The following is a 143,720-nucleotide window of genomic DNA, read 5'->3' on the forward strand; positions in this document are numbered from 1 at the left end:
GCCACAGGTCTTGCTCTTAAGGGCTGACTGGTGCACACCTTCAGCTGAGGGTGGAGTTGAGCTGAGTTTGAATAGTTAAACACAGAAATCTGACAGGGCAGGAAACAGAAAGGCAGCAAAGTGCCCCCAGCAGGAATTTTGACTCGATCTGGCAGCTTTTCTAGTTGCCTCTGTGGTTTTGCACTTGGAGGGCACATAAGTCTTGAATTCATTCATTGACTCTCCCCTTGGTATCCCTGTGTGTGTGTGTCTGAGTATCCTGTAACAGGATAAGCATCAGGGAGTAATCATTATCAAACACCCCTACACGGCATTAAGATAGACAGTGAAAACCTTGAGCTGTGGAAAGTGGTCGGTGCAGTTAAATGTGTCAGACGTGACTCAAAAGTCTCCTTCCTTTCTGAAGATATTACTTCATTCATGTTTAACCACATTTGTAAGTGGCCTGGACCGAAGAGATAGCGTTTGGGGAATTCCAGACTCTTTTATATGCAGTTGGGAGTTTCAGGAATAGCTGCTCTGCATTCCACGCTGATATATAATCCTCATTACGGCTTTGAATAAGAACATGGTAATTCGCCAGAAAAATAAATAAAACAAGTTATTGGTCAGAGTCACTGTAGGGGGAGGACTAATAAACCCAAATATTTCTGGCTGTAGTTTAAAGTTCCTACTGTAAATGAGCTAGTTTAGGGCTGTATCCTCCCCTGAGATCACGGGCTGGAACGTGAGATAAGCAGTAGCTGCACAGATACTTTTGAGTGGTAGCACAGAAATGTGTCCTCTCCACCAGCTCTGCATTCAAAGGGGAGGAGAGGAGGGATTAGTGTAGGACAACTGACCCCTCCAAAAAACAAAAGAAAGTGGGGGAAAATCCATCTTCCATCTCGATGGACTCCGAGAGGGACAGGCACAGACACAGACGGCACTGACATCAAGTTTTCAGATTGTTGGGGTCCTGGATTATTGCTATGAGTGCAGAGCCAACTGTGACCCTCAAACCTCTGTGCTTCACACACAGGTGGTGACACGTGGTTTGTGCTTCAGTCGCTGCCTTGCTTGTGGTATCATTCAAGTTGTGGTTTCATGGTCAGCTCGAACCACGCCAACCTCACGTTTGTTCCAGCGGGGGCAGGTCTTGCCCACTGCTCCAAGCTGCTCCCTCCTGCCATGTGTTCTCCTGAGGTCTCCAGGGGCACCAGGACTCTCTGCACTGGGGGGCTGGTGCTGCTGGAAGGGAGTCCCATCAGAAAGGGGATTTGCTTTGCCGCCAGTTGGACCAGTGCTCTGATCCGACTGACAGAAACAGTGCTAACCTCGTGTGAGGGGGAGGGATTATCAGTATGGTCACAAAACCAAATCCTCGGGAGGCTCTTCAGGAGGAAGGCTGGGTTTTACTTTATTTCCTGAAAAAAAAAAAAAGTAAAAAAAATAAAGAAAAAGGAGATTTAGCACCTCTCCTGTGAAGGCAGGCTGGGAGAGTTGGGGTTGTTCAGCTTGGAGAAGAAAAGGCTCTAGGGAGACCTTAGTGGCCTTAAGCTGAAGGAGGGCAGGTTTATATTAGATATTAGGAAGAAATTCTTCATTGTGAGGGTGGGCAGGCCCTGGCTCAGGTTGCCCAGAGAAGCTGTGGCTGCCCCTGGATCCCTGGAAGTGTCCAAGGCCAGGTTGGATGGGGTTTGGAGCAACCTGGGCTGGTGGGAGGTGTCCCTGCCTGTGGTGAGGGGATAGAACCAGATAACCTTTAAGGTCCCTTCCAAACCAAACCATTCTATGATTAACTTCTTTATGTGTTTCTTAAAAGTGAAAAATCTGGCAATTTTTTTTCTTCCAAAATCGAAACCCATCAATCCACCGGCTCCACTCAGCTTTTGGGTTTTTTTTCCCCATTTTTAAAAAAAGAATAATGCTGTGTTATAAAAAAACCCCACCCAAACTATCAAGGGAAGCCATTAGAAAATTATTTGCTGAGTTTTGCTCTTTGAGATGTTTTTCCCCCCAGAAATCCGTGTCTGCAGGGCAGAGCCAGGCATGATCCCGGCAAACCCCAGTGTCAGCAGGAGCTCCAGAACCTTCTCCTAAACCTGGAATTACTAGAGAAGGGGAGGCATAACTATGCTGTCCAAGAAGCTTATCTGCTTGTTTAGCAGTTCCCAAACTGCCCACTTTGTAAGATTCTTCTGAGCTTTGCCCACATCAGTTAAGGCGGGGTGGGTGGATTTCTGGATTGTTTGAAGCAGAGGCAAAAGTCCAGTTTATGAGGATTTCACCTCTTCTCTTCTTAGTCCCGTTCAAGGACTTAATATAAAGAAATTAATAACTAAATAGAATAATTTAATTTCAGTAAAGCCTTACGAATAAAGCAGCAGCATTAGGGGAATGAGTGCTTGCTGGTTTTTTATTAGTGGTCTTTGCAATTAGGGATCTGTGAGCCCTTTGTAACGTGCAGCAAGCCTAATTTTGGCTTAAATTTGCTATACAGGGGCTCCCACCACAACTGGAATTATTTTAGGTGTCCAGAAACCGCAGAAAGGCTGAAAACCACACGTAGGGCACCAAAGAAGTGCAGCTTTAACCTCCAGCAGCAGGAGCTTGTGCTGTTTCTGCACAGCAGGTTGACAATCCTTCTGCCTGTTGAATACCCCAGCCTTCCTCTCTGTTACAAACTGCCTCCCCAGTGCTGGTAGGACCCAGACACACTAAAAGAATTTTCCTGAAAAAAATAAAAATAAAAAAAAACAAAACAGAAATGGACATCTCAAAAGTTTTCCAACAGCTGAAAACCGTCAGTGCTTATGAATGAGGTGAGCAGTCCGGTTGCATGGCAGAGTGAGGGGGTCAGAAAGTCCTGCTGGCACTCACGTGGGATGTTCTGCATAACTGCTCAGGGATTCACCTCCTGTGAGTCATGGCAAACATCCTAAGTTGTGCTGGTGAAATCTGGGCCAGTGCCACTGTGTATTATTCATTGGGCAGCCTGTGCTGGGATCACCCTTTAACGTTGTCCTTGAGTGCACCAGGAATCTGGCCCAGTGATTCGGGCATCTCGTTTGCTGTTGGTTAAGCAGCCCTTCATTATCTGGGGTTGGGTGCACACCGTGGCTGTATTTTGAATATTATTCCCTGTGCAGAGAAGGACTTTTAGCCTGGGAGAAATGAAGGCTCAGGGGAGACTTTCTCACTCTCTACAAGTCCCTGAAAGGAGGTTGTAGCTGGGGGGGTCGGGCTCTGCTCCCAGGTAAAAGCAACAGGATGAGAGGAAACATCCTCAGGGTGTGCCAGGGGAGGGTCAGGTTGGACATCAGAAAGGATTTCTTCACTGAAAGAGTGGTTGAGCTTGGAATGGGCTTCCCAAGGAGGTGTTGGAGTCCCCATCCCTGGAGGTGTCCAACTCTGGATGTGGCACTCAGTGCTCTGGGCTGGGGGATAAGGTGGGGATGGGGCACAGGTTGGACTCCATGGTCTTGGAGGTCTTTTCCAACCTGAATGATTCTGGGATTTGGGCCATGTTCACCCCTGACAGAAGAGCAGCACAGGCTGTATTTCTTTATCTGCTGCAGCCAAGCTCTGCTCCACGTGGGCATCACTTTTCCAGGATTTTGGCCTGGAGCCTTTTTGTATCAGCGTTGCTGACTGCCTGGTCATGCTTTCCTGCATTGCAGCAGTGCAGTGGTGTAGGACACAGCAGGAGGAACCTGCTGGCTTTTTTAGGTGAGCACATCATGCCAAATTATTGAGAATGTACCTGAATTCCTGTCTGCAAGGTAACATGAGTTCAAAAATGTACCACAGAGCTGTGTAGTGCCCCCCTCAGTAATTTGGCAAGACAGGTGTACATTAAAAGGTTTGATCCTTTTGATATGACTGTAGAAAGGAAGAACAAGGCACTCACATCTGGTGAACTCTAGGGCTGTGCATAATTCCACGACCCTTTGATGCATTTACGTAACTCCAGAAACTCCGGTTGCACGTACAGAAAGACAACAGGCTCCTCCTGGCTAGCACTGACATTCCCAGCTCTGGCTGGTTTCGTGCAATAACTTGGTTTAGTCTTGATATTTTAATCTGTCCTGAACATCATTTACGTCTCCCATCTCCGTGGCAATATTGTTACTTCTCACCAGTCCCATTGTTCTTGTGTGACACTTCGGGTGCGTCAGGGGATGGAAACCAGCCCCAAAAGCCAGATCCTGGAGGGAGTGTTTAGTGCTGCCCACAGCCTGATGCCAGCTCTCCTCTTTTCTCAGGGATGTGCCCAGAACATGTGATTCTGCTCTATTGTCCCAGCAGCCTCCTGCCTGTTCTCTCCCAGCTCCCTTGGGGAACGCTCAGGACACGTTCTGTCCCCAGTATTTAACTAAAATACAGTTTATTTGCATTTTGGGGGTGCTTGTTGATTGGGGGTTCTCGGAGTGCACTGAGAAGCATCTGGCCACTGCCAGCAGAAGCTTTAGGGTCCATCTTTGGGATGCTCCAGAAGGACTGCTGTGTCTCCACTCTTCAGTTGCTCTGCCCTGGAGATCTGTCCTGCTAAAGCTGGATTAATAAATGCTAATCTTGACTCAGGACACCAGGAAGTGGAAGAAAACCTGCTCTATGGCTACAGATACATCCTTCCATAGAATCCCAGAATGGTTTGGGTTCAAGGAACATTAGAGATCATCTCATTCCAACCCCCAGCCTTGGGCAGGGACACCTTCCACTAGACCAGGTTGCTCAGAGCCCAGTCCAAGACATTCTTCCAGGATAACCCTAAATCAGGAAGGCACTTAATCAAGTGTTTAACTTTCACTTTCCTGAACAGAGGTGTCTCTCTAAACCAGGCTTTAGTGCCAGTTTTGGCTCTTACCTCTTACCTCAACCAGGGTATGCAGGGCAAAACCTACAGCCACGTGCAGACTCTGTCACGGACTGTCAGGCACCAACATGACCAGCACAAAATTTGGGGTGGGAGTGGAGGAGGTTCCGGCAATAGACACCATCTGGTTCAGCGAGTTAGCACCAGATGTCTGGAAGATTCCAATCCCAGCCAGTAAAGGTGGAGCTGAAATAATTAGCTAGAATTGAATATCCAGGTGAGGAAGAAGCATACACTGCCAAAGGTTGAGTTTAAAGCAGAATTCCCCCTTTTTAGGTTCACAGAAGTACAGGGAAAAATCAAATGCCCAGAAGAGTTTCACGTGCATCTTTCCAACTCGTGTTGGACAACATTTGCTTGTGTTTTATTCCCAGACCACGTGGTACAGAGTTGGCAACTGGTTTGCCTATCACCTTGTTCTCCATCATCTTGTGCTCCATAAAGAATCCGTCTCCTTAGGGAAAAGATGGGATATGAATGGGCCTGGCTTGGTTTAAACAGCTTGTCTTTAACCCAAAAGCAAGTCTGAGCTCTGAAAGAAAGGCCTGTTTGCCACCCCAGAGCGACACAGGGCATTTGCTGGGATGCAGTTCCCACCTCTGAGCTGAACACGTGCTCCCCAAGCTAAATCCTTCTGTCAGGGGAACCACACGGGCGATGGGAGCTCTGGAGAGACAGGAATCCCTGCCAGCATTCCCAGCCCAGGGGCTCTGGGAGCAGATGAGCAGTCTGGAGGTCCTGAAAAATGGGAATTTGGCTTGTTTTGGGGGAGTTTCTTTAATAGGGCATTAAATTAACTGCTTTGTTTTTGCGGGTTTGAAGGGGGGCAAAACTGGTTGTTTTAAGTAGTAAAGGGGAAGTGTACTAAGATCTAAATGATGATACCTTTAATTGCACTTTTTAGAGGAATTTATTTAAATTAAACTTGAGCAACTTGAATGATTTATTTATATAGCTGCTTCTGGGGGAGGCTGCAGCTCAGTCAGTCAATATTTCTCCTAAATCAATAGGTAATCAATAGGTATTTCTCAAAATCAGTAGGCAAGATCTACCTGCAGTTTGATTTGCAAGTTAGTGTAGATGTGAGAGGAGATAATGACATAAAAATAGTTAGTGCTGAGGAAAAAAATCTCTTTTCTCTGATAGTCTCTTGCTGCTTTAAAAGATAAGCTCAAGGTCATGGGCAGAAGGAAACCTCTTGTGTGAGAAATGGGGATTTCCAGGCTTTTAGGGAGAATGGAGAAGAAGACAGATTATTTTAAATAATATTCCCATTCCTGCATTTCCCACATGTTTTCTAATGTCCTGAGTTACCAGTCCCAATTTATTAGCAGTTGTTTGTTTGATACTTGAGTTACTGAGCAGGACTTGACATAATTTACATTATATCTTGTTGTTTTAACTGGTTTTCATGGTTTTCCACCCCTACATGTGCAGACTAATGCTCCCCACCTGCCCCAGGCCCTCTGTGCTGTATTACTGGACATGGATAAGGGATTCCAGAACATCCAAGTGCTGTTAATTGAGTGGCTGGACCAGATTTGCAGCTCTTGTGATACGGTGCTTATTTATATCAACTCCAGATCTGTCCCAGTCCTGCTGAGTGTTTCTAAATTGGGAATTGTGGAAATCCCTGATATCTTGGGTGAATAATGGGGCTGTGCAGGGCAGAGCATGTCCCACATTCTTATTTTTAATTGTCCATTACAAATAAAGAATTAGAATTTCAGGCCTGACTGTTTTCTCCTGTATAAAATATATCCCAAACAGATACTGTATATGCAGGTTTTCTTGGAGCTTCAGCTGTGCTGACTCTCAGGGAGGTCTGGGGAAGGAAAAGGTGCTTCTCTTACGAAAAGATAAGAGATTTCTATTGAAAAGAACACTTCTAAAATGTAATCCTATGACTTCTGTTTCTTTGGCTGTGCAGCTGCCTTGGGATCTGAGCTCCTGGTACCCACGCTGGCCTGTTAAAGGACATGATTCAGACTGTCCCAGATCCAGCAGCTCACATCAAGGTTAGTTTCCTGTTTGCTGTGGTGTCCTCAGACGTTTGGAGAGCCATAAAATGAAAGAATATGTATTCACACCCCGGGTTTCCTTCTGTGTTTATAAATTGTGCTGCTGCCCAGCACCGGCTCTTTTATTCCTCAATATTTACCTGCTGTTTTCTGGGTCAATCCCTCAGTCTTTGTTGCTGACACCTGTGTGATCTCCTGTGAAGGGTGTGGATATTTTAAGTGTAATTTTTTCTAAAATTAAACCTCCTCCATCAACCTTTAGTATTTGGTGGGCTTGACAAAATATACCTAGTTGAAAAAGGTTGAGTTTCTATATCCCTGGTTCCGAAAGCCGGTGGCAAACATTCGGTTCAACTGAAGAAGGAAAACGAGCACAGAGCAAAAATTCAAAGCCAAACAAGCATCCCTTTGGAAAGGTTCAGTGCAGGGTTTAAAATGCTTTAAAACCAGCATTGGTTTGCCACGTTTTAGAAGGAGCTATACTGTTTTTACTGCATTGTTACTATTATTATTATTATTATTATTGCTATTATTAGTGTTGATGTGTTCTCTTATCCTTCTTCACTGAAGACTTGGAACCTGCTGGACTTGGCAGGTGTAGCTGGTGATGTGTTGCTGGAAAAGAGTAATTTTGGGGTACTGCACAGAAATTTCTTCAGGAACTGTAGTGTTGAAACCAGTAGTAATGGGTTCACACTGAGAGACAGGGGGTTTAGATTGGATTTTGGGAAGAAATTCTTCCCTGTGAGGGTGGGCAGGCCCTGGCACAGGTTGCCCAGAGAAGCTGTGGCTGCCCCTGGATCCCTGGAAGTGTCCAAGGCCAGGTTGGACGGGGCTTGAAGCAACCTGGGCTGGTGGAAGATGTCCCTGCCCATGGCAGGAGGCAGATCTGGATGATCTTTAAGGTCTCTCCCAACCCAAACCATTCCATGATTCTATTCTAAATAGCATCTGAGCCTCACAAAGTAACTGATTTGGGGGGACACTATTCCTGCCTCATTATTGCATCATCTAGAGGTTTTATCTGGAAAAGCTTTGCTGGCTGCTTCTAGATAATAACAGTAACTTTTGCAAAGTAGAAAGACACTCTTATAGCAATGACTTAGATGGGAAAAGCCATCAGATCCTTGTGCACAAACAATATGATGAAACCATGTTTTTCTCATTCACACTGGTTTTGCCATCTGAAAATGCTGCTGGTGTAATAAGATGGCTGTAATCAAATAAACAGATCAGCCATACTGGGCTGGAAGTGAAAATTTTTCTGTCTTTCATTCTGAATGCCTTTTTGTCTGTCCTTCCTTGAAGTTACATTTTCTACAAGTTCTTCCATGGAGATTCTTCTCAGTTGGCTTCCATCTCCCAGTCAGCAGCTCTCTGTAGAAAAGGTTCTCTTTACAACTTACTTTTAACTGAAGTATAGAATAAAAATGAAATATTATTTTAAAGCACTCACTTTTAATGTAAAACGTAGTGAATGAAAGAACCTCTCTCTCTATTTCTCTATGTTGTTTTTGGGTTGTGTTTAGATACTAGGATGAGTGGCAGTAGCAGGAGAGCTTGTGTCTTCCCTCTCTCCAAGTTTTTCCAAACCCAGTACTTTCAGAGTCTTCTGGTCCCCAGTTGCTTTTATGGGAAGAGTAGAACAACATCCCCCTGACTCCCGAAAAAGTCTCACCTAAGTGTGTCTCATCACCTGCATTTCAACCAGTCAGTCTTCAAAACCCTGGAGGGGATTTAGTCCCTCTCTCCATGCTGCCTGAATGTCCCCAGCACCAGAAATAACCTCAAGAAGAGCTCGGTTTCATCTTTTCTGCTGAAAATGGTGCCCTAAAAGTAGGTTTTTATAACCACAGGAGCCATGGCACCTTATTACAGCAAGTAAAAGAGAGCAGCATAAAAATCTCTGTAATGGTTTGTTCAGGGGGACTTGGAGGAGCCTGTTTTCAGCAGAACATCCCCCTGAAGTTGTTGTTAAATTGAAAAGGGCTGTGAGAAAGGCAGTTGCTCTGTGTTTTGGGGTGGGAAAGCTGGCCAAGCAGACATCGAACCCTTCCCATTTCTGTTTATGTCATCAGGGTCTGCTGTGGTCTAAACACATTCTTTTTGGAAGCTGCCGTGGGTGCTCTGTTCATTTGGGCTTTTAAAGTGGACACAACTACATTCTTAAAAATCAGCCATGGTAAAGGATGGTTCATGGGACAGACACTTTGGTGTGATGGGCTGGAACAGGTTGCCCAGAGAAGCTGTGGATGACCCATCCCTGGAAGTGTCCAAGGCTGGGTTGGAGCAACCTGGGGCAGTGGAAGGTGTCCCTGCCCATGGCAGGGGGTGGAACTGGATGATCTTTAAGGTCTCTTCCAACCCAACCCATCCTGTGATTTTAGGATTCTATGATCTCTCATCGCTGTCTTTACAGTCATCCTTGATACTCTTTTGTTTAATTGTCACATGGTGTTGTTTCTTTATGACCTTGAATAAGCAGACACAGCCTCATTCAAGCACATTTAGAGCTGTGACTTCGAAAATTCACTTTCTAGGAAGTTGCCTGGATTGTTAAGATTTGACAGATTCCCACATTTAGGTTTTATGAACACCCAGACTCGTGTTTTGCCCAGGAAAGAAACATTTGATGTGGATGAGAAAAAGGCTGTGTCTTTTCAGACTTTCAGTTCCAGTTCAGCAAAGTATGGGGAGTTTTGACCCTGATCTTTGAGCAGTTCCACACGTGTTTAAGTGCCTGTGAGAGGACTGAAATAAGCAAGACAACTCCCACTGATAGAATTGTCACTTTGTATGGGCAAGGCTGTCATTTACATGTATTTTCATGTCGTATTTTTGTTGTTTTATTATCATTAGACTCCAGTTCTTACAGCCATAGTCACAGAAACACTCTGAATCGCTGCCTGAGATTTGCATCTTTTAGTCTTAGTGATTTATGCTATATGAATACTGATCATTCAATAAACCTTTTATTTTTTTAAGGGTTAAATTCTGGTTTTAGCAAAGATGAAAAGCTTGTTTGACTTTGGTTAGCTTGTTCCATCACTGTGAGGGGATTTTGTGGAAACAATTCTCAGAAAAAAAATGAGTTACTGCTTTTCCTGTGGCCCTCACTGGGCAGAAAGAGTCCAGGGTATGTAAAAAAAATTACTGTATTTATCAGGAATGGTGTCTGTCCTGGGATAAATGGGTGTGATTTTCGTTGAATCAAGGCTGGTGGAAGATTTGGTCTGTTCATATTTAGATGGTCTGAGTTTTCTGTTCCCTGTTGATGATTTTGGGATGACTGAAGAGGCAGGTGAATGGTAACCCTCCTTTTGCACTGCAGAAGTTGAAAGATGGGAAGAGTTCATCTTCCAGACACCTCGAGCAAAGAGGATATTTTTTATTAAAAAAATTCTCAAAGGGCATCAAACATTTGGGGCCGAGTTCAGCTGCTCTGTGTCCCTACAACCTCATTTGTTCTGCTGATGTCACCGAGGTTGTTGCCTCTGAATCTATCAAAGTGGGGCTACCAAATCTGGAAGCTCTTCCTAACACTACAGTGGCTGAAAACTTGGTTTCTCAGGTGAAATAGAAGAATTGTTCCATTTCTGCAGCCCTTTCTGACAATTACTCCTGAATTTAGCCTGGATTAGGGTGGCACATGCACATTTCCAGGCACAGCATCCCATACTGTCAATGGAAGATTTACAAAACCTGACATCACAACTCCTTTGTTGGCCAAAGGATTTGTTGGGTTTCAGATTGTGGCAGCTGAGAGATGCTGCTGGATGTACCTAATCTGTTGTGTTATGGTTAAATCTGATTTTTTTTTTTCCTTTTAACTGGTATTATTTGTTAAGGAGCATATTCTGGGTCTGATATAATCTGTTATTTTTCCTGGAATTGTAGAGTCTCTAAATGAGGATCCAAGACTTTGTTGTGCTGGGAGTTTTGTATGCACAGTCCAGTCTCTGCCTGAATAGGCAGGGGGACAAGAAGGGAAGGAGGTAGAATTATTATAATTATTATAATTATTATTATTACTACTATTATTATTATTACTACTATCCTCCAGGATAAGGAGGATAAATCCAGGCTTTTACTCCCACCTCTTTTTAGGGTCTTGACTAAGCTGGAAGCCCGGTCTTTGCAGATTCTTTGCCTTGCTGAAGCACTTCTTTCATTGCTTATAAAGTGATGTTTGGGCAGCACAGCTGGGAGTGAGAGCAGGGAAACCCGAGCCAAGGACACAAAGAGCTTTGCCCAGGGTCCCCCGTGAAGTGAGCTCATGGCAGGCACGTTGCAGCGTGGATGCATCCATATGGGACATGGAACACTGCTGGATCACAGGGTGTCAGAGTGATAACACACTGCCATCCCTTCCAGAGAATATGGAATAACTGCTCCTGGGAGCTGCTGGCTAATGAGCCAAACCTCCTACAGGTCTGAATCGGTGGTGACCCCGTGGAGGAACGGCCTGCAGTGACCTCTCCCTGGGAGAAGGTGCCTTTAGCCCCAGAGCACAGGGGTGGATGAGCTGCTGGGGACTTCTCTGGGCTGCAAACTGGCTGCCTGACAGCTGCTGTGGGATGGCTGCTGCCTGCAGGGTTACAAATGTCCCCTGGGGCAGATGTGGAAAAGCACCAGTCTCAGCAGCCCCCCGGAGCTGTAAGTCCCACCCCCTCCACTTACTCCTCACTGTGTCCCCCGTTCCGAATTCTGGCAAAGCTTCCAAAGCTCTCCCCTTGCTTTTGTGCTGACAGGGTGACACCGCTGTCCCAGTGCCGCTGTGGTTCTTCCCAGTTGTGCTGGCTGGCTCTCAGTTGTTTGAACAGCAGCCTTGTTTGAGCAGCAGCCACGGCTCACTCTGTGCTCTCGGGAAATAAAGGAGCTGAGTTTGTCACGAGCGCGGGGGACACTCCTCCAACCTGTGCTCCTTCACCGAGCCCCCAAACCTCCAGGCTTCAAACTGGGTGTGTCATTTCCACCCTCCCTCAGCATTACCGGCAATAATTCCAGAATCACTGCTGGTTTTGAATGCTAGAACGTCCTCGTGAGCAGAAATTGTGATTTACTTCTCAGAAGCTTAGAATTCTGGCTTGTAACCAAATGATTGCCATAGAGTTTCAGTGGGGAAATTCTTTCTTCTTTTTATTTTTTAATTTTTTTTTTTACTTTTCTCTGGAGCTCTGCCTCTTCTCTCTGCCTGAGCAAATACCTCCTTGCTAAAGGAAAAGGGAGATAATGGCTTCTGTGTGCTATAATTGATGAACTTTCAGCAATTCGGAGCAAATCCAAGACTGCTGCCAACAGCCAGATGGAAAACAGTGTTAATGACATGTTCAAAGAAGGGTATGTTATTTTGATAGGGGATGGTCTAGAGACTTTAATCTCTATTGTTATAGGGACTAATGGCACGGATAATTCCTTAAGTGGGGCCGTTTTTAAACAAAAATTATCTTTTTCATAAGCAGGAAAGAGCAAACTGAAGAGCACCAAATGCATTTTCAGTGCTCTGGCTGATAGATGTGCTTTACACCAACCTCCTGTTACATGGAGTCAGACGTGTTTAAATCTCGTTTCTGCAGTCTGCCAGACAGTCAAGAGTCTGGACATTTCTGCTGCTGATGGGTGGAAATCATAAAATGGATGGTCCGTGGAAAACTAGAGCCAGGGTGGGAAGCTGAGGGGTGGGGAGAAGTTAGGAGAAGCTGGGAAGGACGGGACAAGGCAAAGTGGGAGAGGAAAACTTTGGGGGAACTGAGGAAGAAGATTCCTCCTGTTCCTGTTCCTCAGCGGGACCGAGGGCTCTGAGATCTCCTCAGTGTGATTTTTGGGCAGCCTTGGGATTCCGAGAGGCTGTAAGGACAGTCTGCTGCTTCCTTGACAAATTACAGAAACCACCTGCCCAGGACAGCCCTGGCACGAATCTGCGCTGCAGATGCTAAAGATGTGTGGGGATTATCTCCCAGCAAGTCAGAGATTACAGTTTAATATACACTGGATTTGTATTTCGCCTTGATGTGGCCACAAATATCCCGAGCAATGGGTCATCCTTCAGCCTTTTTCAGGGATGATTTCCCCCTGACGTTGTCGGGAAGCGTCTCCTCGTATTCAGCCACCCCCATCCCCTCTTTGTGTATCAGCTCTGTACGGATTCAGACGCCCTAATTTCACACTGCTCTTGCTCCTCCTCACCTTCTGGAAGGGGGAGATTTATAGGGAGAGCTGAGGGGAGGTTGCCAAGCATCCCACAGCCCGTCCACATTAGTTCTGCTCGGAGTCCATCTCAGGTGGTGGGGTCAGGCAGCCTTTCCCCGCTCCCTGCTGCATCCAGCCCTGCTTCCAGCTGTACTTGCTGCTTGGTCACAAATGTGGTCACAAATGACCACTTTGTTATCCTTCTGGTGATCCCTTCTAGGCCTGAAAAGCATTTTCCAGAGGCTGCTGCTCCAGCAGCCCAGACAGAGATAGATTATTCTCTTGGACTTGATGTGCTTTGTCTGCTCAAAAATGAATCTCTCCCCTCTCTCAGTCTCCCTCCTCTTCCTCCTCTCTCTCTCTCTCCCTCATTTAAAAAAATCTCAAACTTGTTCTAAAACCCATCCTCTTTAAATCTGAAATCTTGTTTCATTATTTCCTGTTCCAACCTCCTCAAGATTCTTTAGGATTATTTCACCAATCCTGTTGCTGTCCCAAAGTTGACTTTAGGCTGAAATATCTTTTACTGATGTGGTTTTTTATCCCCCTTCTTTAGATTATTAATACAGACATTACCTCATAAACAGTTATGGGCATTTGATTAGATACCTTTCACCAATTTGCTATTTTATCATTTGCCATGAGGTTTTCACTCTTGTTCTCTAGGACATTTTCAGACTCTCAGTGTTATTTCCCAAGACAATTCAAATTCTCATTGTGAAAGATATTTCTTTGCCTCATCAGTAGCCAGTATTTGGGTATTTACAAACATGTTTCATTAGAAACAGAAACTGATTCTCTGCAATAAGTGTATTCTTGGTGCAATTTTGTTCATTTATCAAATAAAGGATGACTGCTGGTCCCCCTAAAATCCCATATCTGCCTTGCCAGCCAGCTCGGTTCCCAAGAGGTTCCTCCGTGCTCCTTCACTACCAGACCCTTCTCAGAATTACAGCTTTTTGCTGTCTGTAAAACCCAAACGTTGCCCTCCATATTTACAACATGGTTAAACTCAACTAATATGGGTGAGTTTTACTGTATTATCATAGAATTATAGAATGGTTTGTGTTGGAAGGGACCTTAAAGATCATCCAGTGCCACCCCCTGCCACTGGGCAGGGACACCTTCCACCAGCCCAGGTTGCTCCAAGTCCCATCCAACCTGGCCTTGGACACTTCCAGGGATCCAGGGGCAGCCACAGCTTCTCTGGGCAACCTGTGCCAGGGCCTGCTCACCCTCACAGGGAGGAATTTCTTCCTAATATCAAATCCAATCCTAACCTTCAGTCTGAAGCCATTGCCCCTTGTCCTGTCACCCCAGGCCCTTGGAAATATCTCTCTCCATCTCCTACATCCCTAAGCCTGTACTTCTGTTCCAGGCTTTGGTTTGGGGCTTTTATTTGACACAAAAGGGATCAATTTCTTCTGCTGCTGGGGCTTAAAAGGGTGTTTGACATGTGCACTGTGTATTTCATGCTGCCTGTGATTACCTTGGATCAAAGATGAACTTGCTGGCAATCATTATCACCTCCCTGCAGAGCAGTGAAAGTTTGGTAGGACACTGTAACCCGCTCTTGCAAGTTCTGCAGAGCAGCACTGGGAAGGAGGAAGGTGAATCTGTGGAGCACTGTGAGCCTTCCAGGATGAGCTGACAGAACTCTTTGTCTGGGTTGGTCATATAGAGACATTTTTGAAGATCCCAGAAACCTGGCATGTCTAGGCTGTGAATAATGTGGGAGAAATCTTGGCACAGGTTGCCCAGAGAAGCTGTGGCTGCCCCTGGATCCCTGGAAGTGTCCAAGGCCAGGTTGGACAGGGCTTGGAGCAGCCTGGGACAGTAGAAGGTGTCCCTGCCCATGGCAGGGGTTGGAATGAGATGAGCATTAAGGTCCCTTCCAACACAAACCATTCATTCAGTTTAAGCAGCTTCTGGGTTCCCTTTCTAAAGAAAAGGTGGGGACCTGTATTAGGAAGGGGTGAATTGTCCTTGGGAATCACCTGTGTTTTCCACTGTTTCCATGAGGACTCAGTGCAGGTTCATTGAGCTGAAGGGGGGACTTGGAGGTTGCCCTTTATTAGATGGACTCCATCCCATCACGCATGGCACGACTTCAATATGTAACATGGAACTAGGGGTACACCCAGGCCCTTTTGAAACAAGCCAGCTCCAATCCCAGAGCAGTCCAGCCTCATCAAGATGACACTTTACACATGTGCAGCAATCCTTGGGAAAGCAGGGATTAGGTGGCAGGCTGTGTGGGAGCAGCTGTGTCCCAGCCTGAGCCACTATCTCTGGATGGGAGAGTGGGATGGAGATTTGCAGGGCAGCACCACAGGTCATGTCTGAAGGCACTTGGGACACGGCCCTTGCTGCCTTCCTCCCTGGCCCTGAGCGTCCTTGCAAAGGAACCCACATGGGTGAGCAGGTAGGAACCTGCAGGGCCCTCCTGGAGAAGATCTGGGAGCAAGGGCTACAGAGCATCGTGGGATGCGTGGCATGGACAGGAGTGCCTTGGGAAGAGCATTGCGAGCAGGTCAGGGAGGGGATCCTGCCCCTCTGCCCAGCCCTGGGAGGTTCATCTGCAGGGCTGGGTCCAGCTCTGGCTCCTCAGCACAGCAGGGACAGGGAGCTGCTGGAAGATGATTCTCCTGAGGAGATTCCAAAGGGATGGAGCATCTCTGGGAGCAGGAAAGGCTGAGGGAGCTGGGGCTGTTCAGCCTCCAGAGCACACACTGAGAGGGGACCTCCCCCAGGTCTGTGGGGTCTGCAGGGAGGGGGCAGAGGATGGACCAGGCTCTGCTCGGGGGGGCCCAGCAATGGCACAAGAGGAAGGGGCAGGAACTGATGCCCAGCAAGTTCCACCTGCACAGGAGGAAGAACTTCTTTGCTGGGCAGTGACCCAGCACTGAACAGATCACCCAGAGAGGGTGTGGAGTCTCCTCACTGGGGATATTCCAGACCCATCTGGACACAATCCATGTGCTCTGGGATGGCCCTGCTGGAGCAGGGAGGTGGGACCAGATGACCCCACTGTGGTCCCATCCAACCTGCCCCATCCTGGGATTCTGTGTGACACAGCTGGCACACATGTCCAGGTCTGGGACAGCACAGCTTTCCTGCCCAGCAGTTAGGCTAAGAGGCCCTCAAAATGAACTCAGAATGAACAAAAAAAGTTATTTAAAACATAGTTGGAGGCCAACCGAGAATTCAGTTAAAGGAACCCACTGACTCCTCACTTACAGCTTCAGAAAATCTTTCCAATTCTCCCAGAATTGTCCCAGAACTGCAGCCAGCAAGCAAAGAGTGTGTCAGCCATCACAGAGACATTATTAACTCAGACAGAGGAAAATATACTTTCAGTTATTACATGCTAATAAAGCACAAACTAAACAAATTTAGGCAACAGGAGCAATTATACCATTAAACTTTTAACGGCAAGATTGATTTTTAAATTACTAATAATCTAAACCAAAGTATGCACACAGAGAGGAAGGGGGAGGAAGGTAATTTTACCAGTTGAATCTAATCAGTGCCTCAGTTCAAATGCAGAGCTATAAATGCCAAAATATGTGAGATCTGATGCAAGAACAGGAGTGGAACCAGAATGGGTGAACATTCCTTGCTTGACCAGATTCTTCTAATTGGAAGGAAGTTGAACACGTGGAGTGGGGGGAACTGGGTGAGCTGGGCTATCTCCAGAGCTGGTCTGTGCTCCTGAGCTGCCTTTTGGAAGCAGCAAACTGAGGCACAAACTGTGGGCTCAGCCTTGTGCTTGCAGGAGCCCTTCCACGTTCTGGTGCCGTCGCCTGCAGAGGATAAGCTGGGTCCTCACTCAGCCAGGAGAGGACTGATGGGAGGGAACGGAGAAATTCCCCTCTTCACCTGGAAAAAAGCTGTTCACAGGGAGGTTGGGGCTGTGCTGGGCTGCAGCACAAGGTGGGTTTGGTGGTCAGTGCCCTCGTGGCTGCGGCGTTGGGTTTGTTTCCACGATCCGCGGCAGGGCTGCTCCCTTCGAGGAAAAGTGTAAATCATCATCAAATAAAACTGATGTGCTGCCATATTTACCCAATCTCACTGGTTGTCCTACATCATGTTTTAGCATATAAGTTACATGACAGAGTTATCCAGGGGTTGCCAGCTGACACAGAAACAAACCCTCATGTTAAATTGCCTGCAGATGTCCTCTTCCAACTCCTGTAAGGAACTTCTACCAGTTCTCTCTCTCTCCCCCCACCAACCTTTTTTTTTTTTTTTTTTTGTGTGTGTGTGTGTGTTAAATAAAAGCAGCAGAAGAGGGGGAAAACAATCTCAGTTGAATCTCTGTGCTAGTGCCTCTGTTTTCAGGACAGGAAGCCTTCAGAAGACAATGCAATTTATAGGCAAGCGCAACAAAAAGCCCTGTAAGGATTTCCATGAGCCTTAGTGGACCAAGCGAGTCGGGGTTGTTTCTAAGCCTGGAGCTGACTGAATAATGCCAAGCCTAATGCTGCCAAGGTGGGCTTTTCAGAAGATTCAGACCTGAGGAGGTGAGAAGATCTTTGTGTTCTGTTGCCTGTTGTAATGTATTTGATACCAAAATTTGTGGCTTGAGAGTTTTGACTGGGCATCCCTTTTGTTTTGATATCGATCTAAAGAGAATTGGGATTTTATCTGATGGACTCGAGCTCTTGTTCTGTTTGGCAGAAATCTCCAAGTAAGGCTGTGACATTCTTGAAAGCGTTCACTGTTTTCATTTACATAATTAGGAATTTTTGTTTTGTTTTCGTTGTATGAATTTACTGGAGTTTGTGAACTTTTTGCCTGGCTGCCTCCCTTGGTTGGGGAAATCACAGAATGTTGTTTCTTTTGCCTGGCTGGAGGAGTAGGGGCTATTTATGCCTGGTTTTAAAATAGACTTTTCTGCGAGTGCTTACACTGCTCTCTGCAATGGGATATTTCTGGCTGATCAGCCCCAGCCAAAAGCAATTGCAAAAGGTTAGTGGAGAGCAGAGCTGCCACTTAAACACCTCCACGAAGTATCAGCCCCTTCAAAAGCTGTGAGTGCCAAGCAGCTCCCACTTGGAACAATGGGAGCTGGTGAGCACCGACAGCTTCCGAAAATCTGGCCTCGTGTGGCTTCAAGAAGAGATTGATTAGCGAGTCCAGCAAACTGGGTTTTTTTCTGTACTTGCTTAGCTCTGCATGGAGAAAATTATCTGTGCTTGTGGAGTGCTCAGCAGTGGCAGGTGATGCAGGTTCCTCCTGGGAAGGTGGGATTCCAGGTGGCTTGGCAGGCAGGTGAGGAGGCAGTTTTTTTCCAGGTTTGCTTCGGGAGAGCTTCGGCCAGGAATGCTGAACCTCACTGAGCAGGTAGAAGGGAAGCCCTGGAGAGCTCCCTCTGTAACTCCCCCCACATGGATCTGTTTTCTGCAAGAAAAGTAGTTTTCCCGTTTGTCTTAAACGGCTTCGGAAGTGACATAAATGAAAACAGAAAAGGCCACTCTGACATTACTGAAATAGGGATGTCCAGATGGGAAATTACAGTAATATCACTTGTGCATTCAAACTTCACGTCCTGTGTAACTTCCATGTGGGGGCAAAGCAGATAAATTTGCTCTCTGGAGCTACATGTGCACTTCTTTCTTCTGATTAAGCCTGAACCACATTTCTGTTCCCTTCTGTGGTGATGGAGCGAGGTCTGCAGGAAAAACAGGATTAGAAATTAATGTTTTGGGAGCTTCATTTCCAAACAGAGTTATCCTTGTGGCTTTCTGCAGTGCTGTGATTTTTTTGTTTTGTTTTGTTTTAAATTCTCTCTGTCACAAATCACCAGCTGTTTTTTCAGCAGAGCAGACCAAGAGCAATAAGGCTTGTGCTAAAATGAAGGGAAGGTTAATTCTGAAAATCAGATAACGGGGCTTTTCTCATTGTTGCTTTTTGAACATGGCAAACAGGTTGGGGACCAATATGTTTGCAAACGACCTAAGTCTTCCTTTGCAGTGGTAATCCGTATTCTTTTGAAAAGCTAATAAAAGTGGTGTATGAAAGAAATTCCTGGGGCACTGCAGAACTCACCCTCCTAGGGAGAGAGCCAGATGTGCTGGTTAATAACCTAGAAAGCATTCAAAGCCAGGGCAGTAACCGCTTGGTATCACCTAAGCCAGACATTGTGCATCGACACAAGGCAATATCACACACTGGTCACATTCTCAGCAGAGCTGGGAGACATGTGTAGTCTTATTAAAGGAAAGGGGAAAAAAAAGAAAAAAAAAAGAAGGAAAAGAAAAGGAGGGGACAGGGAGAAGGAGAGGGAGACAATGTGTCTGTCCTGAGAAGCAGCAAAGGAGCAGACACACTCCTCCACATGTGCATTAGTCTGTCAGCCTGGATTCTGTTCTCCAGATGTCGGGGTGGATCCTGTGGCAGGGGCTCTTAAAAGAAATCACATTTCAGCGGGGAAATTAACGTTACCAGATTTGTCAGAATGCGATCACCCGGCGTAATTTTTCAGGATGCTCTAGGAAAATAACGAATTCTGGGTTTAATGCTTTTTACAGGCTCCCTTGGCAGCACCTCTCCCAGACGCCAGCGTCTGTGTGTGCAGCTTGTCAGGCGCTTTCAGGACCAACGTGCCTTAGAGTAAACAGCACGTTAAAGTTGTTCTCAGGCCAGTCCTACTGAACAGAAAATGGTTTGTGGCGGTGGTCCCGAAATCTGATGGGCCTTCTTCGAGGCCCAACCCCTCAGCACCAAACCCTTTGAGAGCTTTTGGCCCTCACATCAAAACGCTGCTCCCGCCTAACAAAAACACACACATTTGCAGTGGCAATCAGAATACATCAGCATCAAATGAGATTTTTTTTTTTTCTTTAAAAAGTGCCAAATTTGCTCTCCCAGGCACGGCAGAAAACATAAATGACTTATGGCATTTATGGTATATTTGTAATTTGAAACCCACGGCTTCGCGTTACCGGGCGCGACGTGTGCGGCGGATAAACAAACACTGCACGGAAAGACAAGCCCCAGCTCTGTCTCTCTGACACTTCTCCTCGGTGACCGGGATCCCACAGGGAATTCCACACGTGTGTTTGTGCTGAGCTGGTGTTTAGGCTGAGCTCAGCTCAGCCCAGTGCTGTCTCATGGCAGGATCGGGCTGTTCCGCACTCCGGAGCTGGAGTGCAGCGCTTGGAGATGATGTTCCTTCCCGACCAGCCGTGGCCACCATCAGAACATCTGTGAATAAACATTTATTTGAACGTGTTAAACAACGGGGTTGCTGTTCTTGCCTGTGCATTTTTTTCACGAGGCCCAGGAACGCGACATTTACGTAAAAAGATGGTGATGCATGTTCATGACTGGTAAGGACTCACTGCTTTCAGCTCTTGCAGAGTGTGGGTATGTGAAGACTTGAACCGTGGATTTGTGATTACATTCCAAACACAAACAAGGCGATTTTATATCAATATTAAGATAGAGCACTTTGGAAGCAGTCTGGATGTTTTCATACATAATTACGGCTCCAGTAAAATTGTACATCTCTAGAGACAGCTGGTGTATCTTTCCCCGCGTTGGAACAGCATCAGCTGAGTAGGTCTGGTGAGAAATCTCAGTCTGTAGATTTGGTAAAAGCCAGAATCACAGACAGAGATTTCTCTGTGGCATTTTGCTGTTGGATGTGATCTTGACTCTGCTGTGAATCTCAACAAATCAGTGCATCTCTGCAGTCCATTCTTGCTAATCCATCACACAAAGTCCGTGGGGAGGTGCAGCACCACCTAAGCGGGGTGGAAATAATATTTTCCTTCCTGATACAGCCCAGGTGTATCTCTGAGTGCCCAGCAGAGATAACCAAGCCATGGGAGCACAGGCCAGCTCTGGGGCTGCCCACAGCAGAGGCACATTGGTGTGACATCAGTCTGCAGGTCCCTGAGGAGCCAAATGTTATCTCAGAGACCCATTAACCTCAGTCTGCTCCAGAACTGAGCACACACCTCAGGAGGGGCTGAGAAATGCTGGGGCTTGTTGGTGAGAGCTTTCCAGGCAAAGCAGCCCGTCATCACACACTGCAGTTTGTCAGAGGGAGAGCCTTGGAGCCAGCAGGGTGTGATTCATCCGTCCCAGCGAGGTCTCTGAGGCAATGTGACATTATTCGGACTGATATCATTAATTAATGAGGGCTGAATGTTATTCTTAGACACTGGATTGAGTATTGGGGAGAGGAGCCTATGAAAGGGCTCTTTGATTTTTTTTTTTGGAAAATTCCTATAGCACTGTTGTCAAATTTGCTAACAAAATTAAACCACCTGCCAACTTTCCAAGTTAAGGAGCACATCCCCTCTGGAGTCTTGACTGAGTCTCCTCAGTGCCTTCTTGGGATCAAGGGGTTTTTTGATCTATATTTAAGCCAACCGAAAATGACAGATAGCTTCCAAAAACCCCAGCCATATTAAACGCATCAGGAGAGCTTTGGAGAAAGCAGTTTTGTCTGCTTGCTTCAGCATAGGTTTGATTTGCCTCCCCACCTTTGCTTGCCTGCCTTTGGTTTAACGTGCCCAAGGTAGAAGGGGGCCAAACCCCGTGGAGGTTTTGTGCCCCTTGGGAATCGGTCACTGGGTCGTGCAGCCCCCCCATCCTCCACGGGAAAGGGGACCTCGAACAAACCCCAAACTTAACGAGGTTTGGGGCTGGTCTGAAAAAAAATATCAGTGTGTGTGCTCCAGAAAAAAACGGAGGGAGCAGTTCTCCTTGCTCCCAGCGCTCCCATCCTCGGGACTGCTCTTCCCTCTTCCCGGGGATTTTCCTCCCGCTCGCCCCGGTGCCGGCTGGCTGCTCCCTTCTCGGGCTTTGCAGGTGTCCAGAATTAGCAAAGCCTTGGTGGGGCCCCTGGCGGCAGAAATATAAATAAAATGCTGTCATTTAAAACCCCGGCCCCGGCAGGGCTGGGAGCGCAGGAAGCACGGAGCACATGTGGGCTGGGATCACACATGGATCCCATTGCAGCCCTAATAATGCCGGGCTCGGGGGAGAAGGGTGAGGGGTTTGCTGGCAGGTCGGCTCCTCTCCCTGGTTTGTCTGTCTCCCCAGGCTGCTTTTGGTCTTCGTGTCAACAGAGAGGTGTCCAAGTGTGCCTGGTTCCACAGTCTGCTCTTGCCACCCCTGTTTTGGGGCAAGGAGGTGGCTGGCACACGTGGCCAGCTGCACTTTGTGGTTGAATTAAGGTGCATGTTACCTGAGGTAGGAGCCTTTGGGATGATACCACGTAGTGATGGTGGTTGTGACACCAAGGGTTCTTCTGGAACAGGGTTTGGACCTGGGGGTGCTGTGACAGTGGCTGGACATGAGTCCAGCTGTGCCCAGGGGGGCAGGAGGCCAATGGAACCTGGAATTGTGTGGACACAGCCCAGGGCAGGGATTGTCCCCTGTGCTGGCACTGCTGAGGGACCCCCAGGGCTGTGTCCAGTTCTGGAACCTCCTGGAAGAGACACTGAGGGGCTGGAGCGTGTGCAGGGAAGGGAAGGGAACTGGGAAGGGGCTGGAGCAGCAGGAGGGGCTGAGGGAGCTGGGGGGGCTCAGCCTGGAGAAAAGGAGGCTCAGGGGGGACCTTCTGGCTCTGCAACTCCCTGACAGGAGGGGGGAGCCTGAGGGGGTCGGGCTCTGCTCCCAGGGAACAAGGGACAGGAGGAAAATGACTTCAAGCTGTGCCAGGGGAGGCTCAGGTTGGACATCAGGAAGAATTTCTTCATGGAAAGGATTGGAAGCATTGGAAGGGGTTGCTCAGGGAGATGGTGGAATCCCCATCCCTGGAGGTGTCCAGGACATGGCACTCAGTGCTCTGGGCTGGGGGACAAGGTGGGGATGTGGCACAGGGTGGACCTGCTGTTCTTGGAGGTCTTTTTCAACCTGAGTGATTCTGGGATTCTGAATTTTGGGTCAGGTTCATCTTTGAGCCATAGCACATTGTCCTCAGGGCAGCCACTGCAGTCCATGTGCCTGCACACACACACAGCTGGGAGCAGACAGACCAGCAGCCACCTTTTAATTGAATAAAGCTCATGAATATTTACCATTTGGGAGAAGAAATACATCTGCTTTGGATTGGGCTCATTATAAAGAGGTTTAACGTGGTACCGTACGTTCAGCAGCAGAAAGACCTGAGTTACTTGGATCCCCTCTGTTTGGTTTGGTGTGGCTCATGTCCATGAAGCAGGCTGTGATCTCCAGTTCTGGCTGCTGGAGTGAGAATTTCTTTTAGGGATATGTGTGTGTGTGACTTGCTTTAGATATCTGCTCCAGAGGCGCCCTTAAAGCATTTCGCTTCCGTTGCCAGGATCAACAGACGAGGTGCTGGAAACAAACTGATAAATTAAATAGCAACAAGTTACCCAGACCTAATGGTATTAATCCAGCAGTTGGGAAAGGCTTGGAGAATGAACTGGGCTGAGCTGCTCACAGCAGAAATGTACAGACTCGAACTAAGTGGAGAACTTAAAGAGTGACAGTCTTTGTACTTAGTTTTAAAAACAAACACGAGAGCGGGGCTGGGAAGCACCTCCAGGCCTTTCTGCAGGGCAAAAATAACACCGAAGCAGTCTCAATAATAAACAATGGCAAAGCTATAAATACACCTCCTGCATCAATGATATGAAGTGGGATGCATTTTCCAAAGGGAATCTGGAAGTCTTTTTTGTGCCACGTATTTTAGAAGGCACACACAACACAAAAAGAAAGCAGATCTGAAAGAACAAGGGTTTGTTTTTGAAAAAAAAAAGAAGCTCAAAAAGTTTTCTTGTCAAAGGAAGAAGTGACATCCAGTCAGCCATCAGAAATGGATAGGAAGGAGAAAAAAAGAAAATAGTAGTTAACATTAATTTTTCAGCCTGGCACTCAAGATCAGTAGCAGGGGTGTCTCCAATCACACCCTAAATCTGGCATTTAATACATTTAGTAATGAGCTGGAAAACGGGAAGCGAGGCCCCAGCCAGATTGGAGATAATATCCATGTTCATGAATTTTTTAGGCTATTCAAGATAAGCTGAAGGAAATACAGAATGTGTCACCAAGCCAAGTAGAAAGCACTGCGCTATGACAAATCAATCTGCAAAAGTAATGTGGAAAAATATGTGCCATTGAGTAACGACCACTGTGATTGAATATACTGAAAAGTGGCTTTGAGATACACCTTATTAATCTCCTTCCATGCTGAAAACTGCTCTCTGAGTCTTTGCTTATCAGTTTCTGACTTATGGTGAAATATGAACCTGCATCCTGAGACAACCCTTTGTCTTGGATAACTTTTCCTAAAGTTATTCTACGGAAAGTCCTGAGCTTCTGTTTCATTTCTCTTCTGTCTGGACCAACCAGTGATCCATGTGGTGCAGTGGCTGACAAATGGCAGTGGTGGTAATTAATACCATAATCAGCTTTTGAGGTCTCTAATCAGCTGTGTTGGGTCTCTGTGCTTGGGACTGAGCTTGGTGACTGGAGCAGATACAGGATTAATGTGTGTCCTGGTACTGCTCCTGCATGGAGCACAGAATCACAGGATGGGACAGGTTAGAAGGGACCACAGTGGGGTCATCTGGTCCCACCTCCCTGCTCCAGCAGGGTCATCCCCGAGCACATGGCACAGCACTGTGTCCAGATGGGTCTGGGATATCTCCAGTGAGGAGACTCCATACCCTCTCTGGGTGATCTGTTCAGTGCTGGGTCACTGCCCAGCAAAGAAGTTCTTCCCCCTGTCCAGGTGGAACTTGCTGGGCATCAGTTCCTGCCCCTTCCTCTTGTGCCATTGCTGGGCCCCCCTGAGCAGAGCCTGGTCCATCCTCTGCCCCCTCCCTTCAGACCCCACAGACCTGGGGAGGTCCCCTCTCAGTGTGTGCTCTGGAGACTGAACAGCCCCAGCTGAGCAATTTCAGAAACAGAGAAATGGAACATGAAAAAGAAACATAGAAGATCTGGTGCTCAGTGACTGATTAGAAACCTACCTCTTAACTCTCTCCTGGCCAAGGAAACCTCTTGTTCTGTGACTTTAACACTAAAGGTCTCTGTCCCTCGAGGAAGCCAGAGGAGACCGCCAAACTTAACAACCATGCATGGGTGTAACCTGAGGTGTGGCCAACATCTTGTTTTCTGAGACCTGGGTTAAAACCACCACTAAAAAAAAAACCAAACCACCTGTCTGCTGGTGACAACTTCTGGTTGTTTCCCAGCTAAGCTGGATCTAAAATGGGAATGTGGATGACCCAATTCCCTATTTACAGTTTCCTCAGCTCTCCAGATATATTTTTGCTTGGGGAGCTACATAAAGCAGTTGCCACAGGCTTCATTCAGAGTTTCCATGAGTATCAGTTCGTGCAGAGGGTGCCAAGCCCTGTTCTCACTCGTGTCAGTGAGATCCCAGTGCTCTGTGAGTTCCCTCGGCTCAGGGAGCTGGTGTGGCTGGTGGTGGCTGCCCGGTACCATGTGCTTTGTAGGATGTGTTTTCTGCCTTGCCTATCCTTTTACTTGTGTCTTCCCAATGTCCTGCAGGTAAGGGCTGTGAATCCCTCCTCTGGCTCACATGACATGTCTTCATTACTTTCACAGAGCCACAGGATAGTTGGGTTGGAAGGGACCTCTGGAGCTCATCCAGTCCAAGCCCTCTGCCAAGGCACCTGGTGACACAGGGCTGTGTCCAGGTGGGTTTGGAATGTCTCCAGAGGGAGACTCCATGCCCTCCCTGGGCAGCTGTTCCAGTGCTCTTCACCCTCAGTGTAAAGGCTTTATTCCTCGTGTTGAGGTGGAACTCCTTGTGTTTTAGTTTATGGCCACTGCTCCTTGTCCTGTCACACCAAAAACAGACTTTATGTCACTGGAATCGACATTCATCTACCTGAATTCACTTGAAAGCTAAACCTGCCTTCAGAGCAAATGGAAGATGTGTCATATCCAGAGGGTATTTAATCCCATTTAAAAGTAGATTTCAAAAGAGGCAAAAATTTTAGTCTAGATGTCAAACTTTTAGGCAGCTCAATTAAGGCAGTGACAATGTCTCTGAAGGATTTGCATACATTGCAGCTTCTTGACTCTGTAGTGGAAGGGAGCATTCACAGGCTTGAAGAGTTTCCTTAAACTTCTAAAATAAAATTTAAACTTTATAACCGTGGATCAGATGGGAAGGAGTTTTACCAAATATGTTTCAAACTGTGATCTTGGTAGTTTTAGCACCCAGTCGAAGGTATCAGAAATACAAGGATTAGCAATCTGGATTTACAAATTACTAATTGTTGGTTTTATGTTTTCTGTAGTATTTAGGAGGGCAAAAGATGGGACTGCAGATTTTTAAAGTTTCATAACTCACTTTTGTATGTTAATTTTCCTTTCACCAATACTTGTAGAGTTACACATAATTTAAAAATTATATTTAATCCTGTTTGTTTAGGAGTTCAGTGAAATACTTTGTTTTAATACCTTGTATCTGCTTGGCTCTGCCTAAAAATTCAGTAATTTTATCTTTGTTCCTTCTCTGCCCCAGAAAGATGTCCTTTAAAATCGATTCAAATGCACCACCCTATTACTCAAGTTGATGTTATCATTCCTAGATGGGATCCCTGTGCCTCTTGAAGATTTTAGCTTTTCCTGATGAGGAGGCACATTATTCCTGGCCATTTGCACCACATGGTGTAGCTTTTATCCCAAAGCAGTCTCTGAGAGCTTTTCAGATGATTTTTATAGGAGACACTTCATTCGTGGCTGAACTGGAGCCAGTGCTGGGGTGAAACGTGGCAACCACTCAGAGGTAACAGGAGTCTGCAGCACTCCTGAAAAACTGGGAACATTTGGCACATTGTCAGTATTTTGATGACACCGGTCATGGGAGGCCAGGTCCTCAGTGTGAATAAACAACATGTGAATAAACTGCAGCTGGTGCAGGCTCTGCACCTTTCTCACTTCAGGGTGAGAGGAAGAAAAGCCAGCTTTATTTTTGGCTTATCCTTACAGCCAACACCAGGTGGAGGTAACAACCCAGGTGGCCTCAGTTTTGTGGAATATCCTGAGTTGGAAGAACCCACCAGGATCATCCAGTCCCAGTCCCAGCCCTGGCCCTGCCCAGGACACCCCAACACTCCCCCCTGTCCCTCAGAGCGTTGCCCAAACGCTCCTGGAGCTCTGGCAGCCTTGGGGCCGTGCCCACTGCCCTGGGGAGCCTGGGCAGTGCCAACCACCCTCTGGGGGAAGAACCTTGTGCTGAGCTCCAAGCTGAGCCTGCCCTGGCACAGCTCCAGCCCTTCCCTGGGGGCTGTCCCTGCTCCCAGCAATCAGGGATTGGAACTGCCCCTCCCCTGCCCCTCGGGAGAAAGCTGCAGACCCCAATGAGGTCAAGTGACCTCATTTGTTGATCTTCAGAGAGATTCAGCACCTCTTCCAATTTCCTGCTCCATCCCAAGCATGGCCTGAGATCTCCCTGTGCTTCAGTCACCTGCTCTGCAGTGGGGAGATGGTACCTCACCAGCTACAAAGGAGGCAGCACTATTTTCCCACTTCAAACATGCTTTTGGGAGGGTAAATTTACCAAGTAACACAGGCAGAGAGCTGCCAGATGGATGCCAAAGTTCCAAACAGAGAATTAAGAGGTAAAATTCCTGAGGTAAACAGTACAAAACCCCCTTGGATGCCTAAAGCTAGAAATCAAAGCTTTCTACTGTCACTTCAGACAAAGAAAATTAGTGATTTTTTTCCCCCTGTGAAAGGTTTGGAAAGGAAACTCTCTTCTCATGGGATGTGATGTGTGTGGGATGTCCGAGTCTGAGCCACAGGGCCTGGCATACGTTGCCCTCTACATCAGAGGGAAACCTCACACTGAGGAAAGGAAACAGCAGCTCCAAAATGACGGGGTTTGTCTTTTAAGAGGTGGAAATTCTCATGATCTTATAAGTGCATGCCTTAAGTCAGGGCTCTCCAGGGCAGGTTTAATGTGAACACTGGGATCTGGGGCTGCAGGACTTCCCACGGTGTCAGCCGGGCTTTGCTGAGGAACGCGATAAAAACGAGGACTGGGACAGAACGGGTGGAGTTGTGTTGGGGGAGAGAGAGAGAGCGTGTCTGACAGCATTTTTCCAGGAAACTGGACAGTGGGCTTGTGATTTCAGACACTTTACTAGGTGCTGCTGGTGCTCCTGATGAGCAAACCAGGCTGCCTTCGTGCTGGGTGAGGTTCAGCTCACGCCTCGCCCCACCCTTTCATGTGGTTTAGATATAAGACATTTAAATTTATTTGAACGAGAGGCTTTAATGAGAAGGCAGTTTTGGAGGTGCTGGCTGTAGCAGCACTGCAAATATTCCTGGTTTTGGCGTGGTGGAAATGGGAAAGCTCTTTTCAGAGCCAGACATCTGAGAGGTTTCACAGGGGGTGGCATCTCTTCTATCTGTCTTGCTCCGCACGTGGTTCTGACTTGAAACCATTATTCCCTCCGGGCCAGCAAACAGTTTTGGCTAAAAATTGACTTGGATGTGGGAGACAGGCGTGGAGGCATCACCTACTGCACATCATATTCCTCCCTCTTCCCGAGATAAGCTGTGAGGGAGTTTCCTGAAATATTTCCCTGACAGGAGCAGAGGAAACATTTTTTGAAGGGAGAGGTGCCTTCAAAGAAAGGAAGGAATCTGTAATTACATCCCTTTCATCGCTGTCAACATGCATTTTAATGCAATTTTAATTTCATTTTCAGGTAGCAAATCAGCAGTTCATTCTCCAGAAGTCTGTTGGCCGCATTGCTCCAAAGCATAACCACAATTTCCTTCTCCAATCTGTATATTTACATTTGAAAACAAAACTGTATAAGAAGTATCTTTACACTAGGGATATTTTTGGGTGGTTTGTTTTTTTGTTTGTGTGGGGTTTTTTTAACAAAAAAAAGATAAATTAGAAGGGACTGAGGTTATGAAATTGCTGTTTTAAAGCCATATATCACTGAACACACTGTCAGGAAAGCAATACAACATGTTATACTTCCCTGCTTTGAAGAGTTGTGCTCTCTGAAAGGAATAAAATTGAAGTAATGCAGAAGAATTACCTTCCAAACCTATCAAGGAAATGGAAAAAATGAAAAATAATGACACAATTCTTAAATTAAGCGTGGTGACATTTCCCAACAAAGGACAGTCATGTTCAACCTACAGAATTTGCCTAAGTTTAAACAGCTCCTCCTCTCTCATACTATTTTAGGGGGAAAAAATACTCTCCTCAGGCCTGGATTGCTCATCCTTCTTTATGAGAGGAGTGTTAAAACACATATTTTGCCCTCCCCAGGACATCATTCAAAGAGCAGGGTCACAGGAGAGCTGAGGACATGGTGGACAACAAGGCAGGGATAACACTTTCCATCCTGGGGAGGGACTTTATGGAGCCAGGAGGTTGGATTTAACCATTCCTAGTGCCCCTTGTGACAGTGTCCTGTGAGGAGCAGCTGAGGGAGCTGGGGGGGTTTATCTGGAGCAGAGGAGGCTCAGGGGGGACCTCATTGCTCTCTGCAACTCCCTGACAGGAGGGGGCAGGGAGGGGGGTGGGCTCTGCTGCCACATCCCGAGTGAAAGGAGGAGAGGAAACGTCTTTAAATTGCCCCAGGGCAGGTCTAGATTAGAGATTAGAAAAAAAAAATCCACTGCAGGAGTGGTCAGGCCTTGGAATAAGTGTCCCAGGGAGGTGGTGGAGTCACCATCTCTGGGAGTGTCCAAGAGTTGTCTGGATGTGGCTGTTGGGGAGAAGGGTTAGGGGTGATTGTGGTGGTGCTGGGTGAGGGTGGGACTAGGTGATTTTGAAGGTCTCTTCCACCCCTGATGATTCTGTGATGATCAGCTTCAGTGGGCACCAAGTCTCAAAGATCAAATTTTGCAGTGATTTCTATCTAGACGGTGACACAGACTTTGTGTGACTTCAGGTTCAAGGCTTTGCAGTAAAGGTTCTATCAACAGGGTATGAAGAAAAAGCATTTTTCACAGTGTAAACATTTTTAGACTCATGTGAGGCCTTATTTTTTTTTTCTACCTGAAACTAGATATTAATCCAACATACAGGCACATAACTTGATTTTCTGAGTGAGGGTTGGTTTGTGAATTGGTGACCAGCTTGGAGCTTTCAGATAACCAACATAAGCTGAAACATTTTCCCTGCTCAAATCAGCTTTAGCCTGGTAGGCCAAAAAACTTCAAAACTGACAGAAGTAGTTTAGTTTCAGCACTGAGGCTGTTTTCAAATCTTCCCCCCTCCCCCCCTTTCCCCCCTGTGCAATTTGGCTGCTATTTATCACTTTAAATTGGTCCCTATCAAATATAAGAAGTGTTATGAGTAGCTGGGATGAAGTGCAGGCTCTAAGGAAGACAGTGATAAAACTCCCCTGGCTTCGGCAGAGACAGGATTTAACCCTCACTCTCTCTTTTTTTTTTAGCTCTGTGTGTATACTTTTATTGGTTATGAACTGTATCACTTCTTGCTATTTTATTTTGGCAGACTGCAGTGCTAGATAATAGCGTGCATTTTTTGAAGTCTGGTTGCTGGCTTTGTAAAGGGAAATTAAATGCTGGCTTTTAAGTATAATTAGTCTGCTAGAAAAATAAAATAGGAGATAGTAGAGCCATCCAGAGGGAGATGACAAGATAAACTGGTGATTAGAGCTCTTAAGGCAAAGTGCTCAAATGTGTTTTAACAAACTATTGAAATTCTGAATATCGTCTGTTTTCCTTCCATAGCTGTCCATGAACATGGAATTATTTTCTGCATATTTGTACGTCCTCTGAAGTAACTCACAAATGACATCAATCCATTCATAGCTTGAGGAAGCTGCAGCCTGAATTCACTAAGCTGATTTAAAAACCTGTACTCCAAGTGTATGACTGGTCTGGTCCCTGCACTTCCTGTAGTACATTTTGTGAATGGATAATTGAAACCATCTAAGCTACAGGCCAGAAAGAAATCCAGCAGTGCTCATCTCTCACTGAAATCATCCTCCAGCACAGAACAGCCTTGTCATAATTTCCTGCCAGTCACCTCAAAATGTGCCACATAAAAACTAAAAATAGGTACAATTTTACCACTGTAGAATATATAGATTAGCAATAGTTATTTTAGAAGGTTGATGTCGTAGCACAGGCTGGTAATTTTCTTTTCTGTACTGAGTTATAAATGCAGTAACTAATTGTGCTACATTTTAAGGGAGTTTGCAAGAAATTCTCCTGAGTGTTTACTAGCAGTGGTTATCAAACCTCAAAGATAAGTGGGGAAAAATGAGCTCGTGCAGTGTCAGAAACGCCAGACATTTTTTAGAGTGTGCAAATGATTGCATCAGTGCCTGCATTAATCTAAGTATTTTGACACAATGAAAAAAACATTAAGGCGAGAAACACATCGACATAAAACCACAGTAATCACTGAGATCCCGAATGTTTTTATGACCTTCCCAAATCAAGTCGATATAAACTTTGTCAAGCTGGTAGTAGGGATGTAGTTTGTTGTGTAAACAGCCTGAGAGATTTGGATGGAAAACATTAACCTTGGCATTTGAGGGTTTGGTGTTGTTGTTGTTGTTTTTGTTTTGTTTTTGTTTTTTTAAAGAAAAGCCATCAAAAATGTACACACAAAGTCGGATCTTGGCTTTTTTATTGGTAGGTTTCATCTCACCTACCTTCAGACGTCTGTAATGTCTGAATTCAAGCTGTTGATCTGGAGCTCCCTTCACCGAATCACAGAATCAAAGTTGGGAGAGATCTTCAAGCTCACCCAGTCCCATCCTCACCCAGCACCACAATCACCTCTAATCCATGTCCTCAAGGGCCACATCCACGCAACTCTTGGACACTTCCAGAGATGGTGACTCCACCACCTCCCTGGGACACTTCTTGCAAGGCCTGACCACTCCTGCAGGGAGAAATTGTTTCTGATCTCTGCTCTGACCCTGCCCTGGGGCACTTTGAGGCCATTCCCTCTCCTCCTTTCCCTTGGGATGTGGCAGCAGAGCCCGACCCCCCCTCCCTGCCCCCTCCTGTCAAGGAGTTGCAGAGAGCAATGAGGTCCCCCCTGAGCCTCCTCTGCTCCAGATAAACCCCCCCAGCTCCCTCAGCTGCTCCTCACAGGACACGTTCTCCCACCCTTCACCTGCTCTGTTGCCCTCAGCGTCTTTTTTTTGAAGTGATGGAGTTTCCTCCTCCGGTGTGAGGGAACCACACGTTATTAAGGGCAAAAACATCGTCCAAGTGGCTGAAAATGAACCAGAAGGAACTATTCCTGCAGAACACCGTCCTGGTTCCCTCCATGGGGTCCCTGGATGTGGTGTCTCCCTGGGAGAGGGGACACCTGCAGAGGTGGGGAGGCCTTTGGGAGGTGGCCCCGGAGGAGAAGAGGAGCTGTCCAGCACCACCAGCTTGGAGCGCCCAGCTCTCCTTGGGGGCACTGCAGCTGCTCTGCCCGGCCCCAGAGGACACACACACGTGGGGAGAGAGCCCTACCTTCCCCTCCCACCAGCAGGCACTTGTGCCTGCTCCCCAGCTGCAGCCAGAGTGGCTTTTGAAGCCTCCTCGTTCGCAGGGGCCGAGCACCGAGCGTGTCTGACATCATCCCCAAATGTTAAACACAAGTGGAGCTGGGTTCGACGGAAGTTCCCCTTTGAAAGATGCTTTTTGAAGCACTGCAGCCTTCAAAGCTGGGTTACATCCCCTGCCCTGTGATACACGGCCTTTGTTTTGCATAAGTGTTTGTTTTAATGAGGCGGCTCATCAAAATCAAAAACATATGATGCACCCTAGGCAAGAGAAAGGCAATAACTGTACAGATTTTTGAAGGGGGCTAGTCATACCACAGGCTACCATTATAACAGAAAAAACAACAAGAATTTTAATATAGCTGTCTGGCCAAATATATTAATTTAAATGGAATGGCTTTTTCTGATATTATAGCTGTGAGGCACAATGTTCTACTGGCAAGCATCTTCAAAACCTTTTTTAGAAGATTTGCTTCAAATTATTTCTGTGCACCAGATCTTGATGGTATGTGCATTTGGGAGTCTAACCAAAGGGAAAAGAAAGAAAAAAAAAAAGCTTTTCATTAAATCAATGACCTTTCCTGGAGGTTGAATGAAATGGAGATTGTAATGCAAAAAGCTACGTCCTCCAAACAGTGTTTTCTTCAGAATATTTACTCTAACTCCATTAACTCTGCCCTAACTTTTTCACCATGTCTGTATCGTTGTGCCAGCACAGAAATCTATTTTCCCATTAGCAAATCCTTTCAAATAAATTTTAGTCATTTCCACGGTTGTTTCCCAAAATGGTTTGCTAACCACCAGTTTCAGTCCTTTGCCAGAGAATCCTGTTTATTCTTAAAAACTTGGTCCTAATTGTGCTCATACTTTGCTGTACTCCTTCAAAACCTGGTAATACTTGTTTCCCTCTGCTTAATTGCATCTCTTCCCACTTGGCAAACTAGAGACATTTTCCTGCTTACTTGGAGAAGAAAAGTGTGATCATTTCTTAAAAAATTATTTTCTGAGTTGATTTTACTCGCTAAAAAATAGCATCAACTTATCTTGTCAAATATCTTTGCATTTTGTTCTTGAAACAAAAAAACTTGCTCCGTGAAACAAAGCTCTGGGAAGCCAGTGAAGCCCAGAACAACATGCAACATCCTTCCCAGGGGTTGATGTTAATGGAAGTTGAGTCCCACAAGGAGATCAGCAGCTTGTATGATATTAGGCTGCCTATTTTTAGGTTAGACTTGTTATAAAGCTGTCACAAATTTCCCCAAAAGGCAGAGGGTCAACAACAGCTCCTGGGGCAGCCACAGCTTCTCTGGGCAACCTGTGCCAGGGCCTGCCCACCCTCATAGGGAAGGATTTCTTCCCAATATCTAATCTAACCCTACCCTCCTTCAGCATAAGGCCATTCCCTAATGAGTAATTCCCTAGTGACTAGTAATTAATGACTGTTTTCATATCCAGGCATGTTTTTTTGTGAAGTCATCCACTCACCTGAACTCTTCCCCGAGTTTCCAACTCTACCATTGGTCACCGGATCTGGAATGGCTGGAGTCTGGCAAACCTGTTTTTCTTCTGACTTATATGCACTTGAGTACTTCATGTGAAGCTCTGAGAGTGTTGGAGGGCTCAGTGCTCTGCTCTGGGTCACGAGGTGGTGATGAGTCACAGGCTGGACTAATTGGACTAATCTTGGGGATCTTTTCCAACTGAAATGATTCTGTGACTCTGTACAAATCTGTGCCAGATTTGAGCATTTTCCAGAAAAATGCTCTGATTTATAGACCTGAATTTTATGAAACAGAGATCTGTTTTTCAATCAGCCATGCCCCCAGCTGTAATTCCCAAGGCTAGACCTGGAGAGGTGCTAGTGTCCCAGGACACCCCCTGATTTCAGCACAGCTTGGGACTCAGCCTGCAGTGTGACAGCCCTTTTATCTCTGTTCAGAGGTGAAAGGGGCAATAAGGAACAGTTGATTGATGGGTGTGATCAGATCTGTCCCACAAATCACCCGCTGGCAGCACAGGGTGATTCTGCTCTGCTGCTCTTAACACCACATGCAGGGATGATATTTGTGATCCTGGATAGGAGACCTCTTTTCTTCTAGTTCTGCTCACTTGGGTTTCCTCTCTGTTTTTCTGGAAGCTTTCTCAATAATAACTGACAAATTCCATTAGCTCCCCACCTAAGGTTTTTGGGGTTTCCACTCCTTTCTGCAGTCACCAGTAGCAACATGCATTTCTACCTGTATCTGCCTGCTGATCTTGGATTAAGGAAGTAGCCAAAGTATGTGCTTAACTTTGAGGCTAAGCTTAAAATTCCCCAGTTTTCATGGGGTTTAAGCATCTGCTTAAAGTGAAACCTAAAATTTCACGTCCTTCCTGAGTGAGGATGTTCTCCTGAGTCAGACCCTGCTGTCCCTCGGCTATGTCAGACACGCCGGATGCTCTCAGAAGTGGTTCATCTGATGAAAGAATTCATCTCAGAGTCAAAAAGAAACCACAAGTTTCCTTCACTTTCAGTCTGCTGCTTTGATATCGTTGGTCAGCAGTTCTCCCCAAAAACCATCCCCCAGTGGAGTCCTGCTCCACAACAATCTGCTTTATGCAGCCTAATTTCCCCACTGCATCAAGATGTTTGTCACCCCACTGCATCCTTTGCCTTTTTGTCACCCCACTGCATCCTTTGCCTTTCCTTCCTTGTATACTCTGAATATTTGGGGAAGGATATTCTTTCCATGCCGTGCCCAGGGAATCACCATGTAATGAATGAGACTGAAGCCCAAAAGGGCATGAACTTACATATATAGTTTCCTTAAGACACTTTAATGCATGAGGTCTGTTTTAATCTACAGGTGTTCCAGCTTAAAAAATGGTTGAATAACTTAAAATAACTAAACTAGAAAAAACACACACACAAAAAACCCCAAACCCCAAACAAGCAAACAAACCAAACAACTCTAGGAAAAAAAGACACCCCACACAATAAAAAAATTAACCTGAGGGAGAAAACCCTACCAGTGAAACTTCACCCACAGCAGCTGAATGTTTTGTTAGGAGCCAGACACACTAAAATCATCACGGTAATTGAAGAGTCAACTACTTTTGTGCAGTGTTTAAAATTAATAACATAAATGACCGTGTATGAATCTGGATATTCACAGTGCAAAAAGTGCTGTTGTTCGGTATAGGCAGCTTGAAAAAGCCACGTGTGTTTTCCAACCTTACTTGAACTAACACGTAGAATTTCATTTGTTATCCACCGCAGTTTTGCTTTAAAGGAAAATTTCTGGAATGACAGCTCAGTAACGTCAGAATTGCTGTAACTTTTGCATTTTTTTAAATTGTTTTTCTATTAGAACCTCAAGGCAGAAAAACATCCCCCTTCTTGGCAGTTGATTAGAGCCGTTTACTCTAATTTTTGACTCTGCAATTATATGGTTCTGTGTCAAATAACGCATCCCAAATTCTTTCCTCATGGAGGGAGCTGTGGGGCTGGCAGTGTCTCGGTGGACTTGCTTGGATCATCCTCGTGATATTGGCAGATGCACAGCTCTGGTTCTGCATCTGCTTGGCTCAAGCAGAGCCTACACAAACACAACTTGGAGAGAAGTGCATTCCTTCAGAACTTTTATTCCTGCGTGTTGTTCGCGTTCCAAGGGCAAACAAAGCTCCCCCCGACCGCCAGATCCGGGGCTGCCGCTCTGCAGGACCCGGGAGAAGTTTAGGGTCGAAGCTCCTGATCCGGGAAAGCATCTGACTGAGTGTTGTATTGCAGTTCAGGTGCTTGTAATTCCTTCTGTCCTGCTTCTCACGGGACAGTTAAGGAGCCAGTGGGAGGCTGAGCTGGGGACTGAACGCTGCTGTCTTGGCAAGGTGGCAAGTCCCGCTGGCAAAGGATGAGGTGATCCGAGCGCTGGGCTACTGTGGGGAAAGGAGGGGGGTTCCCCTCCTTGAAAACCCAGAGAATCCTGCTTTTTTTCCCTTCCTTTGCTTTCACGACAAGCACCCCAAAAGCACTTGAAAAACACCAGTTCAAGGGAACGTCTGACGTTCTTCAAAGCCCGCCATTATTTTTGTGCGGGCCAAAACTACGCAGCGAGTTCGTCCTGAGCTAACAAATGTCTTCAGCTGTCCCCAAACCCCATTCTTTGGCAAATAACTGCACTGCCCATAAATAAATAGGGTTTCACTGAACTGTGATGGACACGGTGCATCTGGGAAGAGGCTTTTGAAAGGCTGGAACTGTAGCTTGGCCTTGGAGGGGAACAAGCCCTGTGTTTGAGCGCTGGGGTGTTAAACCACCTGGGCATCTTAAAATACCTGTGGCTGCTTGGTGAAGTAGCCTGAGTAACTCCCTGGGAAGTATTGGCACTGTTAGCAGTGTCAGCAGCTGAGAGTTGGAAAGCTGATCCATCTGTACAGGACTGGTTTTTAAATGGCAATTTTCTGTACTCTTGGTAAGACCCTTTCACGCCTGAAAGTTCCACTGAAGACTATTTTCTACATCAGACAGGAAAGTCCAGGTTTTCTCAAATTACCTGCAATTTTTTTTTCCATCTGCTGTTCAGGTCTCCCAAAACTCTGAATGTCTGATGACACTGGTAAATCTCCCAGCTGACTGACCTACACTGGACATACAAACCGGTGGCCTCAAACGTTTGCACCTATGGTATATGAGAAAACATTTACAGGCTTAGTTACAGCTGCAGTGAAACATCTCATAAAAAGGAAAAATTAGAAAAATAAAGTCCCAAAGCCTGAAAAACCACATCCATAAATTTGTTCCTTCTATTTTATGTAGCCCTCGTTGAACTCAGTGAGAACGTAGGGTTTAGTTGTGTAAAGATAAACCCTTATAAAACCCTTTGCAGGACTGAAGTTCACATCTGTGGTGTTATTTTCAAAACCAAAATGAGATCATTAGAAACAAATCCAGTAGTTACAGTCACTAAGTGACAACAACTTAGGTAGCAATAGTGTCCTTTGCTGAACCAAAGAACTGAAAAATTAAGAAATATTAACACTTAAAGAAAACATAAATCGTGGTTACTTCAAAGTCTAAGGAGAATTTTTCAGGTTTTCCTTTCCTGTTCCTTTTCCTTTTCCTTTTCCTTTTCCTTTTCCTTTTCCTTTTCTTTTTAATGCCAGATCATTAAAAAAAAAAATTACAGTATCATGAGTAACATTTTTGCTGCCATCTCATCGTAGCTGATTTGCCATTTACAAGCCAAAATGGCTTGGGTTGGAATGGACCTTGAAGATGATCTCGTTCCAACTCTCTGCCACGGGCAGGGACACCTTCCACTAGCCCAGGTTGCTCCAAGCCCCGTCCAACCTGGCCTTGGACACTTCCAGGGATCCAGGGGCAGCCACAGCTTCTCTGGGCAACCTGGGCCAGGGCCTGCCCACCCTCCCAGGGAAGAATTTCATCCCAATATCCCATCTAACCCTGCTCTCTGGCAGCTGGAAGACATTACCCCTTATCCTGTCCCTCCATCCCTTGGAAATAGTCACTCTCCATCTTTCTTGGAGCTCCTTCAGGTGCTGGAAGGCCACAATCAGGTCACCTCAAAGCTTCTCTTCTCCAGCTGAGCAATCCCAACTCTCCCAGCCTTTCCTCATTGCCCTGGTTTTTAAATTAAAATTGTGATGTTGGTTACAATTTATGGGTGAAAAAGAGGCTCACCCCTCCATCAAGGCAGCCCTTCAGTGTGGGGACAGGTCTGACTGGAGGGACAGTCTAGGACTGGCTGAACTCAAGGAGATTTTACCCATATTTCATAGGAAAACAGAGCTTGTCACCCATTCAGCGGAGGAGTTCTTGCACAGAGTTTGTGGGTGGCAGGAGTGAGACCAGGAGTCCTTGGCAGTGGGAAGGAAGGATCAGGAGGCAGTGATGTGAGGGACACCAAATTTCTCCTAATGCCGCTGCTCCTTTTGGGGAAATGCAGATGCACTTTGGGTAAAAATGTTTCAAACAGGAGCCTCTTGACCATTCTACATTATGGGACATTCTGGGCTAATTCTGGAAGGATTAAGAGTAAATCATTCAAAGTCAGACCCAAGCCCAACAGAAGAAGGGATAATTTAAACATCTTTCAGCTGCTGCAGTTGAAAGCAGAGAGGAAACAGCAGACACAACATGCACTGGAGTGCCACGAGCTGGAAGAGTTTGGCCATCCTCTAGGGCCTGGCCCAAAAAACACTGCCCCTCTTAGAACAAGTGCCCCATTCTGTGGGAATAATGCTGCACACAGCTTTTCATCCCTGTCCTACTGGATCCCAGCTAATTGTGAGTGGTTGTTGGGAAAGTCACAGGCCACCAAGGTAATTCCACACACATGTTTGAGCAAGTTTTTCACACATGTCTGGCAAGCCTGTCACAGTAGGAGAAGGCTTTAGGGATTCCTTCCCCGGGCCTTAAATCATGCATTAAATCCTATCAATTATTGGTTCCCTCCCTGTTTCCACTGCTGCTGATTTTTTGTTGTTGGACAGTACTTTTTTGTGCCTTGAAACATGATCTGCTTAAGAGCCCTTTGAAACTCGGCATTCCCAGTTTGCAGAGAACACTACAAAGTGTTTTAGATATGGGTAAAAAGATTGTGATGATCACGACAAATCCCAGCTCTGTAAAAGCTCTGAGTTAGAATTAACTTGGCAATTAATTATATTCAGTGCTTTTTTTTCCCCCCTCCTGAATGATAAGCATTTTATGCCTACAGTTTTTTATCCATTAAAGTAAATGAAAAGTCCCTTTGCTCTTTCTTGCCAGTGTATTTATTCCCCAAGAGAAAATATTTTGGTTTATCGTTGCCAAGTCCTTTGATTTCACTGTAGTACTTTTAAGATAATAATCTCATTTTCTTGTATGCTGTTGGAAATGTCTTTCTCTCAGATGTACTGAGCTTTAGAAATGTGATCCTACGGAAACCAGATCAGGTGAGACTTAAACAACGTGGCATTTCTCCTCTCTTGGAAATACCTGGTATCTGACATCAAGCCTTAGAGATCCAGGGTGATGAATATTTTTAATTTAAATGTATAACTTAGGTATTATAAAACCATATAACTAATTGACAGTGATTATTTTTTTTTTTCCCCTCTCACAATGCATGTGGTGTTACAGGGTCTTAGAGAGAGCCAGAAATATCAGACAGTTACAGATATGTGGGAATCTTATCCCTTTTGGACCACACAGCTTAGCCTTGGGAGTATTCCTAGAAGACGTTACATCACACTTCCCAAGTGCTTAATTTCTAACGGTTTTTGGAATCTTATTGCAAAATAATTTTTTAATTATTGCCGGTCTGATGGTTTCAGTATTTACAAGGTTGAGATAAATGTGTTCTTCTGTCCTAGATGGAAAAAGGAAAGGGAAATGAAAGAAAAGCAATTTACCAGGGCAGTGGAAGTAGTTGATTTTTGCCATTTCCACACGCAGCAAACATTTAGTTTTTGGAAGCACTGATGGGAGTGGCGTCTCCTGCAACCTGAATTTTGCCTTCATCATTTTGCCCTGAGAAGATTGTTCATGGAGGAGTTTAGAGTTAGTGCATTGCTCCATCAGCTCCCACCCTCTTGCTTTGCTAACTGTGCCCTGTCACCTCCGTGCCCAGGGTGGCACCAGGGCAATGATTTCACTTAGAAAAATAATATCATGTGAGATACCTGGTGCTGATTGAGACAAACTAAGCAGAACAAAGTGGTTTCTGTTGTTTCCTCTCTGAAGAACTCACCTTTGGGGGAGCTGCCTAAATGGAGAGAGGCTGATTGATAAATAGTGGGGGAAGGAGATTGATAGGGAATCCGAATTTTTGTTGCTGTTGTTCAAATATTGAACTACATCTGAGTTCATAATTACCATAAAGGTGTTTCCCAGTGCTGAGGGTTTCTGTTTGTGTCTGTCTGTCTGTCTGTCTGTCTGCTGGGGTGGGGGGTAGGCTTATTCCTCAGTGTGTGCCTGCGCCTCGAGGTGGTCAAAGGGTGGCAGATTTCAGTTATTAAGAATGATCTGGATTAGCCCTGGTCTTTCTGGGTCACTAAGTTTCAAACATAGACATTTCACATCTGTTTCTTGTTCACAGCCACTAACAAAGAAGTACAATATGGAGAGAGTCCCGATTTGAGATGCGTGTCTGGTCCTTTAAGGAGTTCAGCTGGTGGCTCTGAGAGAGGAAAACAAAAAGCACAGCTCTACCTCCTATTCAAATTTACAGATTAGGCAAAAGCCCAGAGGTGAAAGGTCAAATAAAACAGTTTAAAGCATTTTCTCTAGACTTCCTGATCATGGAGGGGGGAAAAAGAGTGTTCAGTGCTCCAAAGCAAGCTATAAAAGCCAGGAGTGTGAGAGACACTTTAATAGGTTCCATTCTTGATGAAAATCCTGAAACAGCCTCACTAATACGGTGTAGAAATCCAATATGCCAGATATATTTGCTGTGTGCAGTGGTCATCAGTCTAGGGATGGAAGGACTATGAAGGACAGTGTCCAATAACCACTTCAGACTATCGTGCAGTCCAGTTTAAATTATCAAAAACACTTGGAAGAAAGTGAGGAGAAAATGTTGGCCTCTGCCCTCACAGTTGCTTCTTTTTTTCCTTGCAGGGAAGTTTCTTTTTTTTTTGAGGTATTTTCGGGTTGGTTTGTGTGTGTGTGTGTCCTGTGTTATCACTGTCGCTTAACCAGTTTTAAATGAGTATTAAACGTAAACCAAAACCAAAGTTTTCATATTTGTACTTTGAGCTGAATTGATAACTTTAATTATCAATCCGTATTATCAAGCGCCCCTTTGGCATTTGGTGGTACAACTGGTGGCATTTCAGAGATGGGAAAATTAAAGAAGAATGAAAGGCAAGTTTGGGTGAGTTATCCAAAAGCTGCGTGTCTTGGGGTATAGTACAAGGCTCACTTTGTAGGTAATGGAGAGAAAGAACTACTATAAAGGTGCAGCACTGCTTTCAGATAGGGTTGTAAGTGAGACTGAATGAAGTAATGAAGATATTTTTATTGGGAACTAGAGTAGTTCTGACACCTACATTTAAAACCCTTGAACTTTGAGGTAACGAATCCCACTTCAGCAGAGAGTGATTCAATTCCTTATCTGCAAATAAGTGTCAGCACTCCCCTGTTCAAAGCACTACTGCAAATAATTCCGGTGTCAGTGTGATCCTGTGACAATTTAATTCATATAAACAAACTCCCATTTCATTTCCCATTTCTATGGTATTTGTTTTATGTAGAGTCTACAGGTGGTATCCAAAGATGAGCAGAACAGAAAAAGTGGGAAAACAGGTGTAGCCACCAAAAATATTATGGCTGATAGAAGCTTAAATAGCTGGAGTCATAGGTAAGAGTTGGTAAATGAAGCACTTTGATTTTCAGTTTGAAAACTTCCAACAGGTCTTTTCTGTAAAGCTTTGTCTGAAGGAAAACAACCTGTTCTTGACTGGAGTTGTCCCATGGAGTAATGTTAAAATATTTAAAAAAAAGAAAAAAGGTGTCCCTAAACCAGGCTCTCTCACAACTTTTTGCTTGGCTCATTGCTGTGAGAGGAAGGAGGGTGGGGAAAACACGGGAAGGCACTAATTGGGCAAATGGGTTGGAGCAGTGAGAGGGGTGATGAAGGGAAGCAAAGACAGGAGAGCAGGAAAGCATTAAGTCATAACCAGCCCTGAGTGCAAAAATAATGGGGGGGTGGTGTGCCACTGAAGGAGGAAGAAATCTCTTTTATTTGCTTCTGCTCAAGTATTCTTTTTGTTAAAAGGGTTAATTGCTGACTTGGGAAGGAGCCTGGCGTCGGAGGGAGCAGCGAGCTCCGTCCGAGGGGCAGGGAGCACCCTCTAGTGACCGCTGGGCTGGGCTGGGCTGGGCTGGGCTGGGCTGGGCTGGGCTGGGCTGGGCTGGGCTGGGCTGGGCTGGGCTGCCCACCGGGCACTGCCGGCCCTCGGCACCCTCCGGGGATGTGGAAGGGCTCGGGGCATCCCCCTCCTCCCTCCGCCCGTGGTGCAAGGCCTGGCAGTACGGGAAAAGACAGGCACAAAAAGCTTGGAAGCAGTGCCGGAGGGAAGGATGCTGAGAGAGCTGTGCCGCCCCCGTGACCAGGCAGCAGCGATAATTAGTGTTAATTACGTGGCCAGGCAGTGATAATTAGTATTAATTACGTGGCTTTACATGGGCTGCTGGCTTCCACTTGGGCTCTGTGCGAAGCAAATGCCCCACTCCACTCGTAGTGCTTCCTCCCAGAGTTAACCTCCACATTTCCAGCCGTGGATCGGTGGGAATGAGCCCACCCTGGCACTGAAGCCCATTGCTCCCTGGAGGGATTTGGTCCTGTGCCCTCAGACCTGGTGCTGCATCAGAGCTATGGAAGGAAGAGGTCCCTTCAGCAGCCCCAAAGGCACGACATTCCAGGGGTCAGGGGACCAGAATCCATCATCCCTGAGCTGCTGATTCCACAGCCCCTTGTCCATCATCCCTGAGCTGCTGATTCCACAACCCCTTGTCCATCATCCCTGAGCTGCTGATCCCACAGCCCCTCGGAGCAGTCTGTGAAACTCAGTTCCTGAGCACCTCTTGTTTGTTCCCGTGGTGAAATCCTAATTGTGAGAGCTTTCTCTGTGGGGAGGGCAGAGTTTCCCTGGTATTTTCATCAGAGCCAGGGGGAAACTGGGAATTAGAGGGAGACTGTCGTGCTGAAGGGCTGGGTAAGAGCGTAGTTGACCCTCACACACCAATCTGGGCACGGCCCCACTGGTGCTTGGAGCTACATTTAAACAAAATCCTACATTTTTTTTAGGGGATCGAGATCTTTGCAGATGTGAAATAACACATGCTGTGAAATAACATTGATTTGCCTGGATTTCTTAAAATCTGCTTCCAAAAACAAAAGCAAAGCAAATTCTTTTTTTCTGCTCAAGTTGTTGGATTTTTAACCTGGTTCTACCTAGAGGACAACCTCCTTTTTACCTGGAATGTTGGTAAGAGGAACAAGTACTCACTTTTTTCCTCTGTTCTTTTCTTTTATACCCACATCTGCAGACACTCTGTGCATGAATAGTAAGCATGACACACAAAGTGAATCTGTCTCCAGTTTTCCCAATTATTTTCCCGGAGGAATTTGTACAGTTGAAGGGATCAAGGTCACATTATTAACATAGCAGAGTGTGCCTCTATTCTCTTGATCAGCCCAGGCTGAGAGCAGAGTTCTTGCTTTGCCTCCCAGACAGCAAGATGGATTATAAATCTGTTTACATAGGGAATATTGCAATGTATTTCCTCCATCCCAATGCTCCAGTGGATAGGAGATGAAAAAATCCGAGGACAGGATTTCTTTCTGGAGTCAGTGGTGGTGTTTCAAACAGCATGAGGAATGGTCTTTCTGGAAGTATTTTATAGAATCACAGAATGGTTTGGGTTGGAAGGGACCTTGAAGATCATCCAGTTCCCACCCCCTACCATGGGTAGGGACACCTTCCACCAGCCCAGGTTGCTCCAAGCCCCATCCAACCTGGCATTGGACACTTCCAGGGATCCAGAGGCAGCCACAGCTTCTCTGGGCAACCTGTGCCAGGGCCTGCCCACCCTCACAGGGAGGAATTTCTTCCTCATCTAACCCTGCCCTCCTTCGGCATAAAGAGAGAGAAATTAAGAGGGGAGCATTAAGTGACTTGTGTGGATTTTTAGTACTTTTGGGGTGTTTTTATTCTGCTTGTTGACCGAGTTCTTCACACTCACACAGCCTTATTTCAGACAATAACACGTAGTTGCCTAACATAACAAAACCATTTTTTCTTTCTACTTAAAACAAAAAAATCAGAAAAGAGAAAAATAGTAGAAGTGCTTGGACTGTTTTTCTTTTGCAACTGGATGATGGTGATTTGATAACCCAATATTTTCCTTCCCTTACAATACCAAGGCTCTGCTTGCAATTGGATCAACACAAGCATAAGCACTCAGAAATCTGCCTGTGGGTATTAGTTTGAAAGTCAAATAAACTTCACTGAATTCTTTGGCACAGAACCTGTGCCAGTTCAAAATGGCAAAATCCTCACCGGGCTGAGGGCTCTGTAAAACTTATATAATAATAACAGAGCTCAGCAGTGCCTTATGCTTCCAAAATCCCTGTATAAACCAAGAGGAGCTTTGTCTATATGGAGGTGGGGTGGAGAAGAATCATTACTAAAACCTGCTTGTGAATGAATTTGTTAGATCCTCTCCACTGGAGAGCTGGAACTGATGCTTGCAGCCTCTCAATATATTTGAGTAAAACAAAACAAAACAAAAAACAAAACACCAAAATATCATGGGCTTAACTGGGGTGGAAGTCACCCAACTGAAACATTATGCAAGGCTTTGAAAATGTCAAGAAAAAGGTTCTAATCTTTTGGCTGTCTTGCTCATTGTTTGGAGATGAAAAGGGAGGAAATCAACATCCCCACGAAATACAATTACTGTAAATTGCTTTCTTTTCATACTGGTTGGTAATGAAAATAGGAAAGTTACCAGGAGTTACCTGCTCTGCAGGAGCACCGTAATCCATGGATGTGGGCTCCAAGAAGACATTCAGCAGTGCAACACTGGATTCCCATATGAACCCACTGATGGAGAATATAAAATACTGGATGGCAGTGCTGGCTCTAGGTTGTTCTGAAGCGACCAAAAGTCGTCTTTACAGTGCAAGAATCCAGAGCTCCTTAAATATAAAAACCAAGCTGATTCTGTGGCACCTCGGGATCAAGAGCAGGGAGGGAAAAAAGCAGGGAGGGGTGCCTGCTCTCCAATTCCCACTCTCTCTGTTGGGATCTGGAGGCTTGCTCGGCCCCTTGGGTGGGCAAGGTGGGGCCCCAAGGATTGTGAGGCAGCTGGAGATGAGTTGGGGCAGAGGCTCAGCTGGGTGTCATTGCTAACCTTGGAACAGGGTGTGCCCTGGGGCAGCTCTGCCAGATCCCAGCTGTAGCGATCCTGTGTCCCAAAGGTTGGACTCAAGGGATTTCTGCACCTGAAAACAAGGATTTCCTGGGATCTGATGGGTGGCAGAGACATTCCGTGAGCAGGGGAGGGTGGATGAGCCTTTCTTTCCTCTGCCCTGCCCTGGGGGGAGAGGGAGCAGCACCTGCAGGACGAATTCCCGGGGGGGCCAAACAGGCAGCTCTTCACATCCTCTCTGTGTGTCTGGAAAAGCACATTTCACCTTCTTCGGGTCAGGAGAGGAGGGGAAAAGTGAACTGGGATTTACTGCTGTCTTTGTGTGGAAAAAATGCGTGTTGGATGCCAGCAGACATCACCAGCTACACAACAACGCTCCGGTTTCCTCTTTGTTTTTCCTAAGGAGCAGGAGGAGAATGCAGCGTTGGGAGAGGGTGAGGTCATCTGCTCCCACTAAATAGTGCTGCAACAAGCCATCCCTATTCCTTGTTCTTTTTATCATACCAGTATCCCTGGTCAGAGGGCAGGACCTTTTCAGCTGGAATGATGTACCCAGCGCTGCAGTGCTTCCAGCTGTCCACGGTTGGATGTCGTTACAGGGAGCAGTGAGAAACTGTAAACCTGTTAGAGCAGGATCAGCTTTTTAAAATTGTAAGTTGGGGGGTTTTTTTAAATAATATATTCTGACGTAGTTTCATTTTTCACTCCAATTTTAAGGGGTTTATTTTCAAGCTTTTCTCTTCTAGCTGGAAGATCAGAATCTCCTGACACCAGGAATTATGTCTTTTATGAAAGCATGAAATGCTGTGAGACTCCTAAAGGAGTGAAAGGGTTGTGTCTGCACTGGATCCTGAGTGGTTCTCTACACGTGGGATTTTACACTGGCTGGTATGATGGAAGCACTTTGCCTTTCTTACTTATTTTTTTTTCTTTTAAGCCCAGCAGGCCTAAGCAAAGGCCTGGGACAGGGACGGTGTTCTGTTTGCACAGCTGGGAGATTTGAGGTGCCCCGTGACTGCCAAGTGCTGCAAAAGGACAAATAAAAATATAACACTGAATAAAAAATGACTATCACACTCTAACCAGGAAGGGAATCGCCAGTGAAACCATCCCCTTCTGGTGCATGGGCAGGGCTGTGAAGTAAGGGAAGAACGTGGAAGATTTAAGACTGTTTCTGGCATTTGCTTGTTGTCTTTTTGTGACTTCCTTTCCTCAGTAACAAAGAGACATCAAAAAGAATCATTTGTCTCCAATCTACTCGCTTCTTCTCTAAGGAAAAAAAGAAAAAAAAAGTGCTCAATCAGATAGGCCAGAGAGTGTCAATAGCTCAGGAATCCAGGAATGAGGTTGATGGACAAATATAGATGTGGTGTAAGCAGGGCTAGACTTCATTAACATATTTGGAGTTACACCCCTTATACCCAGCCTGGCGTTGGCCCTGAACCAACAATTCCCCAGGGAACACAGCCTGCATCAAACTACTGCTGAATTTGGTCCATTTCATCTGACATCTGCATCCTGCCTCAAAGTGGCCTGTCACACTTACTGCACATCACATCACACCTGCCCAGGCAGCCACAGGCAATTGACTTTTTTGTTTTAAAAAAAAAAAAAAAAAAAAAAAAAAAAATTTTTTAAAAAAAATTTTTAGTCACATATCATCAAGAAAAACAACATTGTTTTAGGACTCTTATCTCTTCACTCCCAAATATCCTGTTTCTTCGAGCTGTGGTGGCCAGGACCAATAGAAACCTCTTCCTGCCATTGGCTGACTTCATTTCCCAGAGTTAGCACAATCTCATCCGCTCTAAACAACCTCATCAAAACTTCTTTCTGGTCAGAGCGAAGCAATAATTATTATTAGCAATTATTAGCGATCAATAACCTTGATCACATTATGGCAAGCACTATTAAGGTAAGAAAGGGGCACCTTTTTTCGTCGGCGCTTTTTGGTCACTGGCGTGTTCTTCGGTTTCCTTTTATCAACCTAGATAAGTTAGAATTGGGCAACACCCCCACTGCCACAATAGAGGACAACAAGATTTCCTTTGTACTGCCTAGTAAATTTCCTTTTTCCTACTCCAACCATCCGCAAGGCTTAAAAACTTCAAACTCGGGGAAAAAAAAAAAAAAAAATTGGGTTTTTTAAATTCGCTCTTCAGTGCCGTGGATTGCGAATGCGAAGCCCCTTCCTTTTTTTTTTTTTTGTCTTTAGGGGAGCTTCTGAAATCCCTCGGAGGTATCACTGGGAAGACTTGGATGTGTTTGTGGACTGCCAGGAGGGGAGAGGGTGTGCACTGGAAGGGAAAAGCGGGTTCCTAAGGGCGCTTTTGGATACTTGGAGATGTTTCTCTTGTGGATGGGGAGACAAATTTGAGCGAGCGGGAAGGAGAGAGGCACCAGCTCTTGTTTCTGTCTTGTGCAGGTGTTAATTATGTGCTTTTCTAGAAACCCTGATCCTTTTACCGGGGACTTTTCTGCATGTCATTTTAATGGTGGTGGTGGTGGGAAGATCTCCTGGGTGTGTTCTTTTTTTTTTGCTTTTAATTTTTTGGACAATAAAATTCTCTTCTTGGCGTTTGGCTTGACTTCGGTGCATGGTTCGTTAATCTTTTTAAATTTATTCTTAAGGCTGGCTTGGCTGAGTTTTTCAGGTTGTGACAGAAAGCTGAACAAATCTATATATGTGTCTGTCTAGTTCTCGCTTCTCTCCATGTTGCAGTGACTGCCACAGCAATAGCTGGGGTTAATTGCAGAATAGAACTGTAATTTTGTGACAGCAAAACTAATTTTACGCAAAGAGCGTGTTCAGGGAAGGCTCTGCGGTGTTGTATTATCAGATTCGGGGTCAAGGTAGTATCAGGTTTGGGGTCAAGGTATTTGCTTTCTTGGTGGTACTGTCTGTTTCTGCACTTTTCTGATTATGCCAGAGATTTAACGGGAGATACGGAATAGCCTGGCTGGCGGCTCGGGGGAGCTGCTCTTGGATTTACTCAGTGGCTTCTGCTTAGCTGTTTATATTTGAGAGGTCATTTGGTGCTTTTTGTTATGGGTTTTGAGATCTGAGGGTCTTGCCTGAAGTCAAAGTGATTAAAAAAGTCTAATGAACCTCCTCTCTTTGCGATCACTGATGTTTTCACGGGGCTGTCGATACAGAGACAGAGGTCTGGATCTCCTCTGCACTGCTGTGTATCTATTAAATGCTAAGTAGCTCCTGAAACTAAATTCCTGTTGGTTCTTGAGGTTCAGGGAGTTGAGTTTTGGCTAAAAGAACGGCTCTGTGCTGAGGTGGTAGCATTTCATTTTGTGCCTGTTCATCAGAATAAACCATTGATGTTGGTAGGAAATATATTTTCAAATAAAACAGCACCATGAGTTTCAATGGTGTTTGCATTCTGAGGAGCTCTTGTTATTTATTTCTCTTTGTGTTTTCTATTAGATGAATTGTAATAGGGTAAAAGATTTTAAATAATACCTCGTGGTTATTATTTTACCTTCTGACGCTTAGGGAGATGAGAAGAGCCGTGTTTTATCCAGCCTGGGAGTGCAGTGCAGTCAGAAAAGCCTCCTGAGTGGAAAAACATGCACTTCTCTCTCCTCATCTGGAGGGTAGAACTTGCAGGGGGCAACACACCCCAAAAGGTTGAGGATTTTGGTGCTCTGTGTGCTGGGAAGGCCTTACATGCTGAGGCAAGGATTTTATTTATGCAAGTGCAAAATGTAAAATGACTGGGAAGAAATGGCAGGTGCTTTGTGCTCTAGATGCAGGAAATCTACTCTGACATAACCCTGAGCCAGTCCAAAGAGATTCAATTCCTCTTCTATAAGGAGTTCATAAAGAAGTCATTTAACTTGAGAGGTTTCTGAAAGAAGGAAATTCCAGTGGAAGGCCAAACAGGTGTTTGTTAATTTTTGCTGAAGCTTTATGTGTGTATATATATATATTCAATAATATAAATATATACAAATAATGTAATATAATGGCTTGTGTTCTCTGCTGGCAAAGGGTATCCCAGCTATCCCAACGCTGGGATCACGGAAGGTGGAGAGCCTTATCTGGGAATCCACTCCCTTCTTTACTGAAGCTGTGGAGTCCTTAAATGTCAAAATTTGGCTGTGAATGGTTGTGTTTTTGTTCCCAACCGGCTAGAAATTTCTGGGAATGCACACACACACATGTAAAAGTGCCCTTCCAGTAAGACTCTCTGATTCATCCCTTCCCTCTCCCAAACTTGCAGACAGACCCGTGGGACACTCAGTAACTCCTGAGGGATCAGTCTGGCTCCGCCGGGGTTAATTGTTATCTGCGAAGACAAGCGTTTGTGTGAGGTTTTTGGTGCTGGGTTTGACATCATAAATGTGGTTTTCCCAGGAGATACATCTCCCCTTGTCCCCCGCCCTCCTGCTGCTGCCCCCTGTCCCTTCTCTGCCGGGAGGGGGAAAGTGCCGCGGTGAAAGGTTTGTCCTAAAAAGAAGGAGAAGGAGGCAGAAATGTTTTGTATTTTTTTTTTTTTCCCCAGGCTCTGACATGGATGGTGATAATGTTAATCCTGATTTTCTCACTGTGAGGGCAGCTGTCCTTGCTCAGGTCAGGGATCTCTCCCTTTGATTGGGAGCGGGGTCGGTTCTGGAGTAGGAAACAACGGAGAGGGGAATGGTGCAAAAAGGTGCCTCCACACCAAGGATTTTGGGTTTGGTACAGTCAGAGGCTGATATTTCTGAGCCCAATACCTGGTGCCCACGCAGCTGATCTCACTTGTAGGTTTTTTTGGCATTTGAAGGGTAAAATGTGGTTTTTCAAGTGCAGAAAGTCTCTTAAGATCGAGGATTTCAGTGCTAAGGTGACATGTTTCCTTCTGGCACAAGTGGGATCTGGACAGCTGTGTGTCCAGAGAAACTAAAGACTCTCAAATCAATACAATTTTAGGAGTCCCTATTACTGTAAATACAATTTTAGAACATATCAAATGCTTCTCAATTAGCCATCAGTCTGGGTTTTTTTTGATGGTTTGGGTTTTTGTTTAATAGAATGGAGCAAAACTCAAGTGTTACCTTGGGATGAAGTAAAAATAGTTATCCTGAAGGTCACTTTGGATTTTTTTCCCCATTATCCTATAGTGGAGGAAAGAACATTAAATAGAAAAGTACAACTGGAATTCTATTTCCTTGCCCTGTTCAACCCTGGTTATGTTTTTCTCCTTGCCTTGCCTACTTATTAAAACTCTTCAGTGCAATTGTTGTTATTGCAACTCTTCAGTAAGTGATCTTGAATTTGCAATGACTTATTGATTATGCTTGTGGATATTTCTTTTATTTTAATTTAATATGGTCATGTCCACTTCTGATTATTGGTTTCTAACATGCTGTTCCCGTGGAATCTGCGATTTCTGGGAGCAAAAAAATCTGTGTATTTGATAAAGGACAGGAGAATCTTTGTGGTTCCTGAGGCTTGAAAGAGTATGGACACGCTGATTAAAGCAGAATATAGGGGCAAGATTTATTTTCGAGGAGTGTTATGCTGTGCTTCTCTCTTTGGTATTACTTTTCTCTCACTTTCCTTTAGAAAATCTTAAGCACTCCCTCAAATATTTCTCAAGCCAAGGAAAGCTGGAGACAGTTAAGAAATAAATCTGCCCTTGGCGTATGGAAATGTTTAAGTCTTTGTTTAAAGCTTTGCATCTGCACTGAATCCAGCAGAGCTGATACAGTAATTTGTACATTTGTTCCTTGCATTAAAACAATTATAAAGGTTATTACCTTTTTTCTTTTTTCCCCTCTTCATCTCAATTAATGGTACATTTAGTTTCAAGCCTGTAAATACTTCCACTGGTGTGGTACAAGCCCCTTAAAGCAGAGAACACACCTGAGTGCTCAGGTGAGTCAGAAGCAGGAACAGCAAGAGGGCCTTAAATCCCTTACCCTGATCCTGCCCTCCTTAATTCTGAGTTTCCACCAATTCCATGAAGATTTTCTTTTTTTTTCCAATAAAGGCAACAGAATCAGACCTGCAATTATTGCCAGGTAAAACCATGTTCCTGACTCAAATACAAATGTACAATTTCAAGGCAGAAATAGCCAAACAAAAACAGAAGAACATATTCTGGGGGATTTTTGTGTTGTTTTCTTTTGCTTTTAATCAGCAGCCATTTAACTCGATTTGGTTTGTGTCTTCATATGCCAAAATGAAGGGAAATATAAGGATTTTGCTTTCTAGAATTAAGTCCCCAGGCAAGGAACAACAGCTGGAAAATGCATATATTTGACTGCCTGAGTTTGTTGCTTTGTTTGTTTTTCCTTAACAAGCACTATATTATCCCTTAACAAAACATTTTTCAGCAAGTTCCCCGAGTCACAAAAAGGCCTTTCAGAAATAATGTTAAAAGAAACAAGTGCTCTTGGAGAATGAGCTGCTGAAAGACAAATACAGGAGTAGTTTTGTAAAATGCCAAAAGAAGTTATTTATTTTCAGAGGGACAGCTTGTGATTCAGTAAAAATGGATAATACTGTTTACTTAAAGAAAGAAATAGCTTTTATAATGCAGGTTTCTAAATCAAACCAACAGAATTATTTGAAAATCAGCAAAAAAAAAAAAAAAAGGAAAAGGAAATTTGGGGTTCTTTAAAGTTTATAATACTTGTATTATCAATTTTAACAAAATATCACATGCAGTGATATAAAACCTTGTCAAGTTAACAAGTTCACTGACTGCAATGTGATTTCTATCAGATTCATCTTTAACTATTGAAAAATTTATTTTATTTTGACAGATAATCAGTCATCCTGCTGTCCTGGATAGATATTTATGTATTATGGAAGAAATTTTGCGTAGAAAATATCAACAAACATAAAAAAACCTTCGAAGAACTTACATGAAAATGATCTCAGACCTTTCTTTGAAGTGTCTTTGTTGTTGAAGGGATTATTTCAGTGGGTTATAAACAAGTAATATTCAGAAGGGGTTTTAATAACTACGCTGTGTGAACCAGTGGTTGCCACTTCTGGTGATTATCGTGTCACAAATCGAATTTGTTTCAAAGAAAAAGGAGTAAATTTGACAAATACAAACAACTGTGATGATTACTGTCATCAAAATGTCACTGAACTTTCAGAGGTAAAAAAAAAAAAGAATGATGAATAATAGGGATATTTTTTAAGGCTGAAGGACACACTGAGTGGTCACTCACTTGGTCCACACACAGAGCACAAGGTGAATGGCCTTTTGGAGCGGTGGATTTCGTGAATTAATCGAGTGGAAGGAATGCCGAGGATGTGATGCCTTCCCCTTGCAGGGCCTGTTTATTTGGAGTGTAAATCTCCAGTGATGGGTGGGAAGTGGTGTCACCAGGCTGGGTAACCTCCTCGCACCAGGAAAGGCTCTGACTTGCTTAGTCAAAGGTTGTGTGTTGCCAGCAGATTACAAGGACTGGGTATATGCAAATACCTGCAGGAAGGGGTGGGTCACCGTTTTTGGGAAGTGGCAGGGCTCTTTAAAACTACCTGCCTGGCTTAGGAGTGATGAGAGAGTGAGCTACAGAGAAACAGTGCCATAACTGGGGAAAAGAAACCAAACCAGGAGACTGGGAATGTTTTGTTTGCAGATCCCTAATTGCAGCTGTGATGAGAGAAACAAGTGGCAGCACATTAATTCTAGGTGGAAGGTTTTGCATAACTGCAGTGCCTGTTAAGATTTTTTTTATTTTATTTTTTTTTAAACTTCGTTCTTCAGGCTTGAAAAACATCTTTTTTTAGACTATATGTTTATTACCTTGATAAACAGTAAAACGCTGCCACAGCAATTACCTTGATGATAAAGGGTCTGTAGACAGATACTTCCTGCATTCATTTCCTACCCAGATAAGTTGCCAAAATCAGGGACTACCAATACAGGAAATGCTTTCAATAGGAACTTCCTATCTGCTAATATCTAACTCACTGGAAAGATCTAAGCCCTTCTTGTTTGATATAAAGGTAATTCTCTACCTGTTACTATTTAAACACTTAAACCACAGTACAGTGCATCTGTATGTAATAACTTTAGGACCAATCCTGTTACTCTGGGCCATGAAATAACAGCATTTTTCTCTGCAGTGGTAGGAAAAGTGCTGCTGTATTTTACAATATTGGAAATTGTTTCAAAATCCATTAGCATTGTCAGATGAAAAACAAAACATCCTCCCTCCAACTCTGTGTTGCCTGAATCCTTATTTGTGTCCATCACCAAATAAAATATAAATTTCTCTAGGACTTGAGGTGGGACTCTCCAACAAATAGTCTGGAGCATGTTCTGGATAGCTTAAAGATTCCTGGCCCTCTCTTGCAATCCACATACCCATATTCAACCAAAAGGACTGAAACAGAGATTTTGCCTTGCTGTAAAGAGAAATAAAACCATGAGTAACCTGCTTGTTTGACCTTCTGCTAAGGAAAAGAGAAACCTGGAGCAGAAGGAAAGGAAATAAAGACAGAAGCCTCTATTGCTAATTGTAACTTCAGGGTAATTGGTTTCAGGCACATCAGTAGAATGAATAAGGATTTTTGGAACCTGAAGTGAAATTGGGCAAATTGAAGGCAAAAGTGTGGCTTGACTGGGGCCAGGCTTGCACCCAAGTTATTCAGGAGCTCAGCCCAAATTTTCTGTGTTGTTTTGGCAGTGATTCCCCTGGAACCATTCCAGGTTTCTACCACTTTGACTGAGATTGGGATGGTGGCCTTTCCCTGGAGAACTGAGTAGACCTTCGCTGTTGTGGCTTCACAGACATCCCGCCTTTTCATCCGGGAACGGTAGACCCAGGTCCAGTTATCTCTGCTACATTCATGTGCTGGTCTAACAGGCTGGGAATCTGAGGCTGGATTCACAGACCCTTCCAGAGACCGTGGAAGAGGTCAGAGACATCACTTGAAGCACCAGCTGTCAAGACAGGAGGGCTGGTCCTGTGGGCACCTGACCCAAGAGGCCAGTTCTGCAAGCTGGGGAGTTAGTTTTGACGAGCACCTTCCACAAGGCCCTGGCTGAGGAAGCCCTTGGGAGCTGCCCCCTTGGCTTTGGCTTCACAGGGGTGTTGGGGGAAATGCACACTCAGTCCTGAGAACGGCGTTCCTCAGGTGTGGTTGCTCAGCTCTTGTCTGCTCACCTACATTTTTATTACTGTTGGTCTTTGGTGTATTCCCACCAGCTTTCCTCATGCCTGAGGCATTCCCTTGGAAGTGCTCAAACTTGTTGCTTTTCACTAATCAGATCAACCCCCCTAAAGTGGTGGCCAGGGACATTTTTTGCATTATTTCCACACAGACATTACCTTTAAAAAAAACCCAAAAAACAAAAAACAACTTCCCCTAGATGTGTCGTCGAGGCACCGTTGCATCCACTGTTTTCATGGAATCCAGAATCTGATTGTTTAGTCTGCCTAAACGGGGAGGTGGAGGGGGAAAAACGAGGGGGGATCCTGTGCCTTTAATGTTGTTTATAACGGTTGGACAGAGCTTGTCAGGTGAAGGTTAATTGCTCTCCAGTTAAAGCAGTTCTCTGCACAGATGGGTTATCAGGGCTGAACACTCGTTACAAGATTAATCTCATTTCCGACAAGACTTCCCTTTCCTTCAACTGATTTTCGCTCAGCCATTGGACCTGTCAGCAGCCGTTAAGAGAAGGGTGGGTTACCTCTGGGATATTAATGCCTGTGTGCAGTGGAAGAACAATGCAAAGTGTGTGTCATATCGGCGGGGAACATCTTTAGGAGACAGCACATTTCAGCGCTGCTCTGAAGGTCGAGATTCATAAACAACAGAAACAATCAGGAGCATTCGTGTTAACCCTCCTGGTGGACACAAAGCTCCGGCTGAACCATCCAGAGGGCTCGCTTGGTGTTCCTGTCCTCTTCCAAATGGGGTATCTTTTGGTTGCAAAAGGTGTGTGTGTTTTTTGGTGGAAGTTTAGTCAACAAAATTTAGTCACTGGTGAGGTGTAGAACTCAGGGCGCTTCTGTCCAGTTGATTGATGGATGAGGCCTTCAGTTAATGTTCTTTTAAGCAAAAGGAAATATATCACGATGACCACTCAAACAGTGGGAGTTTAGTCTTGAGCTCTAAGGAAACCTGTTAAAATTTTCCTCTTTCTCGAAGCTGGAATAAATCAGACCTGGATCCATGATAATCCGACAGGCTGCAGAGGTACGAGGTGGATGTAAAGCGAGAGGAGAACCAGGCACATCGTGTTCTTAGCAGAATAACAGTGCCTTGCAAGCCAAGGCTGCAGCAGATCTGCCAGTCCAGGCTCATCCTGAGCCGTTGGACGAACCGAGTTCAAGGAGGCCACGGCACGAACACAAAAGTCTCACTGGAGTTTGGGGTTTATTTCAAGAGTTCTGAGACAACCAAAATAACACAGCTTGGCAAAAGTCTCTGCCTGCCAGGTTTCTTCCACGCAGCTCCAGTCAGTAAATTCCAAAACACGAAACAAATATTCGAGGCAGCAAACAGGGCAGCTCTTATGTTTCCTCCGAGCTTCCTGTCCTGGCTTGGGATCAGCTCCATCCTGTCGGTGGTGCTGAGTCTCTCCATTGGCTTCTGAGTGAACTTCTGAGCCAGGCTGGGCTGCCCCAGCCAAAAAAATCGAGCTCTGTGGAGGGTCTCGGGCTCCATGTTAGTCATTGGATGCTTGTTGGAGATGTGATCCATCCAACCATACGGATCTGTGCTGGGCTGGAAGCATCTGAGCTCTTCCCCTGATGGTTTGGATTAGGGGTGTGCAAAGGGGCCTCCTCATGGTGGGCTCTGCAGTGGAGAGGTGACATCCCTCACTTGCTTTGTATTAAACTAATGAGGCCAAATCCAGCCTTGTATAATAATATAATTCTAATTTTGTACACCTGTAAGGGCAGAGGTGCCTGCATGTGTACGGCGTTAGGCAGGTTGAGTTGTGAGGAGACTTCTGTCCAGGCAAACATCAGAAAACCATGTTATTTCTTCTCCTTTAGGGCAAAAAAAATAGGAAAAAGGACACAGAGAGAAAGATCATTGCCTTGTCTGATGGGTGCACAGCAAAAAAAGTCATCCTTGTTCCCATGCCTGGGGCCATGGTGAGAAGAATAAATTTGTGTGCATCGTTAGGAGTATTAGTTATTTTCCTGTAGGCCTTTATTGAAGCAGTTTATTTTTAATTTATGTTTTATAAACATTTAGCAGAGCTAATAAATTATATAAAAAACAGGGTTCGTTAGAAAATTATATCAAAATAGGTTTTGTTAGAAAACATCTATCTACAAGCTCCTGACAATTTCTTAATTTTCTTTTTTGTCTCCTTTTAATCATCAAGCTCTCTAATATAACCTTACTGCTCGCTGCAGTTACAAAGCTGAAATGAAAGGTAGACAGGAATGTAACCTCTGGATGTCATCCTCTTCAGCAGTTCTCACTCAGAGCCAAAAGAAATTCAAGCAGGTGGATTCCATGACTGCTTCTAATAAGATAGGAAAAGTGCATAGTAAATCTTTACAATGCAAACTAAATCACTGGTGCTCTGTGCCAGAGGAGGCAAGTTTAGCAGAAGGTCTTTAAATGGACCAGGTTGAATTTTTATTTGTTTTTATTTAAAGAGAAGAGTCCCTAAGGTTTGGTTGCTAAGTCTTTTCTTAGAGCTTTGAATAAGGAGCTGGATTTTTCAAGATGCTGATCAAATGGAGAGTTCCTGCTGCCTGTGCTCAGTGAGAAGACATGCACTGAGAAGTGCTCCGTCCTGTTCTGATGGATTTTTGGAGATGGATGTTTGCTCGCAGTTGGAAGGTGTTGTTACACCACTCCCCTGATGTGAGAAAACCCCTCCTTGGCAACGCTGCCTTTCTAGGAAAAGCAAGGGAAATTGAAAGTGGTCAAATCTTGCTCTTTCTTAATCAAAGTCTTTGTTTAGCATAATCTTTACTATGAGGGTGGGGAGACCCTGGCACAGGTTGCTCAGAGAAGCTGTGGCTGTCCCTGGATCCCTGGAAGTGTCCAAGGCCAGGTTGCTTGGAGCAACCTGGGCTGGTGGAAGGTGTCCCTGCCCATGGCAGGGGGTTGGAATGAGATGATCTCTAAGGTCCTTTCCAACCCAGGCCATTCTATGATTCTGCAATGATTTTGGTTTTGTTTTCTCACTTAGAGCGGGAAGCTTTAGCTGCAGACATTCAAAATGGGATAGCAATGAACTATGAATTGCTAAAGTGTTTGTAGGTTATAGATTTACAATTGCAACACCATTTTTACAAAAAAAAAAAAAAGGCATTTAAATGTAGAGCCTGACACCCCACTCCCAGCTCCCCCATCCTGTCAGGGAGTTGTAGAGAGCAAGAAGGTCTCCATTATTCGCTGTCTTCAGATTTAGGTTTTTCCTCCCCACACCTCCATCACACACCTCATGTGACCTTTTAGAACCCAGACCAGACTGCATTCACTTTCAAGTGTGTTTCTCTTCTGAGCTTGGCCCTTCATAATGCTGTTTTCCTCTTTCCTAGAGGTTTTGTCAGGCCTCAATCTCTGTCCACCTCCTCTGCTGCTTGGAGGACGCAATTCCTGCCGACCCACGCAATTTTTATCAGTAATATTGTGACATTTAATAATTAAAGGGCAGTTTCTTGAATTATACGAGCACTGGAAGCCTTCAGTTTTCATTGACAAAAGGCTGTAGTTCTAAAGGATTTTCCTTAAAAGCCAGGGGACAGACCCAAAGCACGTTGCCTTCAGGCACTTTTTGTTTCTAAGGCCTGACTTAGAAACTTGGAAGACTTCATGGAACAGGGCAGAGACCCTGCAGAAGTCACCACAGCACCTGGACACTGCTTATCTGCCTCTCAAGGGGCTGCCTGTGGTGTCAGTGAGGTCTTGACCTCATCCCACAGGCAGATCTGACACAAAATAAGTGCCCTGCCTAAGGGCTCTGATGAAGGTGGACACTCAGTAACCTGGAATTTTAAGGTACACTTTTTAATTAGTGAAAACAACGAGTCAAACACATTTCTTGGTGGTGTTTCAGGTTTGTAAGCTGGGCTTCAGGTGGTTTCTTGTCTTCAGTTGCCCAGTATCAAACCTCACTCCTGAAAGTGTTAAGAAATAAAGCGCTTGGAGAAATGTCTTTTCTGTGTGGTAACTGCCAAAAGCTTCAGCTCATATTTTAAAGTCTGAAAATATCCAATTCTTGTAACGTCAGAAGTACAGAGAATGCATCTCTATATATCTCAGCTGAATTTTTCTCTCCAAATATTGCAGTTTAGGGAGCCTGAAGGCTTTTATGGCACTAGAGAGGATCAGTTAAGGGGGCTCGAGGTTGCTTGAGGAAACTCAACATTAAGTGGGGTGTCTGTGAGCCCCAAGGCATTATTTTCCTTATTTTTTTTCCCCCCCAAATCCTTTCTGTTCCTTTCCTTAGTGAAAAGAGGAGGAATTCAGAAGGTTGAATAAGAAAGTTAAAAAGGTTGCAAAGAAGGTTCTGTATGAAAGTCTCAAGGCGGAGGTAGAAAGCAGTGGGATGTGATTTTAATGTCAAATTAAGGTGACAATAAAGAATATTTTGTAAATAGAGATAGTCAGAATTCATAGTGACATGAGCTTAAAAATCACGGAATTTCAGGGATTAATACATATTATATTGTTTGTCTCCTCTGCCTTTTAAACCTTGAGATTCACACTCCTTTCTCTGAAATGAAAACTAACAGCCTTAGTTTTGAGCTGAACTGTAGAATTTAGGTCCAAAGGAACCCGAGGTTCAGCAAGGTCATGAAAGTTGGCAGCTACTGTTGTTAAAAAGGAAGCTCGATAAATCCTCAGAATTAACTATTTAAAAATCCTGTTTAAATAGGAATGGGATGATGCTGAAAATGAAATTCTTCAGTCTGACAAATGACAGTAAAACTGGATGCTGAGACGAAGCAGGACCAGTGGAATTTGATTGGAAATAGTTTTCTAACTCCTGAATAAGCAACTGGAACAATAATAATCAGTCTCAATCAGTGCTGGAAAAAACCCACAAAAAACCCAACCCCAAAGTGTAAGGTGGGAAAACAAAATCTGGCAAGGAAGTACTTTGAGTCACGAAGTGTCCTAAGGAGGACAAAGTTTTTGAGTTCTCAAAACTGTCAGGGACATTATCAGAAAAGAAAAACAAAGTCATTATACTCTGAATTTTCATGACAGTGAGTATAAACTGTAACCCCCAGTATTTCAGAGACCATTTACAGTCACCAGGCTTGTTTAAAAAGAAATGAGAAGGTGGCCAAGCAAAGGAGAGCAGAGGCCAAAACTTCCAAAAAAGTCAGGCTTTGCAAGCAAAAAAGTCCTATGCAAAATATTGCCTCAATTGCTTCTGAGTTTCGCAGTTTCCCTGGTTGAATTTGTTGTGTTTCATTCCTTCCCAGTGCTCCAACCACCAGCAGGACCCTCCACCCCCACAGGCTTCAGCCTGTTTTTTAATTATTAATATTCTTTTATTCTCTATATGTCATAGGGGAAAATCTTTCCCTCAGAGTAATAAAAATAAGGCAGGGGAAAAGTCCCAAATTTTCCTCTTTGTGTGATCAGCAGCCTGCTCTTTACTCATGTGGTTGCTGGACAGGTCATTTTGCCTTTTATGAATTCTGATGTCATAACCCCGGAGGGAACAGAGTTTCCAACTCCCTGACAGGAGGGTGCAGTGAGGGGGGTCGGGCTCTTCTGCCATGTCCCAAGGGAAGGGATGAAAGGAAATGGCCTCAAGCAGTGCCAGGGGAGGTTCAGATCAGAGATCAGAAATTTTGTTTTCCCTGCAGGAGTGGTCAGCCCTTGGACTAAGCATCCCAGGGAGGTGGTGGAGTCGCTGTCTCTGGAAGTGTTGAGGAGTTGTCTGGATGTGGCTCTTGGGGACACGGATTAGGGGGATTGTGGTGGTAGCGTTGGGTTATCCTGAAGGTCTCTTCCACCCCTGGTGATTCTGTGACTCTGGGGTGCAGTAGCAGCGAATCACAGCAAGTTTTGTTCATGATCTGATGGGCAATGACTTGGTCAGAGGACTCGAAGGGACACTTTTCAATTCTATCCACAGATCCTCACCGTGGCTTCAAAACCCCTCTCTGTATTTCCAGGAACAGCTGGGTATTTTCAGGTTCCCATCTGAGACACTTTCACTGTGATTTTCAGAGCCTTTCTATTTCCCCCAGAATTGCTGTAATTAATTACTTTTAAGAGCTTTTAATCTGACACAAAATGGGACATTATTCTGCTCAGCTGCTAAAATTGCACAGGCTGCCACTGAGCTCAGGTACTGCTGAAGTTGTTCTGGTGCTTTAAGAAACATCTATCAATTAGAGGCTCTTCTTTGCAAATAGTTCTGTTTATGGCAATAGAAATGCTTATATAAAAGAATCAGTGTGGAATGCAATGCTCTTAGCTACCGAGATTTAAAATGAGTGGTGTGGTTTTCATTGCAAGAATTAATGATTTCACTGACAGCTAAAAAAAAAATGGTCAAAGTTAGGAAAATATCCTCAGGAATGTTACTTGAACTCCAGAATCAGGAGCTCTGGACTCTGAAAACTGTATAAATAACAAGTGACTTTTTGAATAACTGATTTAAAAATGTTATTTGTGCATGCTACAAATATAATATTTAGTGTACTCAGTGTGCAAAAATGGTTTGTAGAAAAAGTAAAATACAAGAAGATGTGGCAGGAACTTTTAAGTGTTTCTAACAAACATTTTCTCTCTCCACAGTTGTGACTGAAGCCTAAAGCTTCAGAGGGTAATAAACAGCTTTAAAACATGCCTGGTCAGTGATGAAATACTCAACATGAGGAAGCAAAAATCTTACTGAAGCCTTAGATCTGTTTTCCATATTCTTACAAAAGAGTTGGTTTCTAAAGATCTGTTTTCGATTTCAGTCTCACTGGAAGTATCTTATAAGAAAGCTTTTATATATTTTAAAGACATTCTGAAGAGTCAGCATTCTCCTGATAAAAACAGTTCCGTGTTTCTGTTAGCTCTGATGGAGCAAAATTAGTTTGCAGTGAACCATAATTTTCTTTTGGTAAAAGTAGTGTTTGAAATCCTCAGCAAGGAGTTTGTGTTGGGCTGGTTGAGGAATTACAGTCTTGGGAAATCCGTGCTTTGAACAAATGCTTAGTTCAGACATACATACCAAAATAAGGATGGAGAGAGGCTGTTTCCAAGGGCCTGGAGTGACAGGACGAGGGGAATGGCTTCAAACTGACAGAGGGCAGGGTTAGATGGGATATTAAGAGAAAATTCTTCCCTGTGAGGGTGGGGAGGCCCTGGCACAGGTTACCCAGAGAAGCTGTGGCTTCCCCATCTCTGGAAGTGTCCAAGACCAGGTTGGAGCAACCAGGTCTGTTTGAATGTGTCCCTGCTCATGGCAGAGAGCTGGAATGGGATGCTCTTCAAGGTCCCTTCCACCCCAAACCATCCCCTGATTCCATGATATCCAAGGCTGGGCACCTACATGTCCATGTGCATCACAGTTACCTGCTTGACTTGCCAACGGATCAATCCCCCACAACTCCCAAAGCCTCGTTAACTGGACAAGTTCCAGCTGAACTCAATGATATATTAAGTAAATCCTAAGACTTTCCTTGGTCAATTTCCAATCTTCAGGCTGTCAGGCTCTCAGAGGGAAAATAAAACATAACAAGCCCACCTTCCTGCTCTCGTGTCAAGTGCTGTTACCCACCCACTGTTGCCTTTGGCTTGTCTCGGCTCTTGGCAGCTCCTGACCCTACCAAAACCAAACCCCAGCATTCCAGTAGGGCAGGAGGATTGTGCACATGAGGGGTGAGAGTCCTCATTCCTTCCCATCCTGTGGCAGGGAGGGTTCAGGGCCCTCTGGGGAGTGCAGGAGGGCACCATCAATATTGCATCAATGTGCTCCTGCGAGTTCTCCCCAGCGTGTGGTCCAGGCACAGTCACGGTCAGTCAAAGGGCACCTAAAAGTAGAAAGGTCCCTCCAGTTTCCTTGGGAACACAGGGAGGGATCAGCCAGATCAGAGCCAGAGAAAGCAGCTTCAGAAGGACACTGGATGGGGATGAGTCGCTCTTATGGTTTTATCTGGTTCCAGACTGTTCCAGACTCTTTGCTTTTCCTTCCCCTTTCATCAGCCTTTTCACCTTCACTCCACTTCTTACTTGCCATTCATAGTAGCCTTTCATTATTTATTATCTTCTGCTCATTCAGGTTGAAAAATAACCTCTGGCACAAGTGTGACAGTCACGCTGGTCACACAACTGACTTGGGCTTTGTGTCCATTTCTCTCAACTTGTGTCTCAGTCAGCTGCAAGCGTTCTGTGAAAGGTTTATCTAATGCTTTCCCTTGGTTCTGTGTCCATTTATTTCTTGCATCTGGAACTGCATGAAATTCATGGTTGGTAAATACCATCGAGGCATTTGAGAGGTGCTTTTCGCAGCAGTATCGTGGCAGTTTGGTACCAAGTGCTCAGTAGGAAGTCAGCACGTTGTGACATGGGTGTTGCACCACATCTCCTTCTCTGTAGACTGCACCTTTCATGGTCATGCCAAGTCTTGCTGACCACATTGTAGTGTTTGGGACCGTGGGTTTTAATTGCAGTGACTGCAACATCTGTGGTGTTGCATGTTTTATCAGCAGAAAAAAGAAAATCAGCCACATTTTTTTCGCTGCAGAAGCAGCATCTCCCCACCCAAAGATTTCAGAGCTGGTCAGATTCTTGATTTCATGGATTCATAGAATGGTTTGGGTTGGAAGCCACCTTAAAGATCATCCAGTCCCACCCCCTGCCATGGGCAGGGACACCCTCCACTTTCCCAGGTTGCCCCAAGTCACGTCCAACCTGGCCTTGGACACTTCCAGGGATCCAGGGGCAACCACAGCTTCTCTGGGCAGCCTGTGCCAGGGCCTCCCCACCTTCACAGAGAAGAATTTCATCCTAATATCTGATCTAACCCTGCCCTCTTTCAGTTTAAACCCGTTCACCATGGTCCTGTCACTCCAGGCCCTTGGAAATAGCTTCTCTCCATCTTTTTTTGTTGGCTCCTTCAGGTCTTGGAAGGCCACAATTAGGTCACCTCAAAGCCTTCCCTTTTCCAGGCTGAACAATCCCAGTTCTCCCAGTCTTTCCTCATAGAGCTGCTCCAGCCCTGGGATCATCTTCATGACCTGCTCTGGACCTTGTTCAGCAGTTCCATGTTCTTCTTATTTTGTGTCCCCCAGGGCTGGAGGCAGCTCTGCAGGGCCAGAGCTGGGCAGAGGGACAGAATCCCCCCCAACTTCTGCCCACGGTGCTTTTGATGCAGCCCAGGACACAATCTGAGGAAAAGCATTCCAGTTGCTGTGTTGACTCTAAAAATTATTTCTTTCTTACTTGAAGTAATCCTCGTGGACAGAAAGGCTGAAATAATTTGTTCCTTCCTTACTTTTATTCCTCCTTTCTGCTTTAATGTCCTTGACGAGCCAAATACGGAAAGAGGATTTTAAAACGGAATGGCGACATTTATCATTGACTTTTATCACATGTCTCTCAGTGAGTGGTATCGTTATTCCTGTGGGAGTTTAGTGGGTAGGTTTTCTTGGTTTACAGACTAGCAGGAACTTGGGAGATTGCTCAGGTCAGCCAGGAACTAAATGAACATGATCATCTGGTTTTTTCCTTCTTACCAAATGACATCTATCATTTGGCTTTATTTAGTCCATGCTTTCATTTTATTAGATTGCAGAGAAGCACAAATGGTGCCTGTTTACATTCCTTACTGATTCAACTTGAAATTATGACCAAGTATGGCTCGAGTAGTCTATAAAAAGATATGGTAGTTTCTGGCTCTCAGACATATAAAGGTGTTCCTGGAAGCTCCAAACCCGGAGCACAAATCAGTTGGACTCCTCGACGATTTTGAAACCTCAAATCCTTTGAAATAGCTGGCAACTTGCCTGTTGCATATTTACAGTTACACAACTCACAACTCTTCCCCACTGTGACTTCTAAAAGTTCCTCCTTCCTTTTTTCTTCAAGTCCCTCGGCAGCATCAAAACAGCTTCACTCCTTCCTTCTCTCCCTTCCCCCCTTCCCCCTCAGCCCTCCAGCTCTCCCTCTCCTTGGTATGGCACATTGTTCTGGGGAAATGGCTTGTTTTGAGTTCACACTTTGTTTTCCTGCTGTTTTTCTGGGAAGCTGGACGTGGCACAAAAGATATGGGAGCAGCTTGTAGGAAATGGGTTTGTTTGGGGAAACAATAAGAGAAACAGCCTGCAGACCTCTCTACCTCTCCTGTGTGTTTGAAGGCCTAGATTACAGCCCATAAAGACATTTTGGGGGTCATTTTTCAATATAGTCCAAAGGAAAGTAAATCAAAGTATTTTCTTTTAGCACATCTTAAGCTTTGCCTCCTCCCAGTTTCATTTCCTACAGTGACATGTATTAGACACTTGGTCTTATTAGTGAGGTGTGGGGGAAAGCATCTTAATGGTTTCTATTGCTGTGGTAAATGCAGATCTCACAATTTGGGGCCTGAGATTCTCTTCATTTGCACTGACTCTCTCACCTCACTTTTCATCGATGGCAGCAGATGATCTTTTACGTCCTTCTGGAGTTAATGGTGGTGCCATTGCAAAACACAGTCAATACCGGAGCTGCAGGGCCTGGTTTTTGAGGGATAACTCTGGTAATCAGCAGTTGGGAAGAAATATCGCCCCAGGGAAAAGCTGCAGGATTGTTCTTGTTGCCACATCAAAGATATCAACATGTGCATTCTCCTTTTCTTCTTCACATGTAAAATTAAAAACGGGGCCACAACCTGTTTCTGCTGTGTCTGAGTTTCAGCAGAGAGAAGGGTCACAGAGCCACAACTTCATAGAGGCGTAGAATGGTTTGAGGTGAAAGTTTAAATTTGTGAGGCAGATCTAAAAAAGGAGGAAAAATGAAACAGTTGAAAATTTTCTGAAGTAATTGCTTGTATTTTGTGTTTTGCATTGGCAGTTCTGTTTAGAAAGGTGTTTTGTTAATAAAGTAATAAGAACTCCATTTAAAAACAAAACCACAAGTTTATAATAATTTTTTTTTTACTGTCACAAAGCAAATGGGTTTGTTGTGTTATGTGAGGGTTTCCTGTTGGGATGGGTCTGCTTTGATTTATCTGGGGAGAAACAAGGAACATGCACTCCAACCTTTGTCAATCAATAGGTATGAAACAACATTTTTCTTCCAATCCATTGCTCTGACTACTTCTTTAACTGCAACATACCAAAACCCATCCCAATCTCTTTGATCTCATAGTCAGTGTTTGAGTTAAAACAACTCCTTATTTTTACTGGTCCAGCAGAGCAGGTTAAATATCCTTAAACAAAAGCAGACACTTTATTGCTGATTTATAAGCAGTCTCATGTGTTAGCTCTCTGCAGCCCCAGAAGTGACTTAATGCTGTGACATTCAGCCCTGTGTTAATTTCATTAGTCATGTTTTGTGGCAGATGACTGAAATAACGTGTGCAGGAGTATGAATCGAGATATTCCTTATAAACAATTATAGGAAAGTATGCTGGGCTATGCACTGGAAAGGTTATCGTGACAGGAAGTCATATTTTACATACACAGTGGGCATATTTGGAAAGTTCATTCTGAATTTAGAAAGATTACCCATCCGAGCAAGATTCCATATGCTCGTAAAGTGGGGAATGCCATGAGAGGCACATAATGCATGTACATAGTCAATGTATACATGCAGGATCCAGAATAAAAGGTGTCTGAGGAAAAGGAAGGGACAATAATGTAAACACAAGATTTTCTGCTCCGGTGTTTGTGGAGAAAGGGAGAGCGCTGTTAAGGTAGGGGATGTTTTAAACAGCCATAGAAATTTGGCTTTAAATTCCAGTTATTTAATGTGGGGTAAAAAAAATACAGAATCATAGAGTGGTTTGTGTTGGAAGGGACCTTAAAGATCATCTCATTCTAAACCACCTTCCACTAGCCCAGGTTGCTCCAAGCCCTGTCCAACCTGGCCTTGGACACTTCCAGGGATCCAGGGGCAGCCACAGCTTCTCTGGGCAACCTGTGCAACGTCCCCACCCTCACAGGGGAGAATGACATCAAGACAAATACATTTGTAAGTGAATAAAAACGTCATTTGCAAAAAGATCAAGCAAGGAAATTAGTAGGTGTTGAGTGTGGTTAAGTGCTCTCTAAACAGGAAGGTGAGGGGTTTAAATGTTCTTGGAGGTGAACACAGAGGGGCATCTGACACCTTGCCAGCCTGGTGCAGCAGGCTGGAGGGTCTCCAGCTCCAAGGGGTCCCTGAGGAGGATCCTGAGCTGCAGGACAGCAGCTCTGCAGATGCCCAAGAGCAGGTCCTGCTCCCTCTCCCTGGGCTGATTCCCCTTCCTGGCTGGTGGGTGGAAGTAGCAGGTAACACACCCAGTGGACAACCTTTTGTTCCCTGTGATTTCCTTTGGGTTAGCTAATATTTGGAGCTCAAATTCCCCTGGAACTGCAACCTTTCCCAGCAGAAAGTGAGTGATCCACTCATCCCACTCGTGTGTGCACGTGCACAGCCACCACACGCAGAGACACTGCAGGGAAGTGATGGGTCACTGAGAAGTTCAGTTGGTGGCCACCAGCCAAGTGTTATTTCCCCTAATGCTGTCAGGCATTCATAAAAAACCTAAGGGACAGTGGAAAAGAAACTCATTTGGGTGCTGGTTTTCAGTTTTACCCTTAATATTTAACTTTTTTTTTCATCGATGTAATGACCGTAAAAATCTCTTCATTCCTTCCTATATATTTCTAATCACTTTGCTGATGAGCTTGTCCATAGTATGCCCTAGAGAAAAGGATTTTAATGCCTGAATTATTTTTACTTTAAAATTTGTGCAGAGATTGAGGGTGGGATTATCTAAAACTGTGTGTCTGTACATATACTTATGTGTGTGTATATATATATATAAAATGGGAATATGTAATTATATATAAAAATACATAAGTGGTGGGTCAACCCACCACAGTGAACAAATATTAAACTAAGTATAAATATACTGTATAATCTTTTTGCAGTTTTGCTTGGATGGCAGGAAAAAGAGCTGCAAATGTTACCACCTGGTGACAACACTGCAAAAATCTTTTGAATAAGGTTAAAAAAAAATAAAAAAATTAAAAATTGTCTCAATAGAGTTTTCAAAACCAGTGTACCAGGGTTTGTTACTGTGTACAAGCAAAGCCTCTAATTCTGGACAGGAGACTAACTCTGATTAATTAACACACAGTAATTCTTGAAGACAACCCAGTTGTTTTCAAGATTTCAAAAGGAAAAACAAAAAAGATAGGATTGATGGTCTTGAATGAGATCAATATCTTATTTTGGGCAACTGTTTTGATCCCAGGACTCTTTCCCAAGATTCTTTCCCCAATATCATTTTGATCTATCAACAAAAAGTTCACACCAGGTGTGCTTGTGCACCCTCAGTTCCCTTCCACTTGGGCTCTGGGCCACTTTACAAACCTGCCACCTGTTTTGCCAAACAAATCTTTGCCTGAAAGATTGCTGGGAAAAACACTCAGCTGTTCATATTTTTCAACAAAGTAGAAGGTTGGCTGCTCCTTCAGATTGATAGAGGCCTATACTAGAAAAACAACAGGCTTGCCCTGGGCTGAGACAGAAATTCAGGTTTTATATCCAAGTTCTCCCAATTTTCCAGGCATTGTGAAGCCGTACAAGTTAACAACCAAGCATGGAGGAGGAAAAAACTTCAAACTTTCAAAGTCCTCCATAATTGACAATACTCTCAAGATGAAAAGGAAGAAAAGTCTATTGTATTGACCGAAAAAATAGTCATTCAAACTTCAGTGTTAGAGCTCTTTACGTGGATGGAAGTGCTAAAATAAGCATACAAAGCTACAGTTTCTTTAAAAACGCTCTCACAATATACAATCTGCAGGATATTTTGTATTGTTTCTAGCACTGGGGATGTGAGGTTGACATAATCATTCAGGAATATGTATTTTGATCGTTGTGCTGCTCCAGCCCTGCAGCCAAATCTCTTCGCTCAACCTGGTGGTCACACGTGATAAAGAGAGCTCCCTACTTCCATTAATTAACTCCTGGTGTGGTGTCAAGACATTAATTTGCACTTTACCACCAGATGAAGGCTGCAGATGAAACAATTCGTTGTGAAATGGCAGCTCTTTAAATCAGGTGTTTCCCGACCTCTGGAAGTTGCTCTCCTTGGTGGGATGATTTCAGTGTGTGAGATGCAGGGTGATCCCCAACAGGGCACAGAGCTTGGCATGAGGGAGGTATGTTTGCTAAACCAAGACCCTTTTTTAGCCATTCTTTCCAAAGTTTCCCCATCTGCAACAGTGGAACGGTGATTTTTTTATTTCATGAAGCATTTACGGACCTGGATTTGAACGGCTCACGCTACAAGTATTACCTTGTGATAAAAGGACATGTCAAAAATAGCCTGGGCAAAGATAGGGTTAGTTGACATTTCAGGAATGATGGTTCATATGTTAAAAATTGTCATAAAGCAGTAGAGTTTACATTTGAATTTATAATATCTTGGAATTTGTTCATTAAGGCACAAAATATTAAGCCTTTGGGCTTAGCCACGAGGCCTCTGTTCAGGTTCCTGGTGAAGGCAGGAGAAGGGCTTACACTGCAGGATAAGGCCTCAAACATCTGCTATTGCTTCCCAGAAACGAGCCTTGCCCGAAATTTCATAACATCAGCTTGATGGATGCTTGGTTATTCCTTTTTTTCAAGTGGCACTCCAAACATCCTCGTGCTTCCCTCAGTAAGAGGTGAAATGGCTGATGAGTGGCAGCACCAGGCCTGTGTTTGGATTGACACGGGCCATCCAAGTGCTCTCTGCAAGGAGGTGGGGGGTGTTCTCTGAGCTGGCAATCAGGTTCTCATGGGTGGAGGTGAGGACAACATCTGTCTTTCCTATCTTGTACTTGCCAAGGCTTTTTTGTTGTTCCTGAACTCTCTCATGAATAGAATATGTGGGGTTTTTTTTGTCTGACCTAATGAATCCAAGGCTCGGAGATTTAGAAGGAAAACATATTCCAGATGTGTGTTGCAATTCCCGACTCAGGTGACTGCATTTTGAGCAGTAACCTTTTCCAGTATGTTCCACACACCGTATTGAATATCCTCCTCTTGCAAATGGTCAGGAGAGAGTTGTACGAGCACAGTGATTAATAAGCCCCAGCAAGGCTAAAACATCAATCATTTGTCTTTTATTCCACCGACTCCTGCTGGATGCCACGAATCCAAGGCTCAGAAGATTTGGCTTTAAAGCAGGGCCGCAAATTCAGGCTGGAAGCCCTTTAAGCAGCTCGACCACAGCTTGTTCCATCGTGCAGCGGTGCCTGTTGCAGACGTGAGCGGGGTTTCGGGCTGGAAGGCTGCCCGCTGCTCTGAGAGGTTCTGGTGTCCAGCCTCGCGTGTGCTCGCCGTTCCAGCGTGCAAATGACATTCCTGGCCTGTTTGGAATTAGGCTTTCACTCCAGATAAACAGTTCCTAGAGCATCAGGAGATGCAGCCTGGAAGAACAGAAGGAAGAGCAGCGAGCAGGCTTGGTCAGGGTGTGCACTGTGTGCTCTCCTCCACGCTGTCACCTGTTCCTTCTCTCGGTAACAGTCGTGTGTAATTCCATTTAAACAACTTCAGGAACAAATGTTGTCAAGTATACAAGGAACACCGAGTGCAAAAAAAGGCATGGAAACGCTTACAGGCCTAATTGCATGGCCTTAATCAGAACAATCTTCCCTCAGAAAACACAGGTCCCCTCCAAATGTGTTTATTAGAAAGTTGTAACATCTGCGAAACACACGCCCGTGCGTTGCAATCCATCCCTTTAATAAACAGTTGGGTGAAAGTTTTCTTATAACAGCTTTTGGTCTAATTTGAAATGAAAATAAGTCTCAGGATGTCAGAATTCTTTGCAGGATGGGGAATTAATTTCTCTCTGACCGACTGTAGACATGCGAGAAGTGATGGGAAACAGCCCATGTCTGAATTTGTCTGAATTTGTGGCTGTGTGGAGCTCTGAGCTTGTGCTTATTTACTATGAAATCAGGTTAGGGAAGGAGTAAAAGTTGTTTATATTAATGAGGAGAAATACTAAAAAAACTGGTGTCAAAAATAGACATATGGCAAAGCTAATTAAAAAGTTTTTAATTGCAGTTGTTGCAAGTCAAGGGCAACAGGTCCATTTGGAGTCCTGAGTGCTGACTCTCCAAGCAATAAATGCATTTTACTTTCTGTATCATCTCAATGCACAACCAGGGTTTTTTCTGTATTTGTGTCTCTTCATGCATCCTCCTCATGATGTGTCCTTCTTGCCCAGCATCCTACTGGTTTGTGGACAGTGTTTTTCATCATACTGGTGTGATATTGGCTGCTCAGATTTGGACAGTGTTGCCCAGTAAGTTCTTGACTTTGAAAGTTCTTGAAGCTTTTTTTTTTTTTTTTTTTTTTTTTAACCCTGAGCAGGAAATCACTTGTTAGATTTTGGATAGACAACAGGGATAAAAAAGGTCTGCTAAACTTTTTCTGTTCTGGGGCTTGAGCAGTAAACCATGGAAAAGTTTGAAGGAATGAAGAATGAAGGAAAAACAGAGCTGAATATTTTGAGATCATAAAATCATAGAGTCACAGAGAGGTTTGAGTTGGAAGGGACCTAAAAGATCATCCAGTCCCACCCCCTGCCTTGGGCAGGGACACCTTCCACCAGCCCAGGTTGCTCCAAGCCCTGTCCAACCTGGCCTTGGACACTTCCAGGGATGCAGGGGCAGCCACAGCTTCTCTGGGCAACCTGTGCCAGGGCCTGCCCACCCTGTGAATAAAGAATTTCTTCCTAATGTAAACTCAGTTTCAAACCATTGCCCATGAAGAGAAAAACCCAACGGTTTTCAAATTAAAACCATTGCCCTTTCTAACCACTGGGTTAGAATGGCCTCCAAAGTATTTTAACATCTTGCTGCTGTGTTTTCCCCTCAGGATCCCTCAGCACAAGCAAATTATGCTGCACAACCCCGCACCTTATTGTCTTCTTTAGCCATTTCTGAAGTTTGATCAAGCTTTAGTAAAAAAAAAAAGTCTTTGTCCTTAGTTCCTGACATTGCATTTAAAGGACAGGGCAGCTTGCATGTACTTCTCATGATGGGAACTACTTCAATCACATTTCCTGTAACTTCTTGCTTCCAGGCCAAGTAATCTTGCATTTGATTAAGTAAACACCTTTGTCCTGATGACTTTATGCCTACTTTAAAGGCGTTGCTCTACCTATTGTTCTACAAATTTGTCAGTCTGTTATTCTTTTTCTATTTAAAAAAACCCACTTATCAGTGAAGCATAAGTCAAAACCAGAGAGAGAAATGATGTTGTTCTTTTATCATCAGTACAGAAAGTCCAAGGGAGAAGCCAGGTTTTGCACAGTACAAGTGATTATAAAATAAAAGTCTTAACGAGGCAACAGGGGATTTTTTTGTTTTGTTTTGTTTTGTTTTATGTTGCTGGTGATGTCATGAGAGGAAAAGGAAGATGAAATAAAGAAAATTTGTGTTCAGTGTTGACCTCAGATACCAACAGCTCTGCTTCACAGAGTTGCTTGAATAACCTTTCTCACCTGCTGTCATAAACTGCATGTGTTGCTTTCTCCATGTCACTTTAGACAGTGGTTACTAGAAATGAAAGGTTTTATTTCTGAGCTGTCCTGAGAACCTGTTAACGCCGTGTGAAATCCAGGAAAATGACCCAATCACTGCTAAGATTGTTGTTACAAAGGTACATAACTCGTCAGAAATGAAAGAAGCCTATAATGCATCTCCTCTTCAATATTAATGTTTACATTGCTTTATCCTGCTTGTGGCTTGATGTTGCCAAAAGTGCCCCAGAAACAGCGTTAATATGGATGAGAGAAAAAGATTAAGATGTAAATGAGTCATGAAAAGCCTTTACTAGAAATAGAGCTGGCATCCATATGTAATAAAACCTTGCCAAACACTGTCAGTGTTAATAGTTTTGTTTACATTTCTACGTGGCCAGGCCGTGCCGCTGCTTTTCGTGACTGTGAATTCTGACAGCTTTTATATTCTGTTTGGTCCAGGAGCTTGCATTTACAATTACAGCAGAAAACACACTCCTAAGTCCCTGTGTTCAAGGAAGAAATACCCAGACTGCTCTCTGTGAGCTGTTTCAGTGCAGCAGTTTGCTGTTAGAACCTTCCTTCCTTTCACAGCTCACGTTTGAAGATCCGAAGTTATGCCGGTTGTCAGCCGTTCCTGTAGAGCTGAGAGATGCTTCACATTTCTTGATGCTATTTCCGTGCTTTCCCACAGGATGAGTTTCACGTGAGGTTATATCAGGTTGTTTTGAGTTCTGGTGGTTCAGAGTCACCGTGTCTTGCAAGGTCAGTGGATTCAGTAAAGCCTGGGCCAGAAATCCTCACCTTTTAAGTTGTCTAAGTTGATCACAGGGCTGGAGCACCTCTGTTGTGAAGACAGACTGGGAGGGCTGGGGCTGTTCATCCTGGAGAAGAGAAGGCTCCAGGGAGATCCTTAGATCCCCTTCCAGTGCCTAAAGGGGCTACAATAAGGTTGGAAAGGACTTTTCCAAAGGACGTGGAGGGATAGGACAAGGGAGAACAGCCTTAAGCTGAAGGAGGGCAGGGTTAGATGGGATATTAGGAAGAAGTTGTTGACTGTGAAGGTGGTGCAGGCCCTGGCACAGGTTGCCCAGAGAAGCTGTGGCTGCCTCTGGATCCCTGGAAGTGTCCAAGGCCAGGTTGGACAGGGCTTGGAGCAACTTGGGCTAGTGGAAAGTGTCCTGCCCATGGCAGGGGTTGGAATGAGATGATCTTCAAGGTCCCTTCCAACCTAAACTATTCTGTGATTCTGTAATTTAAGGTCACTGAGAGGAAGAAAGGCAGCAGGTGCAATCCTGGACACACAACTCCCATCCATGAGTTGCAGGGAAATTTTTCCCCTGTGTGTGAGGATATGCAAGGACCACAAATATCATCTGTAGTGGTTGCCAGTAAATTGACATCAGTGGTCCTGGTTGCATTTGGAGGAGAGGACAGTCAGCGTGACTGCCTGAGTCCTGGGTGACAGGAGGAGCAGAAGAGATGTTAAACATATTTTTCATGTTTCTCACTCTGAAATCTCAATCTCACTTAGGTGTGAGAGGAGGGAAAAGGTGGTTAAAGAGGAAGTAAAACTAATCCCAGCTCTGACCATGTTCTTTACTTATTCTGACTCCTCAGCATTTTGCAAAGGCTTATCTGGCCAGTTCAGCTTTTATAACATGCTCAAGGCAGGGGAATACATGTCCTACTGTCCTTAAAAATGCGCCAGCACAGATCAGTGAGGACTAGGAGTGAAATGTCAGGGTTACTCACAGTTCTAGAGTGCACATTAATGAGGCTTCCACATGAGGACCAACCCAAGAGCACACAAAGTTGGCAGGAACTCAGTTATTCCTCCAGAGCCTTCACAGACCTGTCAGCGAGCACTAACTGATAAGGATGGAGCACAGATGAGTGCTATTAAACCAGAACAAAACCCCAGCAAGCAACACTGAGCTTTCTTTGTCCGTGAATAACTAGGAATTTTCCTCTGAAATGCCTAAAAGTCTCTTGGGTTCATTTATGTGTGTCTTGTCTTTGCCATAGTCGTAGGTATTGACACAGCATTTAGTGATTGGGCTCATATTTCCAGCATTTTCCCGTCCTCCTCAGGAAGTTAAAATGTGTGGACTTTCCCTCTTTTTGCAGCGTAATAGGCACCCATAGCACGAGAAATATTTGTTGTCATTAGAAATGCAAATAAATAGAAAAGCCATATTTTTTGTGTGTGTTTACATTTATACTTACTCTAAGTATTCATTAATTTTTATCAGGTGCACTCCTCTTTAATAGGAAGCAGAATTTTCTTTGTTTCACTTGTGTGTGGGAGAATGAGAAATTTATTATATAGTGCTTGATGCTTGTTTTGAAAAGGTCTATTAGTAAATGGCTTAGAAAGTTAAATAATACTCTACTATATTTGCAATCTCGTATTTGCTTTCTCCTGTGTAATTCACACTTTCATGTATTTGCTGGAGCTCCCTCTTCCAAAATTAACTTTTTGTTAGGTGTTTTTTGGCTCATGTGTTTGCTGTACAGTGGGGCAGAAAAGAGGAAAGTGTGGATCAGATAGTTTGAGGTGTGGGATGCATTGTGACCACCTGGCCAGGCTGTGTTTGTGAATATATATACATTTAATTTTGGTTTTCTTTTTTTTTTTTATGAAAACTCTCATGGATGGCTGAGAAGGAACTTCTTCTTCTCCTTTCAGTGTTATATTTTCTTTCTTTGGTTTCTTGTGATATGATCTCTGCTGCTTTCCTACCCAGCACATCAAGCTCCCTGCTGTCTCTCAGCACAGTGCAGCCAGGGAGGAATCTTTGGGGGGTGAAGGACCCACGGCCACCTCCTCCCACCTCACGGTCTGCAGAAATTTCCCAGAAATGACCCATCAGAAAAGCTTCAAACCACGAACAGCACAGGTTTCTGGCAGATCAGAGACCCAGAGGAGCATGAGAGGCATGGCAAAAAGCAGAGGTGTTATTCTGGCATCCTTTTTGTCTCACAGAACCACATTCACATCACCAGAAACCCAAGAGGCATCAGTTTAGTAGTGGGGTGCAGGTAGTGGGGTACAGGTTGGTTGGTGGGCGTGTAGAGCAAGGAAGCAACTGGGGAGTCAGTGGTGATACCCTGGTGGTGATCTTTGCACTCAAATGACACCTGAAAATCAGCAATGAAGTGGTGCAGGTCACTGCCTGAACTCGGTGTTAATGACTCAATCACAAGCCTCACAGCGGGTTGGCTGCTTGAGATCCAAAGTCCAGGCATTAAGGGAGGATCTCAATTTCCATGAGCAGTAAGAAGCACAAAGTGATGTTCCCACCTCTGCAGTTGGAGAGCAAAGCATGAATGTTAACAGAGTGCACTCTGAGGGCTCACAAACCGGGTGGATAAAAAGAATGATGAAAGTAGAACCACAGAATCACATCCTTAGTTGGAAGGGACCCACCAGGATCATCAAGTCCAGCTCTTAGCCCTTCACAGGACACCCTCAAGAGTCACACCATGTGCCTTAAAATGAACAAATGCAACAGCTGAGATTTTTAAGGCAGCATGTGACTGCTGGAGCTTGTGCAGAGCCCTCTTCCAGCAGGCAGGGAGGGTGGGAGCCTGCAGGCAGCTGGAGGACTCCATGTCTTTTCTCTCTCCCCTCTCCACCATCCTCTGCTGACAGGGCCACACGCTTTTATTGTCCTCCTGTGGGCCATCAGCAGCAGATCTGGCAGCAGCACAGCCCACACACGCTGCCTGGGGAGGGTGGGGTCGTTCACGGAGCACCCTGCCCCAGAATCTGGCTCGGGCTCCCCTCCTCACCCCCATCCTTGGCCCCTGCACCTCCAGCCACTGCCAGCTGGCCTCCTCCACGGCTGCTGTCGTCTCATGGGCTGCACACTGAGCCTCCTCACCAGCCCAGGGCTGGGGGCTGTTCCCTGGCTGCTGGTGAGGGCTTGCATGGTGAGGAGGGAGGTGCTGGGCTGCACCCCCTGCTCCATTCCGTGTCTCGGGGCCAGGGTGGGAGGAGGGAGTCGTGCTGTGGTTACTGTCCATCTCACAGGACCCCAGAATCACTGAGGTTGGAAAAGCCTTCCAGGATCAGCAAGTCCAAGCTGTGACCTTGTCAACCAGAGCACTGAGTGCCACGGCCAGGCCTTCCTTGGACACCTCCAGGGATGGGGATTCCAAACCTCCCTGGGCAGCCCCTGCCAATGTACACCCTTGAGCACCACGGTCACCCCAAGCAGCCCCTGGAGAGGGGTGCTTTCCTGGGAAACCTGCTTTTCAGGGGTGCCCCCTGAGCCTCTGCACTGCTGGGACAGCAGGAGTGTGGGAGCCTAGACCAGTTCTGGTGACCAGGGAGCCTCATCCCAGGCAGGATGTGTCCCTTCAGGAGTTTCAGCTCTTCCCACAGCTTCCTGATGGATGTGGTAGGCACTGCCAGCCTGAGCCTGACGTGGGCATCACCATGATGACATAGGGAAGGAATTGGTGCTGGCATGGATGCATGACAGCAGGGATGGAGGGTGACTTTCCCTCTCTCTGGAGTCCATCTGGTCTCCAACCAGCCGTGATGGCAGCGGCTCCATCACTGAGGGGCCTGGTGAGCCCTGCTGCCCTCGAAGGCCATAACCACTGTGGTGAGGGAAGGTGTTTGGGGAAGCCCTTCCCACAGGATGCCCAGCCAGGAAGGGTTACCATGAGAGAGAGAGAGAAGTGGCTGGTGGGCACCGTGTCCTCTCGGGGCTGATGCTGGGTACCTCTCCCAGAGCTGGCAGTGGGTGCTGGCAGAAAGGGTGAGGTCCCTGAATCAGAGGTTGTGCCCAGATGTCTCAGCTCCTGGTCCAGAAGGGACTTGGCCTGTGTCCCAGAGGAAGCAAGGGGAGCTCCCAGTGAGTCAGCAAGGCCTGGCTTTAGGTCTCTCCTTTGAGGGGCAGTTAAAGCAGCGGTGGCAGTCTGTCCACACCCCTGGCAGATCTGGCCCTCTGCATCACTACCTGGGACTCCACAGACCCAGGCTTTGCCGCTCATCCTGCCCTCTGCTCCCTCCCTGCTCCTGGCCACTGTTCCCAAGTGTTTGATGGTGTGTGTTTGTGCATTGGTTCAGCTGCTGGTGGGCAGGGTCTGCCCAGAGGAGAGCTGGCAACACGTCTGTGCCCATGGGCCCTCCCCTCCACCAGCACCGGTGTGCCTAAAGAGTAATAAAGAAGCGATGGCTTCATCTCCTCGTGAGAGGGACAAGCCCCTTTTCCTGGGGGAGTATTGCCATATCTGCTCTGAATCGTGGTCCCACTGACCCCTGTGCTGTTTGCAGGAAGCGTTATCGGTGGTGAGCGAAGACCAGTCCCTGTTCGAGTGTGCCTACGGATCACCCCACCTCGCCAAGGCAGAGATGACGGCCTCCTCCTCCAGTGAATATGGGCAGACCTCCAAGATGAGCCCACGGGTCCCCCAGCAGGACTGGTTGTCACAGCCCCCGGCCAGAGTCACCATCAAGATGGAGTGCAACCCCAACCAGGTTAACGGGTCAAGGTAATAAGGCTCAGGAATGCTGTTTCCTTGGGATGGGTGTAGCTCAGTTGTCTAAATCTGTGAACCTGGCCCCATTTTAGATGCCCCAGGTGGCACCTGGCCACCAGCTGCCATCCCAGAAGACTGCAGGTCTCCTCATCGCAGCACCCAGCCCTGTTCAGGTGTTAAGAGCTCTTAAAAGGTGCAACAGGCACAGTCTTCTCATGAGCCTGTGCAAGACTTCTGTGTCTCCTCTGACCGTGGGTAGTTTTTGGATGTGAACTTGCTTTGAAAGAGCACATACTAAAGTTAATAAAATGTGGGTCTGCTTTAGGCTGGAGCAGCACTGCTGCTCCATCAAGGGTGTGGTGTGTGTGATATAACACTCAGTGGAAGTTGTCAGATGCAGTAATTTGGGCAGTTGCCTTTGCTCTAAAAATAACCAGAAAAGCATAGGGGGAAAGAAAAATATAAATCTTGTAATGGCAGGGGGAGTAAACTATTGATCTTTACTGTGATCATAGTGCCAAAAAGTGGAGTTGCATTTAAGAAGAATTCGTGCTGAAGGAACAACATGTATGGAGGCAAGGCAGGGAGTAGAGAGGAGCAGGAAAAGAAATTACTCAGCCCAACTGGCAGTATCCACAGCGTGTCTGTGAATTAACTGTTGTCTCAGGACTTCTTTTATCAATGTCACTGTGAAGGAGAATTGTTTTGATTAGGCTGAAAGAGTAATGCAGTGAATTTTTGGGTATCAATTAACAGCTTCCCCAAGCTTAGGAGCACTCTCTGGGCCACCTGAAAAAAAACACAATGGAGAATTTTTTTTTTTTTTTTTATTTCAAGGAAACTATCCAAACAAGAGTTTCCTGTTTAAAATGCCTCCCTGTCAAAACAGTTTTCCTTTGGTGTTGCTGAAGGGCAAAGGCCCAGAGAGTCAGTTGGTCACAACTGGTGGGTGATGTACCAGCGAGGGCTGTGCTTCACGTCTCTGTCACCAACACCTGTGTTCTCATCTCATCTCATCTCCCAGCACCAGTTGTTTAGAAAAACCTCAGCCAGGGGCTCTGTGGTCACTGTTCACACTTGCTGTGTTGATGTGATGAGCACCACCAGCAGGGTGAAGCGGTTTGGCAGCTTATCACGCCCCTTCACTGGTGAAAAATGGAAACTGGGCTGAAGTCAAATCAGAACTTCCAGTGAATAGTCAAAGATTTGAGATACGGAGAAATAAACGGTGAGCTGAAGTTACAGAGAATTAGAGGAAGTGTTCTCATAAGCCTGCTTATTCAGAATTTCAAGTGTCTTTATTATCAGTCTTTTTTTTTTTTTTTTTTTTTGTGCTAAGCAAATAGCTCGAGTGGAGTATTGATTCAAAACCAGTCTTACCTGCTTCCTAAAATCACCTCTTAAGTGTTTGTGTAAGCAAACTGATTCCGGTTTTCCTTAGTGTAAATTCCATAAAGTGCATTAGAGCAGATAAATGGTGTTGACTGTTACTGAGATTAGTGGTAATGATTTGTAATTAGTGGTAATAATTTGTAACTAAAGTCAGTCATACAGAGACTCCTGCTTTGACATACTCCCAGAACTTTAAAGAAGAGTCGAGATGTTGCAGATCCATTTGGAGCTGTTGAACACTCACATCTTAAAAGCAATCAAGCCAGAATCCTGAATTTCTTGTCTAGGATTCCTAAAATACATAACTGGAATGAATATTAGAGTTCAGTTTGTGTATCACACGAATTTGGCTGTTGGTTTAAAGGACAAAACCGTGGGCAGCAATACCACCTTTTATTAGCTGAAATCTTGTTCTGTCTAATCCTTGTTAGCAACCCTGGTAAGGATTATAGTTTGATTTAAGAGGTCAGGATCCCTACCAAACCCAAAGTCAGATCAGCTAAACGGAGTCTGAGGCTTCCCAGGGATGGATAAGCATTCAGAAACTCTGAATTAGATAGTCTGTTTGGATTTATCTGCATAATGTCTATCAGTGTGATGCCATGCCACATTATAAGAAGGATATGAAGCTGTTAGAGAGCATTCAAAGGAGGCTGTGAAGATGATGAAGGGTCTAGAAGGGCCATACAAGAGCAGCTGAGGGCACTTGGCTTGGGCAGAGCTCAGAGGGGGCTGCAACTCCTCCCGAGGGGCAGCTCCAACCTCTGCTGGCTGGGACAGGGACAGCACCCAGGGAAGGGCTGGAGCTGTGCCAGGGCAGGCTCAGCTTGGAGCTCAGCACAAGGTTCTTCCCCCAGAGGGTGGTTGGCACTGCCCAGGCTCCCCAGGGCAGTGGGCACGGCCCCAAGGCTGCCAGAGCTCCAGGAGCGTTTGGGCAACGCTCTGAGGGACAGGGGGGAGTGTTGGGGTGTCCTGGGCAGGGCCAGGGCTGGGACTTGGATGATCCTGGTGGGTCCCTCCCAACTCAGAATATTCTATAATTCTGTAATTCCCCCTTCCTTTATGCTATTTTCTGTTAGTGTGATGAATCACTCAGGGGGATACTCTGGCTCACTGCAGAGTCAGCAGACAGGAACTGCTGCTGGTTCAGGCTCGCAGAATTGCCCTTTGTGGACAGGGCTGTCTGCCTTTCCCTCAGAGGTGCCTGCACTATCTGTATAAAATACTTGTGCATGTGGAGAGGGGCTTTTCCTCAGGATCTGGGGTGACAGGACAAGGGGAAATGGCTTCACACTGAAAGAAGGCAGGATGAGATTAGATATTAGGAAGAAATTCTTCCCTGTGAGGGTGGGCAGGCCCTGGCACAGGTTGCCCAGAGAAGCTGTGGCTGCCTCTGGATCCCTGGAAGTGTCCAAGGCCAGGTTGGACAGGGCTTGGAACAACCTAGTGGAAGGTGTCCCTGCCCATGGCAAGGGGTGGAATGGGATGACCTTTAAGGTCCCTTCCCACCCAAACCATTCTATGCTTCTATGACCTGCACTGTCACAAGCAGAACAGGCACCTACTTGTGCAAGGATGTATAATCTGAACATTTGGGAATTGTCTTTAAATGAAACTTCTTCATGACTTTTGGTCATGAGGCATAATTTGGATTCAGACCTTTCCAGCAGAGCTGTTGTTACAAAGATGAGACACCTGGGAGTTTCCAAGGAACCCCAGGACACACTTTGGCACCACCCTGGTCACCTTTGCCAACACTGCAGAAGGAAAGGGATGAAAAGAAGCAATTTTATTTGTCTCCTCTCTAAAAATAAATAGCATTAGGTCTGCCTACTCCATCATTTGGACTTGGAGTTTAGTGCAAGTCAGCTGAGCAGCACATGAAGAATAAGTTCTTCATTTTGCTCTGAACAGCATCACTCAGAGGCTTTTAATGTGGCCACCACTGGGAAATGAAGAGCTCAGCAGCGGCCCTGTAAGAGGTTGTCTGAGTTACTGCTCTGAACTGCAGAATGGTTTTGCTCAGAACGTTGGTTTCCTAAAGAAAATATAATGGGATGCAATGTAATTCTTTCTATATTGAATTAAAAATAACCTGCAGCACTGAAAGCAGGGGTTTGTTTATTAATCTTGGATTTGACAGCCTCCCCTGTTGAAAGGACTCCTAAGTGGAAGGAGGAAATTTCATGCAGTTCCTAAGACATAGCTTGCTGAAAAAGAAACAAAAAAATTCACTTACAAGCTACCAATAAAGAAAAAGATTGACAGAACAACAACAAAAAAAGTGTGCATATATATTTTATGTTTACACAATAATAATGGAAAATATAATTATAATTAAAACCCACCATTTATTTCATCAAAGAACTATTATTTCATAAGGCCTAATTCGGGCCTGAAAAGATAGATCTTAATAATACACTTTTAATGGAGAACCAGCACTGCCAAGTAACAAAAATAAAGATGTTGTGGCACTTCTAAAAGTCACATGCACGTGGGTATATGGAATTCCAGCCAGTTTTAGAGGGGAAAAAAATGTGTATCAGATTGGTGGTAGCCTGTGATTCTGTGGGTCAATCTGCAGTTTCTTTTCTGCAGGAGGTTTCCCCCACCCTGCTCTTTTGCAGTGCATAAATTTATTGCCTTAAACGAAATGCTCTGTTCTTAAAAAATACTTTCGTGTGTTGAAAATTAGGACATGCAGTAGCTGGAGCACTTGGAGCCGCTTTTTTTTCTTTATTTTTAGTAAAGCTCTACCTGCTCTGTTCACACCCATTTTAAAATCTCCCTTTGTTTCCCGGCCATGTATTCTGTCATCTGGGAGGGAGTGTAGAATTTTAGGAGCACGCTGAACCCTTTGGAAATCCACAATTAATTAGAAGCAGTGTGCTCATCTGGTAGGACTTTTCCCACATAAATACTTTACCTATAATTGCCCAACATTAAATCTCAAAACATAACTGGCATTCCTGTGAATACCAAAAAAACCCCAAACAAAAACCAAAACAAACAAACAAAAACCCACAAAAAACCCCCCAAAACAAACAAACAAACAAACCCATAAAAAACAAACCAAAACACCATTAGAATGAAATTAAAGGGTTATTTTCAGAGGGATTAGCCACCCAGTTTTATTTAACAATAACAGCATTTTTAGAGCCAAACCCACCAGAAAATACAGCCTGAGGGCCCACCTTAAATCAAATAAAGCCTGAAAAGTTTAGATTAAAACTGTCATTTACCTTGCTGTTGTTGCATAAATAATGCAGATTGTCACAGGTGGTATCAAATTGAGTTTCTTTAAATATATTATGTAGGTGCTGCCATCATATTTCTCCCAGGTACATAAATCTAATGAGACCTTTTGTGCCCCCACAGAGTCAATCTTTCACCTGAATGTAATAATAGTGTTTCCTGCTGTTTATTGCTCTTGAACCAGACCAAAAGATTCACCCTGATATAGGGTTTATATATATATATATATATTTATATATATTTATATATTTATTTTTATATATTTGTATATATTTATACATATATATATAAGTCTGGAGGTTGCAAGTGCCACACTGTTACTTATTGTTGTTCTGTTTATCATTCTTTATATATTTTATCAAATGAAGCACAAACAAGTCCATCCCAATTCATGTTTAGGGAGAAATCCACTCCTGGGAAAATTCTCTCAGGAGGACCCTGGGTGCTGCTTAAACAACATTTAAATCCATGGATTGTCCAGCAATCTCAGAATACACCATACCCATGGGTGGGACTGTACAGAGGTAGATTGGAATAACCACATTTACTGGTAGATAATCCATGTTGGTTTTTTTTTTTAAGGCAGGCTGAAGTGAAACACAGAGTCTTATTCAGATTTCACTTGCAGTGTGATGATTTCACTGAAGAGGTATTTTGAAAGTGAACTGCAGTGAAAACACAGCAAAAGCCTTCCAACATCAGCCTGGCTGATCACAGGAGTTTTAGAGGAATGCCAGAAATAATTAGTTACCCTTAAGATTTAATAATGTGCAAAATGTTGATTTAAGTGCTACCAGTTGTTGCTCGAAAACCATTTGGGAGTGAAATTATCACTTAATACATCTTTTGTGTTGGCTCTTTTGGGAAACAGCATTTCTCTTTGCCTGAATTTTCATCAAAGGTCCTCTGTGCTAGCTGGGTTGAGCACGTCTAACACACAGAAGGAGTTTTCAGAGTCCAGGGTGACCTCAAGTTTTCTTGTTGGGGTTTCTTTTTCTTTTCCCCTTGATGTAAAGTCTTCTAAGGAGCAGCTGTTTTGTGCTGTCCAGGCCAAGAAATGAGAATGGGCAGCCTGGATGTGTGACAGCTGCTGTGCCCAGGCACTGAGGAGGGACATCATCCAGTCCAACTCCCCTGCCAAGCCAGGGTCACCTGGAGCAGGTGACACAGGAACGTGTCCAGGTGGGTTTAGAAAGCCAAGAGCTTGAGGAAGCTTCAACATTAGGATGAACTTCTTTCCATGGAGGGTGGAGAGCACTGGAACAGCTGCCCAGAGAGGGACACTCCACACCCTCCCTGGGCTGCTGTTCCAGTGCTCTCCACCCTCCACGGGAAGAAGTTCTCCCTCATGTTGAGGTGGAACTTCTTGTGTTTCAGTTTCTGGCCAGTGCTCCTGGTCCTGTTGCTGGGCACTGCCAAGATCCTGGCACCATCCTCCTCACACCCACCTTGTGAGTGTCCAGCGTGGGGGTAAACAGGGCTGAGCTGCAGTAATCACCCTGACATCACTTGTTTTTCAAGGGCATGGCTTTTCCCAACCCCTGGAGCACAACCCTGGCGGCGGGGGCGCGGCGCCGTCCCTTCCACATCTGGTGGTGCACCACCGGCACGCAGCCCTGGTATTCCTGGGAAACCTCAGCTCAGACTAAACAGCAGGCATGGTCCAAACCCCTCTGCAGTCCAGGGGACTCTCTCCTCAGTCTGCAGCAGAGCCTGAGTCAGCCCCTATGTTGCTCTGTGGAGATCTGTCTTAAGATCGTGACTTTCCTGATGCAGTTATTGGAGCTGCCCGTGTAAAGTAACATTTTACCCTTAATCTTGGGTGAAAAGACATCAGTTATCTCAGACTGATAATCTTTTTTTCCCTGCTGACTGGGTGGTTGGTGGAGTGGCTGCCAACCAAACTGGAAAAACTGCAAATTCAGGCTCTTCTCCGTGTGTGTGACTACTCCAAGAAGTCCCTGTTTGCCCTGAAAATCCACCAGCTTAACACCAGCGCTTACATGTGTGTGTGTCTGCATGGTTTGGCTCCATCCTCGAGGCAAACACGTTGCCAAGGAGAAAAACAAACTCAGCTCACTAATACTATGACTATTTTTTTGTGTGTGTGCAGCTTTTTGGGGGGTGCTGGGCTGGCAGGTGCTGGATAAGGAGCCCTCCCCTCTGGGATAATGGGCTCATTCAGGATTGGCCTGGATACATTTCGGATGGACCACCGAATTTCAAGCAAAATTAAATGTAAAACCAGTCTTCAAATAATGGACAGAGGACCCCACAAGGGCTGTGATCACTGACAGTTTTTAGGACTGTTGGCATTATTACTTCTTTATTTCCAGTAGAGGATTTACTGTGTCTGGAGCATTTAGAGCTGGGGGTTGTGGTGTCCCCCCAGGCTGGCATGGCACAGTCAGATTGTCTCTGTCTCCTCTCCCCCTTCATTAATAGGTGTTTTATTTTGGTCAGGGCAACATCAGTGGGGCTGTTCAGATTTTAAAGTTTGGGAGCAGCTTTTTAAGACAGAACAGGAGGTAAGAAAAGGGGCTGATCGTTGGGTTTACCACTTCGCACCCTTCACAGCCTGATAAAATTAATCATGAAAATCAGCAGACATTCCACAGACACAGGGGATTATGGTTTCCATACAGGATGTCACTTCTGTTTATGCCTGGCATACTCCTTCACTAACTTTCTATACGATCCCTGCCCACAAAAGAAGGCACATGTGGTTTGGGAAGGGCCCCGTCTCCCTGTATTTCATATTTCACCAAACCACAAATACAACAGTTCTTACAAGCTCTTGAAATGAAATACAATTTGAGAAATGTAATCCATTACCATTATAATAGAATTTCTATGAAAATAATAAAAGAAAAACAAGAGAAAATAGGTCCTGAAAGTTATAGGCCAACTGGGAAGACGTTGTGGCTTTGGCCTAGCTATCACCATGTCAGACCTCAGCCTTCTCCCAGGCAGCAATCTAATTGTAAATTATGTATATATACAGAACATCATTTCTTAGCTTTGGCTTTTCGTGACCCCCTTCCCTTCTCTCCCTTTCTTCACTCCAACCTGACACGTAAGAAATATCGAAGTGTTTGCACTAATGGAGAAATGACAACGTGCAGTCAAACTTAAACCAGCTGTTTCCCCACACTGTGAACACAAAAGAGCCAGGCTGGTAATATTTATAGCTTGACTGGCCTCTAGTGAGCCAGATGCTGACTGCCTTAATTTGCCATGATGGCCTTAAGGCTTGGAGCAGCTGTGGGCTGCAGGATAGCCAGGAAAGTAAAGGGGAAAAGAAAGGATTGATTCAGTAAAAGTTGTTGTTTGATTGGAAATGAATGGTTGCTGCATGAACAGCTCAATAAATGTGCACCTCCCGTTTTGCTCGCAGAAAGCCAAGGACATTGCGTGTGTTGGCGTGTGGTGGTGGCTTTCTTCTCTCACTGGAGAAAGGTGAGAGAAGGTGACATCTAGGTGACATCTCTAGGTGACCCCTGGGACAGCCCCATGTAACCCTGAGCACCTCCCGAGCTCAGGACACCCCACCCCAGTGGTTAATCCCCATGTTTTGGGTGCTGCAGGGTTGTATTTGCATGGGGCTGCCCCAGGCCCAGCCTGTCCATAGTCATGGTCTGTTGGGGATGCTGAACCATTTTGGTTGCCCCTGCCCATGTGGAGCTGTGCTCAGCCATGACTGAGTGGCCCTGGGAGGATTTGGTTTTTCACAGAATGCCAGAATCATTTAGGTTGGAAAAACCCTCCCAGCCCATGGATCCCCCTGTGCCCCATCCCCACCTTGTCCCCAGCCCAGAGCACTGAGTGCCACGGCCAGGCCTGCCTTGGGCACCTCCAGGGCTGGGCACTCCAAACCTCCCTGGGCAGCCCATTACAATATCTAATTCCAGAATCTCATCACCCTGTCTGCAAAGAATTTATATATCTTGTTTATCTTTATTTTTTTCTTCTGTCTTCTTAGTCCTGCTTTTGACACCTTCTAGCAAATATAAACAGCCTGTCACCGTGGCTTCAGCATCACTTTAAGTCGCTGGTGTGTGTCCTGAGGGACTTCCCTCCTTTCCACAGACCTCAGCAGCTTTTTCCCACCCTGGCCATCCCCTTTTCCTGAGGGCAAACATCCCCTTTCCACAGCCACTACATACAGGTCGAGGAGTGACTCAGGTTTTATCTAAGCACTGGGAGGAAAGGCTGGGAGAGCTGGGATTGTCCAGGCTGGAGAAGAGAAGGCTCTGGTGTGACCTGATTGCAGCCTGCCGGGACCTGAAGGAGCCAACAAGAAAGATGGAAAGAGACTATTTCCAAGGGCATGGAGTGACAGGACAAGGGGGAATGGCTTCAAACTGACAAAGAGTAGGGTTAGATGGGATATTGGGAAGAAATTCTCAGCCTGTGAGGGTGGGCAGGCCCTGGCACAGGTTGGGCAGAGAAGCTGTGGCTGCCCCTGGATCCCTGGAAGTGTCCAAGGCCAGGTTGGATGGGGCTTGGAGCGACCTGAGCTAATGGAAGATGTCCCTGCCCATGGCAGAGGGTTGGAACTGGATGATCTTTAGGGTCCCTCCCAACCCAACATTTCCATGATTCTGTGATTCTATGGCAAGTGTTGGGGTCTCTGATATCCCCTCTGGAAACTCTTTTCAGTGTCACACTGGAGATCACTGTCGGTGCCAGGGAAGCAGCACCTGGGGCTTTGCAAAGCTGCTCCTGCTCCAGTGGCTGGGAAGCACAGGCTCCTTCTCCCTAGGGAGGGTTGGGTCATCCCCAATGTAAGTAAGAAATTCTCTACTTACCTCTAAGTAAGAAATCTCTGGCAGGTTTTGGGTTTTTCTTCGTAGGCCACTTTTTCAGTGACAAACCGTTCTGGGGAGGAAGCACTGACCAAATAAATCCACCACAACTTGAGTAGCTGCAGTGAGTGGAGATGAGCCTGAACATGCTTGGTAATCCTCTCAGTGTGAGCTGACCTTTGCAGGATGTGATTTCTTGCTAAATATAAATCTGAATGTGTTGGCCCAGATCGTGGTGGGGGGAGCTGGTCTGTGGAGCTCTCCCTCTTGTGTGTAAGGACAGGGTGGGGGCATCACAGCCCTGCTGGGGTCATTCCCCTTCTCTCAGATCACTGGCATTACAAAACGACAGAGAAGAGGTGAGGAGATGAATCTCTATCCTGCAGGTAAGTGTCATGGTTTGTTTGCCAGATCCTCCCAGAAGGAAAGTTCTGGTAGCTCAGCCTGTCCTCTGACCTCACCAGCCATGGAGACCACGCATGGAAAGCTCTTCAAAGATACCCTTACACTCCTTTACCCTCCTGAGACCCTTTTTCCATAAGTAAGAAACTTATCCAAGCTTGGATAATTAAATTAACTTGTAAAGACATGTAAATATTTGGAGAATACTTTTTTTTTTTCGTTTGTTTCCTTGTGAACTTCTAAATATTAAAGAGAAGAGTTTGTATTATGGGAATGTCACAGAGATTATGGAGAATTTTGCTGATTCTTAATCTGCATTTCTCTGACACCTTGCATTTTAACACAACACAGGTGTTCTCTGTCACATGGGGAAAATAGTAGCACAGTGAAGAGGAAAAAATGTGTTTCATACACTTATTTATGAACTTACATCTGCTTTCATCAGAGTCAGTGGCTGGCTAAACTCCAATCACCTTCAGTAGGAGTGGGTGATAAATTTAACCATCAAATCAGCTCAATTTTGAGTAACCCTGCATAAAGGTGAAGCTTCCTGCTCCAAGGCCCTGTGGGGAAATACTTTCTCAACAGGCATTTATCAGCAATCAGAACTGAGTCAGGTCAGGCCTGGACTGTTATTGGGTACCACAATTGTCCAAAGTCTTCCCTTTTTTTTAGTTTTTAATTTTTTTTTGGTGTAAATTCCAGGTGTAACACAGTCTATTCATTTACAAAGGGTAAAAATAACACGCAGCTGCAAAGAAAAACATCTTGGGTTTCACTTTCAGACCTGGAGCTGAGGATGAATCCCTGCAAAGCTGCACCTTTTACACTGGGCACGCTTTCCAAAAGCTGCTTTTCCAGCCTGGTGGCTCAGAAATAAAGCAGACTCACAGAAAGTCCTAAAAAAACCACCTTTGTAGACAATCACTCTCTTGTTGTTGTGGGCACTAGAAATACCATTTTCTGGTGTCTGTTTGCATTTTCAGTTTTGCTTTCTGCGCTGTGGAAGTCCATTCCGGGCGGTTGAATTAAACCCTGGCTCGGTGAGTTTTGAGCCCACACTCAATTTGAAGTATCTGAGTAGTCCTTTTAGTCCCGTGGAGCTGCTTAAATGCTCGAAGTTAAGCTTGGTCTTTGGAGATTTGATGAATGGGAGCTTTGCTTGTCCACCCAGTGAGCTCACGGGACAAAACTCTCGACCATCTGCTTCTGGATCTCGATGAAAAGTTATGGCTTATTTATGATCCTCTCCCCCAAGCCTGTGTGTTTATATTCTGATCAGAAAACCGTCCCAGAAGCCCTGTCAGGTTGCCAGAAGTTGTGTGCTACTGGATCTTTCACATCATTTGCTGTTCAGTGTTTACAGGAGCGTTTTTCACGCACAGTTGCCCGCAGAAGTGGTGTGGGCTGTGCTGGTGGGAGGTTTCACATCAGCAGCAAGATTTTGGGGTCCCTGTACCCCAAGTTCCCCTTCCCAGAAAAACAAAAAACCAACACAACCAACAAAAAACCGTGCCAGTTAGGCTCCAAAACATCCCCAAAATGTCCCTAAAAATCAGTGAATGGGCCAAATAGTTCTTTGTAACATAATTGCTTGTGGAAGTCAGGGTGCACATCTGCACAGGTCCAAGGGCAGGAGGAGGAAGAGGAGGAGGATGTTTCCAAATACACATGATTTAGTGGGCAGGCTCACTTATGCATACATGCCACTTGTGTTTATTAAAGTAAACAGAAAAACCCAACCTTTTTAGGCCCCAAGGAATCGTCACAAAAAGCTCCTTTTTCCAACGTTTACGTCCAAAAGAAAACGTTGCTTTGTTTTGCTCAGCTCTGCTTAGACAGAAATAGCTGCAGCCCAGGATTATAAATTAGTGGTGTGCAGTAGGAGAGCAAAATTAAACCTGGGACAGTAGTGCCCAAGTGCTCTGGTTGTGAGAGGAAAGGCTGAATTCCCCACCTCTCAAGGACAGGTGCTGTGACTGTATCTTCCTTGTGGTTGTTATTCAATCCTGTGGCTGACAAAGCACTTTTAGGGCCTTTAAACAAGTCACAATTCATGGAGTATGAATATCTTTTATTTTTAAACTGAAAGCCATCAGCACTTAAATTTTCTTTAACATATACATTAACAGGGTAAAATTAGTAGAAACACTGCATAGAAAAAAGCTGATATATATAAAATCTATTTTCAGTGTTTAAGATTTACTTTAAGTCTTCTCAGCTTTCCAAGTGCTGGTTACTTTTTGTGAGAATTATAATAACAATAATTCCTGAGCCATGCTAGTGCTGAGCACTCAACTGAGTCACTTGGGAATGGGATAAAATACCTGCCACATACTTTTGTTATATATTGGGCAGAAATGGGTCCAAGCTCTACATTATTTTCCCTCTTCTGTCCTCAAACACCAGCAAAATTGTTTTGGGAAGATACCCATATTCTGACCACTGGTGGGCTCACGGTGATGTTGCTGCCCAACACTTGCAAGGATTTCCCAAGGAATTTCCAAGCTGGGGAGAGCAAGAGGATCTGGGTTAAGCACCTTTTGAGGGTCAGATCCTGAAAAACACTTCCAACAGTGTGGGTCTTGGAGAGTCTCTCGTTTGTCTAAGACTGAAAATTAATTGGAGTGGCCAGAGGAGGCCACTGAATTAATCCCAGGTCTGGAGCACCTCTACTATGGAGACAGGGCGAGAGATTTGGGATTGTTCAGCCTGGAGAAGGCTCCAGGGAGACCTTGGAGCACCTTCCAGTGCCTGAAGGGGCTACAAGAAAGTTGAAAAGGGACTTTTCTATAGGGCCTGGAGTGACAGGACAAGGGGGAATGACCTTGAGCTGCAGGAGGGCAGGGTTGGATTAGATATTAGGAAGAAATTGTTCCCTTTGAGGGTGTGAGGCCCTGGCACAGGTTGCCCAGAGAAGCTGTGGCTGCCTCTGGAACCCTGGAAGTGTCCAAGACCAGGTTGGATGGGACTTGGAGCAACCTGGGCTGGTGGAAGGTGTCCCTGCCCATGGCAGGGGTTGGGACTGGATGATCTTTAAGGTCCCTTCCAACCCAAACCATTCCCTGATTATAGGATTCTCTTACTCTGTGACTTTCTGCTTGTTTAGTAAGCCCATGGCAGAGTTTCAGGAGTTAAATGGTAGGACTAAAAGAAAGCTTGTTAGTAATGAAGTACCACTAAAAAAACCCAAACCCAGCTAACACCCTCCTTCCCTCGCCAAGCAGCCCCTTTACATTTCAAGGTATTCCCCATGGCTGTGTTCTTTGTTTCGATTCTCGTAGCAAATTTTTCTCTCTCTGATGAAACACGTTGTAGACATTAAATTAAGGGACAAATACGTCTGTGTCTGCCAGAAAGAAAACTGTGATGCAATTAAAATGCCATTAGGGGAACCCCCTGCGGGATGGTAAACCTGAAGGCTCCATTCAGAAGGCGAAGCCAAAATTAAAGAGGTGTCTGGTTGCAGATCCTCTGCAGGTTTCCATTCCTTGACTGCAGTGCCACGGAGACTGTGCTAGTCAGGAGCTGAAAGGTTTTTTTCCAGTCATGTGTGTGTGTGTGTGGTATTTGGAACGGTGGCTTTGGCAAGTGCTCCTTCTCTGGGAGCCACACGTGGAGAGGTGGAACGTGGCACGACACGAAGCGCAGCTGAGCCCGGCCCCTGTGAAACGACGATGGCAGCGGAGGTGGGAAGCTGTCCAAGCCTTGGACTGCTTGGACAATGGCGACTAATAACAGTTTTCCCTCAGCAAATTCGCATCAGCTGCAGCTCTGTGTTTGCTGAGCTGCCTGGGAGGTGTTTGGAGAAAAGAAATGCAGCCACCAGGCCGAACAAGCTCATGGACAAACCTCCGTTCCGGGTTGGTCTCTGGAAGTAAATCATTAGTGTTTGTGGTTTTGGAGACATGTAGGAGCCTGAGCTTTTGATAATAAAAATAAATGTATGGTCCATTGAATGAAGGAATCAGCAGAGTCACTGGGTGGGAGATACTGAGTTTACCAGTGACAGCCCAACCCCCCGGTGCTCACGTGCTATTTTTCCATTTCATTCAAGGTAATTCTTTGCTAAAAGCATTAACAGGAATTGAAATACTAATAGAAGCACACCTTTCTTCTCTGTCCAGGAATTCTCCTGATGACTGCAGCGTGGCAAAAGGAGGGAAGATGGTCAGCAGCTCAGACAGTGTTGGGATGAACTACGGAAACTACATGGAAGAGAAGCACGTTCCACCCCCAAACATGACCACCAACGAACGAAGAGTCATTGTGCCAGCAGGTTAGACCCTTTTACTTGAAAATTTCAGGCTGAAAAGGTTGCACTTCCCTCAAATTTACTGAGATTATTTACGGAGATTTGGACAAAAGTGGCAATCAGGAAGAAAGGAGCAGTAATTTCCCAGGGTTACTGAGAGAATGAGAGAGAAATATCTCAGCAAAGCCACCTCCTCAACCTGTTCTTCTCATTTCAGCAGCAGGACCGGCTGATGACAGGCACTCAGATCTTATCTGACTTCTCTAGCTCCTTTTGGGGGATTTCACCCTAAAGTGGGCAAAAGAAAGAACCACTTGCATTTCCTGAAACACAGACTAGCTGGGTGCAGAGTGTGTGGGAGAAAGGATCACTGTAGCACATGAAATCCAAATACCAAACCACCCTCAGCACATAAAAAACCCCACAATCTAGCAGGGCATCCAAAGCCTTTATCTGGGTTATCCCCTGAGTCTGGGCAGTGTAAAACATTTCAATAAGCAAACTGACAAGTCCACTGCAATGTAAGAGCCCAGTTGAGAAATTCCTGGTTAGCCTTGGCAGGCTTGGCTGTGGGATCCAGCACTTAATGGGCCAAGAGGGCACATTCCCTTCTTGCCCTCCAAACACACCTCTGCTGGAAGATTGGTTTGCAAAATAATTAGCAGACCCATTTCCAAAATCAGAGGCCATCATGGCTTATGTGGGTGTCGATAAACCACGAGATTCACACAGGATAAACACAACACCTGCAAGCAGGAGGGAATGTTTTGCTGCTGGTTCCTCCCCAGCAGAGATCTGCCTATCTGAAATATTTCTGCCTCTGCTCTGTTGCTTAATATTCTTACAGTTTTTCAGTTGCTAAGATATGCAAGAGTACTGACTGTGGCCAATTTTGCAAGCTATGATTATTTCAGTTATTTGTCAAGATAGGTGTGGACAAATCTGCTGCAGTGTCCTCTGCAATGGCATTGTCAATTCTGTCCTGAAGACAGAACAGTGATGCACTGAATAATGAGTGTCCTGCCAACTGGAAGGAGACCACACTGAAATACATGACATCTAAATATCCTTCTAAAATATTTGTCTTCCTGGTGTTCGGCACTTTTTAGTCTTTTAGTAACCCTCAGCTCAGCAAGGTGGAATTTTTTTCTTAGTGTATTCCTGGAGGTGCGTTTCCAGGTGGATTTGAGTGACATTTGAGGAATGTCACAGTCACTATGTCGAGGTCACTGGAAGAAATTAATGGGTAAAAATCAGCATTCCCTCTTTCAGACTAACCTGAACCATCAGAAGAGAGGGAATGGCACTGAAGTTAAGCCATAGAAAAGCTATTTAAGTTGTCATCCAAGTCCTGGCATTTCTACAGACATTCATGTCATGCACAGCAGCCAGTTGACCACCATGTGCTCCATTCTCAGTCTTTGGGATATCACAGAATCACAGAGTCCTTTAGGTGGGAGGGCAGAAACTCTTGAAGGATTTGTTTCCCCTTGGTCTTAATACTTTTCTCTCCATAAAGTATATCTTGTTCGTGGTAGGAGCTGTCTCCTGTTGTAGGGGATGTTCACTGAAGGTCCTGAGGGATCTTCATGATGTCGGGTCCTTACTCAAGGAAAATAAAATGGAAGAGAAATGGAAAAGGAGGAGTTTAGAAGGGAAGAAAAAGTTGAAATTAAGGATTAGTTCAAAACCATTTTGCTGCAAATCTGGACTAGTTCTTGGGGTTTTTTTCCCCCAGATGGTTTTGCCAGTGCTACAGGTATTAGGTAAAAACCCAGGCAGGTGTAGCAATGTACTCCAGTGCAACACAGCATCTAGGAAAGAAAATGTGGAATGTTTTAATATTACCCACTCTAGTTTATGAAATAACTGGTCAAACCTGTGAGTGCTTACTTAGCCTACGCTCAAGAAAGAGTGGATCTGACTTGAGTGGAAATTGCACTTGAATAAAGACACAGATTCAACAGAGAGCTTTGAAAATTGTTCAGCTACGAGTTGCAGAGCTGTTGGTGGGTCAGAAACCTCTGGTAATCTGTGGATAAAACTGATGAAACAGAAGAACTAAATGAGAGAAGGAGCTCACTGAGCAGCAGAGGGTTTGTTAACACTCAGCTCACAGCTCTTCCCTAACAGTTTTCCACAGTTATTCTCCCTTGAGAGTGGAATGGGCAGCGAAGGAGTTACGGCCTCCTGGATGTGGACATCTTGTTGTTCCAGAACAATCTGTTAATCAGAGGACAAAACTAATGGCACAGAAGCAGTAAATGAGAGAATGAGCTCAGGGATTGTTGTTAACACTCAGAGCTCACAGCTCTTCCCTAACAGTTTTCCACAGACAGTTGTTCTCTCTTGCACTCAACAAGCCAAATTAATTCCTCAAGTCAATGAACAAGGGGCTTAAGGTGCCTGCAGTTTGACTGTGCCTGCATTTATTTTGCACTGGTCCAGTGCATCAACACTCGCCCTTCTTTGCCTAATTTTGTGGTCTGTGCCACCCCCAGATCCCACGTTATGGAGCACAGACCACGTGCGCCAGTGGCTGGAGTGGGCAGTGAAGGAGTACGGGCTCCCGGACGTGGACATCCTGCTGTTCCAGAACATCGATGGGAAGGAGCTCTGTAAAATGACCAAAGATGACTTCCAGAGGCTCACCCCAAGCTACAACGCAGACATCCTCCTGTCACACCTACACCACTCTCAGAGAGAGTAAGCCCCGTCTCTCCGTCATCGCAGTAGAGCCTGGGCGGTCGGTCCGCGTGGCTGGCACCAGCCTTAGGTGTCGTGGTGTGGATAAGTTTGTGGATAACTTAACTGGGTTTGCAAATGTTGTTTTTCCTGAGAACACAGTGGGGAACCTTGATCCAAAGCCTTGAAAGATTCCTCATTAATTTCAGTTGGCTATCACTCATGTCCATCGAAGGAAAGAGTCAGGGAATCTTTCTGCGTATCCATCTCGGAGGAAAATCAAGCTGAAATTCAGCAAATTCATCAGCATAATGTAGGAACAAAACCACATGGGATTCAGTGCTAATGTTTTTTCTGGTCACATACTCATTTCTTTTACATTTTAATGATGAGGATGCTAAACAAGAGTGCAAACATTGATTCATAGAGCGAATTCCAGGCATGATTCGAAGGACTGGCAGCAGTTTGCTGCACTCTGAACAGGAACTTCCTCCAGAGATAGCGAACCACACCACACAACCGCCGGCACTCTCTGCCTCTCAAGGCCAACCAGATGCACTAGGCCTCACTCCCTCGCCCGGGCAGAGCGACAGCAAAGCTACCTTCGCCTTCGGTCCACCGGAAGAAAGAGAGAGAGAGTTTCCTCTCTCTTCTTATTTATACTCTTGCTTACGTAAAAATCGTATGGAATACTGGGAACATGGCCTTGGCTCCTTGGTTACAACCTGGTCACCAAGGAAGGCCTAGTCTTAAAACTACTACAGGGTTTTTTTCCCCCAGATGGTTTTGCCAGTGCTACAGGTATTAGGTAAAAACCCAGGCAGGTGTAGCAATGTACTCCAGTGCAACACAGCATCTAGGAAAGAAAATGTGGAATGTTTTATGATTACCCACTCTAGTTTATGAAATAACTGGTCAAACCTGTGAGTGCTTACTTAGCCTACACTCAAGGAAGAGTAGATCTGACTTGAGTGGAAATTGCACTTGAATAAAGACACAGATTCAACAGAGAGCTTTGAAAATTGTTCAGCTACAAGTTGCGGATCTGTTGGTGGGTCAGAAACCTCTGGTAATCTGTGGATAAAACTGATGAAACAGAAGAACTAAATGAGAGAAGGAGCTCACTGAGCAGCAGAGGGTTTGTTAACACTCAGCTCACAGCTCTTCCCTAACAGTTTTCCACAGTTATTCTCCCTTGAGACTGGAATGGGCAGCGAAGGAGTTATGGCCTCCTGGATGTGGACATCTTGTTGTTCCAGAACAATCTGTTAATCAGAGGACAAAACTAATGGCACAGAAGCAGTAAATCAGAGAATGAGCTCAGGGATTGTTGTTAACACTCAGAGCTCACAGGTCTTCCCTAAGAGTTTTCCACAGTTATTTTCTCTTGCACTCAACAAGCCAAATTAATTCCTCAAGTCAATGAACAAGGGGCTTAAGGTGCCTGCAGTTTGACTTTATTTTGCACTAGTCCAGTGCATCAACACTCACCCTTCTTTGCCTAATTTTGTGGTCTGTGCCGCCCCCAGATCCCACGTTATGGAGCACAGACCACGTGCGCCAGTGGCTGGAGTGGGCGGTGAAGGAGTACGGGCTCCCAGACGTGGACATCCTGCTGTTCCAGAACATCGATGGGAAGGAGCTCTGTAAAATGACCAAAGATGACTTCCAGAGGCTCACCCCAAGCTACAACGCAGACATCCTCCTGTCACACCTACACTACCTCAGAGAGAGTAAGCCCCGTTCTCCATCATCGCGGTAGAGCTTGCGGTCGGTCCGTGGCTGGCACCAGCCTTAGGTGTCGTGGTGTGGATAAGTTTGTGGATAACTTAACTGGGTTTGCAAATGTTGCTTTTCCTGAGAACACAGTGGGGAACCTGATCCAAAGCCTTGAAAGATTCCCATTAATTTCAGTTGGCTATCACTCATATTCATCGAAGGAAAGAGTCAGGGAGTCTTTCTGCATATCCATCTCGGAGGAAAATCAAGCTGAAATTCAGCAAATTCATCAGCATAATGTAGGAACAAAACCACATGGGATTCAGTGCTAATGTTTTTTCTGGTCACATACTCGTTTCTTTTCCATTTTAATGATGAGGATGCTAAACAAGAGTGCAAACATTGATTCATAGAGCGAATTCCAGGCATGATTCGAAGGACTGGCAGCAGTTTGCTGCACTCTGAATAGGATCAGGGAGATTTAACTGAATTGAATTAAAATTCTGTAAATTCGTGGGAAAAAAAGGAACAGTCCCTGGAGTCCAAACACAAATTGACTGCGGTGCATGGTTAGCGTTTCAAAGGGAAAGAAGGGATGAGGGTTTTCACCTAAGCTTGAGGAACATTTTAAGAAGTTAAAATGAAGGTGGTTTTTAGAATTAAAAAAACAACAACCAGCATTGCAACACCAGTGCGGTGCAGTCTCCTCCACACGCACACTGTCAGCAAACCAGTTCAGAAATGCCGTGCATTTATAATGTGGAATAAATTGAATAAATGAATGCCCTGGTTTCAGCTGTAGCAAACACCCACCCCCACCTCCAAAGCGCAGGTTGGAACTCTCGACAGACTCGCACTCAGACAATCCTGTCAGGGGAAAAAAAAATATGGTTTAAAAAAAAAAAAAAAGATAATTCACAATTTTTTTTTTTACATTTTGGTGTTGCTTTTTGTTTTGTTTTGTAGCTCCTCTTCCACATTTGACTTCAGATGATGTTGATAAGGCCTTACAAAACTCTCCACGGTTAATGCATGCTAGAAACACAGGTAATGCTGGCACTGCTCCCATTGCTATAGGTCATCTTGGAAAAGCCCAGGATTCCTCTTTATGGGTTGCTTGCTAAAAAATGGAAGTGGTAAATCCAGGAGGGAGACAAGTGGGTCCTGTCCTGGCTGTGTGTGTGAGTTTTATGCACAGACACACGGAGAAAAAGGTGGGATCACGCAGGGCCAGACGGCGCAAAAATGGTCTCCTTGCTGGTAATTTCTTGTGTCCTGCAAGAGAGTGGGGTCCCTCACTGATGATAAACTGCAGGTTTGGGGCCCTTTATCCTTTTACCTGAGGACTTTTTTTCTCATTCTGTCTCATTGTACTGTCAGATCTACTCCACGGATCCCTAGAAACCCGTTGGAGCTCAAAAGTGCTTCAGCGCTTGCCTGAGTGCTTTGGGCTCTGGTGAATGGGGATGTCTCCCCTCCCATGCAGCAAATATTGTACTTATCTCATTTTCTAACCATGTGGGACTTGAGCTGGAAATTCCACTAAATTTGGCGTTGTAATCTCCACTAAGTCTGATCTGGGTGTAAAACGGCTTTTGTTGATATTCACCCTTCTGTTGATTGGGCCCAGAAAACTGTCGAGTGTAGGTAGGAGAACGACACGTGCCTCAAAAGCCTCTGTCCTTCAGGATGGGGCTTAGAATATTTCTGAGAATAATTCAGAATGCATTTTCTCTTTAGCAGTTGTGCAACAGAGGATGGCATGGAACTGTACACACAGTATGTTATACGTGCTGCCTAAAGATGTTTGGAATATTGCATGATCATGCCTGAGGGTATTAGTTACCTACAGTGACCAGAAAGAACAATTCTTTATGAGAAATGAAAAAGATAATACAAAGGATAATGCAAAAAAAAAAAAAAGAAAAAGAAAACAAGACTTGGATTGCAGTGCTTCTTTCGTATTTTATTTAGTTTTTCGCTGGGAGTTTCCCAGCGAAATTCACCGGATTAAAGATCTCTCCCTGAGAGCAGAGGTTTGCCAGCAGTCACAGTGGCAAGCACAAGGTCCTACTGTGGGTTGTAGTCCTGCTGCAAACCCCACCAAAGTTAACAACAACAACAAAAAAATCCATTTATTTTGATGTGGTTTGGAATAAGCCTGAAGTCCTTTTTTTAAAAATAGATGGACTTTTCCATCTCTGGCTTTGGAGATTCTAATTTGCCGAGCAGTTTGCACATATAGAGATATCCAAGTGTTGTTGAGCAGTTTCTGTGTGTTATCTTTTTCTATATACGTGCACTGACAATCATATTTGGGCATTCATTTCACCAAGATAAGTTTGTCTGCCTCTCTGTCATTGGGAGTGGGAGTGATACCATGCTGACCACCAGCACAGGGAAAATCAGTTGCTCAATTTTCAGTGGATCACAAAAGAGTTAGAAAAAAAAAAAAAAGATTCTTGAAGTCAGCAGTAATGGCACAAATTCTCGTGACCCTTTTCAAGTTCCTGGAGAGGGTCATGAGGAGCCTGCTGGGGTTGTTGGAGCAATTTCAGTGCCTGAGATCTGTGAGGGACTATTTTTTATATCAAGGTCAATATTTTGAATCTTTCCACTCCGTGAAGATAATGAAATTTCTGGGGGTCTGACCCAAAAGTCTCTGCTTGAAAATATGAACCTGTTTGAGGAATGGCAAAGAAGTTTTATTTCAGAACATCCAAAGCACAGGTGGAGAGGTGGTTGTAGTGAAGGGAAAAGGGATTTCCTGAACTTCACTGTCCTTCCTTAAAACAGATTTTGCAGAGTTTTATCCAGTTATTTGAATGGCTTTATATGGGTATAAAGACTTCCAAAATGAACTTTTATGTATAACAGTCCTCAGAGAGAAATTAGTTATTCATAGTCTTTGTTCAAGACGCAGGAGGGAAAATATCCATGGGTTTAGGGGCTGTGGAAATGAATCTTTAGGTGTTATTTCATCTTCTCTCTCTTTAGGAGGTGCCACTTTTATTTTTCCAAATACATCAGTTTATCCAGAGGCAACACAAAGAATTACAACCAGGCCAGGTATGAACAGTGACCACCTTTTGTATGCTGCGATCTTACTCTTTTCATCTCTTGAAGTATCTCATTCTTTTTCTCTTTTAACTCTCTTTTCATAAATATTGGGCTCTATTTTGAATACTCACACATTTATTATATACCTGTATTATATATAAATGTGTGTATAATTGTGTAGAGTGAGTTGATTAAATAGAACAGTTTAATAAGTCTGTTTCTTCCACATATCTCTACTTTTAAACGACTTTATTTACTGTCTGAAGCACCAGAGAATGAGAAGACCTGAGCTCTGCTCAATTTTCCCACTGCATTGTCCCAGCACAGTCACTTTTCAATGTGCTTCAGTTCTCTGTTTGCAAAATGAGGCAGAAATTCCCTCTTCTATAATCCTGTTTGAAGTATACTGGGGAAAAACACTCTAAAACTGCAGGATAAATGTTTCACCTGCTGTCTGCTTTTTATTTGTGTTTGAGGCAAGTAAACCCCACAACATCTGATTGGGAGTTTAAGAGATCTAGATAAGTAAAAGGAAAATAAGAAAGCCCTTCTTGCTCAGATGTTTAAAGCCCATGAAAGTATTGTGGATGTGCTGGTTTGTGAAAAGCTAAAGGGAATAATCAAAAAAAGGTGAGGACATGGCTAGGAAGCTAAAATTTTGCTTTGTGTTTCCATTCACCACAAAAAATTCTGGAAAAATGCCTAATCTGGACCTTTGCTTTACTAATAACGAGTGCAAAGTACTTTGAGACATCAGGAGGAACTGCAGCAAAATATTTAATTTAAAGGAAATCCATTACGGAGCCAGAGACATAAATCCAAGTGTTCTGAGGGGACATGCACTTGAATTGACTAAGCTCTTGTGAAAAGATACATTTTTGCCTTAAAACCAGGGGGATTTGGAGAGCAAATATTTTATCTGTGCTCTAGGATATAATCAGGATGGTGTATGCAAGAAGCTATTTAATATACACTTGTATACTTGCATATATGCATGTCTGTGGATTTGTTAATTGATAATTTCTGGCACAGTGACAGCCACTGCTCTAGTGAAAAAAAAAAAAAAAGTGAACAAATGAAGAAACACGGTGGAGGATCACGTGGGAAATCTGACTGTGCCATAAAATAAACCAGCAGCGTGGCCTTGCGTGGAAAGCTGGTGAATCATCCCTTATCAAAAAGGCTGTTTGCAGAATTAGAAGGGGAAAGCCATGGGAATGTGGAAAAACTTCGGAGCACGTTGAAAGACAGAAATGTTTGAAATCGCTCAAATCAAGGTCTGGGGTTGAGGGAACGTGATATAATCATCTAAAGAAGGAGTTGTCCCAGGGTACCTGCTCAGGCTCAGTATTAGAAGAAAGAATATTCCAAAAAAGACATTTTCCTGAAACATTAAAGCATCTGTGGCCCTCATGGACACAGGGTATAGGAGCACCAGGAGCTTGGAGTGGCACAGGGGAATGTTGACATGAATATGAATAAGAAGATAAAGTATAGATATAGAAACAATTACCAACTATGACACTTAAATCCTGGTGCCCAAAACTCTCAGGAGTTCCCAAGGGGCATGAACATGTAACATAAGACCAGAGGAACCTGGGTGTCCTGCTGGAAATAGGCTGGAATAAGGGTATTTTATGGTATTTTCCCCTGGACTTGAACAAAAACTGGACTTTTTGTTCCACGAGAAGTTCTATGATTTCAATATTTGTTGCACTCTGGCTTTGATGGGAAAATAAAGCACTACTTTGTTATGAAGGAGAAAGTGGTAAACCACATATCAGACATGGTGAACTCCTTAATTTCAGCTTTTTTATCTAAGCCCTGTTTAAAATGACACATAAAACAAAAAGCTTTACTCCAACCTTTCTGTTTTTACACAATTACCTGGGGGAATTGCAGTTTGGATACAGGGTGTCTCTGTTCTTCTCTGCAGAGCAGTGTATCCTAACTAAACATTTTCTACAAAAATTACTATCCTGTCATTTTGGCAGCATTGTTTTATTTCATCTTTTCCAGTTGAAAGAGGGCAGGCATCCTCAAAGTCAGAATTTTTACGCAGAAGGAAAAAAAAAGCTTTTTGCAGAAATTCAGTTTTCTTTCAAGAAACTGTTTTGTTGGCTTATCCTGTGGCTTTCCTTCCAGTTAAATGTCACGTTTCAACCAGACTGCAAAGAAGCTTTTCCATAACAAAGCACTGTTCATGTGAGAGCAACAGCAACCCCATGGGGGCAATCACTTGATGACATGAAAAAGGTCAAAAATGAGGAGGGGGGAATAAATAACGCCCAGTGGGAATGAGCCAAATTCTAGGCTGCAGTTCTGGAGAAAGTAATTAGGCATTGTCATTGTTAAGGCACCACAATAGAAAATGGGAAACGAGCAGGGCTTGCTGTGAGCTGCAGTGAAAGAAAAAAAAAAAAAGGGGGAATTTCTTCAGTCGCCTTTAAAACAGAACATGAAGTTTCAGAAAATAATAAATGCAAGGAGGCCTGTTGGGAGCTCAGCGAGACCTGATGTGGGTTTGTCTGCATGTCCCACCGAACAGGAGCATTCCCAGAAAAGATCTTTCCTAGATAAGCACGGGTTGTACTGATATCTCATGGGCAAGAACAGATCTTCTTATCTAGAGGAGCAACGTGTTTATCAAGCCGTCATGACCCTGAACTAAGAGTGAAGCTGGAATTTTGCACTGTTTCCAGAAGGGCTGATATCTGGATTCTTCTCTCCTGTGTTGAGTTAAAAGGCAAAATATTTTTCTCACAGTGCAAAATTTGTACCAAATATATTTCTATATTTTGAGGCTGCAAGTGCCACCAGGTACAAGCACATGGCATCACACAGTCCCCTCAGGGGACATCAGCTAAGAGTTTGGAGACCCAAAAATAGGAGAAAGGGGGAAAAAGGGGAGGAGGGAAGGGAGGAGAGGAGAGGAGAGATTGTGAATGGAAGAGCTGGAGGAAAAAGAAAAAATGAGATGTCTCTGATTAAAATATTAATAGCAAGTGTTGGTCTCACCCTGGTGAGGACATCTGCATGTTGCAGTGATTCACCTGCACACCAGTACTGTGCACTGGTACAGTTCATGCTGTTTCTGAAAGACAAGACTGTGGAATAGTTCTCAAGAAGTCAGGGGTACAAGACCACTGGTTTTGAAAATGCAATGCAAAGATAAATTGCATATCTCAGCAAAAGCAAAGGTTTTGGAGTGTGAGATTCTGGGAGGTGTCAGTGGTGGGAGGACCAAACTGCTCCTTTAGCCAAACAGATTAGTAAATTGAAGGTATTTTGCTTGGGAATTTCACACTGTGCTTAATTTCCATTCAATATTTCTGCTCACAGTGCTTGGAAATGGGCAGATACATCTGCCTTGCACGGAGCCAGTTTGTGGCTGTTTCTTTTGCTTCCCAACTGGTTTCATTTCCAAAGATAAATCCCAAAATAAAGCAGTGTTAAGAACCAAGACATCCACTCCAACATAGTTCCACCAGGTGGTCACTGCTGCCTTCCTGGGGTCCTGGGCAGGCTACTTAAATCTCAGATTTTGGCAGCAATTTCAACTGATGTCTTAAAGTCAGCCATGGAAAAGCATAGAAAACTGCAAAGATTTCAAAGGGTAAACCAAACATTTGAATTCAGTACATTTGCTTTATGAAGAAAGCTTTTGTGGTTTAGTTTCTTCTTTTTTTTTTTTTCTTTTTATATATTCTAAAGCATTTAAATAAAATAGAAGTAATGAGCAAATGAAAGAAGGGGAAATTAAGTTAAGGAGCTTGTCACAAGAAGAAGAAAGGGATAAATCAACTAAAGCCCATCTTCTTAAAAGGAATTAGTTAGATGCTGAAATTGGGAGGGAATTTTAGGCACAAAATGAGCTCTGACCTCTTGGTGGATTTTTCCTGCAAGACTCTAACACAGATTATTCATTATATCAGTGTTTGTCATTCCTTGGTGTCCTGGGCTGAGGAAGAGGAGTGCTCTGCAGGGAGTATTCTGAGCCTCTGGAAGTGCTGAACTCCATAGATCCTCTAAATATTATTTGTACCAGCTATTTCAGTGCAGTTTGGACTTCAAAGAAGAACAGGCACCTCTAGCATGGTGCTGTTATTTTTAGAGACAATAAAGATGACAAAGGTTTTAACAAGGAATACCCTTCCTGTTTCAGTAATTTTTCAAATCCAGAGCCCCCTAGAAACATGCCCTTTATGAATATAAGCACTTTATGCCGTATCTGCATGAATAAGTGCCTTTTTCCTCCACAGATTTGCCTTATGAGCAAGCCAGGAGATCAGCATGGACGAGTCACACCCACCCCAGTCCTCAGTCAAAAGGTAAAAGCATCTGCACATCTGGGGCAACCTGGATTAGAGTCCCAAAGGAACTGGCAGGAGCTGCCTCAGCACTCAGCTCTGGAGGGTTTTTACCTGTGCTTTGGCTGGAAAACCCCTTAGCAGTGTATGGGTAGTACTGAGTGGTGTCACTGGGCAGCCACAACCTTCCTTAAACTCCTGAAGTCCATGAAGTCCATCACTATTTAGGCTTATGAAGCTTAATCCTTTTGTGTCCATCATGGAGTGGTGAGAGCAGCAGGAGTTCCAGGCCTGTGGTCTCTCACAGGTTTGGTGACCAAGTTCCTAACTGGAAAAATAACTACCTGTTTTTGGTTTTTTGGTTTTTGTTTTTCCATTTCCAGCTACTCAGCCATCATCCTCAACAGTTCCCAAAACAGAAGACCAGCGTCCTCAGTTAGGTGGGTGTCCTTTTGTTTGAGTTGTGCCTGGGTGTGATGGGGGTTTGTTGAACATGATGAAAGGGAGAGCTCTCACCTGCATCATCTGGTTCAGGCCACTAATGAGACCCCCAGCTGGTGACCACTAAAACCCCAGACGTGTGTGGGTTGGTTCTAGAGCTGGATCTGAGGTGAAGGTTCCCTTGGCCCCTAAAAGTTACTTTTAGTGGTGCTTAAAGGCAGTGATAACCTTGCAAGGTGAAAATGCTGCTAAAAAAAAAATAAAATCCCTATGTACAGTTTAGGCACAAAGGTGGAAGGCAAGGATGTCAAAAGAGCCAAGTAGTTAAAATGCCAGCAGCTGGAAAATGTGCATGAGCAAAGAAATGAAAATAGATTGCAGCAAACCTATTTGAATTTGGCTCCTGGAATACAGCAGGAATATCAGAGGGATTCTCAGTCTACTGGGAAACTGAGGAGAAAGTAGAAGTTTATGAGTTTGTGGACTGGTGGTTTGAAAAATGGGTGCCTTTTGTGTTTTCAAAGCAGCAAATCCCTGGAGTAGAACCTAATCCCTTAGTATGTTTTGCACAGGTAGCTGGAAAGCACTACACAGATTTTGAGTCTGTTATGGCTTTTGTTAAAAGTAAAAGGTTAGGAGGAGGAAATAAAAGAGATTTAGAGGATATTCTTAGCTCAGAAGACTCTGAGCCAGTTTTTATCACATGGATTTCAAATCATTATTCTGGTTTTTGTTATAGCTAAATGAGACTGTGCACATGACTACATCTCATTAGCTCATGCACACACTGCCTGGGAAGGATTACACTGATTTTTGCCCAAACAGTGTTTTATCTAACCTGGCCTTCCAACCACGAGAATCATTTCTAGAAATACACTGGTGATTTATGTGAGGACCATTTAATGTCTGTGTGTGAGCTGCACAGATTATTTAAATGTCCAAGGAATGTAACCTGATTGTCTTCCTGGCTGTAAAACCAGTGGCCATTTGAGAGCAGCTGCCCAGAGCCAGGGCAGCCCAGGGACAGGGGTTGCAGTGAGGGGCTCCAGACTCTTGTGCTGCTGTCACAGCTCTCTCTCTTTCCTGTCCTACTTCAGGCCAAACTAAGTTTTCATTTCCAGAGGGAATTCCTTGAGGAAAACACTGAGGTGCTGAGGGCATTGTGTGGCCTTCACAGGCTCCTCTGGAAACCCTGGTTGGGTTCCCCTAAATGGGATCCCTCACTGGACTCCAGTGACAAAGAACAATCACAGAGTCATTTAGGTTGGAAAAGATCTGCAGGGCCATTGAACCAGCCTGTGACCAAACCCCACCCTGTCCCCCAGCCCAGAGCACTGAGTACCATGTCCTGTCCTTCCTTGGACACCTCCAGGGATGGGGATTCCAAACCTCCCTGGGCAACCCCTGCCAATGCCTACCCACCCTTTCAGTGAAGAAATTCTTCTCTGCTGATCCAGCCACGTTTTCAGGGTCCAACCATGCACACTCAGCCCTCTCCATGGAACCTCTTTTGACACAGAAAGAGCAGCCCACAAATGTGGCCTCACAAGAAAAGAGGCCGCTGTCCTATTTGCAGGTGGCTCTCACCCCATTGCCCGCAGTGCCTGTGGGTCCTGGCATCCTGAATATACACTTGTGCACACTAAAACACTGCAAAAGACAAATTTGTGTCCTTGCACACCGAGTCTGAACAGAACACATGCAAGTGTTGTGATGCAGAGAGAGGAATTGCTTAGGTGTTGGATCTGCTGTCCCATCAGGCAGCACAGGCTGTCCCTTGTGAGGTTAAAAAATGAACCATTTGACATGAATGTTCCACAGCTTTTAAATCTTTCTTTCACAATCTTGTAGATCCTTATCAGATACTCGGACCGACCAGCAGCCGGCTTGCAAATCCAGGTGAGAAGAGGTTTTGCTGATTTAGGAGGAATTCTCTTCCCTCTAAGTGTCCCCATTTGAGCTTTCAGACCCCACCTGGGAGGTGATTTTACCCACCCTTCAGCGTGACTCAGTGGGAGCTGATGTTACCCTGTAGGTTGCAGAATCAGGTTTCCAAATTACCCAAGGGTGGGACTGAGGTCACAGATTAGGACATAGGAACTCATGTACCTTAATTTGGGTGTCTGGATATTAGATGGGTGTCTGATTTCCCATGATATTCACTGGAGATACACTTAATATAGCTCTCTGTAGAGAGCTGCACAAATCATCCTGGAATAGATGGTTACACTCAGTCAACTGAGTACCTCATTAGAAGTATTTGAACTCCTCATATCAACAGGAATCATGGAATCATTAAGGCTGGAAAAGACCTCCAAGACCATCGAATCCAGCCTTTGAAGCTGGAGTTCACTTCAGTTGCCTAAACATCAGGATTTTATTAAGATTCCCCATCTGGCCTCCAGTTACCCCTCCAGAAGGGAACGAGTCTCTTACCAATCTGCATCATATGTGTCCCAGGTCCTGTTAACCCACAGCACAGTCCCATACTGGCCTTGACAAATACAAAATTTTTGGGATAAGTAACCCAAGCCAGCAGAAATATATAGGAAAAAAACCAAAACAACCAAACAGAAAAGCATAATCTATTTGCAAAGAATAGCTGGGTTAAACACTTCCAAAATGTTCTCCCACTTTAAGAAGACAATGGGGTGAATCATGGACAGGGATTTGTAGCATAGAATAGAGTCATGGAATCATTAAGGTTGGAAAAGACCTCTAAGATCATCGAGTCCAACCTTTGACCATAAAGACAAGAGACTTTCTGGGTAAATTATTAACTCTGATTGGGAACTGTGTGGATTTCAGTGGAGCTGCCCCGAGTCCTCAGGACACTCTGTGGCTCTGCAGCACCATAATCAGCATCATAATCTGCCACAAAGGATTGACATTGTGTGTTCCACTTCCTATTTCCCTTCTTGGACAGTCACAGGGCACAGAATTTCTCATTCCACCTTCTCCTCAAGCCCCAGTGACAGTGTTTCTTTTTACAGCAATCGTTGGGCTTTTCGAGGCCTCAAATTGCCAAAACACTGATCCCTTTCCTTTCATTTTATCCCAAGTGACATCAAGCCCAGTTCTAGATTAGCTGACTTTCTAAACAGTGGCAGAGAAAAGTAATTAAGTGTTAAGAACAGGATTGTCCAAATGGCCTGAGGAGGTGGGTTTCCAGATAACACTTGTCTTAACTGGAAGTGGGGGCCTACATCCCTTTAATTTGTCCATAAATCAGGGCTTTTTAAACGTTATCAAGTGTCCATTTGGGAGACTTCATTACTGTGGATGACACTAGCACGGTCTGGATTGGGACACTTCATTAACATTTGGATGTGGAATTCCTCCACGCCGCTGTTCCCGTGCTTTGCCATGTTTTGTGTGTTTAGAAATTGGTGGAGTTACTCTCTCATTAAAAGGAAATTGACAGCAACCATTTATTTTCATAGGACTACATATTACATTTGGAAGGCAAGTGTTTATGTTAGAACATATGTTGGATTGCTTATTCAAAAGTTGGTGTTTTGTCCAGTGCTGAGCTGTTTATTGATTTTCAAAGGCTAATCCCCTTGTTATGTTTCATGCGTTAAATCTTGCATGCCTTGCTCATACCGCGGATTCTTCTGTTTGTTTGTTTGTTTAACGCATGTTAATGGAACAGAAGAAATTCATTAAGGACAGTTGGGATAAATATAATGGAAACGAAGATGGGTTTCAGTTGCACTGAAGTATAAACTGCCAATGGGTTTCAGATGCTACTCTAGCTTGATATTCTAATGGCTACTAGGAGCTCTCTAAAGAAAAGCTTGTTTATTGTGCCCATAAAGCTGGATTGAGGGGGATAAAAAAAAAGAAACTCAACCGATTCCTGGTCAGGGACGTACTTAGAATTAACACATCCAGGCTGGTTGGCAAATTCTGCTGACACTGTGCTTGTGAAACAGATTGCCCTGCAAGCTGCTTCGGCTCGATTTTGCATCATTTCGGTGCTGCTTTATTAAGAAACACTAAGCTTTTAACAATACCAGTGGCAAGGCCCTTTGAAACCTACCTTCAGTTGTCTAAAGTGGTCAAATTTCGTCGCTCTGACTCTGATTTTGCGAAGTTTGCAGCAGACTGATAATTTTGGTTTTGAGCTTAAATTGGCAGAGAACGAGAAAATCGCGACAGCAACATTTTGAGTCTCAACCTGAAATTCAATTTGAATTCATTTAATGAAGCAGAATGATGACAAGGTTGTATTTTATGGACCTTTTCCACTGTTCTTGCAAGTGTTTTGCCCTATGGTTGTGTGTGCAGTGCAACAGCAAGCTAATAATTTTCCGTTCTGCATTTCCCCAAACGCTGCAAATGGGTGATATGGTTTGGCACCAGCCCAGCTCTCTCTAAACTTCTCCATTTTGTGTGGAGGCTCATTCCATAGCAGGGAACATTTAGTTGCAACATAATGCTGTGAGAACAAGCGAAAATGTTACGCAAGTGAAGGCTGTTTGTCCTGAACTTTAGAGATTAGTTTCCTAAATGAGCGCTGGATTATTTCCCCATCAATTGTCTGCGCTGAGTGACATTAGGTAACAATTAAATCTCCGTGTAGTGGCATTCTGCCACTCACATGAGGGAAAACATGACACATAACAATTATCCCTGCTCTTTAGGATTTCATGAGGCAGTCCTGGGAGAAAGGGGGAATGGTTAAGGGTAAGAATTAGGAACCAGCATTGCAACATTTCCTAATGGGGTCCTCTGTGAGAGACAGAAAAATTGATGTCCTGCCGTTGCTCGTCGCCAGCCCTGACATTTCTGCTTTGTTTCTCGGCGCAGGGAGCGGGCAGATCCAGCTGTGGCAGTTCCTGCTGGAGCTCCTCTCGGACAGCTCCAACTCCAACTGCATCACCTGGGAGGGCACCAACGGGGAGTTCAAGATGACGGACCCCGACGAGGTGGCCCGGCGCTGGGGTGAGCGCAAGAGCAAACCCAACATGAACTATGACAAACTCAGCCGCGCCCTCCGCTACTACTACGACAAGAACATCATGACCAAGGTGCACGGCAAGCGCTACGCCTACAAATTCGACTTCCACGGCATCGCCCAGGCCCTCCAGCCTCACCCCCCGGAGTCATCCATGTACAAATACCCGTCAGACCTCCCCTACATGAGCTCCTACCACGCGCACCCCCAGAAGATGAACTTTGTAGCCCCCCACCCCCCTGCTCTGCCGGTGACATCGTCGAGCTTTTTCGCCGCCCCGACTCCCTACTGGAATTCACCAACTGGAGGGATCTACCCCAACACCAGGCTGCCAGCTGCTCACATGCCTTCTCATCTTGGCACCTACTACTAAGTGTGTGCGTGGGGAGGGGAGGGAAAAAGAAACACCGGAGAAAAGCAAAGACACTTCTCGCTGGGAAAAAGGGATCGCAGCGAACTCTGTGGGAGTACACGAATTCAAAGTGCCTAAAAGAGACAAGGGGAGGTTTGGCTGGGAAAGAACATGTTAAAAATAGATGTCAAAAAGACTCTTTGTAGTAGGGATTTAAAGGAAATACCCAAGAAGTATTAAGATACTAAAATGTAATGTATATGGGCATCGACTCTGGGGACCAAACAACAATAGACTATTGTAGGTGAAAGCATGAAATGATAAGGAAAACCTACGGAAGCTGGTGGTCTTAAAAAGTTGATAAGCTTATGTGTAAAGTTTGATATCTTGCTAGTGCAAAACTGGGACTATACTACAGCAATATAAGGATAAGTCTATAGTGACCTAACATACAGTATATGGATCATTACAAAAGAGGGGGGAAAAGGGGGAGAAAAAAAAAAAAAAGAGGAAAACAACACACCTATCTGTATTTAAAAGACAGAAACATATCAACAGAAGAGACTGGTTAGTGTGGAAGCTGATTTGGAAAATAACAGCACGGTTTTAGTTAAAATCAGATGAGTTCCATTCATCGGAGGGAATCAGCTACTCAAACTGTGAAGACAACCCAAACTTTCAGATTCCTTGACAGTATTGCAGGAACCCTGAGCCAAACATTGGAAATGAGAATGTGCTGAAGGGCGAGTGTATGGTTGTAGATCAGAGGCCTGTACCTGACAGGGGAAGCAGGAAGGAGAAGGAGAGGGATGAAGGTGGTGAGAATGGGGGAGAAGAAACTTCTTTATACCAGCAGAGACTGAAAAGACTGAAAACTCAGTAGCGTTGGGACTATGAAGAAACACTTGTTTGGACTTGTGAAACCATATTGCTCAGTATTATACCATTCCCAGTATTTCAGGAGGAACAGACTTGATTTCCTAGTATTAAAAAAAAAAAAAAAAAAAAAAGGCAGGAAAAGGGAAAAGCAGGAGAATTCAGAAATCAGAATACACATCTCTCTCTCTCTTTTTTTTTTTTAAAAAAAAAAAGGAAGCAAAACTGGAATTGTGTCTTATATTTAAAAGTTACCAGTTAGAACCTCATCAGTGCTAAGGGAGTTTTGTTTTTCTAGTGGTCAAAGCAGGAGACAACCAAGATCAGAAATCATCTAAGTATTTTTGTGAGGCGGGCGCCAGTTTTTCTTATCGAGTCGCGAACGCTGTGCGTTTGTCAGAGTGAAGTATACAAGTCAATGTTATTTTTTTTTTCTCCTTTTTATATAATTATTATATAACTTATGCATTTATACACTACGAGTTGATCTCGGCCAACCAAAGACACACACACACACAAACACAAACACACGCAAAAAAAAAAACCCAAAAAAAGGGACAATCGAAAAAAAAAAAAGAAAAAAACCAAACTATCTTGGCCTTGAATTTTAACTCTGTATGCTTTAATGTTTACATTATGAACATTATTAGTACTTAGAATGCAGAATGTATGTAATAAAATAAGCTTGGCCTAGCATGGCGATTCAGATTGACACCGTGGTTTGCATTTGTATTTGCATTTTTAGTGCCCAATGCCCTCATCGGATCTGCCACTCAAAAGTAAGGCAGGTACTTTGGTTTGGGAAATCTGGCACTCGTGGAAACGTAGGACCAAACAGCCAAAGTTCAAAGTGGGCACGTGTTTTTCTTCTTTTCCAGGCAGTTCTGCTAAAATACACTTGCAGCCTTTCTTTGACAGTGCCTTGCCATTCCTGTCCCGAGCTTCTTCTGCCCAGAGATTTGCAAACACGCCCAGTTCTTCGACAGCTCCGTGGCCAAGGTGGAAAGTGAAGTCTGAAGGAGGCCTCAAAGGAAGGATACTGATACTGAGAAATGATCTTTTGTTGCCATCAAATTATGCAGCGAAATCTCAGCCTGAGACGTGTCTTCCCACTGAATCCTAAGCTGAATTATCACACCCCCTTGCTCTTAACACAGGCTGTATCGTTATTAGTAAATAAAGTGAATAATGACTAATTTCCGTTATTCCTCACTTTAGAATGGAGTGTGTGGTAGCTCATTCATTTGTCATTGCAGTCCATCCTGGCTGTTTAAAAAGGGCAGGATTTTCTGTTTGTTTTTTTTTGTTTTTACTCTTCCAGCTTTAGAGGCTTCCCACACTGTACCTTGGGCCCCAAAAACTTCCATCTGGTGCCTCGTGGCGTGGCTCCATTTTTTTTTTTTTTTTGCAGCACCATCTGAAGGACTGGTCTGGAAAAATCAGCATGACATTTGTGAGTGTTTGCTGCAGAGACCCCAGACAGCTCAGAGCTCTGGGTCCCTCCTTTTTGCTGCTCTTTTGTCTCTCTTTTTATTCAGACAAAACCGGTGTGGTTTCGGGTTTTACAGCAAACGTTCTGCACATCCATTTTGGGGAGCTCTGCGCAATGGGAGCCAACTTGCCGGGTTCTCATGTTGTGGGGTGTCTTGGTGGCACTTTATAAGCACAGGATTGTGTTACTGATGCGTGAGACCTTGTGATCATCTGGGAAATAAGCACTGTAAATCTATATCTCCTAAAAATAATAGAAAGAAAAAAAAAAGGAAGTCTTGGGAAAGGTTTGTCACTCCCTATTTTAGAAAGTTATGGCAGGCACACCTGCGTGTGACTATGAGGATAAATAATTTGCCTTTCAGTGGAAATACATCTACAGATGCCTCCCTATCTGCTTCACGTGTACTTCCGACCCAAAAGTCAAAATGAAAAGTGTATTTTTGAACCAGCTCTTAATTAAACACTTTAAAATCCAGGTAAAACAACCATCTTTGTTTGGACTGTCAAGGACATGCCCAGAGGCCTCTGAGGCGTCACCAGTGCTCACAGAGCTGCCTGCAGGATTTCCAGCTTGTGATGCCTGGCTGGTATCCCATGCAACAGGAACAGCATCCTGACATGGAAAGGAAGGGTCCAAACCCTTGGACAGGGATGGAACCCCCTCCTGATGAAGAACAAAATCCTGCAGCAGGACACGGGAAGCTCACGGGTGAATTAGAGCTGCAGCTTTCTCCAGGACCAGCTCACAGCTTTCCAGGAGCCCTGGAAAACCTGGATACTGCAACTCTGAGGATGAAGAGAGTGAGGGACAGAGAGACCCTTCTGTTACTACATCAGGATTGCTTTTAGGGCCACCCCATGGATCCCTCTGGATGTCAAGGACCAGCCTGGTGCCTCAGGGCGCTGACAGAGCCAGCTCAGATCCACGGCAGTGTCTCCGCCCTCACTGCCCAATCTGGTCCTGCTACTGGGAGCCAGGAAGACCAGAGCAAGGCCAGAGTTTTAGGAGCTGGTTCCCAGTTCAGTCCATGACAACAGATGGGCCCAGCACAGCCAAAATTCTCAGGGAAGCTGAGAAGCTCCATGTCCACACCATGAGAGATGTTCAGGTGGGGCTCAGACAGACCACGAGAGGTGGCTGAACGTTCTCTTTGCCACGTAGGTACCTGGATGGATGGACAACCTGGCCATGATGAGCCCACATTTGTACAAGCTGGTCATGTGGACAACTGTGGCCCTTTATTTAAATGAGGACTTCTTTTAAAGTCAGTTGTCAGCCAAGTTTCAAACCTTATTGCAGCACTTCCCACATTCCCAAGAGTCCACGTTGGGCACCTCAAATCCCACATACCTTTTAAACTGCCCACAGAAACACAGGGGTCATCAGTGATTTAAACTTCCTTCTGCAACCTCTTCTGTCTCAGACTGTTTCTCACACCAGCCAAGATGTAATTTTAAAATGAATTTTTAATTACAGATGCATTACAGAAAGATTAAAAAAAACCACCAAAAACCAAGCATTTTACCTGTATTATACGTTTAGTGATCCTATGATCTTTTTCTGTACCATCTTCTCAAGTTTTGGGCTCATCAGTGGAATGGTCCTGACAGCAGTCTCATCCTCATCCCTCCAAAGTGCTCAGTTAATCCATGACTGAATTCCACCTGCCTCCTGAAGCAATCCTGATGCAACACAAATGCTTGGTTCCCTATCTGGTGAGCGGTGGGAGCATCTGGATACCTTCACAGCAGATCCAGGGACCTTACTTTAGGAGGTGAGGAGCTCCCATGGGTGCTCGCAGTGGACAGTGGCTATTCATTGGGACCTTGCTGACCACCAGCAAGACAAGCCCTTTCACGAGGGACAGGTCACCCAGACATGTGGCAGCAACAGCCAGTGGAAAAAAACAACCTTCCTTGTGTTTTATTGGTAAAGATATTTCTCCTTTTGATCCCCTGACTGGAGCTGTCCCATCCCTTGCTCGGGAACAGCAAGATCAAACACGGCTGTGAAGGCTCAGTAAGCTTGAGTTGAACTTTTAGGAAGCACATGAGGCTCCTCAGAAGGCTGCCCTGGCTCCCTGCTTGTTTCCAGGCTCCAGCTGCAACATCTGAAGTGTCTTTGCTCCACTGCTGCCCCATGGGTGGGATGACCACTCCTTGGAGGCACCAGCAGCTGAGACATTGTCAGAGGCATGACCCCAGTGTGAGCCTGGACTGAAGAACTTTGAGCTGGGTAATGAGGGTATGAGGCCAACTGGAATGTGGAAAAGTGTTTCAAAATTTAATCATAGAATCACAGAATGGTTTGGGTTGGAAAGGACCTTAAGATCATCATCCCATTCTACTGTCTGCCATGGGCAGGGACATCTTCCACTAGCCCAGGTTGCTCCAAGCCCCATCCAACCTGGCCTGGGACACTTCCAGGGATGGGGCAGCCACAGCTTCTCTGGGCAACCTGTGCCAGGGCCTGCCCACCCTCCCAGGGAAGAATTTCTTCCTAATATCCCATCTAACCCTGCCCTCTGGCAGTTTGACAAAGTGACAGGACAAGTTCCCCCTTGTCCTGTCACTACGTACTCTCGTAAAAAAATCCCTCTCCTCCTTTCTTGTATGGTCCCTTCCCATCATTGTTTAAAAGGGCACTTATTTTCAAGAAAACTAATAAAACAGGCAGGGGGGTTAAGCCAGAAATTGCCCTGACATGTATTTTCAAATCAGTGGGGTGAAGACTGCTCAAAACCAAGCTCAGAAAAGTTTTGTGTTGTGTACCAGAGTATTGGCCTGTATTTGTTTCATAAAAGAATAAGGAACAGAATAGTTTTCAATGCACAGTCCTAGAAGTAGCAAGAAATTCTGCTTGGAAAGCCCCATCCACCTTCCTCAGTAAACCCAAAATATTTTTGATTGTCCACTTACTAACATTTCCTTAACCTTCTTCTCATTTGAGAAAGTCTCAACTCTGGGGTATTTCCACCCGTTCCCGTAACACAGAAGATGATACATCTCATTGTCAAAGGGTTTTTTTTGTTGTTGTTGTTGCTTTCCTGCTCTTTTTGTATTTTGCAATTTCATCTGATTGTGTTCCCCATGCATCACACTCCAGAGTTCCTTGCCTGCCTCAGTGTTTACAGATTCCCAAATATTTGCAGTTTGTTATCACGCTCCCTTTGCCTGGGAACTTGCCAAGCTTAGACATATTCCACTTCACAGACCTATCCCTCTTCTTCTCTGATAATTGTTAATGGACCCTCCTTCTTCTTCTTCTTCTTTTTCTTTTTTTTCCCCTTTTTACCCCTATTTCTTCACATGGCCAGGCCTGATGTCTCCTTCTGTCTAAACCATTGCCATCTAGGACTTCTCTGACTGCCACCTCCATCCCACTGGAGTCTGTGCCTCTCTCCCCAGCCATGATCTTCCTTTGGTTTACACCTGGCTAAAAGGTGAGCAGCTTGAGCAGCTAAAAGATGGACTTCCATGTTCTTCTTTGCTTGGAGTTTCTTTTTCATGAACTGAAAATCCTCCTTTCCTCACGTCTTTCCACCAGCAGACCACTAGGAAGGTTTTTCCAAGCTCTTGGCTGCAGTAGTTCCACCAGCTCCGAATCATCAGGGATGGAAGAGACCTTCATGATCATCCAGTCCCACCATCAACCCAGCACCACCATAATCACCCCTAACCCATGTCCCCAAGATGCCAAAATGGGTTCTTAAAACAGGCACAAGCACTTGGGCTAAAAGATTGCCCCAGTGGTACATTTAGGCCTCAAAGCAGTCCTAAGAGGATATTAAAGGCATGTTTTATATTTCAGGCACATCCTTTACTCAGTTCTTTCATATATTTTTCTCCAAACTCACAGTTTGTGTCACAGAACGGCTCTGTAAGATCCTTTGGCCACCAGAAACACGGGCACAGGAGTGCCAGGAATGATAGAGGGCTTCAAAGAGCACGTTCCTCCACCCTCCTGGAGAAGAGCTGGATGGCTTGTGAAGCTCTCCAGTCTATCTGCAACCACAGTGACCACCGAACTGGCAAGCTTTAAAAATAATCTCCCTTTTCCCCTGTGGGTTGGGGAGGGGTATTATTCACCTGCACCAGTGTAGTCAAAACACGAGGGGAGTTCAAAAACAGGGGCAAGTCAAAACATTCGCTTGTTTTACGGTTGAAAAATGTCCCCGTGCTGTTCCCAGAAACACTTGTCTGGTACATCAGTATATTTCAGTTTCCTGGGATGAGAATGGCATTCAGATGACCCAGCCATGAGTCTGATCCCATTGTGCTGGATGTGGTAAATACACACCATGACTAACAGATGTTGCTTTGAAGTGCTCGTATCTTTAAATACACAAGGCTAATAAATGCTGGAAAATTTTGTATTTTCTACCAAGGCTGGCTGAACATTTTCCATTCAGCTCTTTCTTCAAGGAGGGAGCACGGAATTTTTGGTGCTTTGTTTTTTTTTTTTTTTTTTTTTTTTTAATTCTAGAGTGCTCTGAGGATAAATCCAGGAAATGTGTAGAAGGTGGTTGGACGTTGGCATGGGCTCATATCCTGGCACAGATAGACAGCTCATAGCCTGGCTCCCAAGGGACTGGAGTGAGTGTCTGCTGTTTCCCTGGATGGCTGCTGATTACAAGTTTGGAAAAGTTCCAGATGCCTTTGCGTGGCCATAAGCAAGTTGTAAACCTCCCACCACAAAATTCCAAGTTAAAAAAAAAAAGGAAAATTAAGACTAAAGCAAGGGGCACACAGCCCTTGGAGCAGGCAGGGCTTGATTCTCAAAACAGGTGTGAAAATAAAGGTTGTTGCCTTGGCTGTTCCTGGAAGATTAAAGTGGAGGAGACAGCAGGAGAAGGGACATACAGCTAAGGATGTGTGGAAATGAAAGAGCTATTATCAGCTGGGCTTGGAAAGGGGAAAGTAAAATAGGAGGAGGAGGACAAAATCAAGAGGTGAAGAAGAAGAAAAATGAAGTTATGAAGTGCTGTCAGAGGGGTAGCAAAGTGTCATGACTCTGAGCCCCTTATTAGCAATTTATGGAAGGGGATGGAAGGGGAGCTTTAGGACATCCTTGCAGGGATTACTTGGTGCTGAGTGTTAGACCTGCTTTGATGATGGTGAGATGAGGTCAGATCTGAGTTGTCAGAACAGAAATCCAGCCAGAATATCAAACAGTGAGGGCAACAATCCAGGAGGATGATTTAGCCCAAGTCACCCTTATGGGAAGGGGAACTGTCAGGAGGGTGGTCAGGGAATGCCAGGAAGGCTCCAATACCCAGGGAAACACAAACAGGTTATTCTCCTGTATGAGGTTTGAAAAGTGAAAGATGGACCTGAGGTACGTGAGGAAGGAAACAGCCACTGGATATCAAGAGGTTTGCAGAAAAAGAGATAGAAGTGGAAAAAAAAGAAGACTGTAACCCCTTGGGAATTTAGAGGTTTGGGAGAACCAAAAAACAGCCTTAAAAAGAAAATAAGGTCAGGTTTAATTCGAAGTACTGAGCCCAAGAAGAGCTGCTGGAGAGAAATTGTGACGTGCAGTTCAGTAGGAGAAGCAGGTCAGCAACAGCTGAGCCGAGGAGACAGTGGAGTTTGTAAATGTTAGACTTCATTTCTCCCTCTGCACTTACCACTTTAATATATTTTCAGCTAACATTTCATTACAATTTCCACAAACATTTCATGTCACGACTTCACTGCAATGCAGACTGAACAGCTGTAAAATAGCCCTGCCAGCACTGGCAATTTGCACTGGGAATGCAATATCCAGTTCCAGTGGCTGGTGAGTGCTGTACAAAACGAGCTAACAGGCATTTTTCATTTCTTTAACCACTTACCTCAACAATTAAATGTATTGCAACGCTAAATGTGCAGTGTATAATCAGTCATCCCAGACTGTATAAAAGCATCAGACCATACGTCTCTGTTGTTTTGTCAGAAGCTGTACAGAGTGCTGGCTTAGCACTCTGCAAATGGTTTTGTTCACTCTTGTGATTTTAATTGTATAACAAAAACCAGAAAAGTTTCATTCATGCTGTGTGTGTCTCCTGCCAGGTGCCAAATCTAATATGCTCTCCTTTTCCTTTTCCTGCTCAGTGCAGATAAAAGTGAGAGTTTTTTTCATAGCAGTCTGTTGCATTTCTGTTTTCCTTCTTTGCCCCAAAGCTGAGGCATTTGGCTTCTGGCTCAATCATCTGTTTCTCAAAAATGTCTGTTCAGCTTTAATTATAATTATAATAGAGCCTTAAAATGGTTTGGGTCAGAAAGGACCTTAAAGATGATCCAGTTCCACCCCCTGCCATGGGCAGGGACACCTTCCACCAGCCCAGGTTGCTCTCCAAGCACCGTCAAACCTGGCCTTGGACAATTCCAGGGATCCAGGGTCAGCCACAGCTTCTCTGGGCGACCTGTGCCAGGGCCTGCTCACCCTCATAGGGAAGAATTGCTTCCTAATATCCCATCTAACTACTCTGTCTTTCAATCTGAAGCCATTCCCCCTTGTCCTGTCGCTCCATGCCCCTGGAAATAGTCTCTCTCCATGTTTCTTACTGGCTCCTTCAGGCCCTGCAAGGCCACACTCAGGTCCACCCCGAAGCTTCTCTTGTCCAGCTGAACAATCCCAGCTGTGCCAGCCTTTCCTCCCAGCAGAGCTGCTCCAGCCCTGGGATCCTCTTGGTGCCTCCTCTGGGCTCTCTCCAGCAGCTCCCTGTGCTCCCTGTGCTGTTCCCAGGGCTGGAGCAGCTCTGCAGGGGGGTCTCACCTGAGGGGGCAGAGGGGCAGAACTCTGTTACTGATGGTCATTGAGGTCTGGTATATGTTTTTCCCCCCAGTTTTGGCACAGCGGAAAAGTAGAGAAATTTGAAGAGGTAAAGCAGCTGTATTCAGCCAGAGTACCTGGCAAAATGTAACCCAAACTGTGCCCCATCCCCACCTTGTCCCCCAGCCCAGAGCACTGAGTGCCATGGCCAGGCCTGCCTTGGACACCTCCAGGGCTGGGCACTCCAAACCTCCCTGGGCAGCCCCTGCCAAGGCCTGACCACCCTTTCCAGCAACAAATTCCTCCTCCTGGCCAACCTGAGCCTCCCCTGGCACAGCTGGAGACTGTGTCCTCTCGTGTCAGTGAGATCAGTCAACTCCCAGCTGACCAACCCCTAGAGCCAAAGGTGTCCATGGAGCTGTGGGTGTGCAAGGCACCAAGCATTTTTCTATTCAGCAAGTAAAACAAAATATCTGTTTAAAAACGTACAGGAGGTGGTGAGTGAATGAGTGTTGACAGCTGGCTGGATGTGAGCCAGCATTGTGCCCAGGTGGCCAAGAAGGTCAATGTCATCTTGGCCTGTATCAAGGATAGTGTGGCAGCAGGACCAGGGAAATGATTGTCCTGTGCTGGGCACTGGTGAGACCACACCTCAAGTGCTGTGTCCAGTTCTGAGCTCTCCTGGAAGAGACACTGAGGGGCTGGAGCGTGTGCAGGGAAGGGAAGGGAGCTGGGAAGGGGCTGGAGCAGCAGGAGGGGCTGAGGGAGCTGGGGGGGCTCAGCCTGGAGAAAAGAAGGCTCAGGGGGGACCTCATTGCTCACTGCAACTCCATGACAGGAGGGTGCAATGAGGGGTGCTCAGGCTCTTCTGCCTTGTCCCAAATGGAAGGATGAGATGAAATGGGTTTAAATTGCAGCAGGGCAGGTTCAGATTAGAGATTAGGGAAAAAAAAAATCCCTTTAAAAGTCTTCAGGCCTTGGAATAAGTGTCCCAGGGAGGTGGTGGAGTCACTGTCTCTGGAACTCGTCAAGAGGTGTCTGGATGTGGCCCTTGGGGACATGGGTTGGGGATGATTGTGGTGGTGCTGGGTGAGGGTGGGACTGGATGATCCCGAAGGTCTCTTCCAGCTGTGATTCTGTGAAAGCCACGTGTTCCTGGAGTCAGTGTGCCCAGGCTGGACCGGGGCTCCTCTGGTTGTGCTCCTGCAGAGCAGGGAACAGGGGAGGCTGCCAGGCTGGGACCAAACCCACTGCCAGGGCCACGCTGGCATTTGGCACGTCTGGGCTGTGGGCAGAAGTTCTGTGGGCTGCCAGCACAGCCTGTGCCAAGGGACACCTCAGGCTCAGCTCAGGGCTTCCCTCAGGTGCCAGCAGAAGAGGGAATGTGTTCACACACGTGTGTGCAGTTTCCATGCCCCCAGTGATCCCTGGTAAACTCTCCTCATCACCACCTCGTGATCCCCACGCTGGTCCTCAGCAGGGCTTTACCAGGTGGTTTTATAAGAGGTGTTTTGAGGGATGTTTTGCAACACAGATTTCAAACTCTCTTTGAAACCCTCATCCCCTTTCCAGTTTTGCATCTGGTAAGAGTTGAAGGCACAGGACATTTCAGGATGTTCTCTGGATTTCACCTGCTCCCTGAAGTTTCTGTTTGAAGGTCTGGGCTGGGTCCTTTTCCCAGCCTGGATCAGGTTGTGGTGCTGAGCCTGATCACCCCAGGGCAGGTGAAGGAGGGACATGAAGTCAGCAGGGGCTGGAAAGGACAGTCAGTGCCCCTGTCTGACTTTATGGTGCTTTTTTACTGCACTGCAGGTGCACCTCTTGCTCTTTCTGGAAAAATCCTGCACTTTCCCTGCCCCTCAGCAGGTCCCTGTGGTGTTGGGGACAGTGTGCTCACCCCAGGACAAGTGGCCCCCAGCCCAGCTCTCCCCAGAGCCACTCAGAGCTGCTCTCCTCAAGTGTGTCAGGTTGGATTTGCTGGTCAAGGCATATTCCTATTTCCCCCAAAAGATGGCACTAGGATTCACCAAAAGTGAACCACTCAGCACCCTGAACATATTTAATCTGTGAGAAATGTCACCAGCACTGTCCTTGCCTCACCTCACAGCCAAGGGATGGCCCCTGCAGATCATCCTCCCCTGGGATCAAAGTTTAGGGCGACAACAGCAGAGGCAAAAACAAGTTTCCACCTGCTCAGAGTGTGTAGTGGGAGAGGATATCTTTGCTAGGATGAAAATATTCCTCCACCCTCTTCCCTTTGCATCCCATGTTTTATTTCTAAGGCAATGGGAAAAACAAATATGCAATATTGGAATGAATCTTCTTGCCCGCTGACATCATCCGCTGCAGCAAAATCGACATCATTAGGATTTTTTTGCTCAGAAGTTAATTATTTTTTCATTTGAGCAACACAGCCCATAAACCCATGAATAGAGAGCCTGCCTGGTAATTTAGACCGTGTTTTAAGGTGGTTTTTTTAATTATTTTTTTTAAATGGGAATGTTTCTACATAATGATAATTATAGAAATATTTCCATGATTAAAAGAATAAAACTAATGAAAGCATCTTTTGGTGAGATTATTTTCCCCTGCAATTTCTATAACATATTGAAGAAAGCTTTTTATCTGTCAGTGAAGCAATCAGTTTTTGCCTGAAAAACAATCCCCATTCCAAGATAATCGACTTCTTGTGTTCATTACCATCTCTAATAGAGCTATCACCTGAAGAGCTGGAATTTTGCTTTTCATTAAAGAAAATGATGGGATCGTAGCTCTACAAAGGAGAAGAAGTTAAAGTGTGCAGATGAAGGGTTTCTGAAGAGAGCAGAACTCCCTGACTGAAAGGGAATACATTTAATAATGAAGGGAGTGCCTTGTCAAAGCAACTCACCTGCCTGGGAAGCTCCACAATCCCCAAGGGCTATTGGATCCCACAACTGCCCAAGAAAACGGTGTTTATTAACAACAGCAAGTTCAGCAGCGATGCTTTGTGCAAAAAGCTCTTTTTTTCTGGTAAATGTTGATGTCAGAAATGAAAGATGGATGTCTGATTCCCACATGCTTCCAATTTTTTGGGGACCAGAGGCCAGCATACAGTAATTCCTACTGCTAGCAGCCAAAAGAGCTTTTTTCTCCTCCCTTTCAGTGTTATCAGGGATAAAAAAGTGATGAAAAACACGAGTGTGAAAGGCAGCTGAAGACTCTACTTAGCCTTGATCTGAAAAGCCCTCCTGGCAGACCTGGGAAAGGGATGTTCTGGCAGTGCAGATGTTTCTTCTAAGTACAAGAGTTTGGAGGTGTCTTGAGCATTTTGCTGCCCCTGACTAGCCTATTTTAACAGGGATCATGTATGTCCCACTGCTTTTGCTGGACACTTTTCCTACTCCTGTCTCTGGGTCTGTTCAGTAGTCTACGAAATGCCATTCACCTTTGCAGCACAACTGCTAATTAAATAGCAAAGTGTAGCACAGACTTGGAGGAGAGGATTGCTCCGGGGTGGATTCACCTGTAGCCCTTCTGGAGGGCTGGAATAACCTGTGTGCCTTCTGGATTCTTCCATAACCTTCTTCTGGAGGAGAGGATTCATCCCTAGCCCTTCTGGAGGGCAGCATCTTGCTGCCTTTTCTAAGCTAAGAAAACCCCGGACAAAACCAAACCAACCCCTCCCCAAAAAACCCCAACAAACATCATCAACAACAAAACGCTTTACAAAGCAGCCCCTGGTGGTGGAAACACACTGCGTAAAGAGCGTTTATTCAGGATGCTTTGGAAGCAAAGGGGTGGGCCCGGGGATCTGTGTTGTTGCGGGATGTGCTGTCACTAGATGGAGCGATGGGTTAGCGCGATCCCTCTGCGCCGGAGATCCTGCTCGGAGCGCATTTCGGGCTGGTCCCGGGGTTTGGCAGGACGGGGCATGTTTGCAGCCTCCTCTGCAGAGGCGCCAGGGTCTGAAGGAGCCGTGTGGTGCCGGGGTCAGGACGCAGAGAGGTGCTCAGCTGCCTTTTCCAGCCATTCCCACCCCAGTTCTGCTCCTCCGCCGCTCGCTTCCATTAACAGCATCACTGCCCAGAAACTGCAGAAAAAGCAAAGCTAATTACCGAAATCAATCATCCCCAAAGGACAGGAGCCAACCTCTAGTGCCAAAATAGTCCATGGATAGAGCCCAGCTCTGCCACGGGGGCTGTTTTGCTGAAGCCTGTAAGCACAAGCCCAGCTCATCCCGGCATCTGCAGGGTGCACCCATGGGTGCAGAATCCAACGTGTGTGTGTGTGTGTGTGTGTGTGTGTGTGTCACGTGTGTGTGTTGCCGTTCCAGAGCATCGGTTCTTCATCTCAGAGGTCTTTTCCAGCAGTAATGATTCCATGATTCCATGATTCCATGGTCTGGCAAGTGCTGGGCTGCCCTGGGGAGCCGCGGGTGCCTGCCGCGCTCGCTGATGTCAACGGCAGCAAATGGGACGCGGTGCTTTGAGGAGGCCTTGGCACCTCCACAGGCACGAGGCTTTCATGTGGTTTCTTGGGTGTAACTGAAAGCAGCTTTTGGCCCAGGGGAATGAATATTTTTTGCCTTTGTGTGCGCCCTTGTGTGTGTTTTCTGTAGTCATGGTGTGAAATACGTCTTCTGGAGAGCGGTAATTAGGATGTGTTGTCGCTGCTTCTTCAGAAGTCTGTAGCAAAAATAGCGTGGCAGCAGGGCCAGGGAAGTGATTGTCCCCCTGTGCTGGGCACTGGGGAGGCCACACCTCGAGTGCTGTGTCCATTTCTGGGCCCCTCATTGCAACAAAGACACTGAGGGGCTGGAGCGTGTGCAGGGAAGGGAAGGGAGCTGGGAAGGGGCTGGAGCAGCAGGAGGGGCTGAGGGAGCTGGGGGGGCTCAGCCTGGAGAAAAGGAGGCTCAGGGGGGACCTTCTGGCTCTGCAATCCCTGACAGGAGGGGGGAGCCGGGGGGAGGGTCGGGCTCTGCTCCCAGGGAACAGGGACAGGAGGAGAGGGAACGGCCTCCAGCTGTGCCAAGGGAGGCTCAGGTTGGACATCAGGAGGAATTTGGTCATGGAAAGGGTTGTTAAATGTTTGCAGGGGCTGCCCAGGGAACTGGTGGAGTCCCCACCCCTGGAGGTGCCCAAGGAAGGACTGGCCATGGTACTCAGTGCCCTGGGCTGGGGGACAAGGTGGGGATGGGGCACAGGCTGGACTCGATGACCTGGGAGGATTTTTCCAATCTAAATGATCCTGGGATTCTCTGATAGGCATCGAGTATGACTGTTCAAAGCAGGATTATTTTTTCCTTCCTGAATAAATGATTTTCTTCTCATCAAAACACGTATTCAGCAGCATCCTCATGGTCAGAACAACAGCTTTTGGAAGGATATCTTTCATGACACCATGGATTAGGCACAGGAACTCCTGCTAACCTGTCCTGAACTCTGTGGTCTTGAGCCACTTCAACAGTTTTGGTCACTCTGCCACAACCCCAAGAAATATTCTGAGTGCAATTTAAACCTGGTGTTAAAGTCCTGGTGTTTGATACTTACCTACTTCTTAGACTCTCTTCAATTATGTGCATTAGTGGTCAAAACTGGGACATCTCAGGGGAACCAAATGTTCCTCCAGTCAAGGCTTTGCTTTATAACCCAAGAAGAACTGAAAAGAAAGAAAAAGTGCCATATTACAGTGACTAAGTCAGTCTTTCAGCACATCCTAACTCTTGTTCCTTAAATGTCTCCTCCTGTGGTGCTCACAGTGTAAACCTGAGCTTACCCTCCCAGAAGAATAAAGTTTCTTTTAGCACGTGAAAGAGGCTTTCAGAGCTTGAGCTTCTAAAGCCTGTGGAAAAACAAGCATTGAAATGATACAGGAAAATAATAACCTTGGGGAGGATAAGAGGGGTAAGATAATGATCACAGTGAAATGGTTGGAGTGTGATTTCCCTGTCAGGAATGTTGTAGCAGGAACTGGAGATTTTTTTATCAGTCGTCGGGAGGGACAAAGCCTAAATAGTTGGGTCAGGAATGTTTTTTATGAAAAAAGAAGGCAAGTTTAGTTTGTTGTCCCTCCTGGGTTCAGTTTTGGGGTGAGCAGGGACCAGTTGCTTGTCTTGCCTGATCTCCTTCAGTAGCACAAGCCTCAAGATTTCATCCAGTTATTCCTGTGATGAGCTTGACACGAGAGGAACAGGTTCCTAATTTTTCATCAATATCCCAAAAGAACCACAGGAGTTCTCTCACTTTTATTAGTTTTAGCACAAATGTGTGGTTTTTTTCTGTCAAAGTTCAGCCACTACTGTGTTTGTTGCTCTTTAGCTGCCTTATTTGTTTACTGTCTATAGCAAATATTATGTTCTCCCCTGTAAAAGTGCCCACACGTCAGTCGGGGAATAAGAAACAATCCCACATCCCTAGAGGTGACTCACACACCTCGTGGATACTGAATCACCATCGAGATGAGGTGAACATGTGGTGTGCAAAGCAGAGGCTGGAACGTTTTCAGCCCAAACATTCAGAAAATACTGGTACACGTTGAGGAATTCAGGGGAGGGGAAGAGCAGCAGCTTGTGAATGATTACTTGTAACTCAAAGGGCTAAACCGACACTTCCCAAACGCTTCTGGCTGCCACCCCCACTGCAGACCGTTCATTTGGTGCCACCCCAAAACCAGAGAGCAATGTAGACAATTCAGCAGTCCCCAGTTCAAGTTTGGGCACTATTATTTGCTAATGTAACTATTTACATTTGCTAATGTAAACTATTATATGCTCATTAGCCACATTACACTGTAATACCCCGTATACCACCCAAAAATCCCTCTGGGGACTAAAAACGAGGCTCTGCTCTCCCTGCCACCCCCAGGAGGACTGCAACCAGTGACACCAGCTCCCCAGAAGGTGCTCTTTGAGCTGAGATGGGCCTTGTCCTTCGTAGTTTCCACCTCCATCCAGGCTGAGGAGGAACAAGGATGATCCTCAGCAGCTCTCAGGAAGATCAGGGATCATTCTGGTGCCAAGCAAAGCCAGATACTCCTCGTGGTGCCAGCATGAGCTTGGTGGCAGTGCCATGTTGGGACAACCACTGGCTTCCCAGCAGCACTGGGCACAGGCAAAGGTCCCCTGTGGTGGCACAACACAACCCTGCAGGACCTCTGGAAGCTCCATTCCTGAGGGACCTGGCCAAGGCTGTGCTGGAAGCACACTGAAATTATGGGAACTGAGTCACAGATCCCAGCACACCCACTGGGTGATTTTATAGGTTAAAAGCAAATCCCGTTTATGAGGCTTTTTTTCCCCTCCTCCCTCCCATCTGAAGGTGATTTGGGCTGATTATTTTGCTCAGAGTTGGATCTGTGACGCTTTGTCACCGCCCCAGCCGAGAGGTTCATGGGCTAAACGCTGTTCCAGAGCTGGACCCGACTGTGTCCCGGGTTAACAGATGAGCCTTTGTCAAGGACATTGTGCAAACACATTTCCACAAGACATCATTGTCTGGACACATGCGCAAATATTTGCCTAAAAAGTCTAATTGACTATTGTTCAAGAGCTGCCACCTGCCCCTTGGCTTTCTGGCACTGTCCTGGAAGGGACTGCATTTTACAGCAGTGCCTTCAGCCAACATTTCCACAGGAGCCAACTCTCTACCAATAATTGAGTAAACATTCAGCTTGCTGCCTATTATTTTAAATTTTTTTTTAAAATTTATTTTTAATTATAAAGGAAGTGTTACGAAGAAAAGGAGTAAAGGCAACGTGCCTTGTGCTGCAGGGAAATGATGCACATGGAGAATTGTGCTCTGACAGAATCACAGACTCACACAATCAATAAGGCTGGAAAAGGCTTCCAAGGGCTTTGAGTCCAACCTTTGACTGATCCCCACCTTGCCACCCAACCCAGAGCACTGAGTGCCACGTCCAGTCCTTCCCTGGACACCTCCAGGGATGGGGACATACTGGGACAGTCATGGATGAGCCCACCAGCAAGACAAAGGAAAAGCCCATCTGTGTTGAACAGACTGTTCAAAGTGATTTTATTTTTTTTTTCCTCATATTTATATCACCTTTATTTCAAACTCCTTCTCCCAAAACCAGGTGATGTTACTGCTGGTTTAAGCCATGCTGTGGGTTTGGAGGAGGCATTTACTGGCTAGAAACATGTGATTGTACAAGACAAATTCCCTTTTGGTTTGCTCAGTGTAATAAAACATTTTCTTACCAGTTAATGGAAACTAATATTTCTTTTCACATCTATCAGATTTCCCAGCTGAGTAGCTCCCCCAGCTCAGGCTGTTGCAGCTCTGTTGCCCTCAGAGCTCAGCAGATGACTTTCTTTGCCCACTCCTTTGTTCTTTCCTCTCATACTCCTACTACTTATTGAAAGGGTCCTGTTTTTCCAGAATGTTGCCAGAGTCATCCTAATCCTGACCCTGTTACTCCCACTTGTCCTTGTCTCACCTGGCCCATGAAATCCTTTCTCAGTGAAGAGCTGACTGAACCACAGAAACAGAATCACAGAATTACAGAATCAGAGAACCAGAGAAGGTTAAGGGTTGGAAGGGACCTCAAAGGCCATCTCATCCCAACCCCCCTGCCATGGGCAGGGACACCTCCCACTAGACCAGGTTGCTCAAGGCCTTGAACACTTCCAGGGTTGTATAAGAGGCTTGACTTCACCCCACACTCTTTCTTCTGCTTTGTCACTGTGACCTCCCCACAGCTCTCACAGCTCTTCAGAGACATAGCCCATGCATGGTATTATATCAATGAGAATTTGTGGCATTTTTGTGCTCATCATGTCCATCCTTGCTCAGAAAATGTGATTTTAAGGTGAGGCACAGCCCACCCTGTCTGAGGGTGACAAGGTTTGAGTGGAGATGCCTGCTTGGGACACTCGTTTTAAGCTGAGGCCCTTCACTACCATCACCTTCTCCCTTTGATCTGTCCCTGCACATGTGTTATGGCAACCAATGATGCTGTTGACAAGAGGAGCAAAATAATATGACCAAAACTCCCCCAAAATAACCTCCTGCCCTCTTTCAACACCAGCTGTCCACTGCCCACAGCAGGAAATGCTTCCTCCGGTGTGTTTTCCTCCCGAGGGACTGCGAGGTCCTAAACATGCCATTGTGCAGAGCAGGGATTCAATACACAAAAGGCTAAAAACTGCTCAGCATCCTGTCCTGGCTATTCATGAAGTGGAGTCCTTCTCCAGCTCGGAGAGATGGTGAGGGACCGAAAAGAGATCTGCAGGTGCCTCACCCAGCAACGAGTTGTCACAGCAGAGTCACAGCCCTGAGCCTGAGTCCTGCACCAGAGCTGAGCACGTGGGAAACAGAGCAACTCTCAGAGAGCTGACACGGCCCTCACTGCCCAGAGAAAGAGGGAAATGAGGTGCTGAATTGTTTCCTTGCACAAGGACTGCCCGGTCTAAGCTGAAGGGAAGAGGGACGATGGTGGCTTTACAGTGATTCCCGCCAGCAGGTTGCCTTCCAAAAAATGTAATCACGCTTGTCCTTTACTCTGCAAGCTTTACTGGTATAATGCTCTGTGTTTGATGTGGCAAAGGCCTTGGAAAGCCTCTGTGTCCCAGCCTTTCGGAGAAGGGGTGAGAGGTGAGCGAAGGTGGGCTGCGAGAAATCGTTGTGGAGTCACCGAGAGCGAGAATGGCGTAAATGCCAAGAAATATCCTCCTGCTGATTATATTTAGGCACTGATAAGGCTGCACTGACCCAGAGCACGCTGTGCCCTCTCCTGTGTCTTTCCTGCCAGCTGAAGGAGCCAGGGGAGGCTTGTGCAAAGGTTTCACTGATGAAAGAGGAAATAATTTCTTGCCGCATGCCAAGGTTATAATTGGGAGGGGGTGGGGGGGAGGAATTTACGCAACTGGGAAAAACCTCGACTTTTCTTCATCTCTCATGAGGAAATTGAGAAGCTCCCTTGCCAAATATCTGTTGGGAGAATCAAGAGGAAGCAGAGGTGTTTATTCTCTGAAGGAAATGGGAGGGCCCAGTGGCTGCAGCAGTGACATTATCTGGGCTCGGGGCGTGCACGGGGCCGTGCTGGGACTCTCATCCTGTTGCCTTGGAGGAGCAGGAAGCCCCGATCCCTGAGCCCTCTCTCCTGCTGGTGCCCAGGCTGCACTGAGCCTCAGGGAGGTCCTGAGCCCTGTGGGATTTTTTATTTTAACCTCTGCTTCAAAGACCTGCGGGCCTTACTGTGTGTTTGTGCATGTGTCTGTGACTTGCTTCTCATCCGTGCCCTCTTATTCAGCTTTTCCTGTTGGCTGTTTGATTTCTATCTGGATTTCAAAAAAAAAAACCCCAAACAAACAGAAACAGCAACCCAGAAATACCTCCCTGTGGATCTCACCCATTCCTACTTCAGCTTAGTAGAAATGTGTCTCTGAATTTAATGAACAGTGCTGGTCAGGCTGTTCTACTATCCATAGTTTGGTTATTATTATTATTAATAATATTATTATTATCCCCATCATCATCATCCTGCTTTTATCTTCCCAGGAGTTGTATATGACTCCAGGAGTATATTATACCACATGACAAGTATATAGTGGTTTGTATTTCCTTTCCCAGAGGAAAAATTCCCTGTGCAGGGTTGGGTGTGGATTTAGTGCTTACAGGGTTTTTAGGATGCACTTTTTTATTATTATTATTTTTTTATTCAATATCCTCATTCCTCTTTGTGTGTGGATTAGAGGGTGACAAGGGCTGAGACAGCCCAAAGCTCCTGTGGGCAGATGATTTCACGGTGCAGGACCAGCTTTCAAAGTTCCATTTTCTCCTGAATGGGAGAATATTAAATTTATGGGGGAAGTTATCGGTGACATGGAGCTGCAAACTCTTCCAAACGCTTCCCTTGGCCAACCAGCACCACCTTCACCCTCCACTTTGGCACTGGGTCAGAAATTGTGCTTTTCCCTGGTTATACCTGCCCATCTGGTCTGAAGAACAACGACGCTTATCCATCACTGGGACACCTCAAAGATCTGTTAAACAAAATGCAAATGTTAAAGAAAAGACAGGCAACAACCTGGCACCTTTTGTTGGCCTGATGCTCCTCTGGGAAATGTCAGTGCCCTGTCAGGACAAAACGAGAAAGGAGTGTAATTGCCCTCCTATGGAATGGAGAGGTAGAATGAAAAAGCCTCTGTGACACTGGAGGTTGAGGACACATCATCAAATTGCTGCAGATGATTTGTCTTTCTTTTTTTTTTTTTTCTGGGCTGCCCCAGTTTTTGAAGCACATAAAAACACAGAAATGGTGCCCTGGGATGGTGTGTGACCTGCACCAGGTCACCAGGGAGGTGACAGCACGAGGGGGAACAGCTTCAAACTGACAGAGAGCAAGGTTAGGTTGGATATGAGGAAAAAAATCTTCCCTGTGAGGGTGGGCAGGCCCTGGCCCAGGTTGCCCAGAGAAGCTGTGGCTGCCCCTGGATCCCTGCAAGTGTCCCAGGCCAGGTTGGATGGGGCTTGGAGCAACCTGGGCTCGTGGAAGGTGTCCCTGCCCATGGCAGGGGGGAATGAGATGATCTTTGTGGTCCCTTCCAACCCAAACCATTCTATGATTCTGTGATTCCACCCTGGGTCACAAATGTGAGCACACAGGATGCCTTGCCCTCTGTCAGCTGGCCTATGCCAACTCCTACAGAGCCTTTCTAGGAGAACTGAACAGGTTTTTGAAGTGTCTGCCTGTTTACACATAAAACCAAACTATGTAATGGTAGCTCCTATCAAAGTGCAGGGAACATGTCCACAGAGCAGCAGGACTTGGCCTTCAAACAGGAGCCCTCTGACAAAATTCAACGATGCTGCAAAGGCAGAGTCTGCTGTAAATAATTTATTTTACTTGGGAAAGGACGGAGCAGAGCAGGAAGGAGAGAGCACCTGCATTTGCAGGCAGCCAGATTGGCATCAGCCCTGGAAATATATCTGAGCAGGGATCAGAGGAAAACTGACAAAGGTTGTCCTTTGTGTGTGACCTGCAGGAACCAAATAGGCCTGTAAAGGCCATCCAAAATAAACAGCAAAGCTTCTTTCTGCTTTCAAGACACAGAACCACGTGAGTGGTGGTGGCACTGGAGAGGATGTCACAGTCATGGTGTGACAGGGACCAGCACAACCCCCAGAGCTGCCCTGGCAGGGGCAGCACCGTGCTGGGACACGGGGCAACAAGCAGAATGTTTTGGCCCCTGAGGTGCTTCCAGAAGAGCAATATTTTTCAGGACAGCCCCGTTGTAGCCAGAGTTGGCAAATGAACAACCTCTCTGACCCAGACAGACCCACGGGCTCTCCGAATCCCTCTCTCATGCTCTCTCATGACCCGCAGCCCTCCCTGTGCTGGGGAAGACCTCCCATATCCCAGGTCCCCCATAGTCCTCCAGGTCCACACAGATCTCTCCAGGTCCCCCAGGTCCCCCCAGGCACTGCCAGCTGCAGTTTGAGGCACTTTCTGCACTGCCCACATCCCTCGGGCCAGCTGGGCTTGTTTTACGTTGGCCACTCTGGTTTTGGTCCCAGTGATGGGTGCTCGTCACTAACAAGCACAACCTGCCAAGGCAATGACTTTTCCCTAAACCAAATCCACCCCAGACAAAAGAAACAACAGAAATCCTGATTCTAGTCCATTCCTAAGGCTTGACCCTTCCCTGCTCCTGGGAAAGCCCATCCCATCCTCCTCCTTTACAAAAACAAACCTGTCCCCTGCTTGTGCTTACCCACCCTCTCACCTCCCACCAGAAAGGAGTTTTAGTTCCATAATGTTTTGATCCCAAACTCCACTAATACATAATTTTCAATGCACTGGAGACCAGACCTCTGAACCCAACAGCACTGCTTGCTACCTTTTGATATAACCTTAAATCTCCTTACCCAGAAAACTTGAAGGTTACTTCCCTCTTTTTACTTTCCCCAGAATAATTTATATTAAAACATGCAATACCTATCCCTGGACCCTGAGACAGCTCATACAGTTTCTCTTAATGACCTTCATAAAGTCATTAAGTTTATTACCTAATAACATATAGCTGGGGAGCCATAAAGTTTATTTGCATTAGATAGTTTTCCAGGTACGTGGAAACCAGTTCAGCACCCCCAGCCTGTGTTCTGATAATCAAACAGATCCCTTAAAATACAGAAAGTTTATAGGCAAACCAATTTTTGTTTAATCAAAGTGATATTCCTGCCAGGTGTGAGCTACTCCTCAGTAATGTGTTGACTCTCAAGAACTTTGTTCCTTTGTTCCTGTCGTGCTACACTGAGCAGAGCCAGTCATGTTTCCATTTCCTCTTGGACCAAAATGAGCCACCTTGGAGCTGGTCATTGCCTTGGAGGGCGCAGGGAGGATGGAAAGGACTGAGTGCTGAAGTCACCCTCGGGTCCCAGCTCACCTGGCAGGGTCTGTGCTGCAGAAATGCCCTGGGGACACCTCAGCAGGGACCCTCTCGTTGCTGTCTGGGTGTTGCTGCTCCCATTCCTTTGGCTTCAGGTTGATAGGAAGGATCTGCACAGGAGGTAAATCTGGAAATCAGCGCCCAGGTTCAGTTTTGAACTCTGTCAGAGGACAATCAGCGTGGGAAAGTCATTCCATCCCTGGTGCCACACAGTGTCTCCCTGGGAAGGGGGAGGGAGAGAGAATCTCTCATTTCTTCCTCCTTTTGTTCGGTCTCATCCTTTAAGACTGGAGCTTCTGAGGTTCTCAGTCTACCAGTATCCTGAATTTGGCCACAGCCCGCAGGTTTTACTCTAATAGAGACAACAGATAATAAAAATAGCCATGAAATTGCTCTCACCAGATATGAAATGAAATAAATTGGCATGAAAGTGAATTTTGTTAGCTCTCTAAGTTATGTGGAGCCCTTAGGGCAGGTAAATGTGGCAGATTCTTGTAATGGCACTAAAAGTTTCCCAAAATTTGTTTGGTTTTTTTTGTGAAAACTTCATGTCCTAGAGTCAGGTGGTTATGGGTGAGTCTCAGCTTCCACTAGAAAACAAGTTTCCTTACTTGGAATGGTCCAGAGTAAGGCTTTAGAATATTAATACTGGAGGAAGAGAGAGAAGTGGAGAATAAGAGGGAAATAGGAGAGAGAAAGAGAGAAAAAGAAAAGAGAGGAAGAGAGGAAGAAAGAAAGAAAGAAAGAGAAAGAAAGAAAGAAAGAAAGAAAGAAAGAAAGAAAGAAAGAGAGAAAGAAAGAAAAAAAGAAAGAGAGAAAAAGAGAGAAAGAAAAAGAGAAAAAGAGAGAAAGACAAGAAGGACTTTTTTTGTTTTGTTTAGTTAAAGGTCTCATGATGTTTATGACCGTCTTAAGAACTTTAGTGGGCTGATCCGTGGTTTCTGAATGGATATCTTTGGCAGCACAGGAATCTTACTTAAGACTCTAAACAATTATGCTCTGAGAGTCTCCAAATAAAATGCTCGTGCTTTAACGACAGTGGAAAAGTGAAAGGTTTGGCTTCTTTCCCTTTTGGATCAACAATGGCATGAATGGAAAACTGGTGCTGTGCGCTGCACTGATAAAAGAGCAAACAATTTGCTTCTAGCAGTGCTGGAGCACATCAGCCAGGAGGACCTGATTCATATTTCATCTGACTCTGCTGGCCTGGGGACAGGTTGTGTTGTTCTTGCCAAAAAGTTTCTTATCTAAGCCAAGAGAGATGCCACCCTCACTAGTTGTGAGGACTTCATCTTCTTTTTTGAGTGTGTGTTGGATGCAGCAGCGGAAGACCATTTCCCCCCCACCCAGCTGGATTAGGACAAATCCCAGTCCTAGGCATAGTCTGGGTATCACAAGGAGTTCAGAAGTCACAATAACTTTTGAATATCCAAGGGTTTGATCCCCACAAGCAAACCCACTTCAGTGGTTGCTGTTCGGCACAAGAATCAGAAAATCATAAGGCTCACATAGCCTGGATTTAGGGCTTGACTGCTGGCCTTCTGGTCATACCACGGAAATTAATGGATGCTGAGGGGATACTCCGTGTCCTGCTCTGTTTCATGTGAGCCCCAAATCTGATGACAGCAGCTGTTTGGGTAAGAATCCTCATCAGACAAATCCGGGAGTTTTCCACTCCTCAATTATGAGCTTGAACTCCAGTCCCGGGTCAGCTTCGAGCCACAAACCAAATCTAAACTTAATCCGGATGCAGACCCAGCCCCTTCCCCTGCTCAAAACACGCAGGAATTCCAAAGGCGAATTTTGGAATTTTCCATGGTTTGTGATAGTCTCTGTGGAGCAGAGTGAGGGCAAAGCAAGCACGGAACGGGGCTGGGGAGGGCCAGAGGAGTGGGAGCAGTTGTTTGCTTTGTGGGCAATACCTTGGAAGCCAGCGAGGCTGCTCTCTAGGGAAAACATGGGAAATCAACAGTGGAATCCGTGTCTGTAACCTCCTGGAACTCCAGGGTTCAGCAAATGAGGCAGAGCTGAAAGGGAGCACTTGGAGGGGCTGCTTCAGACCCCTGCAGATCTGTTTTCTCCAGGTTTGAAACCTGAGGGAGCTAAAAGAGAAATGGAGAGTTAGCAATTCCTGTCCGAGATTCCTGTCTTTTGGATTGTCTGCCTCTGGGAGAATTTGCCCTGTGAACATTCACCAAAGTGTGTGAAAACTCAGTCCTGCTCAGACTCACACAAAATGCTTTCCCCAGCCACTGGAGCTCAGCAAGTCCCTGTGCCTGAGCCCCACAGGGGAGTGGTGAGTGACTGGCTGGGTGGGCTCAGGGCCACCTGATTCTCATCTCTTTGCATCTAAATTCCCCTCAGAGTGGTTTTGTCCCCGAACACATTTGGCAAAACTGTCGAACTTCAGACGTGCAAGTGTTTATGAAACCCAGTGGGGTTGGTTTGGGAAGCCCTGGGTGACTTTGTTTCAGACATATATTCCAGTTAGGCAGCACAAATGTTGGAATTCCTTGGCTGCTTTCTAGAGTCCCGGGTCTTTACCTTTACCTTGATCAGATCTGGATCAGACCAGAGCTGCTTGGGAGTGATTTTCCTTTATCAGCTGCTTTACAGGTGATTTACCACCAGTCCAAGCTGCATATTTACTTTGAAGAGCAGAAACTTCGCCTCTCAGATAAGATTACTCTCCTCCAGGTAAATATTGGGCAGAACACAAGGAAGGGATGAGAACTGCAGACAAAATGAAAAGGAAATGGCTGATCAGGCTGTTAGAGAGTTAGTTTGGGTTGAAGTACCTTTGGAATTGGTCAGAAAGGAGGTTAGAGGGGAAAGCAGTTCATGGCTTTGTAGGACCAAGTGCAGTGGTTCGTGATCTTTACATGGTATTCACCTTCCAAAATCAGTAGATTTAGACACTGAAAGTTAATTTGGAGAGCTGGAGAAATGCTCTTCAGCTAAATGTGCCTGTTTGCTGTAGCATCCAAAGTCTGCTGCATGATAGCCCGAAGTCTTAAACACAAAAATTAGAGCCCTGTTTAGAAGCCTTTTCCCTGTGGAGGGGATGCTGCACTGCAGGGCAGCAGATGCCAGGCCTGCCCACTCTTCCCACGAGGAAGCAAACATTTGGAAGAAGCCCTTTTGGAGTGAATGCCTGGGTGGGGAACCTGGGAGAGAGACACAACAATGACGAGCTGCATCAGCTGCAAACCTGGGCGCTGCTTCCCACGTGGTGCTTGGCCACCCTGGTGACAGACACGTTATAAATACCTCAAGACAGCCCCCATTTTGGAGGGGTGCCTGCAGCTGTGGGGGAGCTGCAGATTAGAAATTCCAACAGACTTGTCACAGGCACGAAAAATATTTCCCAATTGTGCTCTGTGCTCGGGGGGCTTTTCTTGAGCAGACAGGAGTTCACTGGGCTCATCACAAGGCTTGTGAGAGCTGCACTCAACCCAAAAACTGATTACTGCTGCTGTCAAAGCCAGGGTGATGTAGGGCTTGCCCTTGGAGCAAAATAATAAGGCCAGTGGAGAATTCATTGTGATTGAAGAGGGGAAGGTGGTGTGAAATGGAGGGGCCAGTAGCAAGAGGCCACACCTGCACCAGACCACCAGCATTCCAGAGTGTGCTTGTAGGGCTTAAATCACCCATGTGACATCAGCTGGCAAAATATGCACGTGGACACAACCTGGAAGTGTCCAAGGCCAGGCTGGATGAGGCTTGGAGCAACCTGGTCTAGGGGAAGGTGTCCCTGCCCATGGCAGGGGGGTTAAAACTGGGTGGTCTACAAGGTTCCTTCCAACCCCAGCTTGCTCTAGGACAGTATGATTACGTCAGTGCTCCAATCCCAACCCATATTCAGGGAGACTCAGTGTCCACCTTCAGTAGCATGATTTAAATTGCATCCAGTGCCATGTCCACCTCTTTGATCTCTTTCTTTGTGCTCCTGGAGGAGTGACCATCACACCCAGCCCACCTCATGGCGAGTTGTCCACCTCATGGGTGACAGAAACATCAACAGCACAGTTCACCACACAGGGGACATGTGAGACAGATTTAATCCCAAATTGTGAACCTCCCCAGCCTAAAACCTTCCTGGCATACGCTGATATTACTAAAAATTCACTTGTGAAGGCTCCTAACAGGCTGACAGAATTTTCCTTTCTGGAAGAGGAGCATTTCTCACTCTGGTGTTCCAGCAAACTCAGGCACTGCAATCCCCGGGACACAATCAAAGCCCAACTGCGCAAACAATGGGAAGAAGAGGAAATGATGCTGGAATTTGTGCCTTCCCCTTCTTGAAGACATGAATGAGGAACTGCTGGGTTGAATCATTCCTTTCTGATAAGAAGTCCCTGTATTAATTAAACTAATCACTCTCCATGGCTCCTCATACAGCTGGTAGATTGTTACCAGCCTGCTGATGATCCTGTTTACGAAAAGCAACTGGGTCACCTTTTTACTGGTGTTATCAGAGATTTCCACCCATCACTGACTTGTTCCTTCCTCCACCACAGAGCCCTTGGCTGTGCCAAATGGCAGATTAACTGTTTGTGGGGTGGTTGTTCCCCGAAGGGGAAGAAACCTCCAAACTGAAGAAGGGGGCAGGTGCAATAAGCATTTTTAGTAGGTTTTTTCCTCCTGCTTGGTGCTTAAAGGAACAGGAATGAAATGGTGCAATATTCCTTTGCTTCCCTCTAAGTGCCATTTTTCTGCACCACCACAAAATTCCTCCTGGCCAGACGCATATTAGCATAAGGTTTGTAAGTGCTCTGGGGACCCTGATTACATTCACTGCCTTCCCTTGCCAGAATGTAAAGTACATTATTTTCATATATATTTTATGTGTTCATAAAAAGCTATACCCTACTTGACATCTGTTATCTGCGTTAAGGCTGTTCATTCAGCTGGCCAAGAAGAGATGGAAGGCTGTGGAGCATTTTGTTTGCCACAGTCCACAGATGACGGTCATTTGTCGGGTTGCTAATATGAAAAAATCCAATAAAACGAGCAGTCAGCCTTTGGACTTAAATAAAACAACACAAAGGGGAAGAAATACCAGAAATACGCCATAATGCTCTCCTATTTATTACTTTTGTCTGTGTGGTCTTAGGATCATAAATGTTGCCATTACAGCCTCCATGGCTTTCTTGCATCCATCACCGAGCGAGGGATTTACCCCCAAGACCTTCTGGCAAAGACGAGACAAAATGCAACTCTTTGAAGGTCTCCTCTGAATTCAAAAGCCTGAGCTGTAAATGGTCAGCACTGAGCCAGCTCAGAGTTATGGCTGCATTTACTAGAACTGGTAAGCTCCAGAGTTATTTCCACCCTGCTCTTTTTTTTTTTTTTACGAGCCATGTGATTTCATTTCTCCTCTATCAACGCTCCACGTAAACGAAACCCAGACTCATAACGACAATTTTATTACATTGCCACTGTGTGAAAGGGAAAGCTTCAAGAGATTAGGTAGCATTTTAGATAAGGAGAGTGAGCAAAGCATAATGGCTTCGACAACAACAGCAAGCAAGTGGGAGCATTTAAATAAATGATTGTGGAGAAGAACTATTTCACACAGTCAGAACATAATTGGGTACATTACATGGCTGATATGCTGATGGCCATGAAAATTTAATTACCTTACGAGCCACTGGATGAATTATGCAGCCTCTGATCGCTGCAGAATAAAGTTTATAGGCCACATTCCCTGCTGGCACAAGAAAACAGAGCCACATTTGCTTCCATGGAGTTGCCATCACTTATTCCAGCAGCGAACTTGGCTCACCATCACTACAGCGTGGACCCAGAGTCCCTGGGAGTCAATGGAAAGGTCCCTTGACTTCAAAGAACTTGGGATCATGTCTGGTGTGCTATGTTTTGCCTACAGCTGAACTAGCTGTGCCACAGCTCACCCTGTCCATGCATACTCGGTGTTGTGACACGTAGCGACCCAGGAGTGGGACTGGAAATGCATCCCTAGCAGCAAACACTCTATTTCTGTAACCCAAACCCTCATCTGGAGCTGGGCTCTTCACATTTAGAATGTTTCCACTTAGTGCCAGCCCCTCAGTTTGTTTGCATTTTCAACCCTTCTAGAATGTTATTCCCTCACCCCCTCAAATCGCTCGGTAGCTGCCTGGAAGTGGAAACTATTTCAGATGAAGCTTCATCAGAAGAGATGTGGTTATAACTGAACATATTCTTGCCCTGCACCAGCTGTCTGTTCCCCAAACCTAGCTGTGAGCATAATATTCCCAAGAGAACTCTCTGGCAGAAGTTAGGTGGAAGGAGGATGAGATCCTAAAATTTAATGACTGTTTAGTAGCATTCAGTTGCCGGGTTTGCTCTTCTCAAACACTGTCCAGCCTGGGTAGAGAAGGTCCACGAGAGCAATGCAGTGGCTCCACTCATCACACAACTAAATAAATGCAGAGAATGTCCAACAAACTGGTGGTGAAACACTGGAAAAGGTTTCCCAGGGAAGCTGTGGCTGCCCCTGGATCCCTGGAAGTGTCCAAGGCCAGGTTGGACAGGGGCTTGGAGCAACCTGGGCTGGTGGAAGGTGTCCCTGCCCATGGCAGGAATGAGATGAACTTTAAGGTGTCTTCCAACCCAAACCATTCCATAATTCCATGAAACACAGAGCCCTTCAGAGGCTCTGCTTCCCAGTTATTTGTGGGATACCTCAGGTGGCACCTCTGGACAGGTTCAGGCTGCATCCCATGGGTGTCTCTCAGTGAGATCTGTGACCTGTCCATCCTGGGATGGACCTGTCCTGTCCATTCTGGGTCTGGAGACTGAGCCACAGCTCTCAGCAGCAGCAATCCATCTTTTCCATCGACAGGCTGAGGGAGTAAATGAATTTTTACTTGTCCACCTCAGCATAACAAGAGTTTGATAGAGAAGGAGGCCAAGGAGAGATGGAGACTGAGCAGACACATGGAAAAATAACCAGAGAGGAAACCCCAGCAGGCAGGAATGGGCTGACCAAGGGAACTGAGGAAGGGAACAAAAGTTGTGCCTTCAGCAGTGTTTATCTCAAAGAACAAACACCAGTGTGAGGCTGAACTGCCTCCTGGATGAGATAGAAAATCTGCCACGTGCCACTTCTCAGGTGGCACCAAACATATTAAAAAAATGTTTACATGCCTAATGTGACCTAACTTTGACCTCCCTGAAGTAAAACTCAGGTGTCCAGCTTTGACACCAGGTATTGACACCTCCAGCTTTGACCTGCTCGCTTCCCCCTGCTTTTTTTGGCTGTTCTCTGCTACAGCTGTGAAGAAGGATGGCAATAAATCACCTTGACTGCTTTAATGAAGCACTAAAAAACCTCCTGTTCTGAAGAGGAGCAAAATCAAAGCAGGTAGATTTGCTATTGTTTAGCAGCTGCATTCAGGTATGAGCTGACTGTTTGGTAATGGGCTGGTGGTATCAGATGGTAGGTTTAAAAATAGCCACTTTCAGCTTATGAAAGTCCACAGGGAAACTTGTGAAACACCCGCTCAGTCACTGACCATGGGTTAGGGATGAAGTCTAAGTTCAAATTCCAGCTAAAAAGCCAAATTTAGGGCTGTAAAATATAATGTTTAAGCAAACCTGTGTCTGACACCAACTGAACATCACAGAACAGAAGGAGAGCTGGCTGCAATTCCTCTGGGTGAGCATGAAACTACTGGAAGTTTAAAGCTTTTTTTTTTTTTGGCCTTTTTTTTTGGTCACAATCTTGATAATGGGCTTATGATGATGGGGGTTGTAAAATTTCATTGCAGCTCATTCGTTTCTTGAGCAAAATGAAGCTCGTTTTTCCAGTGGAAACAGCCTGGTGTTGATGATCCTTCTCCCCTGTGCCAGAGAAAAGGTTCAGCTGGATGCTTGGATCAGCTTTAGGGCCTCTCTTCAAAGCCAGGATGCTGCAGGAAAGGGACCCCTTGGAGCCAAGAATTTGGCCTCTGGATTTCAGTGACATTAACACCCAGAAAGAATTCCTGGGAAGGACCACTTCGATGAGCGAAACCGGAGCCATTCCTCGCAGTCTGGGGCTTGTCTGCACATGCAAACAAATGCATCTGGAATAAGAGGAGTCATAAATTTAGAGTGGGAGAGGGGTAAAACGGAGCAAGTCATGTGGCAGTGCGACTATTTCTGTTTTATTTCTGATGGAGCTGGTCATGAAAGTCAGTGGAGTCGACGCAGGGAAGGACACCCACATTCCAGGCTCCCAGAATCCAACACGTGCTGTCACTCTGAGCTGAGTTACTTGGAGCTGTTGAATGATTTTGCTGGAATAACTCCACGTGAAGACAAGCTCTTGTTTTCCTGGAGAAGTGGGGAATGGAAGGAGTCTATCAGGGGATAAATTCAGCCCGCTTATTTCCTCTCAGAATGAAAGATTTGCCCGGGTTTGTGAGGTTGGTCTAAATAAAATTGCCTGGGTTAAGCAATCAGGGTTTCATTAATAGACATTTCACAGCTGAGTAAACTTTTTCCCCCGACATATCAGAGGGCTCAGCCATTTCTGGTTTTCCAAACATTAGTTTTGAGTGTCTTTCAAGCTCTCAAGCACTCTGGTTGAAGGAGAAAACATCAGCTATTCACCCAGGAATAAGTAAAAAAGAAAGGGTTTAGAGCAAATTTCTAGAAAGAAAACACAATTTGCCTTATACAGGATGCAACTTATTTGGGGTGGAATGCAAGGCTCAGTTCTGAAGTGCCACACACTTAGGGAAGATATTTATTTCTTCCTCTCTTTCTTGCCTGTCTTTTGGAAGGCATTTTCCCTAATTTTTTGTCTTAATATGCACCCAAATCCGCAGCTTTTCATGTTCATACAGAGCTTGTGGGGCTGCCAGTTGTTATTCACTGCTCTTTCAGGGCACTGGGTTACAGATAGAAATGAATCCATGGAAAAGAGCAGAGGGGAGAAGGAGGAAAGACGAAATTGGGGATTTCATTGGGAATTACACTTAACCTCCATTCTGACCTTCCCCAGACACCTGGGGTGCTGCTCTGGGACTGAAGGGAGTGATTCCATCACACAGCCGGGCACATTTTGGGAAGCAAACTCTGCCTAAACCTGTGTTCCTCACAGGAAAGCATCTCAGCATCTCCAGCTTTACAATGAAAAACTGAATGAAAAACAATGAAATACATGTTCTGACATGTATTATTCTTTCTGAACTGTGTCTACCATCAGGGCAACATTCATGTCACTTCCTCCCCTTGCCCCCCCGCCCCGAAAATAAACCTCCGAGTTTTCTTTCCGATAACTGACGAGATTGGTCATTTAGCATGAATCACCTAATTCGTCCCAGATCTTGGACCTGGAGATTTATTTTGAGATCTTTCTTACTTTGGAGCACAGCAAAGGGCACATTTCACAGAGCATTTTACCAATTTCATCGAGTAAAGAATGAATAACAATTACCCAACTTGAAGATCGTTGCTTAACCGCAGCCCTTAAGTGAAATCATACTCTGCTTATGATTCAAGTCCGTATCTTTGTTGCAAAGGAAAGATAAATAAATTATGATCCTAACCAACATTGGATAATTAGATGCTTGATATGAGTGAGAGGAGGAAAAAACATTGAAATAGGTCCACAGGAGGTGAAGAATTTGTAATGGAAAAACCATTAATGAGTCCTGGAGCCATCTGACCTCTCTTAAATCCTTCCCTCAGCCCTTTTTAATGCATAGAAACTCAGATTCAGTGGGTTTTCATTTGAGGCTGGAGTGTTCCCAAGAGAGAGCAGATATACAGTGAGGGTGAGCAAAGAAAACTTCATGTTGCTGCACCTCTTGGACGCTTTTGTTCTGTGTGAAAATCACCAAAACAGGCTGGATCTTCACACCAACACACCTCCATGAGCTGGTTTTGGTTCCATCAGAGCCTTCCACACGCATTTGGATCTCAGCTGGAGCCTTGGCAGTGCCAGGCAATGCTCCATTCTGCTGTGGGATGGAGGATGCTGACCTTGGGCAAAGCAGAGGAGCAGGCAGGTAGAGCAGGTCTTTGTCCACTGTGAAAAATTCATGGCAAGATGTCAAAAATCCAACGTCTTTGAACACTTTCCTCCTCTCAGTATAACTGGTGCCAGTCACCACATCATGGCTTGTCTGGATAAATCCTTGGTAAAGAAGGAACGAATTTAACACACACATGATATGAGGAGTTGCACAGCGACCACTGTGGAATTTATTGTTAAGAGGAGATGCAAAAAATCATATGCAAGTCGTGCTCCTCGTGGAATTGCTTTCCCTCTGCACCATGTGCTAACACAGGGCCAAGCAGCTCCAAACAGTCTCTGCTGAGGGAATATATGGCATTCTGGAAAGGCACAGGATGTTCAACCAGCACCTATTGCATTAAAAGGGCTCTGCTCTGGTAGTCTAATATTTGCAGGGAGTATCTGCTGAAGGCTGAGCAGGCAAGTCAGGGGAACATTCCTTTATTTGTGTAATCCCAGCAACACGAGGGCGACCGGGACACGACTGCTTTGCAGCCAAGCAGAATAATAGCAATGAATAAGCAAGAGCTGGAGCAGACACTGAGGGTTTTTTTAAGCTTCTTTCCATCAGGGATTTGATGGAGCCATCACAGAGTCTTACCTGTTCTCTCACAAGATCGGGCTGTCATCAGACTGGCACTGAGCAAACACGTGCAGGAGTCGGCAGGAACGTTTGCTCAAACACAGAGCTTGCCTTCCCTTTTCCCAGTTCTTTGAGTCATCCCAGCAAATCTGAGGGAGCTGAGGCGTTTTTTCAACCAAGGAGCAAATGTTCAGTCACGTGGATGTGTATAACTGTGCGTGTTTGGGGGTTTTTCCTCTCTATTTTCCCAGTTTGCATCCCCTCCCCCGGTGGATTTTACACTTAATAGCTGTTTGCCCTCCTGATTCTGTTCAGAAAATTAGGAGAACTGTGCTTTTCTGGAGACCACTGTGTTTCCCCCTGTCAGATTCCTGGCTTTCCACACACATTGCCATGCATTTGGAAGATGAAGTGAAACGTTAGTGAAGGATGATGGATTTGACTCTGGCACAGTCAGCCTGAAGCCTCTGCAAGGAAGCAACAGAAGCGAAATTACGCTTCTTCAATCACCCACCCCAGAAAAAAAAAAACCAAAAAAAAACACAGAAAGAAAAAAATTTGGAACAATGAATTATTAAAGCCAAGGCAAATTATTCAGAAACATCCACGAGCTGAAATAAGTCCCCACTCGGCTGTGTGCTGTGCAAGTCCAAACAATCAAACCTACTCTAAAAATACTCTGCTCACTGGTTACTCACTAATAAAAAAAGCCTAAACATGTCACGTCCCTCAGTGAATTTTAAAAGGTGAATGACTGGATTTTTAAAAGGCCTGACTTTTAGAAAACGACTGGAATAGAGGGTTTACTTGACAGAGCTATTCCAGTTGGCACAGGGACATGGGATCCCACTGGGTTTTTTTAGACTCCGAGATGTTTAGATTAGGATTTAATTTAAATTGCTTCAAAAGGTTAGTGCATTTTAGAGGACAGTGATTCCTGAAGTGTTACCCTCCATTTGTGGGACAGGGTGAGAAGGTGCTGCTGCCAGTTGTGTGGGGATGCTCTGCCCCAACACCCTCAGGACAAGCAGGTGACAGACAAGAAGGGACTCACCCCCTCAATCACCACTTGGGCACGACAGTTCTTGCTCCTGGGTGAGGCAGCTTTGGGATGGCCACCAAAGTGGGCAGATCCACATGTCAGGACATTTTCCCACTGCAGTTCAGTGCTCTGCAGCTGAGCTGCTCCACTGCTGCTCTTCCCAGCATGCAGGGACAGCCATGGAAGTCACACTTGCAACGAAAGCAGGGTGGAAAACTTCAACTTGTTGCAGAGTAAGGATGTTTTCTGAAGCTGAAATTAATAAATATTATACTAATGGATGTATTTAATGCTACTGTGCACTCTCGCACTACCTGATGAAGGTTT

The 143,720-nt window shown here is 45.3% G+C and overlaps 1 protein-coding gene across 4 annotated transcripts; it reads left to right on the plus strand.

Annotated features, from left to right (window-relative positions):
* The first annotated feature begins 6,836 nt into the window (after window positions 1-6,836).
* ERG (ETS transcription factor ERG) lies at window positions 6,837-111,266 on the plus strand. Of its 4 annotated transcripts, none has more exons than XM_050332841.1 (10): window positions 6,837-6,876; window positions 77,392-77,609; window positions 91,582-91,733; window positions 95,924-96,127; window positions 97,080-97,160; window positions 99,111-99,182; window positions 103,436-103,504; window positions 103,867-103,923; window positions 105,776-105,823; window positions 108,740-111,266. In XM_050332841.1, the coding sequence occupies exons 1-10, from the start codon at window positions 6,838-6,840 to the stop codon at window positions 109,258-109,260; spliced, it is 1,461 nt and encodes a 486-aa protein (XP_050188798.1). In that variant the 5' UTR covers window position 6,837; the 3' UTR covers window positions 109,261-111,266. The 4 variants fall into 4 exon arrangements, with proteins under 4 accessions (XP_050188798.1, XP_050188800.1, XP_050188799.1 ...); XM_050332842.1 differs by lacking the exon at window positions 6,837-6,876 and adding an exon at window positions 47,258-47,392; XM_050332843.1 differs by lacking the exon at window positions 97,080-97,160.
* The last annotated feature ends 32,454 nt before the right edge of the window (window positions 111,267-143,720 follow it).

The sequence above is a fragment of the Myiozetetes cayanensis genome, unplaced genomic scaffold, assembly GCF_022539395.1.
Source record: "Myiozetetes cayanensis isolate MyiCay16 unplaced genomic scaffold, myiCay2020 scf5-8, whole genome shotgun sequence".
Taxonomy (NCBI): domain Eukaryota; kingdom Metazoa; phylum Chordata; class Aves; order Passeriformes; family Tyrannidae; genus Myiozetetes; species Myiozetetes cayanensis.

Coding starts and splice junctions, on each gene's coding strand:
- ERG (XM_050332841.1), top strand. CDS start 6,838: ATGATTCAGACTGTCCCAGATCCAGCAGCTCACATCAAG. Junction 91,734..95,923: donor AAGAGTCATTGTGCCAGCAG/GTTAGACCCTTT, acceptor TGCCGCCCCCAG/ATCCCACGTTATGGAGCACA. Junction 105,824..108,739: donor CAGCCGGCTTGCAAATCCAG/GTGAGAAGAGGT, acceptor TTCTCGGCGCAG/GGAGCGGGCAGATCCAGCTG.